This window comes from Aplidium turbinatum, chromosome 5 (genome assembly GCF_918807975.1).
Source record: "Aplidium turbinatum chromosome 5, kaAplTurb1.1, whole genome shotgun sequence".
Classification (NCBI taxonomy): domain Eukaryota; kingdom Metazoa; phylum Chordata; class Ascidiacea; order Aplousobranchia; family Polyclinidae; genus Aplidium; species Aplidium turbinatum.
In genome coordinates, this window is record NC_137476.1 from 22,810,149 (window position 1) to 22,938,177 (window position 128,029).

General features: G+C 44.8%; 55 protein-coding genes across 55 annotated transcripts; 44 read left to right on the forward strand and 11 right to left on the reverse strand.

Moving 5' to 3' along the window:
• Positions 1 to 5,189: 5,189 nt before the first annotated feature.
• On the forward strand, positions 5,190 to 5,783 carry LOC145770350 (uncharacterized). The gene has a single exon (XM_082581967.1). It carries the CDS (start codon positions 5,190 to 5,192, stop codon positions 5,781 to 5,783), a length of 594 nt encoding a protein of 197 aa, XP_082438093.1.
• Positions 5,784 to 6,044: 261 nt separating this feature from the next.
• On the forward strand, positions 6,045 to 6,368 carry LOC145770502 (histone H4). Its single transcript, XM_082582166.1, has one exon. It carries the CDS (start codon positions 6,055 to 6,057, stop codon positions 6,364 to 6,366), a length of 312 nt encoding a protein of 103 aa, XP_082438292.1. The 5' UTR covers positions 6,045 to 6,054; the 3' UTR covers positions 6,367 to 6,368.
• Positions 6,369 to 6,607: 239 nt separating this feature from the next.
• On the forward strand, positions 6,608 to 7,098 carry LOC145770694 (histone H3). Its single transcript, XM_082582390.1, has one exon. The coding sequence runs from the start codon at positions 6,688 to 6,690 to the stop codon at positions 7,096 to 7,098; it is 411 nt and encodes a 136-aa protein (XP_082438516.1). The 5' UTR covers positions 6,608 to 6,687.
• Positions 7,099 to 7,622: 524 nt separating this feature from the next.
• Positions 7,623 to 8,035, reverse strand: LOC145770351 (histone H2AX). The gene has a single exon (XM_082581968.1). It carries the CDS (start codon positions 8,033 to 8,035, stop codon positions 7,658 to 7,660), a length of 378 nt encoding a protein of 125 aa, XP_082438094.1. The 3' UTR covers positions 7,623 to 7,657.
• Positions 8,036 to 8,437: 402 nt separating this feature from the next.
• On the forward strand, positions 8,438 to 8,806 carry LOC145770352 (histone H2B.1-like). The gene has a single exon (XM_082581969.1). It carries the CDS (start codon positions 8,441 to 8,443, stop codon positions 8,801 to 8,803), a length of 363 nt encoding a protein of 120 aa, XP_082438095.1. The 5' UTR covers positions 8,438 to 8,440; the 3' UTR covers positions 8,804 to 8,806.
• Positions 8,807 to 16,753: 7,947 nt separating this feature from the next.
• LOC145770619 (uncharacterized) lies at positions 16,754 to 17,409 on the forward strand. The gene has a single exon (XM_082582310.1). It carries the CDS (start codon positions 16,781 to 16,783, stop codon positions 17,372 to 17,374), a length of 594 nt encoding a protein of 197 aa, XP_082438436.1. The 5' UTR covers positions 16,754 to 16,780; the 3' UTR covers positions 17,375 to 17,409.
• Positions 17,410 to 17,616: 207 nt separating this feature from the next.
• On the forward strand, positions 17,617 to 17,992 carry LOC145770483 (histone H4). Its single transcript, XM_082582143.1, has one exon. It carries the CDS (start codon positions 17,664 to 17,666, stop codon positions 17,973 to 17,975), a length of 312 nt encoding a protein of 103 aa, XP_082438269.1. The 5' UTR covers positions 17,617 to 17,663; the 3' UTR covers positions 17,976 to 17,992.
• Positions 17,993 to 18,199: 207 nt separating this feature from the next.
• LOC145770693 (histone H3) lies at positions 18,200 to 18,690 on the forward strand. The gene has a single exon (XM_082582388.1). It carries the CDS (start codon positions 18,280 to 18,282, stop codon positions 18,688 to 18,690), a length of 411 nt encoding a protein of 136 aa, XP_082438514.1. The 5' UTR covers positions 18,200 to 18,279.
• Positions 18,691 to 19,158: 468 nt separating this feature from the next.
• On the reverse strand, positions 19,159 to 19,644 carry LOC145770620 (histone H2AX). Its single transcript, XM_082582311.1, has one exon. The coding sequence runs from the start codon at positions 19,625 to 19,627 to the stop codon at positions 19,250 to 19,252; it is 378 nt and encodes a 125-aa protein (XP_082438437.1). The 5' UTR covers positions 19,628 to 19,644; the 3' UTR covers positions 19,159 to 19,249.
• Positions 19,645 to 19,909: 265 nt separating this feature from the next.
• LOC145770621 (histone H2B.1-like) lies at positions 19,910 to 20,278 on the forward strand. The gene has a single exon (XM_082582312.1). The coding sequence runs from the start codon at positions 19,913 to 19,915 to the stop codon at positions 20,273 to 20,275; it is 363 nt and encodes a 120-aa protein (XP_082438438.1). The 5' UTR covers positions 19,910 to 19,912; the 3' UTR covers positions 20,276 to 20,278.
• Positions 20,279 to 28,182: 7,904 nt separating this feature from the next.
• On the forward strand, positions 28,183 to 28,816 carry LOC145770650 (uncharacterized). Its single transcript, XM_082582344.1, has one exon. The coding sequence runs from the start codon at positions 28,188 to 28,190 to the stop codon at positions 28,779 to 28,781; it is 594 nt and encodes a 197-aa protein (XP_082438470.1). The 5' UTR covers positions 28,183 to 28,187; the 3' UTR covers positions 28,782 to 28,816.
• Positions 28,817 to 29,023: 207 nt separating this feature from the next.
• Positions 29,024 to 29,399, forward strand: LOC145770481 (histone H4). Its single transcript, XM_082582141.1, has one exon. It carries the CDS (start codon positions 29,071 to 29,073, stop codon positions 29,380 to 29,382), a length of 312 nt encoding a protein of 103 aa, XP_082438267.1. The 5' UTR covers positions 29,024 to 29,070; the 3' UTR covers positions 29,383 to 29,399.
• A 207-nt stretch (positions 29,400 to 29,606) lies between these two features.
• On the forward strand, positions 29,607 to 30,097 carry LOC145770692 (histone H3). The gene has a single exon (XM_082582387.1). It carries the CDS (start codon positions 29,687 to 29,689, stop codon positions 30,095 to 30,097), a length of 411 nt encoding a protein of 136 aa, XP_082438513.1. The 5' UTR covers positions 29,607 to 29,686.
• Positions 30,098 to 30,565: 468 nt separating this feature from the next.
• LOC145770651 (histone H2AX) lies at positions 30,566 to 31,051 on the reverse strand. The gene has a single exon (XM_082582345.1). It carries the CDS (start codon positions 31,032 to 31,034, stop codon positions 30,657 to 30,659), a length of 378 nt encoding a protein of 125 aa, XP_082438471.1. The 5' UTR covers positions 31,035 to 31,051; the 3' UTR covers positions 30,566 to 30,656.
• Positions 31,052 to 31,316: 265 nt separating this feature from the next.
• LOC145770652 (histone H2B.1-like) lies at positions 31,317 to 31,685 on the forward strand. The gene has a single exon (XM_082582346.1). The coding sequence runs from the start codon at positions 31,320 to 31,322 to the stop codon at positions 31,680 to 31,682; it is 363 nt and encodes a 120-aa protein (XP_082438472.1). The 5' UTR covers positions 31,317 to 31,319; the 3' UTR covers positions 31,683 to 31,685.
• Positions 31,686 to 39,633: 7,948 nt separating this feature from the next.
• LOC145770624 (uncharacterized) lies at positions 39,634 to 40,283 on the forward strand. Its single transcript, XM_082582314.1, has one exon. The coding sequence runs from the start codon at positions 39,655 to 39,657 to the stop codon at positions 40,246 to 40,248; it is 594 nt and encodes a 197-aa protein (XP_082438440.1). The 5' UTR covers positions 39,634 to 39,654; the 3' UTR covers positions 40,249 to 40,283.
• Positions 40,284 to 40,490: 207 nt separating this feature from the next.
• Positions 40,491 to 40,866, forward strand: LOC145770482 (histone H4). The gene has a single exon (XM_082582142.1). The coding sequence runs from the start codon at positions 40,538 to 40,540 to the stop codon at positions 40,847 to 40,849; it is 312 nt and encodes a 103-aa protein (XP_082438268.1). The 5' UTR covers positions 40,491 to 40,537; the 3' UTR covers positions 40,850 to 40,866.
• A 207-nt stretch (positions 40,867 to 41,073) lies between these two features.
• On the forward strand, positions 41,074 to 41,564 carry LOC145770691 (histone H3). Its single transcript, XM_082582386.1, has one exon. The coding sequence runs from the start codon at positions 41,154 to 41,156 to the stop codon at positions 41,562 to 41,564; it is 411 nt and encodes a 136-aa protein (XP_082438512.1). The 5' UTR covers positions 41,074 to 41,153.
• A 468-nt stretch (positions 41,565 to 42,032) lies between these two features.
• On the reverse strand, positions 42,033 to 42,518 carry LOC145770625 (histone H2AX). The gene has a single exon (XM_082582315.1). The coding sequence runs from the start codon at positions 42,499 to 42,501 to the stop codon at positions 42,124 to 42,126; it is 378 nt and encodes a 125-aa protein (XP_082438441.1). The 5' UTR covers positions 42,502 to 42,518; the 3' UTR covers positions 42,033 to 42,123.
• Positions 42,519 to 42,783: 265 nt separating this feature from the next.
• LOC145770626 (histone H2B.1-like) lies at positions 42,784 to 43,152 on the forward strand. The gene has a single exon (XM_082582317.1). It carries the CDS (start codon positions 42,787 to 42,789, stop codon positions 43,147 to 43,149), a length of 363 nt encoding a protein of 120 aa, XP_082438443.1. The 5' UTR covers positions 42,784 to 42,786; the 3' UTR covers positions 43,150 to 43,152.
• Positions 43,153 to 51,115: 7,963 nt separating this feature from the next.
• LOC145770665 (uncharacterized) lies at positions 51,116 to 51,749 on the forward strand. Its single transcript, XM_082582357.1, has one exon. It carries the CDS (start codon positions 51,121 to 51,123, stop codon positions 51,712 to 51,714), a length of 594 nt encoding a protein of 197 aa, XP_082438483.1. The 5' UTR covers positions 51,116 to 51,120; the 3' UTR covers positions 51,715 to 51,749.
• Positions 51,750 to 51,956: 207 nt separating this feature from the next.
• Positions 51,957 to 52,332, forward strand: LOC145770479 (histone H4). Its single transcript, XM_082582140.1, has one exon. The coding sequence runs from the start codon at positions 52,004 to 52,006 to the stop codon at positions 52,313 to 52,315; it is 312 nt and encodes a 103-aa protein (XP_082438266.1). The 5' UTR covers positions 51,957 to 52,003; the 3' UTR covers positions 52,316 to 52,332.
• A 207-nt stretch (positions 52,333 to 52,539) lies between these two features.
• Positions 52,540 to 53,030, forward strand: LOC145770689 (histone H3). The gene has a single exon (XM_082582385.1). It carries the CDS (start codon positions 52,620 to 52,622, stop codon positions 53,028 to 53,030), a length of 411 nt encoding a protein of 136 aa, XP_082438511.1. The 5' UTR covers positions 52,540 to 52,619.
• Positions 53,031 to 53,498: 468 nt separating this feature from the next.
• LOC145770666 (histone H2AX) lies at positions 53,499 to 53,984 on the reverse strand. Its single transcript, XM_082582358.1, has one exon. The coding sequence runs from the start codon at positions 53,965 to 53,967 to the stop codon at positions 53,590 to 53,592; it is 378 nt and encodes a 125-aa protein (XP_082438484.1). The 5' UTR covers positions 53,968 to 53,984; the 3' UTR covers positions 53,499 to 53,589.
• Positions 53,985 to 54,249: 265 nt separating this feature from the next.
• Positions 54,250 to 54,618, forward strand: LOC145770667 (histone H2B.1-like). Its single transcript, XM_082582359.1, has one exon. The coding sequence runs from the start codon at positions 54,253 to 54,255 to the stop codon at positions 54,613 to 54,615; it is 363 nt and encodes a 120-aa protein (XP_082438485.1). The 5' UTR covers positions 54,250 to 54,252; the 3' UTR covers positions 54,616 to 54,618.
• A 7,904-nt stretch (positions 54,619 to 62,522) lies between these two features.
• On the forward strand, positions 62,523 to 63,156 carry LOC145770640 (uncharacterized). Its single transcript, XM_082582334.1, has one exon. It carries the CDS (start codon positions 62,528 to 62,530, stop codon positions 63,119 to 63,121), a length of 594 nt encoding a protein of 197 aa, XP_082438460.1. The 5' UTR covers positions 62,523 to 62,527; the 3' UTR covers positions 63,122 to 63,156.
• A 207-nt stretch (positions 63,157 to 63,363) lies between these two features.
• LOC145770477 (histone H4) lies at positions 63,364 to 63,739 on the forward strand. Its single transcript, XM_082582138.1, has one exon. The coding sequence runs from the start codon at positions 63,411 to 63,413 to the stop codon at positions 63,720 to 63,722; it is 312 nt and encodes a 103-aa protein (XP_082438264.1). The 5' UTR covers positions 63,364 to 63,410; the 3' UTR covers positions 63,723 to 63,739.
• Positions 63,740 to 63,946: 207 nt separating this feature from the next.
• LOC145770688 (histone H3) lies at positions 63,947 to 64,437 on the forward strand. Its single transcript, XM_082582384.1, has one exon. It carries the CDS (start codon positions 64,027 to 64,029, stop codon positions 64,435 to 64,437), a length of 411 nt encoding a protein of 136 aa, XP_082438510.1. The 5' UTR covers positions 63,947 to 64,026.
• Positions 64,438 to 64,905: 468 nt separating this feature from the next.
• LOC145770641 (histone H2AX) lies at positions 64,906 to 65,391 on the reverse strand. The gene has a single exon (XM_082582335.1). The coding sequence runs from the start codon at positions 65,372 to 65,374 to the stop codon at positions 64,997 to 64,999; it is 378 nt and encodes a 125-aa protein (XP_082438461.1). The 5' UTR covers positions 65,375 to 65,391; the 3' UTR covers positions 64,906 to 64,996.
• Positions 65,392 to 65,656: 265 nt separating this feature from the next.
• On the forward strand, positions 65,657 to 66,025 carry LOC145770643 (histone H2B.1-like). The gene has a single exon (XM_082582336.1). The coding sequence runs from the start codon at positions 65,660 to 65,662 to the stop codon at positions 66,020 to 66,022; it is 363 nt and encodes a 120-aa protein (XP_082438462.1). The 5' UTR covers positions 65,657 to 65,659; the 3' UTR covers positions 66,023 to 66,025.
• Positions 66,026 to 73,929: 7,904 nt separating this feature from the next.
• Positions 73,930 to 74,563, forward strand: LOC145770644 (uncharacterized). The gene has a single exon (XM_082582337.1). It carries the CDS (start codon positions 73,935 to 73,937, stop codon positions 74,526 to 74,528), a length of 594 nt encoding a protein of 197 aa, XP_082438463.1. The 5' UTR covers positions 73,930 to 73,934; the 3' UTR covers positions 74,529 to 74,563.
• Positions 74,564 to 74,770: 207 nt separating this feature from the next.
• Positions 74,771 to 75,146, forward strand: LOC145770478 (histone H4). The gene has a single exon (XM_082582139.1). It carries the CDS (start codon positions 74,818 to 74,820, stop codon positions 75,127 to 75,129), a length of 312 nt encoding a protein of 103 aa, XP_082438265.1. The 5' UTR covers positions 74,771 to 74,817; the 3' UTR covers positions 75,130 to 75,146.
• A 207-nt stretch (positions 75,147 to 75,353) lies between these two features.
• Positions 75,354 to 75,844, forward strand: LOC145770686 (histone H3). Its single transcript, XM_082582382.1, has one exon. It carries the CDS (start codon positions 75,434 to 75,436, stop codon positions 75,842 to 75,844), a length of 411 nt encoding a protein of 136 aa, XP_082438508.1. The 5' UTR covers positions 75,354 to 75,433.
• Positions 75,845 to 76,312: 468 nt separating this feature from the next.
• On the reverse strand, positions 76,313 to 76,798 carry LOC145770645 (histone H2AX). The gene has a single exon (XM_082582338.1). The coding sequence runs from the start codon at positions 76,779 to 76,781 to the stop codon at positions 76,404 to 76,406; it is 378 nt and encodes a 125-aa protein (XP_082438464.1). The 5' UTR covers positions 76,782 to 76,798; the 3' UTR covers positions 76,313 to 76,403.
• A 265-nt stretch (positions 76,799 to 77,063) lies between these two features.
• Positions 77,064 to 77,432, forward strand: LOC145770646 (histone H2B.1-like). The gene has a single exon (XM_082582340.1). The coding sequence runs from the start codon at positions 77,067 to 77,069 to the stop codon at positions 77,427 to 77,429; it is 363 nt and encodes a 120-aa protein (XP_082438466.1). The 5' UTR covers positions 77,064 to 77,066; the 3' UTR covers positions 77,430 to 77,432.
• Positions 77,433 to 85,355: 7,923 nt separating this feature from the next.
• Positions 85,356 to 85,989, forward strand: LOC145770647 (uncharacterized). The gene has a single exon (XM_082582341.1). The coding sequence runs from the start codon at positions 85,361 to 85,363 to the stop codon at positions 85,952 to 85,954; it is 594 nt and encodes a 197-aa protein (XP_082438467.1). The 5' UTR covers positions 85,356 to 85,360; the 3' UTR covers positions 85,955 to 85,989.
• A 207-nt stretch (positions 85,990 to 86,196) lies between these two features.
• On the forward strand, positions 86,197 to 86,572 carry LOC145770476 (histone H4). Its single transcript, XM_082582137.1, has one exon. The coding sequence runs from the start codon at positions 86,244 to 86,246 to the stop codon at positions 86,553 to 86,555; it is 312 nt and encodes a 103-aa protein (XP_082438263.1). The 5' UTR covers positions 86,197 to 86,243; the 3' UTR covers positions 86,556 to 86,572.
• A 207-nt stretch (positions 86,573 to 86,779) lies between these two features.
• On the forward strand, positions 86,780 to 87,270 carry LOC145770685 (histone H3). The gene has a single exon (XM_082582381.1). It carries the CDS (start codon positions 86,860 to 86,862, stop codon positions 87,268 to 87,270), a length of 411 nt encoding a protein of 136 aa, XP_082438507.1. The 5' UTR covers positions 86,780 to 86,859.
• A 468-nt stretch (positions 87,271 to 87,738) lies between these two features.
• LOC145770648 (histone H2AX) lies at positions 87,739 to 88,224 on the reverse strand. The gene has a single exon (XM_082582342.1). It carries the CDS (start codon positions 88,205 to 88,207, stop codon positions 87,830 to 87,832), a length of 378 nt encoding a protein of 125 aa, XP_082438468.1. The 5' UTR covers positions 88,208 to 88,224; the 3' UTR covers positions 87,739 to 87,829.
• A 265-nt stretch (positions 88,225 to 88,489) lies between these two features.
• On the forward strand, positions 88,490 to 88,858 carry LOC145770649 (histone H2B.1-like). Its single transcript, XM_082582343.1, has one exon. The coding sequence runs from the start codon at positions 88,493 to 88,495 to the stop codon at positions 88,853 to 88,855; it is 363 nt and encodes a 120-aa protein (XP_082438469.1). The 5' UTR covers positions 88,490 to 88,492; the 3' UTR covers positions 88,856 to 88,858.
• Positions 88,859 to 96,762: 7,904 nt separating this feature from the next.
• LOC145770637 (uncharacterized) lies at positions 96,763 to 97,396 on the forward strand. The gene has a single exon (XM_082582331.1). The coding sequence runs from the start codon at positions 96,768 to 96,770 to the stop codon at positions 97,359 to 97,361; it is 594 nt and encodes a 197-aa protein (XP_082438457.1). The 5' UTR covers positions 96,763 to 96,767; the 3' UTR covers positions 97,362 to 97,396.
• A 207-nt stretch (positions 97,397 to 97,603) lies between these two features.
• LOC145770474 (histone H4) lies at positions 97,604 to 97,979 on the forward strand. The gene has a single exon (XM_082582135.1). It carries the CDS (start codon positions 97,651 to 97,653, stop codon positions 97,960 to 97,962), a length of 312 nt encoding a protein of 103 aa, XP_082438261.1. The 5' UTR covers positions 97,604 to 97,650; the 3' UTR covers positions 97,963 to 97,979.
• A 207-nt stretch (positions 97,980 to 98,186) lies between these two features.
• On the forward strand, positions 98,187 to 98,677 carry LOC145770684 (histone H3). Its single transcript, XM_082582380.1, has one exon. It carries the CDS (start codon positions 98,267 to 98,269, stop codon positions 98,675 to 98,677), a length of 411 nt encoding a protein of 136 aa, XP_082438506.1. The 5' UTR covers positions 98,187 to 98,266.
• A 468-nt stretch (positions 98,678 to 99,145) lies between these two features.
• On the reverse strand, positions 99,146 to 99,631 carry LOC145770638 (histone H2AX). Its single transcript, XM_082582332.1, has one exon. The coding sequence runs from the start codon at positions 99,612 to 99,614 to the stop codon at positions 99,237 to 99,239; it is 378 nt and encodes a 125-aa protein (XP_082438458.1). The 5' UTR covers positions 99,615 to 99,631; the 3' UTR covers positions 99,146 to 99,236.
• A 265-nt stretch (positions 99,632 to 99,896) lies between these two features.
• On the forward strand, positions 99,897 to 100,265 carry LOC145770639 (histone H2B.1-like). Its single transcript, XM_082582333.1, has one exon. The coding sequence runs from the start codon at positions 99,900 to 99,902 to the stop codon at positions 100,260 to 100,262; it is 363 nt and encodes a 120-aa protein (XP_082438459.1). The 5' UTR covers positions 99,897 to 99,899; the 3' UTR covers positions 100,263 to 100,265.
• Positions 100,266 to 108,188: 7,923 nt separating this feature from the next.
• Positions 108,189 to 108,822, forward strand: LOC145770695 (uncharacterized). Its single transcript, XM_082582391.1, has one exon. It carries the CDS (start codon positions 108,194 to 108,196, stop codon positions 108,785 to 108,787), a length of 594 nt encoding a protein of 197 aa, XP_082438517.1. The 5' UTR covers positions 108,189 to 108,193; the 3' UTR covers positions 108,788 to 108,822.
• A 207-nt stretch (positions 108,823 to 109,029) lies between these two features.
• LOC145770475 (histone H4) lies at positions 109,030 to 109,405 on the forward strand. The gene has a single exon (XM_082582136.1). The coding sequence runs from the start codon at positions 109,077 to 109,079 to the stop codon at positions 109,386 to 109,388; it is 312 nt and encodes a 103-aa protein (XP_082438262.1). The 5' UTR covers positions 109,030 to 109,076; the 3' UTR covers positions 109,389 to 109,405.
• Positions 109,406 to 109,612: 207 nt separating this feature from the next.
• On the forward strand, positions 109,613 to 110,103 carry LOC145770682 (histone H3). The gene has a single exon (XM_082582379.1). It carries the CDS (start codon positions 109,693 to 109,695, stop codon positions 110,101 to 110,103), a length of 411 nt encoding a protein of 136 aa, XP_082438505.1. The 5' UTR covers positions 109,613 to 109,692.
• Positions 110,104 to 110,670: 567 nt separating this feature from the next.
• Positions 110,671 to 111,048, reverse strand: LOC145770696 (histone H2AX). Its single transcript, XM_082582392.1, has one exon. It carries the CDS (start codon positions 111,046 to 111,048, stop codon positions 110,671 to 110,673), a length of 378 nt encoding a protein of 125 aa, XP_082438518.1.
• A 282-nt stretch (positions 111,049 to 111,330) lies between these two features.
• Positions 111,331 to 111,699, forward strand: LOC145770697 (histone H2B.1-like). The gene has a single exon (XM_082582393.1). The coding sequence runs from the start codon at positions 111,334 to 111,336 to the stop codon at positions 111,694 to 111,696; it is 363 nt and encodes a 120-aa protein (XP_082438519.1). The 5' UTR covers positions 111,331 to 111,333; the 3' UTR covers positions 111,697 to 111,699.
• A 9,225-nt stretch (positions 111,700 to 120,924) lies between these two features.
• LOC145770654 (uncharacterized) lies at positions 120,925 to 121,558 on the forward strand. The gene has a single exon (XM_082582347.1). The coding sequence runs from the start codon at positions 120,930 to 120,932 to the stop codon at positions 121,521 to 121,523; it is 594 nt and encodes a 197-aa protein (XP_082438473.1). The 5' UTR covers positions 120,925 to 120,929; the 3' UTR covers positions 121,524 to 121,558.
• Positions 121,559 to 121,765: 207 nt separating this feature from the next.
• LOC145770473 (histone H4) lies at positions 121,766 to 122,141 on the forward strand. Its single transcript, XM_082582134.1, has one exon. The coding sequence runs from the start codon at positions 121,813 to 121,815 to the stop codon at positions 122,122 to 122,124; it is 312 nt and encodes a 103-aa protein (XP_082438260.1). The 5' UTR covers positions 121,766 to 121,812; the 3' UTR covers positions 122,125 to 122,141.
• Positions 122,142 to 122,348: 207 nt separating this feature from the next.
• Positions 122,349 to 122,839, forward strand: LOC145770681 (histone H3). The gene has a single exon (XM_082582377.1). The coding sequence runs from the start codon at positions 122,429 to 122,431 to the stop codon at positions 122,837 to 122,839; it is 411 nt and encodes a 136-aa protein (XP_082438503.1). The 5' UTR covers positions 122,349 to 122,428.
• Positions 122,840 to 123,315: 476 nt separating this feature from the next.
• LOC145770655 (histone H2AX) lies at positions 123,316 to 123,801 on the reverse strand. The gene has a single exon (XM_082582348.1). The coding sequence runs from the start codon at positions 123,782 to 123,784 to the stop codon at positions 123,407 to 123,409; it is 378 nt and encodes a 125-aa protein (XP_082438474.1). The 5' UTR covers positions 123,785 to 123,801; the 3' UTR covers positions 123,316 to 123,406.
• Positions 123,802 to 124,066: 265 nt separating this feature from the next.
• Positions 124,067 to 124,435, forward strand: LOC145770656 (histone H2B.1-like). The gene has a single exon (XM_082582349.1). It carries the CDS (start codon positions 124,070 to 124,072, stop codon positions 124,430 to 124,432), a length of 363 nt encoding a protein of 120 aa, XP_082438475.1. The 5' UTR covers positions 124,067 to 124,069; the 3' UTR covers positions 124,433 to 124,435.
• Positions 124,436 to 128,029: the final 3,594 nt, after the last annotated feature.

A 128,029-nucleotide genomic window follows, 5' to 3' on the forward strand; every position in this document is an offset into this window, starting at 1 on the left:
CAGCCAACTTCTAGTCTGATTGAGAGAACGAATCCTGATGTATCGGCAATCGGTGGATTGTAAGTGCTTTTAAATACTGTATTAATCAAAGGGATGGGCATTGGCCTATTGTCACTGTCACTATTGTCGCAAATCACTCGGCCTGCATTTCTGAATTATCCCCCCTAAATTTTTTTCTGGGTGCGCTACTAGTGGGCAGTAACTAGTTACTGTAACTAGTTACTTTTTGAGTAACTGTAACGGTAACTTCGTTACTATTTTTCAAAAGTAACGAAACGCAGTAACTAGTTCCTATTTTAGCACTTTTTCAACAGTTAGCCTACAGTTACAAGTTACTTTTGTATTGAAATTTCAGTTTCTAATTGCCGTTTATTTCTCTGCACGTGTTTGTGTCTTGCTTTGTGTGTGTTTGCTGCGCTTTGCGCAATAATGCATTTTTCACGCAGCTGTATCGGCGCAGCACTGCGCATGCGCGGTTCTACTTTTGTTTTGTGGTCTTGTGGAGCAGGATTGCCATAGTGACAAATTTATCGCCAAAATCCAGAAATCTGGCGATTTTTTAAGACGTTTGGCTTCATATTTATGATTTGGCTCTTTTTTGGCGATTTTTAATAACTGTTGGCTAAATTAATTGTTTTTGGCGATTAATCAATATGTACCAAAGACAGGCAAAACACAACAATATGACAGGGTTGAGCATTATAACAATATATTTTACATATTTACAAATAGTTTAACAGTCAAACGTTTTCGGTTTAACTTAAGCCCTCATCAGGAATCTGAAAATATTTATAAAAATGCAATAAATTTCAACTTCTTGAAGGTAACTAACTGACTATAAGCATAAAGCATCAAGAAACAGGAAGCGATTGAAAGCAATTTCTTGATGCTTATTGGCTAGTCACTAGTCCGTTAGTTAGTTACCTTCAAGAAGTTGAAATTTATTGCATTTAGTGTAACGCTAATTGCAATGCCCCTAAAAAGATTGTCTGACATCAAAACCAGCAACAGCATTGCTGTTTGCTTGCCGTTGGTGGACGTTCTTGTGGAAGCAATACAAACCAGATTTGGTCATTGGTTCGAGGACAGCGACTTTCAGCTTGCGACTGCACTCCACCCACAATTTAGACTTAGTGTATGTGTGCTTAATGCCTGACAATTAATCGACACTGCTGAATTGAAGACCAAAATAAAACAGAACATGCTTCAAGCAATTGAAGAAGCAAACTGCTCTGCTGAAGAGGGGAAAGCAGCGACACTGAAGTGGATGGTGGTAGAGCCACTGGGACCGAGAAAGTGACAAGTCGTTGATAAATTATGCTCGGATTTCAACTCGCCGCCCGATTGGCTGACAAAAGAGCGCGCGCTTTGCTCAGAGCCAATGAGATCTCTCCTGACTCGGCTCGCCGACGCTATATAAGCAATCACGCTTGCCGGTGCAGTCAGACCTCTGTGAAGAGAAGAAAAAACACGTTGTTTCGAAAATTTATCAAGGGAGAGAATTAAGATATAAATAGAAACTCATAAATCACTGTTCTGAGAAAGCGTCAAGGGTATTATCTGAATGAATGCAAGCATGGAGGACAACACGCAGCAGTCTTGGGCAGCCAAAGTGAAGAATTCAGCCAATCCGAACATAAAGGCATACAAACGAGACAGGGAGGTTACAGTAAAGTTCAAAACTCCAGTAACAAGACAGAAGATCCATGAAATTATCAAGAAAATAAAATTTCCATCAGCTCACATCATTGGAATCCTACAAAAATCGCCATTATGTTTCGACTTCACATGTAGCGACAGAGCAAAAGCCTTTCAATTTGCCGAAAACATAAAAGAAATTGAAGATGCTCACCCTCAAGAGACATTCAATATCCGGGTAACATTCGGACATGTCCCTATTGACTTTCCAGATTAGAGAATCAGGGAAGCTTTAAACTCCCGTATTGGAAATATATGTGGCCCAACAGTGCTAGGAAAAGACTCAGCAGGGTTTCTAGATGGCAGGCGATTCTACTGGATAGCCAAAAACCACCTAGAAAAAAAAAAACCTAGAAAAAGCTACATAAGTTTTGATAATACACGCGTCTACGTGAACTATGAGGGCCAAACACAGACCTGTGCAGTCTGCGCCAAAGCAGGACACAGAGCAGCAGTATGCCCGGAAAGAATCCCACTCTATCCAAGCGCACCTGAAACCACAAACCAACAACTCAAGACATCTAGTGGAGAAGAAAATCCCCTGAGCCCTATGCTGGAAAGCGAAACCAGCGATGAAAGTGAAAGCAAAACGGAACCAACGACGAGCGAATCAGAAACTAACGGAATAGAAAACTCAACACTGAGCCCACAAAGAAAACGTAAATGAATCGGACTAAACAAAAACTGCAAACATGAACTCATCTACAAAGAATTAAAAAAAGGCGAAGTCAAATCATGTGAGTGATCTTTCCCAAACCAACAACATGCTGCAGGTAGAGTGGCGGTTTTGCTCAACCATCCATCCCTCACTTTCGGTCGCACAATGTTGGATCACCAAGGCAGAGTAATAGCAGTTGACATCTCATTCCTAACCACAACATTACACAATGTTTACATCTACGCCCCAACACTTCAATACCCTGCACGATCAAACACTTCAAACCACAATTTTTTTCAAAACCTATACCGCTTTGTCGACTCTAACCACTACACCATTCTCGCTGGTGATTTCAACATTGTGGACGACCACATTCTCGACAGAAATCCACCTAAACGACCCCATCGCAGACCAACAGAGCTACAACAACTCACCACAACATTTCACCTCACAGACGCATATAGAACACTTCACGGACATGCTTCTACATACACATGGAGAAACACAGAATCATAAGCACGATTGGACCGCTTTTATATTTCTCCCCTCATCACTCCCACACATTACGAAAACACCAGCAATCCATTATCTGACCATGACCAAGTAACACTCACGCTTAACACGGAAGTCACGCCCCTTAGAGGAAGAGGAACATGGAAAAACAACACCGAATTCTTCACAAATGATGAGTTTCTGGATGACCTTGAGCAAAATTGGACACTGTGGACCACTTTACACCCAACTCTCTACCTCGACTTTGGCACTTGGTGGATCAACATTAAAAAGAAAATTACGTCTCTTATAATCAAACATTCAAAAATACAATCACAGAATAGCCGACAACAATACACTAACTTACAAAACCAATTGCAGACTCTTAAATCACAACTGCCAACCAACACGCATTTACAAAACATACCAAATAACAAAAAACAAATTAGCTACAATGATGAAACAAATGCCCGCAAAAAGCTTGTCAAAAACCTTACTGAAGATAATTACAACTCCAACTAATTAACTAAAAACTTCTTTCCAAGATTTGCTAAGCGAAAGGAACAAACCACGATCTCCTGCTTGTTGAACAAATCAGGCACGATCACGGAAACGCCAGAAGACATGATGAAAACAGCAGAAGAATTTTACTCGGACCTATATTCTCACCACAACACACAAGAGCATGCACAACAAGATTTCTTACAACACATCACAAACAAATTACATGAAGACGATCAACACGAAATACAAAAGCCCATCACAAACACAGAAATTGAAGAAACAATACAAAAAACAGCACGAGGGAAATGTCCCGGCCATGACGGACTCAACATCGAATTCTACTCTCAATGCTGGCACATCATAGGCAAAGAAATAGCCTAACATTCTTAATGCAACACCTTCAGCGAACCAAAAAAATCCCTAAACACATGAAGCAGGGTACCATCACACCAGTGGCGCCGGCAGAGGGAGGCAGGCGGGGAAGATGTCCTCCCAATGTTTTGGGCATCATCTTTTTAATTTTTTTTATATTATTACATATTGTTTTTTTTTTAATATTTAAATCCCAACCTGAAGTCAACTCAAGTTGCAAGGGGGGGAGGGGGGGGATAAAATCTTTCTCTTTTATTTTAAACTTGCTCTTCTTGCTGCTGTTATTATTACGATTTTGTGATTCTATTCACGTATTTCGCCTGCTGCCTGTCACGTAACAATTGTTACCGGCTGTTCAGCAGATTGGCTCTTAGATTGGCTTATGCAATCTGCACACTTGCGAAGGCTTCAATCAACCATCCGAAATGGCTTACACTACATGTAAAAGACTACCAAAGCAATATTGTCCACTCCAAATGTCTGTGTTTGTAGATCTCAACAGCAACGACGCAACACTTCATAACAAACACGACAGCGTCACAAAGAGACGAGAGCTACACCAACACCATCAGGACTCCGACGCACATATCTACAAGCTCATCACATCCATCGCCAGAAACAATGCCTTGAAGCTGGAACTCGGGATCTCGAAGCTCAATCGTCTTTGGCTATAGCCTACTGTGTGATCACTGGCCGTAGCAAGAGCTCATCATCATGCCCTCCCGAGCCACATCGCGTCGGCTTCCAGCCTGATGATGGGTTTCTTTCATGTCCCTTTTCTTCCTGTACTACATGAGCAATGAGTTCTTGGAGGAGGATTTGAAAAGAAACAATGCAAATGGAACAACACCGAAAGCAACCGTGCGGTTCCTTTGCAAAAGGGGCCCAGTTTTTCCATCGCCAGGTGGCGGCAAACGTACGTGCGATTGCGACAGGCACGCGGAGCCGTCGTGTCCTTGCGAGCGTGCTAAGATCAAGGCCTGTGCGACAGACGACCGAAAAGCTGTGCTTTTGGGCCCTAGTCCGTTCGAGCCATGCGCGTGGCAATCGCGCAAGCGTGCACGGACTGGGGCCGACTCAAGCTTGTTTGCACACAGCCGCGTCAAAATCGTAAGCGCATGAGTTTGTCGCCGAAAAGTCTTTAGCTGCCTGCTATCGAGGCGTCTTGGCAGAAGCCAGGTCAAACCAATTCGCCAGCGCTTCAGTCAGCTGACGACCCGGTTTGTTTGGCGGCCAACGTCAGGCAGAATCGGGCCCCTGAAGAGGAGATCTGCGACCAGGGCGGCGTCGATCGACCCCGCACAAGCACAGGTTTTAGATGGATCAACGCGAGATTGCACGCGCGCCGCCGCCGCGATATCGTTTCGCTTTGGTCGGAAATTGCGGTACTAATTTGTTATCGCGGCGACGCGCGCGATCGATCAACAAAAGCATTACATATTCAGCAATCCAAACGAGCAAAATAATGTCAACCGACGCTTCGAAAAAGCAAAAGAAAACCGCCGCGCACCCTCCCTATGCGGACATGGTGAAAGGTGCGATCGGTGCTCTCAAAGACAGAAGCGGATCTTCCCGTCAGAAGATTCTGAAGTACATCAAAGACAATCACCAGGTCGGCGACAACGCCACCAGGCTGGTCTGCTCCGCGATTAAGCGGCTACGCGCCAGCGAGCAGATCGTGAGTACCAAAGGCACCACCAGTGGCGCGTCTGGTTCCTTCAAGCTCAACAAGGCTGCAACCGAGCCGAAGAAAAAGAAGACGACTGCCAAAAAGCCGAAGACAGCTGCCCAGGTGAAAAAGACCGCCGCTAAGAAGACTGTCAAGAAAACGGCGACCGGTGGCGCTGCCAAAAAGACTGCGAGCAAGAAGGCGACGACCAAGAGCGGATCGAAAAAGACCGCTGTCAAAAAGTCCAGCCCCAAGAAACCGTCTGCCAAAAAGGGCGCAGTCAAAAAGCCGGCTGCCAAGAAGGCGACCGCCGCCAGCAAAAAGACCAAGAAGCCGGCCGCGAAGAAAGTGGCCAAGAAGCCAGCGGCGAAGAAATCTGGAAAGAAGTGAGCTGTCACACGTCATCGTCAGCAGCAGCGGTGAGCATTCGCAAAACGGCTCTTTTCAGAGCCACCCATCACTGCGTGAAAAGAGCACTTCGATGCGTTCGGCGACCAGTCCAGCGCGATGCGACGCCATTTTTCGACGTTGATCTCTCGCGCCATTGGCGGCCGGAAAGTGTTTCGACGGCGTTCGAAATTGCGATAGATAAGTCAGCAAACGTGCCGTCAAAGAACACTTTGTGTTGAATTTTTGTTGTATTTGCATCCATCTTACGAAAATGTCTGGACGTGGCAAAGGAGGAAAAGGTTTGGGAAAGGGAGGCGCTAAGCGCCACAGAAAAGTCTTGCGTGACAACATCCAGGGAATCACCAAGCCCGCTATCAGGCGACTCGCTCGTCGAGGCGGTGTCAAGCGCATTTCCGGCTTGATTTACGAAGAAACCCGAGGCGTGTTGAAGGTCTTCCTTGAGAACGTGATTCGCGACGCCGTCACCTACACCGAGCACGCAAAACGAAAGACAGTCACCGCCCTCGATGTCGTTTACGCGCTGAAGCGCCAAGGACGAACCCTGTACGGTTTCGGCGGTTAGAAGGCTCATCAATGACAGCAACAACAAACCGGCCCTTTTCAGGGCCATTTAAACTTTTGAAAAGAGACTTTTACCGCGCGAGTCCTTCGGGCACGCCGGCGCTCATTTCACGCACGGTTCGCCGGGACCGAGAAAATTAAGGTCGTTGAGAAATTATGCTCAGTTTTCAACTCGCCGCCCGATTGGCTGACAAAAGAGCGCGCGCTTTGCTCAGAGCCAATGAGATCTCTCCTGACTCGGCTCGCCGACGCTATATAAGCCATCACGCTTGCCGGTGCAGTCAGACCTCTTGTCAAGAGAAGAACAATAAAAAATCGCGAAATGGCTCGAACTAAGCAGACCGCTCGCAAGTCAACTGGTGGCAAAGCGCCCCGAAAGCAGCTGGCAACGAAGGCCGCTCGCAAGAGCGCCCCAGCCACCGGGGGCGTCAAGAAGCCTCATCGCTATCGACCGGGAACCGTCGCCTTGCGTGAAATCAGACGTTACCAGAAGTCAACTGAACTGCTCATTCGCAAACTTCCCTTCCAGCGACTGGTTCGCGAGATCGCCCAAGACTTCAAGACCGACCTTCGTTTCCAGAGCAGCGCCGTCATGGCTCTGCAAGAAGCCAGCGAGGCGTACCTTGTCGGCCTGTTCGAAGACACCAACCTGTGCGCGATCCACGCCAAGCGGGTCACCATCATGCCCAAGGACATCCAGCTAGCCCGTCGCATCCGCGGAGAACGCGCTTAAGCGTCGTCCTCGCATCAAACGGCTCTTTTCAGAGCCACCTGTCACTGTGAAAGAGACTTGGCTGCGCGAGTAAAGCGTAGGGCTATTCGAAAAGTTGTCGGCGATCCTGAGCAAAATGTTCAAGGTGTTTCTTTTTTCGAAACGAGACATCAGTTTGAACAGCCCTTGGTTTGAGGGCGCAGCCAGTAGCCTTACCTAAATAGCTTATTATTTAGCGCAAACTACGCTCGTTGTGCATGACGGTGAAATTGCTTTTCAGCCATAATGCTCAGTAGTTGTAGGTATAGCATGTTTTCGGGCGAATTCATTTAAATTTTCAGCAACCGCTGCGATTTCATTTGACACCGCAGAGAAGAGCACACTTCTCTCAAAACGAAACCACCACGACTAGTAAAACCGAGATTTTGGGCTCATGATTTCATTGAAATTGCACGCGCTCAAACCTGGCCATATTGTAGCTGGTCGTGTCAACACAAGAACCTTTGCGTTCATTACATCTTTTGCAACATGAGGTGGCTCTGAAAAGAGCCGTTTTGTGCGAAAGGCAAAAATCGCCGACTTAAGCTTTCTTCGAAGTCTTCTTGGGAAGGAGCACGGCTTGGATGTTGGGCAAAACACCACCTTGTGCAATGGTGACTCCGCCCAGAAGCTTGTTCAGTTCCTCGTCGTTGCGGATGGCGAGCTGAAGGTGACGGGGAATGATTCTCGTCTTTTTGTTGTCGCGGGCGGCGTTACCGGCCAACTCCAACACCTCGGCGCTCAAGTACTCGAGCACGGCCGCAAGGTACACTGGTGCCCCTGCACCAACGCGCTCCGAGTAATGTCCAGTGCGCAAGAGTCTGTGCACACGACCGACTGGAAATTGAAGACCAGCTCGCGACGACCTGCTCTTTGGCTTCGCCTTGGATTTTCCGCCGCCTTTGCCACGTCCTGACATGTTTCAATTAATTGAGGTTTGCAAAGTTGAAAACAAAATAGAATCAGAATTTACCGAGCAGAGCGCGCGAAACGAGTTTTTATACCGTCCGAGCTGTCGTCGAAAATCTGACGGTTTTTATGGCGCGCGCCAGCGCTGGCCAATGGAAAAACAGCGACGCGCGTTTCATTTTTTTCATTGGCCAAATCCAGCAGCCACTCGACGCTTCATTTGCATACGCTCGAGCTATAAAGGAAAAATCTACGATGCGCGCTTTATCACTCGTCTTTTGAGCAAACTAGCGTTTCATTTTTTTCATTGGCCAAATCCAGCAGCCACTCGACGCTTCATTTGCATACGCTCGAGCTATAAAGGAAAAATCTACGATGCGCGCTTTATCACTCGTCTTTTGAGCAAACTAGCGAAATGGCGTCCGCAAGCAAGGGAAGCAAGAAAGCTGTCAAGAAAACCGCACCTGCCGACAAGCAGAAGAAGAGGCGCGCAAAGCGAAAGGAAAGTTTCAGCATCTACATCTATAAGGTGCTCAAGCAAGTCCACCCGGACACGGGAATCTCCAGCAAGGCGATGAGCATCATGAATTCTTTCGTGAATGACATCTTCGAGCGCATCGCCTCTGAAGCGTCCCGTCTGGCTCACTACAACAAGAGAGCGACCATCAGCAGTCGCGAAATCCAGACTGCCGTTCGATTGCTGTTGCCCGGCGAACTGGCGAAGCACGCCGTGTCCGAAGGCACCAAAGCAGTCACGAAGTACACCAGCTCCAAGTAAACGACGACCTGCATTTCAAACAACAAACGGCTCTTTTCAGAGCCACCTTGTAAAGCAAAAGAGTCTTTTCACCGGGTTGATTGCTGGCTGCTGTGTTTCATCAGCATTTTTCGTTCGCGAAAGCCTCGACGCCCGTTTCGCAGACGTTCGAAATTACTCACTGAGCCAGACAAGTTTTCTTTGAGGTGGACTTCGAAAATTCCTTTTCGTTTCAACCAAACACAGCCCTTGAGGTAACCTGGGTCGCTTCTTTAATTTCAGTTGCCCTTTCCGTCCTAACCCCCGACGTCTGTCTTGACAGGTTTTTCTTACCTTGCAAAGCGTTACATTTCCCGTGCCAAGCAACCGCACTCGTTGCGATTCCGAAAACGTTTCAGCGAGCACAAACATTATGCCGGGTGGAGATTCAATTCGGACAAAGAACGATAAATTGGCCCAAACCACATCTACTTTCTGTATTTGTTGATTTGGGGAGCCACAAGTGGAGTTAAAGTGTGGGACCATCACTGAAATCGCAACCTTTTCAATATTTTGCAGTAACCTGAAAAAGCACTTGCATTCTCCAAATCAACCTATGCCGCAACTCTTTAATCATCTGACTCTATTATTGATTGTTGCACCAAATCCTGGTATAGCATGCCTTTCCAAATGCCACTTTCGTAAATTTTTCCTACCTATATTACTATATTGTACATTAACATATTCTACTATACGTATATCTTATCATACATTACACCCGAATGGATGAGGATGATGATTAATATCTTTATTCTTCCATGAATAAGCTACTATACCGTGTTGCATAATTTAATGTTTGCCATATCACCAAGTTACTACAAGCTTGCATCTAACTTCCTACTGATTATTATAGGCTGTTACGTTTGTTCAGAAGATCGCTTGACTTTTCGTGAGATTATTGTTTAGGTTGGTTTGAAAAAGATGCTTGAAACAACTCAGACACTACATCCTTCATCGGCACTACCAAAGAGTCTCCTCCTCTCGAAAACACTCCATCCCTCACTGACGCTATCAAAGATGATTCACCTCTTGTTATATTGGCGATACCAAAAACACCCTATGCTATATCATCATCTTTCTTATGATGCTCTTACATGTGCAGGAATTTAATTTAAAAACCAAGCTTTTTTAACTGTTTTATCTTGGTAATGAGCTGCCACGTTGTGTATTTCTTTTGCAATCTATAGGCTTTTTAATGTCGTTGCTGCGAACACTTTATTTCTGTATAAAGTCTGCAAATAGTTCTTGTTTTGATAGTCCGTTGCCTAATTACGATATGTGTGTGTGTATTAGTTTGTTTTTGCGATGTTGTTAGAGTTCAGTCGTGTTCTCATTGCTTCAAGAATTGGCGAACGAGAAGACGACTGATTGCTAACTAATTCGTCTACTTGTTTTAAAGTATCAGGTTTGGTGGCCGTGCTTGAGTATATTTTTATCGATGCATATGCCGCAATATTATTACAGTAGATCTTCTCATGCACGTCTTAAAGCATTAATTAAGGTTTTGCCACCTTTTCCTTTTGTTGGTTTTGTTACTGTATTTCTTTTTCACAATATCATTTCTCTTGCATTCTGACAAAGAAAAATAAATTGAATTGAATAAATGTGCGCAACTGTATCGTGCCTGTTTGGGCACCCACAAGGTATCAAACTAGTCACAGTCGGTCAATCCCTTCATGAGCAATATGTGGTTGACCGCTTTATTGAAGATAGCATACGCTGTTATACAAATCCCATGCTGCAGGCCTTGCTTGAGTATATTTTTATCGATGCATATGCCGCAATATTAGATCTTTTCATGCACGTCTTAAAGCATTAATTAAGGTTTTGCCACCTTTTCCTTTTGTTGGTTTTGTTACTGTATTTCTTTTTCACAATATCATTTCTCTTGCATTCTGACAAAGAAAAATAAATTGAATTGAATAAATGTGCGCAACTGTACCGTGCCTGTTTGGGCACCCACAAGGTATCAAACTATAGTCACAGTCGGTCAATCCCTTCATGAGCAATATGTGGTTGACCGCTTTATTGCACATAGCATACGCTGTTATACAAATCCCATGCTGCAGGCCTGCAACAAAACGGAAAAAAATGAAAAAGCACTGGTCACAATTTCTACTACTTCATAACGTCCACCTTATAGGGTGGTCCTCATCTGGCGACTTTTTCAAGCTTTACACGGGCGCCCTCTAAAATAGTTCCAACTTGGTCTCAAGTTGTTGTTTTTCTGCTTTTTTTTTTAATAATCAACAGTGCTCAAAGACCTTGAATTTTTTGCATGCGGGCCACTTAAGCACTAAGGAGAGTTGTGGCGGGCCGCACTAATAAAATTTTAGGTTGGTTGAAAAGAACGCATTTCGTACCCAGTAGCCTATCCAGCGTTACATGTTAATATTTATCTTCGAATACCGCAGCAACAAAATTAGTTGAACAACGCTACTGCAAGGCCAAGCTCCTTTAACAACACTTTTGACTTCTTTAACAATGCCTAATAAACGAGGCCACTTGTTTTGCGCACTTATAACGAGGCGAGCGGTTTTATCAGAATATTCATCGCCAAGCAAGAGTGGTGTCGTCACTTCGCTTCACAACAGATGTCTTGCAATTAACTGTTTCAGTAAACAAGGAAATGTTTGACACATCGCATCACAGGCAACAATAGTGACCTGCAAACATATCAGTGAAAATAGGCTCCAATAACAGGGAGAAAGAAACCAGGCACCATGAAACAAACTCTTGTGGAAATCACCGAAAAAAACGTTTCTGTCGTAACTTATGAACAGTGCTCCTTCTGAAAAAGCAACGACTTGGTTTTTTATCCTTTTTGTGAGAATCTCTATAAACGTCTTTTTTTGATTATTAGACAACTGTCACTTGCGGTGCTCATCAGCATGGCAAGACTTGTTGATTAACAACATTTTGCAGTAGCCTGCTATGCTAAATATTTTCGTATTAAAACCAAAAAAGTCTTTTAATTTTTTTTGAAAATATAATATTTTGCCATTTTTTTATAAATTGAGTTTGCATACCGACCTATTTTGCCAACAAAAACTTGTATAAAGGGAACACTGCTCATGAAACACAATAACGGTGAAATGCACAATAGTGTTTACAGACAATTTCGAAGTTCGAAAACAGGCATTTTAATCAATCACCGGGACAGTGTAGTTGGACATCGCATTGGTATAACTTTAAGCGACCTCCACCTAGAACTACAATCTGATTGGTCGGTCGGTGGAATCGTTATGCAAAGCAAAAATATGCCAAGTCCCGGAAAGTATTTTTTGCCTTCATGCTCTTTAACTCATCAAGAAAAGTCTTTTTGGTTATACTTGTACGCTGATACCTTCCGCGGGCCGCCATTTGGTGACCCCTGTTCTAGAACATCAGATGACAGCTAACATTTTGTCTTACTTTCGTGCTATAGGCCGTAATATTGGCCTTTTTCTAGATTTGGCCTTAAATTTGGCCTTTTTTTAAATTAAACTTCAAAATGCATAATAAGCAATATTTCTCACACATCGTAACCTTTACCAGATGAAAACCGTATTCACCATTGTTCAATGCACGTGCTATATTATACTTGTTTAATACTTGTAATGTGACGCCGGCGCCGAGTCAGACTGCTATCACACTCTCAGCCAGTCAGTGGTGCCAGATGTCGCCACTGCAGCGGATTAAAACTCATCCGCTACAGTTCATTTGTACTTGCTATTTTTCGGGCTCTCTCAGAAAAATTTTGCTACGATTTATTAAAACCCGCTACATGTCATAAAATATCAATAAAAATGAATACTACGGACATTACTTTGATAGAAACACGTAAATATCTATTTGGCATTTTTTTTTATCTAACATTTTCCTTGTTTGGCCTTTTTTTGTATTATTTTGGATTTAAGACCTTTTCATTAGTCTGGCAACTCTGATTGGACCTATAGCCAAGTAAAAGTTTGTTTGCACTGAGCGTGTACATTAATTTTTTTTTTTCTTTATTTGGACAAAATTGATATCAGCCCTGCTGTTAACACTTTTGGAAAGCAACATAAAAATCCTTCTTTCTAAGTGACCAGAATTATTTCCTTGCATCTGAATGGAAGGCCTTTTCGATGGTCTTCTAAGCTGCTTACTGCATATCAAACAGAGTCAACGCGAAGTGCACAGGTTCTGTTGGCCAGGTCACGGCGGCCAGCAGTCACAGTGGCCCTATTTCCGATTGCAATGTTTGTGTTCTTAAGCTCAGTCGAGAAAGCTGTTGCGATACATCTGGGCAATTTCAATAAAAGTGTGTACTTTGGCACTTTTTTATGTTGCCCCCCCTGCTAAAAATTTTGTGTTGGAATTTCTGACTGATGCTGTACGAGATCCTGCCGGATTACCTGGCAAGACGGGGGGAAAAGCGAAGCGCAATTTTAAGCTGTTTTCAATGGCAGTGCTCCAGAAGTTAACATAATGGAGAGTTAATTGCCAGATTCCGAAACGAAAACATGCAATGCGATCAGTTCTTCATGTCTCGGTCTATTCTAAAAGCAAAGTCGTCTAATCGTTTCAAAAATACGAATTATAATGTTGGACAAGTCCTGCCTAAGATATTGTCGGTTTCGGTTTGTCCCTTTCCTTTCTAGTTGACGACATTGTTCAGGTTTTTGTCTTTTACCCATATGCGCAGGCCATGTCAACGTGCAAGGCTTCAGATTTGACTGGACGCCGATCTGCAGCGCTTGATAGCAGTCAAAATCGCGAGTATAACTTGATACTTTGGACCTTCCCCATCTTCCCCTTTGACAATAGGCTAGCGTTTAAAAGTCGTGTGAAGTGTGATTGGCACGCAGATTTTTTCAGCATTTTTAGAGTGAATATTATCTTATAAAGTGAATAGTGAGTGAGAGTGAATTTTAATTGTTAATTGTTTGAAAGTGCACTGAAAATTGGTCTTTTCGCGTACAAATCTCACAATAATTCGCTCCCAGTGCCGGATTAACCATTAGGCAAAGTAGGCACGTGCCTACAAGGCCAGTCAAAAATCCAGGCCACTTTAAAATCAGTAGAAATTTGGTCATGTTTTCAAAATAATTATTTTCTAAAGTAAAAAGTATTTATCTTAATTGCTCTGTATTTCCAGATGAAGTAAAGGTCGCAAAAATCTTTAAAAAAAGACGAATTGAAACATGTTGTCACTTCAAAACAATATTTTGCAGCGCTTCAATACTAGTAGCAAGTTGCTTCAAAGTTCCACTATCGAACTGACACTAGCCATTGGTGGATAAATTCTTGGATGAGTGCAGAGAGAATTTTGACTGTTATTGGCAGCAGGCACGTGATTGCTGTGGCAGCAGCATATATAAATCTGAAAGTCGGCGAGCACCAAAGCGACAGAAGAATGTCAGTGATGGAGCTGCTACAGATGATGTGGACAGTGGAAGGAATGTCGGGCCAGCAAAAATTTAAAATCAACACGTTTTATGTGATCATCGACCAACTAAAGAGCGACTACAGAAACGTATCGATGCATATTCCATGGTGCTGCAGAGGTTTGGAGTTTTGACAGAGTACGACTCCATGTCTGTTAAAGACATCGATGTTGCTGTTGCAGGTCTGGTTGGTGTGTATTCAAAGGACCTTTCTTCCGGCTTCCCATCAGAATTTCGTCAGTTTATGTGCTGGTATAAAGACTATAAAGAGCAAAGACGCGATGAAACAGCAGCAACAGGAAGGGCCCAGAAGATGTTTAAAATGCTGCACACAACTGGTGTTTATAATGCACTTCCGAACACTGAAGTAGCACTTAGAATGCACTTGTCTCTAATGGCTACGAATTGCTCGGGGGAACGCTCGTTTTCACAACTGAAACGAATTAAAGACGTCAAACGATCAACAATGTGTCAACAACGTCTTGGTACACTGGCACTTTTGTGTATCGAAAGCGATCTACTCCGTAAGATTGACCTCCAAAAACTAGTTAACGTGTTTTCAATTGCAAAAACGCGCTAAGTTGTTATTTAGTACCCTGTGTTATAGTTGCAACAACGATCTTTGTGACAATGATTTGGCAACACTGATAATTTCAATATTTTAGTTGGCAACCCTGATTTTCGGGCCACTTATGAAATGTGCCTACAGGCCAGCAGACCCTTAATCCGGCACTGTTCGCTCCTCTGATCTTTTTAAATACCCCAAGGCGGTTCACCGCCTGTCCACAAGAGGTCGTGATGAGGACTCGCTAAACGTTCCATAGCTTTCAAAAACACCACTCAGCCTACTCAGCATCTAACAGACTTCACAGGAGCGAAAACATGAAACGAATTTCCTACTTCACTTTTGTCCACAAATTAAAACAGCATCTAAGCAAATCGGATACCCAGTGGGAAATTCACTTGAGGCCGTTCTGCACACTTGCGAAGGCTTCAATCAACCATCCGAAATGGCTTACACTACATGTAAAAGACTACCAAAGCAATATTGTCCACTGCAAATGTCTGTGTTTGTAGATCTCAACAGCAACGACAGCGTCACAAAAGAGACGAGAGCTACACCAACACCATCAGGACTCCGACGCACATATCCACAAGCTCATCACATCCATCGCCAGAAACAATGCCTTTGGATCTCGAAGCTCAACCGTCTTTGGCTATACTGTGTGATCACTGGTCGTAGCAAGAGCTCATCATCATGCCCTCCCGAGCCACATCGCGTCGGCTTCCAGCCTGGTGATGGGTTTCTTTCATGTCCCTTTTCTTTTCCTGTCCGATCATGATGATGGCACATCCACGTCATCAATATTGGAACTGGCAAGATAACTTTTTGAGATCAAAAACGCACGGAATCTTCTGCGTTGCCAAGAAAATTGAACGGCAATTTTGTGCGTTTTGGACCTTTGCATCTTGTAAGCATCTTCGTCTCGTCAGTTGGTTTTTATGTTGTGCCGTGATGCTGCTGAACTGGTAGTTTTTACCTGTCTCTCAGCATCCTTGGCAAAACAGTTTGAGAATGAGATCCTTGACAAAGTCGGTCGTTCTGACTGACGAAACGTTCGAAATGGAGCTGGTTATCGCTCTCAACATCTTGTGGTAGCCCAATTTGCAGTCTCCAAAAGAACCCAAAATATCATTCTACAATCTTCCATTAGGCTATACTGTTCAATGCTGCACGTGCGGCGCCTTTCTTTGCTTTTGTTGAATTTTGTGCCGTTTGTTGTCTGGGTTGTGTGGCCTTGCTTGCAACCGACACTTCCTGTACTACATGAGCAATGAGCTCAATGAGTTCTTGGAGGAGGATTTGAAAAGAAACAATGCAAATGGAACAACACCGAAAGCAACCGTGCGGTTCCTTTGCAAAAGGGGCCCAGTTTTTCCATCGCCAGGTGGCGGCAAACGTACGTGCGATTGCGACAGGCACGCGGAGCCGTCGTGTCCTTGCGAGCGTGCTAAGATCAAGGCCTGTGCGACAGACGACCGAAAAGCTGTGCTTTTGGGCCCTAGTCCGTTCGAGCCATGCGCGTGGCAATCGCGCAAGCGTGCACGGACTGGGGCCGACTCAAGCTTGTTTGCACACAGCCGCGTCAAAATCGTAAGCGCATGAGTTTGTCGCCGAAAAGTCTTTAGCTGCCTGCTATCGAGGCGTCTTGGCAGAAGCCAGGTCAAACCAATTCGCCAGCGCTTCAGTCAGCTGACGACCCGGTTTGTTTGGCGGCCAACGTCAGGCAGAATCGGGCCCCTGAAGAGGAGATCTGCGACCAGGGCGGCGTCGATCGACCCCGCACAAGCACAGGTTTTAGATGGATCAACGCGAGATTGCACGCGCGCCGCCGCCGCGATATCGTTTCGCTTTGGTCGGAAATTGCGGTACTAATTTGTTATCGCGGCGACGCGCGCGATCGATCAACAAAAGCATTACATATTCATTAAAAAAAAAAAAAAAAAAAAAAAAAAAAAAAAAAATTCAGCAATCCAAACGAGCAAAATAATGTCAACCGACGCTTCGAAAAAGCAAAAGAAAACCGCCGCGCACCCTCCCTATGCGGACATGGTGAAAGGTGCGATCGGTGCTCTCAAAGACAGAAGCGGATCTTCCCGTCAGAAGATTCTGAAGTACATCAAAGACAATCACCAGGTCGGCGACAACGCCACCAGGCTGGTCTGCTCCGCGATTAAGCGGCTACGCGCCAGCGAGCAGATCGTGAGTACCAAAGGCACCACCAGTGGCGCGTCTGGTTCCTTCAAGCTCAACAAGGCTGCAACCGAGCCGAAGAAAAAGAAGACGACTGCCAAAAAGCCGAAGACAGCTGCCCAGGTGAAAAAGACCGCCGCTAAGAAGACTGTCAAGAAAACGGCGACCGGTGGCGCTGCCAAAAAGACTGCGAGCAAGAAGGCGACGACCAAGAGCGGATCGAAAAAGACCGCTGTCAAAAAGTCCAGCCCCAAGAAACCGTCTGCCAAAAAGGGCGCAGTCAAAAAGCCGGCTGCCAAGAAGGCGACCGCCGCCAGCAAAAAGACCAAGAAGCCGGCCGCGAAGAAAGTGGCCAAGAAGCCAGCGGCGAAGAAATCTGGAAAGAAGTGAGCTGTCACACGTCGTCGTCAGCAGCAGCGGTGAGCATTCGCAAAACGGCTCTTTTCAGAGCCACCCATCACTGCGTGAAAAGAGCACTTCGATGCGTTCGGCGACCAGTCCAGCGCGATGCGACGCCATTTTTCGACGTTGATCTCTCGCGCTATTGGCGGCCGGAAAGTGTTTCGACGGCGTTCGAAATTGCGATAGATAAGTCAGCAAACGTGCCGTCAAAGAACACTTGCTAAGTTAATTTCACTTTGTGTTGAATTTTTGTTGTATTTGCATCCATCTTACGAAAATGTCTGGACGTGGCAAAGGAGGAAAAGGTTTGGGAAAGGGAGGCGCTAAGCGCCACAGAAAAGTCTTGCGTGACAACATCCAGGGAATCACCAAGCCCGCTATCAGGCGACTCGCTCGTCGAGGCGGTGTCAAGCGCATTTCCGGCTTGATTTACGAAGAAACCCGAGGCGTGTTGAAGGTCTTCCTTGAGAACGTGATTCGCGACGCCGTCACCTACACCGAGCACGCAAAACGAAAGACAGTCACCGCCCTCGATGTCGTTTACGCGCTGAAGCGCCAAGGACGAACCCTGTACGGTTTCGGCGGTTAGAAGGCTCATCAATGACAGCAACAACAAACCGGCCCTTTTCAGGGCCACTTAAACTTTTGAAAAGAGACTTTTACCGCGCGAGTCCTTCGGGCACGCACGGTTCGCCGGGACCGAGAAAATTAAGGTCGTTGAGAAATTATGCTCAGTTTTCAACTCGCCGCCCGATTGGCTGACAAAAGAGCGCGCGCTTTGCTCAGAGCCAATGAGATCTCTCCTGACTCGGCTCGCCGACGCTATATAAGCCATCACGCTTGCCGGTGCAGTCAGACCTCTTGTCAAGAGAAGAACAATAAAAAATCGCGAAATGGCTCGAACTAAGCAGACCGCTCGCAAGTCAACTGGTGGCAAAGCGCCCCGAAAGCAGCTGGCAACGAAGGCCGCTCGCAAGAGCGCCCCAGCCACCGGGGGCGTCAAGAAGCCTCATCGCTATCGACCGGGAACCGTCGCCTTGCGTGAAATCAGACGTTACCAGAAGTCAACTGAACTGCTCATTCGCAAACTTCCCTTCCAGCGACTGGTTCGCGAGATCGCCCAAGACTTCAAGACCGACCTTCGTTTCCAGAGCAGCGCCGTCATGGCTCTGCAAGAAGCCAGCGAGGCGTACCTTGTCGGCCTGTTCGAAGACACCAACCTGTGCGCGATCCACGCCAAGCGGGTCACCATCATGCCCAAGGACATCCAGCTAGCCCGTCGCATCCGCGGAGAACGCGCTTAAGCGTCGTCCTCGCATCAAACGGCTCTTTTCAGAGCCACCTGTCACTGTGAAAGAGACTTGGCTGCGCGAGTAAAGCGTAGGGCTATTCGAAAAGTTGTCGGCGATCCTGAGCAAAATGTTCAAGGTGTTTCTTTTTTCGAAACGAGACATCAGTTTGAACAGCCCTTGGTTTGAGGGCGCAGCCAGTAGCCTTACCTAAATAGCTTATTATTTAGCGCAAACTACGCTCGTTGTGCATGACGGTGAAATTGCTTTTCAGCCATAATGCTCAGTAGTTGTAGGTATAGCATGTTTTCGGGCGAATTCATTTAAATTTTCAGCAACCGCTGCGATTTCATTTGACACCGCAGAGAAGAGCACACTTCTCTCAAAACGAAACCACCACGACTAGTAAAACCGAGATTTTGGGCTCATGATTTCATTGAAATTGCACACGCTCAAACCTGGCCATATTGTAGCTGGTCGTGTCAACACAAGAACCTTTGCGTTCATTACATCTTTTGCAACATGAGGTGGCTCTGAAAAGAGCCGTTTTGTGCGAAAGGCAAAAATCGCCGACTTAAGCTTTCTTCGAAGTCTTCTTGGGAAGGAGCACGGCTTGGATGTTGGGCAAAACACCACCTTGTGCAATGGTGACTCCGCCCAGAAGCTTGTTCAGTTCCTCGTCGTTGCGGATGGCGAGCTGAAGGTGACGGGGAATGATTCTCGTCTTTTTGTTGTCGCGGGCGGCGTTACCGGCCAACTCCAACACCTCGGCGCTCAAGTACTCGAGCACGGCCGCAAGGTACACTGGTGCCCCTGCACCAACGCGCTCCGAGTAATGTCCAGTGCGCAAGAGTCTGTGCACACGACCGACTGGAAATTGAAGACCAGCTCGCGACGACCTGCTCTTTGGCTTCGCCTTGGATTTTCCGCCGCCTTTGCCACGTCCTGACATGTTTCAATTAATTGAGGTTTGCAAAGTTGAAAACAAAATAGAATCAGAATTTACCGAGCAGAGCGCGCGAAACGAGTTTTTATACCGTCCGAGCTGTCGTCGAAAATCTGACGGTTTTTATGGCGCGCGCCAGCGCTGGCCAATGGAAAAACAGCGACGCGCGTTTCATTTTTTTCATTGGCCAAATCCAGCAGCCACTCGACGCTTCATTTGCATACGCTCGAGCTATAAAGGAAAAATCTACGATGCGCGCTTTATCACTCGTCTTTTGAGCAAACTAGCGAAATGGCGTCCGCAAGCAAGGGAAGCAAGAAAGCTGTCAAGAAAACCGCACCTGCCGACAAGCAGAAGAAGAGGCGCGCAAAGCGAAAGGAAAGTTTCAGCATCTACATCTATAAGGTGCTCAAGCAAGTCCACCCGGACACGGGAATCTCCAGCAAGGCGATGAGCATCATGAATTCTTTCGTGAATGACATCTTCGAGCGCATCGCCTCTGAAGCGTCCCGTCTGGCTCACTACAACAAGAGAGCGACCATCAGCAGTCGCGAAATCCAGACTGCCGTTCGATTGCTGTTGCCCGGCGAACTGGCGAAGCACGCCGTGTCCGAAGGCACCAAAGCAGTCACGAAGTACACCAGCTCCAAGTAAACGACGACCTGCATTTCAAACAACAAACGGCTCTTTTCAGAGCCACCTTGTAAAGCAAAAGAGTCTTTTCACCGGGTTGATTGCTGGCTGCTGTGTTTCATCAGCATTTTTCGTTCGCGAAAGCCTCGACGCCCGTTTCGCAGACGTTCGAAATTACTCACTGAGCCAGACAAGTTTTCTTTGAGGTGGACTTCGAAAATTCCTTTTCGTTTCAACCAAACACAGCCCTTGAGGTAACCTGGGTCGCTTCTTTAATTTCAGTTGCCCTTTCCGTCCTAACCCCCGACGTCTGTCTTGACAGGTTTTTCTTACCTTGCAAAGCGTTACATTTCCCGTGCCAAGCAACCGCACTCGTTGCGATTCCGAAAACGTTTCAGCGAGCACAAACATTATGCCGGGTGGAGATTCAATTCGGACAAAGAACGATAAATTGGCCCAAACCACATCTACTTTCTGTATTTGTTGATTTGGGGAGCCACAAGTGGAGTTAAAGTGTGGGACCATCACTGAAATCGCAACCTTTTCAATATTTTGCAGTAACCTGAAAAAGCACTTGCATTCTCCAAATCAACCTATGCCGCAACTCTTTAATCATCTGACTCTATTATTGATTGTTGCACCAAATCCTGGTATAGCATGCCTTTCCAAATGCCACTTTCGTAAATTTTTCCTACCTATATTACTATATTGTACATTAACATATTTTACTATACGTATATCTTATCATACATTACACCCGAATGGATGAGGATGATGATTAATATCTTTATTCTTCCATGAATAAGCTACTATACCGTGTTGCATAATTTAATGTTTGCCATATCACCAAGTTACTACAAGCTTGCATCTAACTTCCTACTGATTATTATAGGCTGTTACGTTTGTTCAGAAGATCGCTTGACTTTTCGTGAGATTATTGTTTAGGTTGGTTTGAAAAAGATGCTTGAAACAACTCAGACACTACATCCTTCATCGGCACTACCAAAGAGTCTCCTCCTCTCGAAAACACTCCATCCCTCACTGACGCTATCAAAGATGATTCACCTCTTGTTATATTGGCGATACCAAAAACACCCTATGCTATATCATCATCTTTCTTATGATGCTCTTACATGTGCAGGAATTTAATTTAAAAACCAAGCTTTTTTAACTGTTTTATCTTGGTAATGAGCTGCCACGTTGTGTATTTCTTTTGCAATCTATAGGCTTTTTAATGTCGTTGCTGCGAACACTTTATTTCTGTATAAAGTCTGCAAATAGTTCTTGTTTTGATAGTCCGTTGCCTAATTACGATATGTGTGTGTGTATTAGTTTGTTTTTGCGATGTTGTTAGAGTTCAGTCGTGTTCTCATTGCTTCAAGAATTGGCGAACGAGAAGACGACTGATTGCTAACTAATTCGTCTACTTGTTTTAAAGTATCAGGTTTGGTGGCCGTGCTTGAGTATATTTTTATCGATGCATATGCCGCAATATTATTACAGTAGATCTTCTCATGCACGTCTTAAAGCATTAATTAAGGTTTTGCCACCTTTTCCTTTTGTTGGTTTTGCTACTGTATTTCTTTTTCACAATATCATTTCTCTTGCATTCTGACAAAGAAAAATAAATTGAATTGAATAAATGTGCGCAACTGTATCGTGCCTGTTTGGGCACCCACAAGGTATCAAACTAGTCACAGTCGGTCAATCCCTTCATGAGCAATATGTGGTTGACCGCTTTATTGAAGATAGCATACGCTGTTATACAAATCCCATGCTGCAGGCCTTGCTTGAGTATATTTTTATCGATGCATATGCCGCAATATTAGATCTTTTCATGCACGTCTTAAAGCATTAATTAAGGTTTTGCCACCTTTTCCTTTTGTTGGTTTTGTTACTGTATTTCTTTTTCACAATATCATTTCTCTTGCATTCTGACAAAGAAAAATAAATTGAATTGAATAAATGTGCGCAACTGTATCGTGCCTGTTTGGGCACCCACAAGGTATCAAACTATAGTCACAGTCGGTCAATCCCTTCATGAGCAATATGTGGTTGACCGCTTTATTGAACATAGCATACGCTGTTATACAAATCCCATGCTGCAGGCCTGCAACAAAACGGAAAAAAATGAAAAAGCACTGGTCACAATTTCTACTACTTCATAACGTCCACCTTATAGGGTGGTCCTCATCTGGCGACTTTTTCAAGCTTTACACGGGCGCCCTCTAAAATAGTTCCAAATTGGTCTCAAGTTGTTGTTTTTCTGCTTTTTTTTTTAATAATCAACAGTGCTCAAAGACCTTGAATTTTTTGCATGCGGGCCACTTAAGCACTAAGGAGAGTTGTGGCGGGCCGCACTAATAAAATTTTAGGTTGGTTGAAAAGAACGCATTTCGTACCCAGTAGCCTATCCAGCGTTACATGTTAATATTTATCTTCGAATACCGCAGCAACAAAATTAGTTGAACAACGCTACTGCAAGGCCAAGCTCCTTTAACAACACTTTTGACTTCTTTAACAATGCCTAATAAACGAGGCCACTTGTTTTGCGCACTTATAACGAGGCGAGCGGTTTTATCAGAATATTCATCGCCAAGCAAGAGTGGTGTCGTCACTTCGCTTCACAACAGATGTCTTGCAATTAACTGTTTCAGTAAACAAGGAAATGTTTGACACATCGCATTACAGGCAACAATAGTGACCTGCAAACATATCAGTGAAAATAGGCTCCAATAACAGGGAGAAAGAAACCAGGCACCATGAAACAAACTCTTGTGGAAATCACCGAAAAAAACGTTTCTGTCGTAACTTATGAACAGTGCTCCTTCTGAAAAAGCAACGACTCGGTTTTTTATCCTTTTTGTGAGAATCTCTATAAACGTCTTTTTTTGATTATTAGACAACTGTCACTTGCGGTGCTCATCAGCATGGCAAGACTTGTTGATTAACAACATTTTGCAGTAGCCTACTATGCTAAATATTTTCGTATTACAACCAAAAAAGTCTTTTAATTTTTTTTGAAAATATAATATTTTGCCATTTTTTTATAAATTGAGTTTGCATACCGACCTATTTTGCCAACAAAAACTTGTATAAAGGGAACACTGCTCATGAAACACAATAACGGTGAAATGCACAATAGTGTTTACAGACAATTTCGAAATTCGAAAACAGGCATTTTAATCAATCACCGGGACAGTGTAGTTGGACATCGCATTGGTATAACTTTAAGCGACCTCCACCTAGAACTACAATCTGATTGGTCGGTCGGTGGAATCGTTATGCAAAGCAAAAATATGCCAAGTCCCGGAAAGTATTTTTTGCCTTCATGCTCTTTAACTCATCAAGAAAAGTCTTTTTGGTTATACTTGTACGCTGATACCTTCCGCGGGCCGCCATTTGGTGACCCCTGTTCTAGAACATCAGATGACAGCTAACATTTTGTCTTACTTTCGTGCTATAGGCCGTAATATTGGCCTTTTTCTAGATTTGGCCTTAAATTTGGCCTTTTTTTAAATTAATCTTCAAAATGCATAATAAGCAATATTTCTCATACATCGTAACCTTTACCAGATGAAAACCGTATTCACCATTGTTCAATGCACGTGCTATACTTGTTTAATACTTGTAATGTGACGCCGGCGCCGAGTCAGACTGCTATCACACTCTCAGCCAGTCAGTGGTGCCAGATGTCGCCACTGCAGCGGATTAAAACTCATCCTCTACAGTTCATTTGTACTTGCTATTTTTCGGGCTCTCTCAGAAAAATTTTGCTACGATTTATTAAAACCCGCTACATGTCATAAAATATCAATAAAAATGAATACTACGGACATTACTTTGATAGAAACACGTAAATATCTATTTGGCATTTTTTTTTATCTAACATTTTCCTTGTTTGGCCTTTTTTTGTATTATTTTGGATTTAAGACCTTTTCATTAGTCTGGCAACTCTGATTGGACCTATAGCCAAGTAAAAGTTTGTTTGCACTGAGCGTGTACATTAATTTTTTTTTTTCTTTATTTGGACAAAATTGATATCAGCCCTGCTGTTAACACTTTTGGAAAGCAACATAAAAATCTTTCTTTCTAAGTGACCAGAATTATTTCCTTGCATCTGAATGGAAGGCCTTTTCGATGGTCTTCTAAGCTGCTTACTGCATATCAAACAGAGTCAACGCGAAGTGCACAGGTTCTGTTGGCCAGGTCACGGCGGCCAGCAGTCACAGTGGCCCTATTTCCGATTGCAATGTTTGTGTTCTTAAGCTCAGTCGAGAAAGCTGTTGCGATACATCTGGGCAATTTCAATAAAAGTGTGTACTTTGGCACTTTTTTATGTTGCCCCCCCTGCTAAAAATTTTGTGTTGGAATTTCTGACTGATGCTGTACGAGATCCTGCCGGATTACCTGGCAAGACGGGGGGAAAAGCGAAGCGCAATTTTAAGCTGTTTTCAATGGCAGTGCTCCAGAAGTTAACATAATGGAGAGTTAATTGCCAGATTCCGAAACGAAAACATGCAATGCGATCAGTTCTTCATGTCTCGGTCTATTCTAAAAGCAAAGTCGTCTAATCGTTTCAAAAATACGAATTATAATGTTGGACAAGTCCTGCCTAAGATATTGTCGGTTTCGGTTTGTCCCTTTCCTTTCTAGTTGACGACATTGTTCAGGTTTTTGTCTTTTACCCATATGCGCAGGCCATGTCAACGTGCAAGGCTTCAGATTTGACTGGACGCCGATCTGCAGCGCTTGATAGCAGTCAAAATCGCGAGTATAACTTGATACTTTGGACCTTCCCCATCTTCCCCTTTGACAATAGGCTAGCGTTTAAAAGTCGTGTGAAGTGTGATTGGCACGCAGATTTTTTCAGCATTTTTAGAGTGAATATTATCTTATAAAGTGAATAGTGAGTGAGAGTGAATTTTAATTGTTAATTGTTTGAAAGTGCACTGAAAATTGGTCTTTTCGCGTACAAATCTCACAATAATTCGCTCCCAGTGCCGGATTAACCATTAGGCAAAGTAGGCACGTGCCTACAAGGCCAGTCAAAAATCCAGGCCACTTTAAAATCAGTAGAAATTTGGTCATGTTTTCAAAATAATTATTTTCTAAAGTAAAAAGTATTTATCTTAATTGCTCTGTATTTCCAGATGAAGTAAAGGTCGCAAAAATCTTTAAAAAAAGACGAATTGAAACATGTTGTCACTTCAAAACAATATTTTGCAGCGCTTCAATACTCGTAGCAAGTTGCTTCAAAGTTCCACTATCGAACTGACACTAGCCATTGGTGGATAAATTCTTGGATGAGTGCAGAGAGAATTTTGACTGTTATTGGCAGCAGGCACGTGATTGCTGTGGCAGCAGCATATATAAATCTGAAAGTCGGCGAGCACCAAAGCGACAGAAGAATGTCAGTGATGGAGCTGCTACAGATGATGTGGACAGTGGAAGGAATGTCGGGCCAGCAAAAATTTAAAATCAACACGTTTTATGTGATCATCGACCAACTAAAGAGCGACTACAGAAACGTATCGATGCATATTCCATGGTGCTGCAGAGGTTTGGAGTTTTGACAGAGTACGACTCCATGTCTGTTAAAGACATCGATGTTGCTGTTGCAGGTCTGGTTGGTGTGTATTCAAAGGACCTTTCTTCCGGCTTCCCATCAGAATTTCGTCAGTTTATGTGCTGGTATAAAGACTATAAAGAGCAAAGACGCGATGAAACAGCAGCAACAGGAAGGGCCCAGAAGATGTTTAAAATGCTGCACACAACTGGTGTTTATAATGCACTTCCGAACACTGAAGTAGCACTTAGAATGCACTTGTCTCTAATGGCTACGAATTGCTCGGGGGAACGCTCGTTTTCACAACTGAAACGAATTAAAGACGTCAAACGATCAACAATGTGTCAACAACGTCTTGGTACACTGGCACTTTTGTGTATCGAAAGCGATCTACTCCGTAAGATTGACCTCCAAAAACTAGTTAACGTGTTTTCAATTGCAAAAACGCGCTAAGTTGTTATTTAGTACCCTGTGTTATAGTTGCAACAACGATCTTTGTGACAATGATTTGGCAACACTGATAATTTCAATATTTTAGTTGGCAACCCTGATTTTCGGGCCACTTATGAAATGTGCCTACAGGCCAGCAGACCCTTAATCCGGCACTGTTCGCTCCTCTGATCTTTTTAAATACCCCAAGGCGGTTCACCGCCTGTCCACAAGAGGTCGTGATGAGGACTCGCTAAACGTTCCATAGCTTTCAAAAACACCACTCAGCCTACTCAGCATCTAACAGACTTCACAGGAGCGAAAACATGAAACGAATTTCCTACTTCACTTTTGTCCACAAATTAAAACAGCATCTAAGCAAATCGGATACCCAGTGGGAAATTCACTTGAGGCCGTTCTGCACACTTGCGAAGGCTTCAATCAACCATCCGAAATGGCTTACACTACATGTAAAAGACTACCAAAGCAATATTGTCCACTGCAAATGTCTGTGTTTGTAGATCTCAACAGCAACGACAGCGTCACAAAAGAGACGAGAGCTACACCAACACCATCAGGACTCCGACGCACATATCCACAAGCTCATCACATCCATCGCCAGAAACAATGCCTTTGGATCTCGAAGCTCAACCGTCTTTGGCTATACTGTGTGATCACTGGTCGTAGCAAGAGCTCATCATCATGCCCTCCCGAGCCACATCGCGTCGGCTTCCAGCCTGGTGATGGGTTTCTTTCATGTCCCTTTTCTTTTCCTGTCCGATCATGATGATGGCACATCCACGTCATCAATATTGGAACTGGCAAGATAACTTTTTGAGATCAAAAACGCACGGAATCTTCTGCGTTGCCAAGAAAATTGAACGGCAATTTTGTGCGTTTTGGACCTTTGCATCTTGTAAGCATCTTCGTCTCGTCAGTTGGTTTTTATGTTGTGCCGTGATGCTGCTGAACTGGTAGTTTTTACCTGTCTCTCAGCATCCTTGGCAAAACAGTTTGAGAATGAGATCCTTGACAAAGTCGGTCGTTCTGACTGACGAAACGTTCGAAATGGAGCTGGTTATCGCTCTCAACATCTTGTGGTAGCCCAATTTGCAGTCTCCAAAAGAACCCAAAATATCATTCTACAATCTTCCATTAGGCTATACTGTTCAATGCTGCACGTGCGGCGCCTTTCTTTGCTTTTGTTGAATTTTGTGCCGTTTGTTGTCTGGGTTGTGTGGCCTTGCTTGCAACCGACACTTCCTGTACTACATGAGCAATGAGCTCAATGAGTTCTTGGAGGAGGATTTGAAAAGAAACAATGCAAATGGAACAACACCGAAAGCAACCGTGCGGTTCCTTTGCAAAAGGGGCCCAGTTTTTCCATCGCCAGGTGGCGGCAAACGTACGTGCGATTGCGACAGGCACGCGGAGCCGTCGTGTCCTTGCGAGCGTGCTAAGATCAAGGCCTGTGCGACAGACGACCGAAAAGCTGTGCTTTTGGGCCCTAGTCCGTTCGAGCCATGCGTGCACGGACTGGGGCCGACTCAAGCTTGTTTGCACACAGCCGCGTCAAAATCGTAAGCGCATGAGTTTGTCGCCGAAAAGTCTTTAGCTGCCTGCTATCGAGGCGTCTTGGCAGAAGCCAGGTCAAACCAATTCGCCAGCGCTTCAGTCAGCTGACGACCCGGTTTGTTTGGCGGCCAACGTCAGGCAGAATCGGGCCCCTGAAGAGGAGATCTGCGACCAGGGCGGCGTCGATCGACCCCGCACAAGCACAGGTTTTAGATGGATCAACGCGAGATTGCACGCGCGCCGCCGCCGCGATATCGTTTCGCTTTGGTCGGAAATTGCGGTACTAATTTGTTATCGCGGCGACGCGCGCGATCGATCAACAAAAGCATTACATATTCAGCAATCCAAACGAGCAAAATAATGTCAACCGACGCTTCGAAAAAGCAAAAGAAAACCGCCGCGCACCCTCCCTATGCGGACATGGTGAAAGGTGCGATCGGTGCTCTCAAAGACAGAAGCGGATCTTCCCGTCAGAAGATTCTGAAGTACATCAAAGACAATCACCAGGTCGGCGACAACGCCACCAGGCTGGTCTGCTCCGCGATTAAGCGGCTACGCGCCAGCGAGCAGATCGTGAGTACCAAAGGCACCACCAGTGGCGCGTCTGGTTCCTTCAAGCTCAACAAGGCTGCAACCGAGCCGAAGAAAAAGAAGACGACTGCCAAAAAGCCGAAGACAGCTGCCCAGGTGAAAAAGACCGCCGCTAAGAAGACTGTCAAGAAAACGGCGACCGGTGGCGCTGCCAAAAAGACTGCGAGCAAGAAGGCGACGACCAAGAGCGGATCGAAAAAGACCGCTGTCAAAAAGTCCAGCCCCAAGAAACCGTCTGCCAAAAAGGGCGCAGTCAAAAAGCCGGCTGCCAAGAAGGCGACCGCCGCCAGCAAAAAGACCAAGAAGCCGGCCGCGAAGAAAGTGGCCAAGAAGCCAGCGGCGAAGAAATCTGGAAAGAAGTGAGCTGTCACACGTCGTCGTCAGCAGCAGCGGTGAGCATTCGCAAAACGGCTCTTTTCAGAGCCACCCATCACTGCGTGAAAAGAGCACTTCGATGCGTTCGGCGACCAGTCCAGCGCGATGCGACGCCATTTTTCGACGTTGATCTCTCGCGCTATTGGCGGCCGGAAAGTGTTTCGACGGCGTTCGAAATTGCGATAGATAAGTCAGCAAACGTGCCGTCAAAGAACACTTGCTAAGTTAATTTCACTTTGTGTTGAATTTTTGTTGTATTTGCATCCATCTTACGAAAATGTCTGGACGTGGCAAAGGAGGAAAAGGTTTGGGAAAGGGAGGCGCTAAGCGCCACAGAAAAGTCTTGCGTGACAACATCCAGGGAATCACCAAGCCCGCTATCAGGCGACTCGCTCGTCGAGGCGGTGTCAAGCGCATTTCCGGCTTGATTTACGAAGAAACCCGAGGCGTGTTGAAGGTCTTCCTTGAGAACGTGATTCGCGACGCCGTCACCTACACCGAGCACGCAAAACGAAAGACAGTCACCGCCCTCGATGTCGTTTACGCGCTGAAGCGCCAAGGACGAACCCTGTACGGTTTCGGCGGTTAGAAGGCTCATCAATGACAGCAACAACAAACCGGCCCTTTTCAGGGCCACTTAAACTTTTGAAAAGAGACTTTTACCGCGCGAGTCCTTCGGGCACGCACGGTTCGCCGGGACCGAGAAAATTAAGGTCGTTGAGAAATTATGCTCAGTTTTCAACTCGCCGCCCGATTGGCTGACAAAAGAGCGCGCGCTTTGCTCAGAGCCAATGAGATCTCTCCTGACTCGGCTCGCCGACGCTATATAAGCCATCACGCTTGCCGGTGCAGTCAGACCTCTTGTCAAGAGAAGAACAATAAAAAATCGCGAAATGGCTCGAACTAAGCAGACCGCTCGCAAGTCAACTGGTGGCAAAGCGCCCCGAAAGCAGCTGGCAACGAAGGCCGCTCGCAAGAGCGCCCCAGCCACCGGGGGCGTCAAGAAGCCTCATCGCTATCGACCGGGAACCGTCGCCTTGCGTGAAATCAGACGTTACCAGAAGTCAACTGAACTGCTCATTCGCAAACTTCCCTTCCAGCGACTGGTTCGCGAGATCGCCCAAGACTTCAAGACCGACCTTCGTTTCCAGAGCAGCGCCGTCATGGCTCTGCAAGAAGCCAGCGAGGCGTACCTTGTCGGCCTGTTCGAAGACACCAACCTGTGCGCGATCCACGCCAAGCGGGTCACCATCATGCCCAAGGACATCCAGCTAGCCCGTCGCATCCGCGGAGAACGCGCTTAAGCGTCGTCCTCGCATCAAACGGCTCTTTTCAGAGCCACCTGTCACTGTGAAAGAGACTTGGCTGCGCGAGTAAAGCGTAGGGCTATTCGAAAAGTTGTCGGCGATCCTGAGCAAAATGTTCAAGGTGTTTCTTTTTTCGAAACGAGACATCAGTTTGAACAGCCCTTGGTTTGAGGGCGCAGCCAGTAGCCTTACCTAAATAGCTTATTATTTAGCGCAAACTACGCTCGTTGTGCATGACGGTGAAATTGCTTTTCAGCCATAATGCTCAGTAGTTGTAGGTATAGCATGTTTTCGGGCGAATTCATTTAAATTTTCAGCAACCGCTGCGATTTCATTTGACACCGCAGAGAAGAGCACACTTCTCTCAAAACGAAACCACCACGACTAGTAAAACCGAGATTTTGGGCTCATGATTTCATTGAAATTGCACACGCTCAAACCTGGCCATATTGTAGCTGGTCGTGTCAACACAAGAACCTTTGCGTTCATTACATCTTTTGCAACATGAGGTGGCTCTGAAAAGAGCCGTTTTGTGCGAAAGGCAAAAATCGCCGACTTAAGCTTTCTTCGAAGTCTTCTTGGGAAGGAGCACGGCTTGGATGTTGGGCAAAACACCACCTTGTGCAATGGTGACTCCGCCCAGAAGCTTGTTCAGTTCCTCGTCGTTGCGGATGGCGAGCTGAAGGTGACGGGGAATGATTCTCGTCTTTTTGTTGTCGCGGGCGGCGTTACCGGCCAACTCCAACACCTCGGCGCTCAAGTACTCGAGCACGGCCGCAAGGTACACTGGTGCCCCTGCACCAACGCGCTCCGAGTAATGTCCAGTGCGCAAGAGTCTGTGCACACGACCGACTGGAAATTGAAGACCAGCTCGCGACGACCTGCTCTTTGGCTTCGCCTTGGATTTTCCGCCGCCTTTGCCACGTCCTGACATGTTTCAATTAATTGAGGTTTGCAAAGTTGAAAACAAAATAGAATCAGAATTTACCGAGCAGAGCGCGCGAAACGAGTTTTTATACCGTCCGAGCTGTCGTCGAAAATCTGACGGTTTTTATGGCGCGCGCCAGCGCTGGCCAATGGAAAAACAGCGACGCGCGTTTCATTTTTTTCATTGGCCAAATCCAGCAGCCACTCGACGCTTCATTTGCATACGCTCGAGCTATAAAGGAAAAATCTACGATGCGCGCTTTATCACTCGTCTTTTGAGCAAACTAGCGAAATGGCGTCCGCAAGCAAGGGAAGCAAGAAAGCTGTCAAGAAAACCGCACCTGCCGACAAGCAGAAGAAGAGGCGCGCAAAGCGAAAGGAAAGTTTCAGCATCTACATCTATAAGGTGCTCAAGCAAGTCCACCCGGACACGGGAATCTCCAGCAAGGCGATGAGCATCATGAATTCTTTCGTGAATGACATCTTCGAGCGCATCGCCTCTGAAGCGTCCCGTCTGGCTCACTACAACAAGAGAGCGACCATCAGCAGTCGCGAAATCCAGACTGCCGTTCGATTGCTGTTGCCCGGCGAACTGGCGAAGCACGCCGTGTCCGAAGGCACCAAAGCAGTCACGAAGTACACCAGCTCCAAGTAAACGACGACCTGCATTTCAAACAACAAACGGCTCTTTTCAGAGCCACCTTGTAAAGCAAAAGAGTCTTTTCACCGGGTTGATTGCTGGCTGCTGTGTTTCATCAGCATTTTTCGTTCGCGAAAGCCTCGACGCCCGTTTCGCAGACGTTCGAAATTACTCACTGAGCCAGACAAGTTTTCTTTGAGGTGGACTTCGAAAATTCCTTTTCGTTTCAACCAAACACAGCCCTTGAGGTAACCTGGGTCGCTTCTTTAATTTCAGTTGCCCTTTCCGTCCTAACCCCCGACGTCTGTCTTGACAGGTTTTTCTTACCTTGCAAAGCGTTACATTTCCCGTGCCAAGCAACCGCACTCGTTGCGATTCCGAAAACGTTTCAGCGAGCACAAACATTATGCCGGGTGGAGATTCAATTCGGACAAAGAACGATAAATTGGCCCAAACCACATCTACTTTCTGTATTTGTTGATTTGGGGAGCCACAAGTGGAGTTAAAGTGTGGGACCATCACTGAAATCGCAACCTTTTCAATATTTTGCAGTAACCTGAAAAAGCACTTGCATTCTCCAAATCAACCTATGCCGCAACTCTTTAATCATCTGACTCTATTATTGATTGTTGCACCAAATCCTGGTATAGCATGCCTTTCCAAATGCCACTTTCGTAAATTTTTCCTACCTATATTACTATATTGTACATTAACATATTTTACTATACGTATATCTTATCATACATTACACCCGAATGGATGAGGATGATGATTAATATCTTTATTCTTCCATGAATAAGCTACTATACCGTGTTGCATAATTTAATGTTTGCCATATCACCAAGTTACTACAAGCTTGCATCTAACTTCCTACTGATTATTATAGGCTGTTACGTTTGTTCAGAAGATCGCTTGACTTTTCGTGAGATTATTGTTTAGGTTGGTTTGAAAAAGATGCTTGAAACAACTCAGACACTACATCCTTCATCGGCACTACCAAAGAGTCTCCTCCTCTCGAAAACACTCCATCCCTCACTGACGCTATCAAAGATGATTCACCTCTTGTTATATTGGCGATACCAAAAACACCCTATGCTATATCATCATCTTTCTTATGATGCTCTTACATGTGCAGGAATTTAATTTAAAAACCAAGCTTTTTTAACTGTTTTATCTTGGTAATGAGCTGCCACGTTGTGTATTTCTTTTGCAATCTATAGGCTTTTTAATGTCGTTGCTGCGAACACTTTATTTCTGTATAAAGTCTGCAAATAGTTCTTGTTTTGATAGTCCGTTGCCTAATTACGATATGTGTGTGTGTATTAGTTTGTTTTTGCGATGTTGTTAGAGTTCAGTCGTGTTCTCATTGCTTCAAGAATTGGCGAACGAGAAGACGACTGATTGCTAACTAATTCGTCTACTTGTTTTAAAGTATCAGGTTTGGTGGCCGTGCTTGAGTATATTTTTATCGATGCATATGCCGCAATATTATTACAGTAGATCTTCTCATGCACGTCTTAAAGCATTAATTAAGGTTTTGCCACCTTTTCCTTTTGTTGGTTTTGTTACTGTATTTCTTTTTCACAATATCATTTCTCTTGCATTCTGACAAAGAAAAATAAATTGAATTGAATAAATGTGCGCAACTGTATCGTGCCTGTTTGGGCACCCACAAGGTATCAAACTAGTCACAGTCGGTCAATCCCTTCATGAGCAATATGTGGTTGACCGCTTTATTGAAGATAGCATACGCTGTTATACAAATCCCATGCTGCAGGCCTTGCTTGAGTATATTTTTATCGATGCATATGCCGCAATATTAGATCTTTTCATGCACGTCTTAAAGCATTAATTAAGGTTTTGCCACCTTTTCCTTTTGTTGGTTTTGTTACTGTATTTCTTTTTCACAATATCATTTCTCTTGCATTCTGACAAAGAAAAATAAATTGAATTGAATAAATGTGCGCAACTGTATCGTGCCTGTTTGGGCACCCACAAGGTATCAAACTATAGTCACAGTCGGTCAATCCCTTCATGAGCAATATGTGGTTGACCGCTTTATTGAACATAGCATACGCTGTTATACAAATCCCATGCTGCAGGCCTGCAACAAAACGGAAAAAAATGAAAAAGCACTGGTCACAATTTCTACTACTTCATAACGTCCACCTTATAGGGTGGTCCTCATCTGGCGACTTTTTCAAGCTTTACACGGGCGCCCTCTAAAATAGTTCCAAATTGGTCTCAAGTTGTTGTTTTTCTGCTTTTTTTTTTAATAATCAACAGTGCTCAAAGACCTTGAATTTTTTGCATGCGGGCCACTTAAGCACTAAGGAGAGTTGTGGCGGGCCGCACTAATAAAATTTTAGGTTGGTTGAAAAGAACGCATTTCGTACCCAGTAGCCTATCCAGCGTTACATGTTAATATTTATCTTCGAATACCGCAGCAACAAAATTAGTTGAACAACGCTACTGCAAGGCCAAGCTCCTTTAACAACACTTTTGACTTCTTTAACAATGCCTAATAAACGAGGCCACTTGTTTTGCGCACTTATAACGAGGCGAGCGGTTTTATCAGAATATTCATCGCCAAGCAAGAGTGGTGTCGTCACTTCGCTTCACAACAGATGTCTTGCAATTAACTGTTTCAGTAAACAAGGAAATGTTTGACACATCGCATTACAGGCAACAATAGTGACCTGCAAACATATCAGTGAAAATAGGCTCCAATAACAGGGAGAAAGAAACCAGGCACCATGAAACAAACTCTTGTGGAAATCACCGAAAAAAACGTTTCTGTCGTAACTTATGAACAGTGCTCCTTCTGAAAAAGCAACGACTCGGTTTTTTATCCTTTTTGTGAGAATCTCTATAAACGTCTTTTTTTGATTATTAGACAACTGTCACTTGCGGTGCTCATCAGCATGGCAAGACTTGTTGATTAACAACATTTTGCAGTAGCCTACTATGCTAAATATTTTCGTATTACAACCAAAAAAGTCTTTTAATTTTTTTTGAAAATATAATATTTTGCCATTTTTTTATAAATTGAGTTTGCATACCGACCTATTTTGCCAACAAAAACTTGTATAAAGGGAACACTGCTCATGAAACACAATAACGGTGAAATGCACAATAGTGTTTACAGACAATTTCGAAATTCGAAAACAGGCATTTTAATCAATCACCGGGACAGTGTAGTTGGACATCGCATTGGTATAACTTTAAGCGACCTCCACCTAGAACTACAATCTGATTGGTCGGTCGGTGGAATCGTTATGCAAAGCAAAAATATGCCAAGTCCCGGAAAGTATTTTTTGCCTTCATGCTCTTTAACTCATCAAGAAAAGTCTTTTTGGTTATACTTGTACGCTGATACCTTCCGCGGGCCGCCATTTGGTGACCCCTGTTCTAGAACATCAGATGACAGCTAACATTTTGTCTTACTTTCGTGCTATAGGCCGTAATATTGGCCTTTTTCTAGATTTGGCCTTAAATTTGGCCTTTTTTTAAATTAATCTTCAAAATGCATAATAAGCAATATTTCTCATACATCGTAACCTTTACCAGATGAAAACCGTATTCACCATTGTTCAATGCACGTGCTATACTTGTTTAATACTTGTAATGTGACGCCGGCGCCGAGTCAGACTGCTATCACACTCTCAGCCAGTCAGTGGTGCCAGATGTCGCCACTGCAGCGGATTAAAACTCATCCTCTACAGTTCATTTGTACTTGCTATTTTTCGGGCTCTCTCAGAAAAATTTTGCTACGATTTATTAAAACCCGCTACATGTCATAAAATATCAATAAAAATGAATACTACGGACATTACTTTGATAGAAACACGTAAATATCTATTTGGCATTTTTTTTTATCTAACATTTTCCTTGTTTGGCCTTTTTTTGTATTATTTTGGATTTAAGACCTTTTCATTAGTCTGGCAACTCTGATTGGACCTATAGCCAAGTAAAAGTTTGTTTGCACTGAGCGTGTACATTAATTTTTTTTTTTCTTTATTTGGACAAAATTGATATCAGCCCTGCTGTTAACACTTTTGGAAAGCAACATAAAAATCTTTCTTTCTAAGTGACCAGAATTATTTCCTTGCATCTGAATGGAAGGCCTTTTCGATGGTCTTCTAAGCTGCTTACTGCATATCAAACAGAGTCAACGCGAAGTGCACAGGTTCTGTTGGCCAGGTCACGGCGGCCAGCAGTCACAGTGGCCCTATTTCCGATTGCAATGTTTGTGTTCTTAAGCTCAGTCGAGAAAGCTGTTGCGATACATCTGGGCAATTTCAATAAAAGTGTGTACTTTGGCACTTTTTTATGTTGCCCCCCCTGCTAAAAATTTTGTGTTGGAATTTCTGACTGATGCTGTACGAGATCCTGCCGGATTACCTGGCAAGACGGGGGGAAAAGCGAAGCGCAATTTTAAGCTGTTTTCAATGGCAGTGCTCCAGAAGTTAACATAATGGAGAGTTAATTGCCAGATTCCGAAACGAAAACATGCAATGCGATCAGTTCTTCATGTCTCGGTCTATTCTAAAAGCAAAGTCGTCTAATCGTTTCAAAAATACGAATTATAATGTTGGACAAGTCCTGCCTAAGATATTGTCGGTTTCGGTTTGTCCCTTTCCTTTCTAGTTGACGACATTGTTCAGGTTTTTGTCTTTTACCCATATGCGCAGGCCATGTCAACGTGCAAGGCTTCAGATTTGACTGGACGCCGATCTGCAGCGCTTGATAGCAGTCAAAATCGCGAGTATAACTTGATACTTTGGACCTTCCCCATCTTCCCCTTTGACAATAGGCTAGCGTTTAAAAGTCGTGTGAAGTGTGATTGGCACGCAGATTTTTTCAGCATTTTTAGAGTGAATATTATCTTATAAAGTGAATAGTGAGTGAGAGTGAATTTTAATTGTTAATTGTTTGAAAGTGCACTGAAAATTGGTCTTTTCGCGTACAAATCTCACAATAATTCGCTCCCAGTGCCGGATTAACCATTAGGCAAAGTAGGCACGTGCCTACAAGGCCAGTCAAAAATCCAGGCCACTTTAAAATCAGTAGAAATTTGGTCATGTTTTCAAAATAATTATTTTCTAAAGTAAAAAGTATTTATCTTAATTGCTCTGTATTTCCAGATGAAGTAAAGGTCGCAAAAATCTTTAAAAAAAGACGAATTGAAACATGTTGTCACTTCAAAACAATATTTTGCAGCGCTTCAATACTCGTAGCAAGTTGCTTCAAAGTTCCACTATCGAACTGACACTAGCCATTGGTGGATAAATTCTTGGATGAGTGCAGAGAGAATTTTGACTGTTATTGGCAGCAGGCACGTGATTGCTGTGGCAGCAGCATATATAAATCTGAAAGTCGGCGAGCACCAAAGCGACAGAAGAATGTCAGTGATGGAGCTGCTACAGATGATGTGGACAGTGGAAGGAATGTCGGGCCAGCAAAAATTTAAAATCAACACGTTTTATGTGATCATCGACCAACTAAAGAGCGACTACAGAAACGTATCGATGCATATTCCATGGTGCTGCAGAGGTTTGGAGTTTTGACAGAGTACGACTCCATGTCTGTTAAAGACATCGATGTTGCTGTTGCAGGTCTGGTTGGTGTGTATTCAAAGGACCTTTCTTCCGGCTTCCCATCAGAATTTCGTCAGTTTATGTGCTGGTATAAAGACTATAAAGAGCAAAGACGCGATGAAACAGCAGCAACAGGAAGGGCCCAGAAGATGTTTAAAATGCTGCACACAACTGGTGTTTATAATGCACTTCCGAACACTGAAGTAGCACTTAGAATGCACTTGTCTCTAATGGCTACGAATTGCTCGGGGGAACGCTCGTTTTCACAACTGAAACGAATTAAAGACGTCAAACGATCAACAATGTGTCAACAACGTCTTGGTACACTGGCACTTTTGTGTATCGAAAGCGATCTACTCCGTAAGATTGACCTCCAAAAACTAGTTAACGTGTTTTCAATTGCAAAAACGCGCTAAGTTGTTATTTAGTACCCTGTGTTATAGTTGCAACAACGATCTTTGTGACAATGATTTGGCAACACTGATAATTTCAATATTTTAGTTGGCAACCCTGATTTTCGGGCCACTTATGAAATGTGCCTACAGGCCAGCAGACCCTTAATCCGGCACTGTTCGCTCCTCTGATCTTTTTAAATACCCCAAGGCGGTTCACCGCCTGTCCACAAGAGGTCGTGATGAGGACTCGCTAAACGTTCCATAGCTTTCAAAAACACCACTCAGCCTACTCAGCATCTAACAGACTTCACAGGAGCGAAAACATGAAACGAATTTCCTACTTCACTTTTGTCCACAAATTAAAACAGCATCTAAGCAAATCGGATACCCAGTGGGAAATTCACTTGAGGCCGTTCTGCACACTTGCGAAGGCTTCAATCAACCATCCGAAATGGCTTACACTACATGTAAAAGACTACCAAAGCAATATTGTCCACTGCAAATGTCTGTGTTTGTAGATCTCAACAGCAACGACAGCGTCACAAAAGAGACGAGAGCTACACCAACACCATCAGGACTCCGACGCACATATCCACAAGCTCATCACATCCATCGCCAGAAACAATGCCTTTGGATCTCGAAGCTCAACCGTCTTTGGCTATACTGTGTGATCACTGGTCGTAGCAAGAGCTCATCATCATGCCCTCCCGAGCCACATCGCGTCGGCTTCCAGCCTGGTGATGGGTTTCTTTCATGTCCCTTTTCTTTTCCTGTCCGATCATGATGATGGCACATCCACGTCATCAATATTGGAACTGGCAAGATAACTTTTTGAGATCAAAAACGCACGGAATCTTCTGCGTTGCCAAGAAAATTGAACGGCAATTTTGTGCGTTTTGGACCTTTGCATCTTGTAAGCATCTTCGTCTCGTCAGTTGGTTTTTATGTTGTGCCGTGATGCTGCTGAACTGGTAGTTTTTACCTGTCTCTCAGCATCCTTGGCAAAACAGTTTGAGAATGAGATCCTTGACAAAGTCGGTCGTTCTGACTGACGAAACGTTCGAAATGGAGCTGGTTATCGCTCTCAACATCTTGTGGTAGCCCAATTTGCAGTCTCCAAAAGAACCCAAAATATCATTCTACAATCTTCCATTAGGCTATACTGTTCAATGCTGCACGTGCGGCGCCTTTCTTTGCTTTTGTTGAATTTTGTGCCGTTTGTTGTCTGGGTTGTGTGGCCTTGCTTGCAACCGACACTTCCTGTACTACATGAGCAATGAGCTCAATGAGTTCTTGGAGGAGGATTTGAAAAGAAACAATGCAAATGGAACAACACCGAAAGCAACCGTGCGGTTCCTTTGCAAAAGGGGCCCAGTTTTTCCATCGCCAGGTGGCGGCAAACGTACGTGCGATTGCGACAGGCACGCGGAGCCGTCGTGTCCTTGCGAGCGTGCTAAGATCAAGGCCTGTGCGACAGACGACCGAAAAGCTGTGCTTTTGGGCCCTAGTCCGTTCGAGCCATGCGCGTGGCAATCGCGCAAGCGTGCACGGACTGGGGCCGACTCAAGCTTGTTTGCACACAGCCGCGTCAAAATCGTAAGCGCATGAGTTTGTCGCCGAAAAGTCTTTAGCTGCCTGCTATCGAGGCGTCTTGGCAGAAGCCAGGTCAAACCAATTCGCCAGCGCTTCAGTCAGCTGACGACCCGGTTTGTTTGGCGGCCAACGTCAGGCAGAATCGGGCCCCTGAAGAGGAGATCTGCGACCAGGGCGGCGTCGATCGACCCCGCACAAGCACAGGTTTTAGATGGATCAACGCGAGATTGCACGCGCGCCGCCGCCGCGATATCGTTTCGCTTTGGTCGGAAATTGCGGTACTAATTTGTTATCGCGGCGACGCGCGCGATCGATCAACAAAAGCATTACATATTCATTAAAAAAAAAAAAAAAAAAAAAAAAAAAAAAAAAAATTCAGCAATCCAAACGAGCAAAATAATGTCAACCGACGCTTCGAAAAAGCAAAAGAAAACCGCCGCGCACCCTCCCTATGCGGACATGGTGAAAGGTGCGATCGGTGCTCTCAAAGACAGAAGCGGATCTTCCCGTCAGAAGATTCTGAAGTACATCAAAGACAATCACCAGGTCGGCGACAACGCCACCAGGCTGGTCTGCTCCGCGATTAAGCGGCTACGCGCCAGCGAGCAGATCGTGAGTACCAAAGGCACCACCAGTGGCGCGTCTGGTTCCTTCAAGCTCAACAAGGCTGCAACCGAGCCGAAGAAAAAGAAGACGACTGCCAAAAAGCCGAAGACAGCTGCCCAGGTGAAAAAGACCGCCGCTAAGAAGACTGTCAAGAAAACGGCGACCGGTGGCGCTGCCAAAAAGACTGCGAGCAAGAAGGCGACGACCAAGAGCGGATCGAAAAAGACCGCTGTCAAAAAGTCCAGCCCCAAGAAACCGTCTGCCAAAAAGGGCGCAGTCAAAAAGCCGGCTGCCAAGAAGGCGACCGCCGCCAGCAAAAAGACCAAGAAGCCGGCCGCGAAGAAAGTGGCCAAGAAGCCAGCGGCGAAGAAATCTGGAAAGAAGTGAGCTGTCACACGTCGTCGTCAGCAGCAGCGGTGAGCATTCGCAAAACGGCTCTTTTCAGAGCCACCCATCACTGCGTGAAAAGAGCACTTCGATGCGTTCGGCGACCAGTCCAGCGCGATGCGACGCCATTTTTCGACGTTGATCTCTCGCGCTATTGGCGGCCGGAAAGTGTTTCGACGGCGTTCGAAATTGCGATAGATAAGTCAGCAAACGTGCCGTCAAAGAACACTTGCTAAGTTAATTTCACTTTGTGTTGAATTTTTGTTGTATTTGCATCCATCTTACGAAAATGTCTGGACGTGGCAAAGGAGGAAAAGGTTTGGGAAAGGGAGGCGCTAAGCGCCACAGAAAAGTCTTGCGTGACAACATCCAGGGAATCACCAAGCCCGCTATCAGGCGACTCGCTCGTCGAGGCGGTGTCAAGCGCATTTCCGGCTTGATTTACGAAGAAACCCGAGGCGTGTTGAAGGTCTTCCTTGAGAACGTGATTCGCGACGCCGTCACCTACACCGAGCACGCAAAACGAAAGACAGTCACCGCCCTCGATGTCGTTTACGCGCTGAAGCGCCAAGGACGAACCCTGTACGGTTTCGGCGGTTAGAAGGCTCATCAATGACAGCAACAACAAACCGGCCCTTTTCAGGGCCACTTAAACTTTTGAAAAGAGACTTTTACCGCGCGAGTCCTTCGGGCACGCACGGTTCGCCGGGACCGAGAAAATTAAGGTCGTTGAGAAATTATGCTCAGTTTTCAACTCGCCGCCCGATTGGCTGACAAAAGAGCGCGCGCTTTGCTCAGAGCCAATGAGATCTCTCCTGACTCGGCTCGCCGACGCTATATAAGCCATCACGCTTGCCGGTGCAGTCAGACCTCTTGTCAAGAGAAGAACAATAAAAAATCGCGAAATGGCTCGAACTAAGCAGACCGCTCGCAAGTCAACTGGTGGCAAAGCGCCCCGAAAGCAGCTGGCAACGAAGGCCGCTCGCAAGAGCGCCCCAGCCACCGGGGGCGTCAAGAAGCCTCATCGCTATCGACCGGGAACCGTCGCCTTGCGTGAAATCAGACGTTACCAGAAGTCAACTGAACTGCTCATTCGCAAACTTCCCTTCCAGCGACTGGTTCGCGAGATCGCCCAAGACTTCAAGACCGACCTTCGTTTCCAGAGCAGCGCCGTCATGGCTCTGCAAGAAGCCAGCGAGGCGTACCTTGTCGGCCTGTTCGAAGACACCAACCTGTGCGCGATCCACGCCAAGCGGGTCACCATCATGCCCAAGGACATCCAGCTAGCCCGTCGCATCCGCGGAGAACGCGCTTAAGCGTCGTCCTCGCATCAAACGGCTCTTTTCAGAGCCACCTGTCACTGTGAAAGAGACTTGGCTGCGCGAGTAAAGCGTAGGGCTATTCGAAAAGTTGTCGGCGATCCTGAGCAAAATGTTCAAGGTGTTTCTTTTTTCGAAACGAGACATCAGTTTGAACAGCCCTTGGTTTGAGGGCGCAGCCAGTAGCCTTACCTAAATAGCTTATTATTTAGCGCAAACTACGCTCGTTGTGCATGACGGTGAAATTGCTTTTCAGCCATAATGCTCAGTAGTTGTAGGTATAGCATGTTTTCGGGCGAATTCATTTAAATTTTCAGCAACCGCTGCGATTTCATTTGACACCGCAGAGAAGAGCACACTTCTCTCAAAACGAAACCACCACGACTAGTAAAACCGAGATTTTGGGCTCATGATTTCATTGAAATTGCACACGCTCAAACCTGGCCATATTGTAGCTGGTCGTGTCAACACAAGAACCTTTGCGTTCATTACATCTTTTGCAACATGAGGTGGCTCTGAAAAGAGCCGTTTTGTGCGAAAGGCAAAAATCGCCGACTTAAGCTTTCTTCGAAGTCTTCTTGGGAAGGAGCACGGCTTGGATGTTGGGCAAAACACCACCTTGTGCAATGGTGACTCCGCCCAGAAGCTTGTTCAGTTCCTCGTCGTTGCGGATGGCGAGCTGAAGGTGACGGGGAATGATTCTCGTCTTTTTGTTGTCGCGGGCGGCGTTACCGGCCAACTCCAACACCTCGGCGCTCAAGTACTCGAGCACGGCCGCAAGGTACACTGGTGCCCCTGCACCAACGCGCTCCGAGTAATGTCCAGTGCGCAAGAGTCTGTGCACACGACCGACTGGAAATTGAAGACCAGCTCGCGACGACCTGCTCTTTGGCTTCGCCTTGGATTTTCCGCCGCCTTTGCCACGTCCTGACATGTTTCAATTAATTGAGGTTTGCAAAGTTGAAAACAAAATAGAATCAGAATTTACCGAGCAGAGCGCGCGAAACGAGTTTTTATACCGTCCGAGCTGTCGTCGAAAATCTGACGGTTTTTATGGCGCGCGCCAGCGCTGGCCAATGGAAAAACAGCGACGCGCGTTTCATTTTTTTCATTGGCCAAATCCAGCAGCCACTCGACGCTTCATTTGCATACGCTCGAGCTATAAAGGAAAAATCTACGATGCGCGCTTTATCACTCGTCTTTTGAGCAAACTAGCGAAATGGCGTCCGCAAGCAAGGGAAGCAAGAAAGCTGTCAAGAAAACCGCACCTGCCGACAAGCAGAAGAAGAGGCGCGCAAAGCGAAAGGAAAGTTTCAGCATCTACATCTATAAGGTGCTCAAGCAAGTCCACCCGGACACGGGAATCTCCAGCAAGGCGATGAGCATCATGAATTCTTTCGTGAATGACATCTTCGAGCGCATCGCCTCTGAAGCGTCCCGTCTGGCTCACTACAACAAGAGAGCGACCATCAGCAGTCGCGAAATCCAGACTGCCGTTCGATTGCTGTTGCCCGGCGAACTGGCGAAGCACGCCGTGTCCGAAGGCACCAAAGCAGTCACGAAGTACACCAGCTCCAAGTAAACGACGACCTGCATTTCAAACAACAAACGGCTCTTTTCAGAGCCACCTTGTAAAGCAAAAGAGTCTTTTCACCGGGTTGATTGCTGGCTGCTGTGTTTCATCAGCATTTTTCGTTCGCGAAAGCCTCGACGCCCGTTTCGCAGACGTTCGAAATTACTCACTGAGCCAGACAAGTTTTCTTTGAGGTGGACTTCGAAAATTCCTTTTCGTTTCAACCAAACACAGCCCTTGAGGTAACCTGGGTCGCTTCTTTAATTTCAGTTGCCCTTTCCGTCCTAACCCCCGACGTCTGTCTTGACAGGTTTTTCTTACCTTGCAAAGCGTTACATTTCCCGTGCCAAGCAACCGCACTCGTTGCGATTCCGAAAACGTTTCAGCGAGCACAAACATTATGCCGGGTGGAGATTCAATTCGGACAAAGAACGATAAATTGGCCCAAACCACATCTACTTTCTGTATTTGTTGATTTGGGGAGCCACAAGTGGAGTTAAAGTGTGGGACCATCACTGAAATCGCAACCTTTTCAATATTTTGCAGTAACCTGAAAAAGCACTTGCATTCTCCAAATCAACCTATGCCGCAACTCTTTAATCATCTGACTCTATTATTGATTGTTGCACCAAATCCTGGTATAGCATGCCTTTCCAAATGCCACTTTCGTAAATTTTTCCTACCTATATTACTATATTGTACATTAACATATTTTACTATACGTATATCTTATCATACATTACACCCGAATGGATGAGGATGATGATTAATATCTTTATTCTTCCATGAATAAGCTACTATACCGTGTTGCATAATTTAATGTTTGCCATATCACCAAGTTACTACAAGCTTGCATCTAACTTCCTACTGATTATTATAGGCTGTTACGTTTGTTCAGAAGATCGCTTGACTTTTCGTGAGATTATTGTTTAGGTTGGTTTGAAAAAGATGCTTGAAACAACTCAGACACTACATCCTTCATCGGCACTACCAAAGAGTCTCCTCCTCTCGAAAACACTCCATCCCTCACTGACGCTATCAAAGATGATTCACCTCTTGTTATATTGGCGATACCAAAAACACCCTATGCTATATCATCATCTTTCTTATGATGCTCTTACATGTGCAGGAATTTAATTTAAAAACCAAGCTTTTTTAACTGTTTTATCTTGGTAATGAGCTGCCACGTTGTGTATTTCTTTTGCAATCTATAGGCTTTTTAATGTCGTTGCTGCGAACACTTTATTTCTGTATAAAGTCTGCAAATAGTTCTTGTTTTGATAGTCCGTTGCCTAATTACGATATGTGTGTGTGTATTAGTTTGTTTTTGCGATGTTGTTAGAGTTCAGTCGTGTTCTCATTGCTTCAAGAATTGGCGAACGAGAAGACGACTGATTGCTAACTAATTCGTCTACTTGTTTTAAAGTATCAGGTTTGGTGGCCGTGCTTGAGTATATTTTTATCGATGCATATGCCGCAATATTATTACAGTAGATCTTCTCATGCACGTCTTAAAGCATTAATTAAGGTTTTGCCACCTTTTCCTTTTGTTGGTTTTGTTACTGTATTTCTTTTTCACAATATCATTTCTCTTGCATTCTGACAAAGAAAAATAAATTGAATTGAATAAATGTGCGCAACTGTATCGTGCCTGTTTGGGCACCCACAAGGTATCAAACTAGTCACAGTCGGTCAATCCCTTCATGAGCAATATGTGGTTGACCGCTTTATTGAAGATAGCATACGCTGTTATACAAATCCCATGCTGCAGGCCTTGCTTGAGTATATTTTTATCGATGCATATGCCGCAATATTAGATCTTTTCATGCACGTCTTAAAGCATTAATTAAGGTTTTGCCACCTTTTCCTTTTGTTGGTTTTGTTACTGTATTTCTTTTTCACAATATCATTTCTCTTGCATTCTGACAAAGAAAAATAAATTGAATTGAATAAATGTGCGCAACTGTATCGTGCCTGTTTGGGCACCCACAAGGTATCAAACTATAGTCACAGTCGGTCAATCCCTTCATGAGCAATATGTGGTTGACCGCTTTATTGAACATAGCATACGCTGTTATACAAATCCCATGCTGCAGGCCTGCAACAAAACGGAAAAAAATGAAAAAGCACTGGTCACAATTTCTACTACTTCATAACGTCCACCTTATAGGGTGGTCCTCATCTGGCGACTTTTTCAAGCTTTACACGGGCGCCCTCTAAAATAGTTCCAAATTGGTCTCAAGTTGTTGTTTTTCTGCTTTTTTTTTTAATAATCAACAGTGCTCAAAGACCTTGAATTTTTTGCATGCGGGCCACTTAAGCACTAAGGAGAGTTGTGGCGGGCCGCACTAATAAAATTTTAGGTTGGTTGAAAAGAACGCATTTCGTACCCAGTAGCCTATCCAGCGTTACATGTTAATATTTATCTTCGAATACCGCAGCAACAAAATTAGTTGAACAACGCTACTGCAAGGCCAAGCTCCTTTAACAACACTTTTGACTTCTTTAACAATGCCTAATAAACGAGGCCACTTGTTTTGCGCACTTATAACGAGGCGAGCGGTTTTATCAGAATATTCATCGCCAAGCAAGAGTGGTGTCGTCACTTCGCTTCACAACAGATGTCTTGCAATTAACTGTTTCAGTAAACAAGGAAATGTTTGACACATCGCATTACAGGCAACAATAGTGACCTGCAAACATATCAGTGAAAATAGGCTCCAATAACAGGGAGAAAGAAACCAGGCACCATGAAACAAACTCTTGTGGAAATCACCGAAAAAAACGTTTCTGTCGTAACTTATGAACAGTGCTCCTTCTGAAAAAGCAACGACTCGGTTTTTTATCCTTTTTGTGAGAATCTCTATAAACGTCTTTTTTTGATTATTAGACAACTGTCACTTGCGGTGCTCATCAGCATGGCAAGACTTGTTGATTAACAACATTTTGCAGTAGCCTACTATGCTAAATATTTTCGTATTACAACCAAAAAAGTCTTTTAATTTTTTTTGAAAATATAATATTTTGCCATTTTTTTATAAATTGAGTTTGCATACCGACCTATTTTGCCAACAAAAACTTGTATAAAGGGAACACTGCTCATGAAACACAATAACGGTGAAATGCACAATAGTGTTTACAGACAATTTCGAAATTCGAAAACAGGCATTTTAATCAATCACCGGGACAGTGTAGTTGGACATCGCATTGGTATAACTTTAAGCGACCTCCACCTAGAACTACAATCTGATTGGTCGGTCGGTGGAATCGTTATGCAAAGCAAAAATATGCCAAGTCCCGGAAAGTATTTTTTGCCTTCATGCTCTTTAACTCATCAAGAAAAGTCTTTTTGGTTATACTTGTACGCTGATACCTTCCGCGGGCCGCCATTTGGTGACCCCTGTTCTAGAACATCAGATGACAGCTAACATTTTGTCTTACTTTCGTGCTATAGGCCGTAATATTGGCCTTTTTCTAGATTTGGCCTTAAATTTGGCCTTTTTTTAAATTAATCTTCAAAATGCATAATAAGCAATATTTCTCATACATCGTAACCTTTACCAGATGAAAACCGTATTCACCATTGTTCAATGCACGTGCTATACTTGTTTAATACTTGTAATGTGACGCCGGCGCCGAGTCAGACTGCTATCACACTCTCAGCCAGTCAGTGGTGCCAGATGTCGCCACTGCAGCGGATTAAAACTCATCCTCTACAGTTCATTTGTACTTGCTATTTTTCGGGCTCTCTCAGAAAAATTTTGCTACGATTTATTAAAACCCGCTACATGTCATAAAATATCAATAAAAATGAATACTACGGACATTACTTTGATAGAAACACGTAAATATCTATTTGGCATTTTTTTTTATCTAACATTTTCCTTGTTTGGCCTTTTTTTGTATTATTTTGGATTTAAGACCTTTTCATTAGTCTGGCAACTCTGATTGGACCTATAGCCAAGTAAAAGTTTGTTTGCACTGAGCGTGTACATTAATTTTTTTTTTTCTTTATTTGGACAAAATTGATATCAGCCCTGCTGTTAACACTTTTGGAAAGCAACATAAAAATCTTTCTTTCTAAGTGACCAGAATTATTTCCTTGCATCTGAATGGAAGGCCTTTTCGATGGTCTTCTAAGCTGCTTACTGCATATCAAACAGAGTCAACGCGAAGTGCACAGGTTCTGTTGGCCAGGTCACGGCGGCCAGCAGTCACAGTGGCCCTATTTCCGATTGCAATGTTTGTGTTCTTAAGCTCAGTCGAGAAAGCTGTTGCGATACATCTGGGCAATTTCAATAAAAGTGTGTACTTTGGCACTTTTTTATGTTGCCCCCCCTGCTAAAAATTTTGTGTTGGAATTTCTGACTGATGCTGTACGAGATCCTGCCGGATTACCTGGCAAGACGGGGGGAAAAGCGAAGCGCAATTTTAAGCTGTTTTCAATGGCAGTGCTCCAGAAGTTAACATAATGGAGAGTTAATTGCCAGATTCCGAAACGAAAACATGCAATGCGATCAGTTCTTCATGTCTCGGTCTATTCTAAAAGCAAAGTCGTCTAATCGTTTCAAAAATACGAATTATAATGTTGGACAAGTCCTGCCTAAGATATTGTCGGTTTCGGTTTGTCCCTTTCCTTTCTAGTTGACGACATTGTTCAGGTTTTTGTCTTTTACCCATATGCGCAGGCCATGTCAACGTGCAAGGCTTCAGATTTGACTGGACGCCGATCTGCAGCGCTTGATAGCAGTCAAAATCGCGAGTATAACTTGATACTTTGGACCTTCCCCATCTTCCCCTTTGACAATAGGCTAGCGTTTAAAAGTCGTGTGAAGTGTGATTGGCACGCAGATTTTTTCAGCATTTTTAGAGTGAATATTATCTTATAAAGTGAATAGTGAGTGAGAGTGAATTTTAATTGTTAATTGTTTGAAAGTGCACTGAAAATTGGTCTTTTCGCGTACAAATCTCACAATAATTCGCTCCCAGTGCCGGATTAACCATTAGGCAAAGTAGGCACGTGCCTACAAGGCCAGTCAAAAATCCAGGCCACTTTAAAATCAGTAGAAATTTGGTCATGTTTTCAAAATAATTATTTTCTAAAGTAAAAAGTATTTATCTTAATTGCTCTGTATTTCCAGATGAAGTAAAGGTCGCAAAAATCTTTAAAAAAAGACGAATTGAAACATGTTGTCACTTCAAAACAATATTTTGCAGCGCTTCAATACTCGTAGCAAGTTGCTTCAAAGTTCCACTATCGAACTGACACTAGCCATTGGTGGATAAATTCTTGGATGAGTGCAGAGAGAATTTTGACTGTTATTGGCAGCAGGCACGTGATTGCTGTGGCAGCAGCATATATAAATCTGAAAGTCGGCGAGCACCAAAGCGACAGAAGAATGTCAGTGATGGAGCTGCTACAGATGATGTGGACAGTGGAAGGAATGTCGGGCCAGCAAAAATTTAAAATCAACACGTTTTATGTGATCATCGACCAACTAAAGAGCGACTACAGAAACGTATCGATGCATATTCCATGGTGCTGCAGAGGTTTGGAGTTTTGACAGAGTACGACTCCATGTCTGTTAAAGACATCGATGTTGCTGTTGCAGGTCTGGTTGGTGTGTATTCAAAGGACCTTTCTTCCGGCTTCCCATCAGAATTTCGTCAGTTTATGTGCTGGTATAAAGACTATAAAGAGCAAAGACGCGATGAAACAGCAGCAACAGGAAGGGCCCAGAAGATGTTTAAAATGCTGCACACAACTGGTGTTTATAATGCACTTCCGAACACTGAAGTAGCACTTAGAATGCACTTGTCTCTAATGGCTACGAATTGCTCGGGGGAACGCTCGTTTTCACAACTGAAACGAATTAAAGACGTCAAACGATCAACAATGTGTCAACAACGTCTTGGTACACTGGCACTTTTGTGTATCGAAAGCGATCTACTCCGTAAGATTGACCTCCAAAAACTAGTTAACGTGTTTTCAATTGCAAAAACGCGCTAAGTTGTTATTTAGTACCCTGTGTTATAGTTGCAACAACGATCTTTGTGACAATGATTTGGCAACACTGATAATTTCAATATTTTAGTTGGCAACCCTGATTTTCGGGCCACTTATGAAATGTGCCTACAGGCCAGCAGACCCTTAATCCGGCACTGTTCGCTCCTCTGATCTTTTTAAATACCCCAAGGCGGTTCACCGCCTGTCCACAAGAGGTCGTGATGAGGACTCGCTAAACGTTCCATAGCTTTCAAAAACACCACTCAGCCTACTCAGCATCTAACAGACTTCACAGGAGCGAAAACATGAAACGAATTTCCTACTTCACTTTTGTCCACAAATTAAAACAGCATCTAAGCAAATCGGATACCCAGTGGGAAATTCACTTGAGGCCGTTCTGCACACTTGCGAAGGCTTCAATCAACCATCCGAAATGGCTTACACTACATGTAAAAGACTACCAAAGCAATATTGTCCACTGCAAATGTCTGTGTTTGTAGATCTCAACAGCAACGACAGCGTCACAAAAGAGACGAGAGCTACACCAACACCATCAGGACTCCGACGCACATATCCACAAGCTCATCACATCCATCGCCAGAAACAATGCCTTTGGATCTCGAAGCTCAACCGTCTTTGGCTATACTGTGTGATCACTGGTCGTAGCAAGAGCTCATCATCATGCCCTCCCGAGCCACATCGCGTCGGCTTCCAGCCTGGTGATGGGTTTCTTTCATGTCCCTTTTCTTTTCCTGTCCGATCATGATGATGGCACATCCACGTCATCAATATTGGAACTGGCAAGATAACTTTTTGAGATCAAAAACGCACGGAATCTTCTGCGTTGCCAAGAAAATTGAACGGCAATTTTGTGCGTTTTGGACCTTTGCATCTTGTAAGCATCTTCGTCTCGTCAGTTGGTTTTTATGTTGTGCCGTGATGCTGCTGAACTGGTAGTTTTTACCTGTCTCTCAGCATCCTTGGCAAAACAGTTTGAGAATGAGATCCTTGACAAAGTCGGTCGTTCTGACTGACGAAACGTTCGAAATGGAGCTGGTTATCGCTCTCAACATCTTGTGGTAGCCCAATTTGCAGTCTCCAAAAGAACCCAAAATATCATTCTACAATCTTCCATTAGGCTATACTGTTCAATGCTGCACGTGCGGCGCCTTTCTTTGCTTTTGTTGAATTTTGTGCCGTTTGTTGTCTGGGTTGTGTGGCCTTGCTTGCAACCGACACTTCCTGTACTACATGAGCAATGAGCTCAATGAGTTCTTGGAGGAGGATTTGAAAAGAAACAATGCAAATGGAACAACACCGAAAGCAACCGTGCGGTTCCTTTGCAAAAGGGGCCCAGTTTTTCCATCGCCAGGTGGCGGCAAACGTACGTGCGATTGCGACAGGCACGCGGAGCCGTCGTGTCCTTGCGAGCGTGCTAAGATCAAGGCCTGTGCGACAGACGACCGAAAAGCTGTGCTTTTGGGCCCTAGTCCGTTCGAGCCATGCGCGTGGCAATCGCGCAAGCGTGCACGGACTGGGGCCGACTCAAGCTTGTTTGCACACAGCCGCGTCAAAATCGTAAGCGCATGAGTTTGTCGCCGAAAAGTCTTTAGCTGCCTGCTATCGAGGCGTCTTGGCAGAAGCCAGGTCAAACCAATTCGCCAGCGCTTCAGTCAGCTGACGACCCGGTTTGTTTGGCGGCCAACGTCAGGCAGAATCGGGCCCCTGAAGAGGAGATCTGCGACCAGGGCGGCGTCGATCGACCCCGCACAAGCACAGGTTTTAGATGGATCAACGCGAGATTGCACGCGCGCCGCCGCCGCGATATCGTTTCGCTTTGGTCGGAAATTGCGGTACTAATTTGTTATCGCGGCGACGCGCGCGATCGATCAACAAAAGCATTACATATTCATTAAAAAAAAAAAAAAAAAAAAAAAAAAAAAAAAAATTCAGCAATCCAAACGAGCAAAATAATGTCAACCGACGCTTCGAAAAAGCAAAAGAAAACCGCCGCGCACCCTCCCTATGCGGACATGGTGAAAGGTGCGATCGGTGCTCTCAAAGACAGAAGCGGATCTTCCCGTCAGAAGATTCTGAAGTACATCAAAGACAATCACCAGGTCGGCGACAACGCCACCAGGCTGGTCTGCTCCGCGATTAAGCGGCTACGCGCCAGCGAGCAGATCGTGAGTACCAAAGGCACCACCAGTGGCGCGTCTAGTTCCTTCAAGCTCAACAAGGCTGCAACCGAGCCGAAGAAAAAGAAGACGACTGCCAAAAAGCCGAAGACAGCTGCCCAGGTGAAAAAGACCGCCGCTAAGAAGACTGTCAAGAAAACGGCGACCGGTGGCGCTGCCAAAAAGACTGCGAGCAAGAAGGCGACGACCAAGAGCGGATCGAAAAAGACCGCTGTCAAAAAGTCCAGCCCCAAGAAACCGTCTGCCAAAAAGGGCGCAGTCAAAAAGCCGGCTGCCAAGAAGGCGACCGCCGCCAGCAAAAAGACCAAGAAGCCGGCCGCGAAGAAAGTGGCCAAGAAGCCAGCGGCGAAGAAATCTGGAAAGAAGTGAGCTGTCACACGTCGTCGTCAGCAGCAGCGGTGAGCATTCGCAAAACGGCTCTTTTCAGAGCCACCCATCACTGCGTGAAAAGAGCACTTCGATGCGTTCGGCGACCAGTCCAGCGCGATGCGACGCCATTTTTCGACGTTGATCTCTCGCGCTATTGGCGGCCGGAAAGTGTTTCGACGGCGTTCGAAATTGCGATAGATAAGTCAGCAAACGTGCCGTCAAAGAACACTTGCTAAGTTAATTTCACTTTGTGTTGAATTTTTGTTGTATTTGCATCCATCTTACGAAAATGTCTGGACGTGGCAAAGGAGGAAAAGGTTTGGGAAAGGGAGGCGCTAAGCGCCACAGAAAAGTCTTGCGTGACAACATCCAGGGAATCACCAAGCCCGCTATCAGGCGACTCGCTCGTCGAGGCGGTGTCAAGCGCATTTCCGGCTTGATTTACGAAGAAACCCGAGGCGTGTTGAAGGTCTTCCTTGAGAACGTGATTCGCGACGCCGTCACCTACACCGAGCACGCAAAACGAAAGACAGTCACCGCCCTCGATGTCGTTTACGCGCTGAAGCGCCAAGGACGAACCCTGTACGGTTTCGGCGGTTAGAAGGCTCATCAATGACAGCAACAACAAACCGGCCCTTTTCAGGGCCACTTAAACTTTTGAAAAGAGACTTTTACCGCGCGAGTCCTTCGGGCACGCACGGTTCGCCGGGACCGAGAAAATTAAGGTCGTTGAGAAATTATGCTCAGTTTTCAACTCGCCGCCCGATTGGCTGACAAAAGAGCGCGCGCTTTGCTCAGAGCCAATGAGATCTCTCCTGACTCGGCTCGCCGACGCTATATAAGCCATCACGCTTGCCGGTGCAGTCAGACCTCTTGTCAAGAGAAGAACAATAAAAAATCGCGAAATGGCTCGAACTAAGCAGACCGCTCGCAAGTCAACTGGTGGCAAAGCGCCCCGAAAGCAGCTGGCAACGAAGGCCGCTCGCAAGAGCGCCCCAGCCACCGGGGGCGTCAAGAAGCCTCATCGCTATCGACCGGGAACCGTCGCCTTGCGTGAAATCAGACGTTACCAGAAGTCAACTGAACTGCTCATTCGCAAACTTCCCTTCCAGCGACTGGTTCGCGAGATCGCCCAAGACTTCAAGACCGACCTTCGTTTCCAGAGCAGCGCCGTCATGGCTCTGCAAGAAGCCAGCGAGGCGTACCTTGTCGGCCTGTTCGAAGACACCAACCTGTGCGCGATCCACGCCAAGCGGGTCACCATCATGCCCAAGGACATCCAGCTAGCCCGTCGCATCCGCGGAGAACGCGCTTAAGCGTCGTCCTCGCATCAAACGGCTCTTTTCAGAGCCACCTGTCACTGTGAAAGAGACTTGGCTGCGCGAGTAAAGCGTAGGGCTATTCGAAAAGTTGTCGGCGATCCTGAGCAAAATGTTCAAGGTGTTTCTTTTTTCGAAACGAGACATCAGTTTGAACAGCCCTTGGTTTGAGGGCGCAGCCAGTAGCCTTACCTAAATAGCTTATTATTTAGCGCAAACTACGCTCGTTGTGCATGACGGTGAAATTGCTTTTCAGCCATAATGCTCAGTAGTTGTAGGTATAGCATGTTTTCGGGCGAATTCATTTAAATTTTCAGCAACCGCTGCGATTTCATTTGACACCGCAGAGAAGAGCACACTTCTCTCAAAACGAAACCACCACGACTAGTAAAACCGAGATTTTGGGCTCATGATTTCATTGAAATTGCACACGCTCAAACCTGGCCATATTGTAGCTGGTCGTGTCAACACAAGAACCTTTGCGTTCATTACATCTTTTGCAACATGAGGTGGCTCTGAAAAGAGCCGTTTTGTGCGAAAGGCAAAAATCGCCGACTTAAGCTTTCTTCGAAGTCTTCTTGGGAAGGAGCACGGCTTGGATGTTGGGCAAAACACCACCTTGTGCAATGGTGACTCCGCCCAGAAGCTTGTTCAGTTCCTCGTCGTTGCGGATGGCGAGCTGAAGGTGACGGGGAATGATTCTCGTCTTTTTGTTGTCGCGGGCGGCGTTACCGGCCAACTCCAACACCTCGGCGCTCAAGTACTCGAGCACGGCCGCAAGGTACACTGGTGCCCCTGCACCAACGCGCTCCGAGTAATGTCCAGTGCGCAAGAGTCTGTGCACACGACCGACTGGAAATTGAAGACCAGCTCGCGACGACCTGCTCTTTGGCTTCGCCTTGGATTTTCCGCCGCCTTTGCCACGTCCTGACATGTTTCAATTAATTGAGGTTTGCAAAGTTGAAAACAAAATAGAATCAGAATTTACCGAGCAGAGCGCGCGAAACGAGTTTTTATACCGTCCGAGCTGTCGTCGAAAATCTGACGGTTTTTATGGCGCGCGCCAGCGCTGGCCAATGGAAAAACAGCGACGCGCGTTTCATTTTTTTCATTGGCCAAATCCAGCAGCCACTCGACGCTTCATTTGCATACGCTCGAGCTATAAAGGAAAAATCTACGATGCGCGCTTTATCACTCGTCTTTTGAGCAAACTAGCGAAATGGCGTCCGCAAGCAAGGGAAGCAAGAAAGCTGTCAAGAAAACCGCACCTGCCGACAAGCAGAAGAAGAGGCGCGCAAAGCGAAAGGAAAGTTTCAGCATCTACATCTATAAGGTGCTCAAGCAAGTCCACCCGGACACGGGAATCTCCAGCAAGGCGATGAGCATCATGAATTCTTTCGTGAATGACATCTTCGAGCGCATCGCCTCTGAAGCGTCCCGTCTGGCTCACTACAACAAGAGAGCGACCATCAGCAGTCGCGAAATCCAGACTGCCGTTCGATTGCTGTTGCCCGGCGAACTGGCGAAGCACGCCGTGTCCGAAGGCACCAAAGCAGTCACGAAGTACACCAGCTCCAAGTAAACGACGACCTGCATTTCAAACAACAAACGGCTCTTTTCAGAGCCACCTTGTAAAGCAAAAGAGTCTTTTCACCGGGTTGATTGCTGGCTGCTGTGTTTCATCAGCATTTTTCGTTCGCGAAAGCCTCGACGCCCGTTTCGCAGACGTTCGAAATTACTCACTGAGCCAGACAAGTTTTCTTTGAGGTGGACTTCGAAAATTCCTTTTCGTGTCAACCAAACACAGCCCTTGAGGTAACCTGGGTCGCTTCTTTAATTTCAGTTGCCCTTTCCGTCCTAACCCCCGACGTCTGTCTTGACAGGTTTTTCTTACCTTGCAAAGCGTTACATTTCCCGTGCCAAGCAACCGCACTCGTTGCGATTCCGAAAACGTTTCAGCGAGCACAAACATTATGCCGGGTGGAGATTCAATTCGGACAAAGAACGATAAATTGGCCCAAACCACATCTACTTTCTGTATTTGTTGATTTGGGGAGCCACAAGTGGAGTTAAAGTGTGGGACCATCACTGAAATCGCAACCTTTTCAATATTTTGCAGTAACCTGAAAAAGCACTTGCATTCTCCAAATCAACCTATGCCGCAACTCTTTAATCATCTGACTCTATTATTGATTGTTGCACCAAATCCTGGTATAGCATGCCTTTCCAAATGCCACTTTCGTAAATTTTTCCTACCTATATTACTATATTGTACATTAACATATTTTACTATACGTATATCTTATCATACATTACACCCGAATGGATGAGGATGATGATTAATATCTTTATTCTTCCATGAATAAGCTACTATACCGTGTTGCATAATTTAATGTTTGCCATATCACCAAGTTACTACAAGCTTGCATCTAACTTCCTACTGATTATTATAGGCTGTTACGTTTGTTCAGAAGATCGCTTGACTTTTCGTGAGATTATTGTTTAGGTTGGTTTGAAAAAGATGCTTGAAACAACTCAGACACTACATCCTTCATCGGCACTACCAAAGAGTCTCCTCCTCTCGAAAACACTCCATCCCTCACTGACGCTATCAAAGATGATTCACCTCTTGTTATATTGGCGATACCAAAAACACCCTATGCTATATCATCATCTTTCTTATGATGCTCTTACATGTGCAGGAATTTAATTTAAAAACCAAGCTTTTTTAACTGTTTTATCTTGGTAATGAGCTGCCACGTTGTGTATTTCTTTTGCAATCTATAGGCTTTTTAATGTCGTTGCTGCGAACACTTTATTTCTGTATAAAGTCTGCAAATAGTTCTTGTTTTGATAGTCCGTTGCCTAATTACGATATGTGTGTGTGTATTAGTTTGTTTTTGCGATGTTGTTAGAGTTCAGTCGTGTTCTCATTGCTTCAAGAATTGGCGAACGAGAAGACGACTGATTGCTAACTAATTCGTCTACTTGTTTTAAAGTATCAGGTTTGGTGGCCGTGCTTGAGTATATTTTTATCGATGCATATGCCGCAATATTATTACAGTAGATCTTCTCATGCACGTCTTAAAGCATTAATTAAGGTTTTGCCACCTTTTCCTTTTGTTGGTTTTGTTACTGTATTTCTTTTTCACAATATCATTTCTCTTGCATTCTGACAAAGAAAAATAAATTGAATTGAATAAATGTGCGCAACTGTATCGTGCCTGTTTGGGCACCCACAAGGTATCAAACTAGTCACAGTCGGTCAATCCCTTCATGAGCAATATGTGGTTGACCGCTTTATTGAAGATAGCATACGCTGTTATACAAATCCCATGCTGCAGGCCTTGCTTGAGTATATTTTTATCGATGCATATGCCGCAATATTAGATCTTTTCATGCACGTCTTAAAGCATTAATTAAGGTTTTGCCACCTTTTCCTTTTGTTGGTTTTGTTACTGTATTTCTTTTTCACAATATCATTTCTCTTGCATTCTGACAAAGAAAAATAAATTGAATTGAATAAATGTGCGCAACTGTATCGTGCCTGTTTGGGCACCCACAAGGTATCAAACTATAGTCACAGTCGGTCAATCCCTTCATGAGCAATATGTGGTTGACCGCTTTATTGAACATAGCATACGCTGTTATACAAATCCCATGCTGCAGGCCTGCAACAAAACGGAAAAAAATGAAAAAGCACTGGTCACAATTTCTACTACTTCATAACGTCCACCTTATAGGGTGGTCCTCATCTGGCGACTTTTTCAAGCTTTACACGGGCGCCCTCTAAAATAGTTCCAAATTGGTCTCAAGTTGTTGTTTTTCTGCTTTTTTTTTTAATAATCAACAGTGCTCAAAGACCTTGAATTTTTTGCATGCGGGCCACTTAAGCACTAAGGAGAGTTGTGGCGGGCCGCACTAATAAAATTTTAGGTTGGTTGAAAAGAACGCATTTCGTACCCAGTAGCCTATCCAGCGTTACATGTTAATATTTATCTTCGAATACCGCAGCAACAAAATTAGTTGAACAACGCTACTGCAAGGCCAAGCTCCTTTAACAACACTTTTGACTTCTTTAACAATGCCTAATAAACGAGGCCACTTGTTTTGCGCACTTATAACGAGGCGAGCGGTTTTATCAGAATATTCATCGCCAAGCAAGAGTGGTGTCGTCACTTCGCTTCACAACAGATGTCTTGCAATTAACTGTTTCAGTAAACAAGGAAATGTTTGACACATCGCATTACAGGCAACAATAGTGACCTGCAAACATATCAGTGAAAATAGGCTCCAATAACAGGGAGAAAGAAACCAGGCACCATGAAACAAACTCTTGTGGAAATCACCGAAAAAAACGTTTCTGTCGTAACTTATGAACAGTGCTCCTTCTGAAAAAGCAACGACTCGGTTTTTTATCCTTTTTGTGAGAATCTCTATAAACGTCTTTTTTTGATTATTAGACAACTGTCACTTGCGGTGCTCATCAGCATGGCAAGACTTGTTGATTAACAACATTTTGCAGTAGCCTACTATGCTAAATATTTTCGTATTACAACCAAAAAAGTCTTTTAATTTTTTTTGAAAATATGATATTTTGCCATTTTTTTATAAATTGAGTTTGCATACCGACCTATTTTGCCAACAAAAACTTGTATAAAGGGAACACTGCTCATGAAACACAATAACGGTGAAATGCACAATAGTGTTTACAGACAATTTCGAAATTCGAAAACAGGCATTTTAATCAATCACCGGGACAGTGTAGTTGGACATCGCATTGGTATAACTTTAAGCGACCTCCACCTAGAACTACAATCTGATTGGTCGGTCGGTGGAATCGTTATGCAAAGCAAAAATATGCCAAGTCCCGGAAAGTATTTTTTGCCTTCATGCTCTTTAACTCATCAAGAAAAGTCTTTTTGGTTATACTTGTACGCTGATACCTTCCGCGGGCCGCCATTTGGTGACCCCTGTTCTAGAACATCAGATGACAGCTAACATTTTGTCTTACTTTCGTGCTATAGGCCGTAATATTGGCCTTTTTCTAGATTTGGCCTTAAATTTGGCCTTTTTTTAAATTAATCTTCAAAATGCATAATAAGCAATATTTCTCATACATCGTAACCTTTACCAGATGAAAACCGTATTCACCATTGTTCAATGCACGTGCTATACTTGTTTAATACTTGTAATGTGACGCCGGCGCCGAGTCAGACTGCTATCACACTCTCAGCCAGTCAGTGGTGCCAGATGTCGCCACTGCAGCGGATTAAAACTCATCCGCTACAGTTCATTTGTACTTGCTATTTTTCGGGCTCTCTCAGAAAAATTTTGCTACGATTTATTAAAACCCGCTACATGTCATAAAATATCAATAAAAATGAATACTACGGACATTACTTTGATAGAAACACGTAAATATCTATTTGGCATTTTTTTTTATCTAACATTTTCCTTGTTTGGCCTTTTTTTGTATTATTTTGGATTTAAGACCTTTTCATTAGTCTGGCAACTCTGATTGGACCTATAGCCAAGTAAAAGTTTGTTTGCACTGAGCGTGTACATTAATTTTTTTTTTTCTTTATTTGGACAAAATTGATATCAGCCCTGCTGTTAACACTTTTGGAAAGCAACATAAAAATCTTTCTTTCTAAGTGACCAGAATTATTTCCTTGCATCTGAATGGAAGGCCTTTTCGATGGTCTTCTAAGCTGCTTACTGCATATCAAACAGAGTCAACGCGAAGTGCACAGGTTCTGTTGGCCAGGTCACGGCGGCCAGCAGTCACAGTGGCCCTATTTCCGATTGCAATGTTTGTGTTCTTAAGCTCAGTCGAGAAAGCTGTTGCGATACATCTGGGCAATTTCAATAAAAGTGTGTACTTTGGCACTTTTTTATGTTGCCCCCCCTGCTAAAAATTTTGTGTTGGAATTTCTGACTGATGCTGTACGAGATCCTGCCGGATTACCTGGCAAGACGGGGGGAAAAGCGAAGCGCAATTTTAAGCTGTTTTCAATGGCAGTGCTCCAGAAGTTAACATAATGGAGAGTTAATTGCCAGATTCCGAAACGAAAACATGCAATGCGATCAGTTCTTCATGTCTCGGTCTATTCTAAAAGCAAAGTCGTCTAATCGTTTCAAAAATACGAATTATAATGTTGGACAAGTCCTGCCTAAGATATTGTCGGTTTCGGTTTGTCCCTTTCCTTTCTAGTTGACGACATTGTTCAGGTTTTTGTCTTTTACCCATATGCGCAGGCCATGTCAACGTGCAAGGCTTCAGATTTGACTGGACGCCGATCTGCAGCGCTTGATAGCAGTCAAAATCGCGAGTATAACTTGATACTTTGGACCTTCCCCATCTTCCCCTTTGACAATAGGCTAGCGTTTAAAAGTCGTGTGAAGTGTGATTGGCACGCAGATTTTTTCAGCATTTTTAGAGTGAATATTATCTTATAAAGTGAATAGTGAGTGAGAGTGAATTTTAATTGTTAATTGTTTGAAAGTGCACTGAAAATTGGTCTTTTCGCGTACAAATCTCACAATAATTCGCTCCCAGTGCCGGATTAACCATTAGGCAAAGTAGGCACGTGCCTACAAGGCCAGTCAAAAATCCAGGCCACTTTAAAATCAGTAGAAATTTGGTCATGTTTTCAAAATAATTATTTTCTAAAGTAAAAAGTATTTATCTTAATTGCTCTGTATTTCCAGATGAAGTAAAGGTCGCAAAAATCTTTAAAAAAAGACGAATTGAAACATGTTGTCACTTCAAAACAATATTTTGCAGCGCTTCAATACTAGTAGCAAGTTGCTTCAAAGTTCCACTATCGAACTGACACTAGCCATTGGTGGATAAATTCTTGGATGAGTGCAGAGAGAATTTTGACTGTTATTGGCAGCAGGCACGTGATTGCTGTGGCAGCAGCATATATAAATCTGAAAGTCGGCGAGCACCAAAGCGACAGAAGAATGTCAGTGATGGAGCTGCTACAGATGATGTGGACAGTGGAAGGAATGTCGGGCCAGCAAAAATTTAAAATCAACACGTTTTATGTGATCATCGACCAACTAAAGAGCGACTACAGAAACGTATCGATGCATATTCCATGGTGCTGCAGAGGTTTGGAGTTTTGACAGAGTACGACTCCATGTCTGTTAAAGACATCGATGTTGCTGTTGCAGGTCTGGTTGGTGTGTATTCAAAGGACCTTTCTTCCGGCTTCCCATCAGAATTTCGTCAGTTTATGTGCTGGTATAAAGACTATAAAGAGCAAAGACGCGATGAAACAGCAGCAACAGGAAGGGCCCAGAAGATGTTTAAAATGCTGCACACAACTGGTGTTTATAATGCACTTCCGAACACTGAAGTAGCACTTAGAATGCACTTGTCTCTAATGGCTACGAATTGCTCGGGGGAACGCTCGTTTTCACAACTGAAACGAATTAAAGACGTCAAACGATCAACAATGTGTCAACAACGTCTTGGTACACTGGCACTTTTGTGTATCGAAAGCGATCTACTCCGTAAGATTGACCTCCAAAAACTAGTTAACGTGTTTTCAATTGCAAAAACGCGCTAAGTTGTTATTTAGTACCCTGTGTTATAGTTGCAACAACGATCTTTGTGACAATGATTTGGCAACACTGATAATTTCAATATTTTAGTTGGCAACCCTGATTTTCGGGCCACTTATGAAATGTGCCTACAGGCCAGCAGACCCTTAATCCGGCACTGTTCGCTCCTCTGATCTTTTTAAATACCCCAAGGCGGTTCACCGCCTGTCCACAAGAGGTCGTGATGAGGACTCGCTAAACGTTCCATAGCTTTCAAAAACACCACTCAGCCTACTCAGCATCTAACAGACTTCACAGGAGCGAAAACATGAAACGAATTTCCTACTTCACTTTTGTCCACAAATTAAAACAGCATCTAAGCAAATCGGATACCCAGTGGGAAATTCACTTGAGGCCGTTCTGCACACTTGCGAAGGCTTCAATCAACCATCCGAAATGGCTTACACTACATGTAAAAGACTACCAAAGCAATATTGTCCACTGCAAATGTCTGTGTTTGTAGATCTCAACAGCAACGACAGCGTCACAAAAGAGACGAGAGCTACACCAACACCATCAGGACTCCGACGCACATATCCACAAGCTCATCACATCCATCGCCAGAAACAATGCCTTTGGATCTCGAAGCTCAACCGTCTTTGGCTATACTGTGTGATCACTGGTCGTAGCAAGAGCTCATCATCATGCCCTCCCGAGCCACATCGCGTCGGCTTCCAGCCTGGTGATGGGTTTCTTTCATGTCCCTTTTCTTTTCCTGTCCGATCATGATGATGGCACATCCACGTCATCAATATTGGAACTGGCAAGATAACTTTTTGAGATCAAAAACGCACGGAATCTTCTGCGTTGCCAAGAAAATTGAACGGCAATTTTGTGCGTTTTGGACCTTTGCATCTTGTAAGCATCTTCGTCTCGTCAGGTGGTTTTTATGTTGTGCCGTGATGCTGCTGAACTGGTAGTTTTTACCTGTCTCTCAGCATCCTTGGCAAAACAGTTTGAGAATGAGATCCTTGACAAAGTCGGTCGTTCTGACTGACGAAACGTTCGAAATGGAGCTGGTTATCGCTCTCAACATCTTGTGGTAGCCCAATTTGCAGTCTCCAAAAGAACCCAAAATATCATTCTACAATCTTCCATTAGGCTATACTGTTCAATGCTGCACGTGCGGCGCCTTTCTTTGCTTTTGTTGAATTTTGTGCCGTTTGTTGTCTGGGTTGTGTGGCCTTGCTTGCAACCGACACTTCCTGTACTACATGAGCAATGAGCTCAATGAGTTCTTGGAGGAGGATTTGAAAAGAAACAATGCAAATGGAACAACACCGAAAGCAACCGTGCGGTTCCTTTGCAAAAGGGGCCCAGTTTTTCCATCGCCAGGTGGCGGCAAACGTACGTGCGATTGCGACAGGCACGCGGAGCCGTCGTGTCCTTGCGAGCGTGCTAAGATCAAGGCCTGTGCGACAGACGACCGAAAAGCTGTGCTTTTGGGCCCTAGTCCGTTCGAGCCATGCGTGCACGGACTGGGGCCGACTCAAGCTTGTTTGCACACAGCCGCGTCAAAATCGTAAGCGCATGAGTTTGTCGCCGAAAAGTCTTTAGCTGCCTGCTATCGAGGCGTCTTGGCAGAAGCCAGGTCAAACCAATTCGCCAGCGCTTCAGTCAGCTGACGACCCGGTTTGTTTGGCGGCCAACGTCAGGCAGAATCGGGCCCCTGAAGAGGAGATCTGCGACCAGGGCGGCGTCGATCGACCCCGCACAAGCACAGGTTTTAGATGGATCAACGCGAGATTGCACGCGCGCCGCCGCCGCGATATCGTTTCGCTTTGGTCGGAAATTGCGGTACTAATTTGTTATCGCGGCGACGCGCGCGATCGATCAACAAAAGCATTACATATTCAGCAATCCAAACGAGCAAAATAATGTCAACCGACGCTTCGAAAAAGCAAAAGAAAACCGCCGCGCACCCTCCCTATGCGGACATGGTGAAAGGTGCGATCGGTGCTCTCAAAGACAGAAGCGGATCTTCCCGTCAGAAGATTCTGAAGTACATCAAAGACAATCACCAGGTCGGCGACAACGCCACCAGGCTGGTCTGCTCCGCGATTAAGCGGCTACGCGCCAGCGAGCAGATCGTGAGTACCAAAGGCACCACCAGTGGCGCGTCTGGTTCCTTCAAGCTCAACAAGGCTGCAACCGAGCCGAAGAAAAAGAAGACGACTGCCAAAAAGCCGAAGACAGCTGCCCAGGTGAAAAAGACCGCCGCTAAGAAGACTGTCAAGAAAACGGCGACCGGTGGCGCTGCCAAAAAGACTGCGAGCAAGAAGGCGACGACCAAGAGCGGATCGAAAAAGACCGCTGTCAAAAAGTCCAGCCCCAAGAAACCGTCTGCCAAAAAGGGCGCAGTCAAAAAGCCGGCTGCCAAGAAGGCGACCGCCGCCAGCAAAAAGACCAAGAAGCCGGCCGCGAAGAAAGTGGCCAAGAAGCCAGCGGCGAAGAAATCTGGAAAGAAGTGAGCTGTCACACGTCGTCGTCAGCAGCAGCGGTGAGCATTCGCAAAACGGCTCTTTTCAGAGCCACCCATCACTGCGTGAAAAGAGCACTTCGATGCGTTCGGCGACCAGTCCAGCGCGATGCGACGCCATTTTTCGACGTTGATCTCTCGCGCTATTGGCGGCCGGAAAGTGTTTCGACGGCGTTCGAAATTGCGATAGATAAGTCAGCAAACGTGCCGTCAAAGAACACTTGCTAAGTTAATTTCACTTTGTGTTGAATTTTTGTTGTATTTGCATCCATCTTACGAAAATGTCTGGACGTGGCAAAGGAGGAAAAGGTTTGGGAAAGGGAGGCGCTAAGCGCCACAGAAAAGTCTTGCGTGACAACATCCAGGGAATCACCAAGCCCGCTATCAGGCGACTCGCTCGTCGAGGCGGTGTCAAGCGCATTTCCGGCTTGATTTACGAAGAAACCCGAGGCGTGTTGAAGGTCTTCCTTGAGAACGTGATTCGCGACGCCGTCACCTACACCGAGCACGCAAAACGAAAGACAGTCACCGCCCTCGATGTCGTTTACGCGCTGAAGCGCCAAGGACGAACCCTGTACGGTTTCGGCGGTTAGAAGGCTCATCAATGACAGCAACAACAAACCGGCCCTTTTCAGGGCCACTTAAACTTTTGAAAAGAGACTTTTACCGCGCGAGTCCTTCGGGCACGCACGGTTCGCCGGGACCGAGAAAATTAAGGTCGTTGAGAAATTATGCTCAGTTTTCAACTCGCCGCCCGATTGGCTGACAAAAGAGCGCGCGCTTTGCTCAGAGCCAATGAGATCTCTCCTGACTCGGCTCGCCGACGCTATATAAGCCATCACGCTTGCCGGTGCAGTCAGACCTCTTGTCAAGAGAAGAACAATAAAAAATCGCGAAATGGCTCGAACTAAGCAGACCGCTCGCAAGTCAACTGGTGGCAAAGCGCCCCGAAAGCAGCTGGCAACGAAGGCCGCTCGCAAGAGCGCCCCAGCCACCGGGGGCGTCAAGAAGCCTCATCGCTATCGACCGGGAACCGTCGCCTTGCGTGAAATCAGACGTTACCAGAAGTCAACTGAACTGCTCATTCGCAAACTTCCCTTCCAGCGACTGGTTCGCGAGATCGCCCAAGACTTCAAGACCGACCTTCGTTTCCAGAGCAGCGCCGTCATGGCTCTGCAAGAAGCCAGCGAGGCGTACCTTGTCGGCCTGTTCGAAGACACCAACCTGTGCGCGATCCACGCCAAGCGGGTCACCATCATGCCCAAGGACATCCAGCTAGCCCGTCGCATCCGCGGAGAACGCGCTTAAGCGTCGTCCTCGCATCAAACGGCTCTTTTCAGAGCCACCTGTCACTGTGAAAGAGACTTGGCTGCGCGAGTAAAGCGTAGGGCTATTCGAAAAGTTGTCGGCGATCCTGAGCAAAATGTTCAAGGTGTTTCTTTTTTCGAAACGAGACATCAGTTTGAACAGCCCTTGGTTTGAGGGCGCAGCCAGTAGCCTTACCTAAATAGCTTATTATTTAGCGCAAACTACGCTCGTTGTGCATGACGGTGAAATTGCTTTTCAGCCATAATGCTCAGTAGTTGTAGGTATAGCATGTTTTCGGGCGAATTCATTTAAATTTTCAGCAACCGCTGCGATTTCATTTGACACCGCAGAGAAGAGCACACTTCTCTCAAAACGAAACCACCACGACTAGTAAAACCGAGATTTTGGGCTCATGATTTCATTGAAATTGCACACGCTCAAACCTGGCCATATTGTAGCTGGTCGTGTCAACACAAGAACCTTTGCGTTCATTACATCTTTTGCAACATGAGGTGGCTCTGAAAAGAGCCGTTTTGTGCGAAAGGCAAAAATCGCCGACTTAAGCTTTCTTCGAAGTCTTCTTGGGAAGGAGCACGGCTTGGATGTTGGGCAAAACACCACCTTGTGCAATGGTGACTCCGCCCAGAAGCTTGTTCAGTTCCTCGTCGTTGCGGATGGCGAGCTGAAGGTGACGGGGAATGATTCTCGTCTTTTTGTTGTCGCGGGCGGCGTTACCGGCCAACTCCAACACCTCGGCGCTCAAGTACTCGAGCACGGCCGCAAGGTACACTGGTGCCCCTGCACCAACGCGCTCCGAGTAATGTCCAGTGCGCAAGAGTCTGTGCACACGACCGACTGGAAATTGAAGACCAGCTCGCGACGACCTGCTCTTTGGCTTCGCCTTGGATTTTCCGCCGCCTTTGCCACGTCCTGACATGTTTCAATTAATTGAGGTTTGCAAAGTTGAAAACAAAATAGAATCAGAATTTACCGAGCAGAGCGCGCGAAACGAGTTTTTATACCGTCCGAGCTGTCGTCGAAAATCTGACGGTTTTTATGGCGCGCGCCAGCGCTGGCCAATGGAAAAACAGCGACGCGCGTTTCATTTTTTTCATTGGCCAAATCCAGCAGCCACTCGACGCTTCATTTGCATACGCTCGAGCTATAAAGGAAAAATCTACGATGCGCGCTTTATCACTCGTCTTTTGAGCAAACTAGCGAAATGGCGTCCGCAAGCAAGGGAAGCAAGAAAGCTGTCAAGAAAACCGCACCTGCCGACAAGCAGAAGAAGAGGCGCGCAAAGCGAAAGGAAAGTTTCAGCATCTACATCTATAAGGTGCTCAAGCAAGTCCACCCGGACACGGGAATCTCCAGCAAGGCGATGAGCATCATGAATTCTTTCGTGAATGACATCTTCGAGCGCATCGCCTCTGAAGCGTCCCGTCTGGCTCACTACAACAAGAGAGCGACCATCAGCAGTCGCGAAATCCAGACTGCCGTTCGATTGCTGTTGCCCGGCGAACTGGCGAAGCACGCCGTGTCCGAAGGCACCAAAGCAGTCACGAAGTACACCAGCTCCAAGTAAACGACGACCTGCATTTCAAACAACAAACGGCTCTTTTCAGAGCCACCTTGTAAAGCAAAAGAGTCTTTTCACCGGGTTGATTGCTGGCTGCTGTGTTTCATCAGCATTTTTCGTTCGCGAAAGCCTCGACGCCCGTTTCGCAGACGTTCGAAATTACTCACTGAGCCAGACAAGTTTTCTTTGAGGTGGACTTCGAAAATTCCTTTTCGTTTCAACCAAACACAGCCCTTGAGGTAACCTGGGTCGCTTCTTTAATTTCAGTTGCCCTTTCCGTCCTAACCCCCGACGTCTGTCTTGACAGGTTTTTCTTACCTTGCAAAGCGTTACATTTCCCGTGCCAAGCAACCGCACTCGTTGCGATTCCGAAAACGTTTCAGCGAGCACAAACATTATGCCGGGTGGAGATTCAATTCGGACAAAGAACGATAAATTGGCCCAAACCACATCTACTTTCTGTATTTGTTGATTTGGGGAGCCACAAGTGGAGTTAAAGTGTGGGACCATCACTGAAATCGCAACCTTTTCAATATTTTGCAGTAACCTGAAAAAGCACTTGCATTCTCCAAATCAACCTATGCCGCAACTCTTTAATCATCTGACTCTATTATTGATTGTTGCACCAAATCCTGGTATAGCATGCCTTTCCAAATGCCACTTTCGTAAATTTTTCCTACCTATATTACTATATTGTACATTAACATATTTTACTATACGTATATCTTATCATACATTACACCCGAATGGATGAGGATGATGATTAATATCTTTATTCTTCCATGAATAAGCTACTATACCGTGTTGCATAATTTAATGTTTGCCATATCACCAAGTTACTACAAGCTTGCATCTAACTTCCTACTGATTATTATAGGCTGTTACGTTTGTTCAGAAGATCGCTTGACTTTTCGTGAGATTATTGTTTAGGTTGGTTTGAAAAAGATGCTTGAAACAACTCAGACACTACATCCTTCATCGGCACTACCAAAGAGTCTCCTCCTCTCGAAAACACTCCATCCCTCACTGACGCTATCAAAGATGATTCACCTCTTGTTATATTGGCGATACCAAAAACACCCTATGCTATATCATCATCTTTCTTATGATGCTCTTACATGTGCAGGAATTTAATTTAAAAACCAAGCTTTTTTAACTGTTTTATCTTGGTAATGAGCTGCCACGTTGTGTATTTCTTTTGCAATCTATAGGCTTTTTAATGTCGTTGCTGCGAACACTTTATTTCTGTATAAAGTCTGCAAATAGTTCTTGTTTTGATAGTCCGTTGCCTAATTACGATATGTGTGTGTGTATTAGTTTGTTTTTGCGATGTTGTTAGAGTTCAGTCGTGTTCTCATTGCTTCAAGAATTGGCGAACGAGAAGACGACTGATTGCTAACTAATTCGTCTACTTGTTTTAAAGTATCAGGTTTGGTGGCCGTGCTTGAGTATATTTTTATCGATGCATATGCCGCAATATTATTACAGTAGATCTTCTCATGCACGTCTTAAAGCATTAATTAAGGTTTTGCCACCTTTTCCTTTTGTTGGTTTTGTTACTGTATTTCTTTTTCACAATATCATTTCTCTTGCATTCTGACAAAGAAAAATAAATTGAATTGAATAAATGTGCGCAACTGTATCGTGCCTGTTTGGGCACCCACAAGGTATCAAACTAGTCACAGTCGGTCAATCCCTTCATGAGCAATATGTGGTTGACCGCTTTATTGAAGATAGCATACGCTGTTATACAAATCCCATGCTGCAGGCCTTGCTTGAGTATATTTTTATCGATGCATATGCCGCAATATTAGATCTTTTCATGCACGTCTTAAAGCATTAATTAAGGTTTTGCCACCTTTTCCTTTTGTTGGTTTTGTTACTGTATTTCTTTTTCACAATATCATTTCTCTTGCATTCTGACAAAGAAAAATAAATTGAATTGAATAAATGTGCGCAACTGTATCGTGCCTGTTTGGGCACCCACAAGGTATCAAACTATAGTCACAGTCGGTCAATCCCTTCATGAGCAATATGTGGTTGACCGCTTTATTGAACATAGCATACGCTGTTATACAAATCCCATGCTGCAGGCCTGCAACAAAACGGAAAAAAATGAAAAAGCACTGGTCACAATTTCTACTACTTCATAACGTCCACCTTATAGGGTGGTCCTCATCTGGCGACTTTTTCAAGCTTTACACGGGCGCCCTCTAAAATAGTTCCAAATTGGTCTCAAGTTGTTGTTTTTCTGCTTTTTTTTTTAATAATCAACAGTGCTCAAAGACCTTGAATTTTTTGCATGCGGGCCACTTAAGCACTAAGGAGAGTTGTGGCGGGCCGCACTAATAAAATTTTAGGTTGGTTGAAAAGAACGCATTTCGTACCCAGTAGCCTATCCAGCGTTACATGTTAATATTTATCTTCGAATACCGCAGCAACAAAATTAGTTGAACAACGCTACTGCAAGGCCAAGCTCCTTTAACAACACTTTTGACTTCTTTAACAATGCCTAATAAACGAGGCCACTTGTTTTGCGCACTTATAACGAGGCGAGCGGTTTTATCAGAATATTCATCGCCAAGCAAGAGTGGTGTCGTCACTTCGCTTCACAACAGATGTCTTGCAATTAACTGTTTCAGTAAACAAGGAAATGTTTGACACATCGCATTACAGGCAACAATAGTGACCTGCAAACATATCAGTGAAAATAGGCTCCAATAACAGGGAGAAAGAAACCAGGCACCATGAAACAAACTCTTGTGGAAATCACCGAAAAAAACGTTTCTGTCGTAACTTATGAACAGTGCTCCTTCTGAAAAAGCAACGACTCGGTTTTTTATCCTTTTTGTGAGAATCTCTATAAACGTCTTTTTTTGATTATTAGACAACTGTCACTTGCGGTGCTCATCAGCATGGCAAGACTTGTTGATTAACAACATTTTGCAGTAGCCTACTATGCTAAATATTTTCGTATTACAACCAAAAAAGTCTTTTAATTTTTTTTGAAAATATAATATTTTGCCATTTTTTTATAAATTGAGTTTGCATACCGACCTATTTTGCCAACAAAAACTTGTATAAAGGGAACACTGCTCATGAAACACAATAACGGTGAAATGCACAATAGTGTTTACAGACAATTTCGAAATTCGAAAACAGGCATTTTAATCAATCACCGGGACAGTGTAGTTGGACATCGCATTGGTATAACTTTAAGCGACCTCCACCTAGAACTACAATCTGATTGGTCGGTCGGTGGAATCGTTATGCAAAGCAAAAATATGCCAAGTCCCGGAAAGTATTTTTTGCCTTCATGCTCTTTAACTCATCAAGAAAAGTCTTTTTGGTTATACTTGTACGCTGATACCTTCCGCGGGCCGCCATTTGGTGACCCCTGTTCTAGAACATCAGATGACAGCTAACATTTTGTCTTACTTTCGTGCTATAGGCCGTAATATTGGCCTTTTTCTAGATTTGGCCTTAAATTTGGCCTTTTTTTAAATTAATCTTCAAAATGCATAATAAGCAATATTTCTCATACATCGTAACCTTTACCAGATGAAAACCGTATTCACCATTGTTCAATGCACGTGCTATACTTGTTTAATACTTGTAATGTGACGCCGGCGCCGAGTCAGACTGCTATCACACTCTCAGCCAGTCAGTGGTGCCAGATGTCGCCACTGCAGCGGATTAAAACTCATCCTCTACAGTTCATTTGTACTTGCTATTTTTCGGGCTCTCTCAGAAAAATTTTGCTACGATTTATTAAAACCCGCTACATGTCATAAAATATCAATAAAAATGAATACTACGGACATTACTTTGATAGAAACACGTAAATATCTATTTGGCATTTTTTTTTATCTAACATTTTCCTTGTTTGGCCTTTTTTTGTATTATTTTGGATTTAAGACCTTTTCATTAGTCTGGCAACTCTGATTGGACCTATAGCCAAGTAAAAGTTTGTTTGCACTGAGCGTGTACATTAATTTTTTTTTTTCTTTATTTGGACAAAATTGATATCAGCCCTGCTGTTAACACTTTTGGAAAGCAACATAAAAATCTTTCTTTCTAAGTGACCAGAATTATTTCCTTGCATCTGAATGGAAGGCCTTTTCGATGGTCTTCTAAGCTGCTTACTGCATATCAAACAGAGTCAACGCGAAGTGCACAGGTTCTGTTGGCCAGGTCACGGCGGCCAGCAGTCACAGTGGCCCTATTTCCGATTGCAATGTTTGTGTTCTTAAGCTCAGTCGAGAAAGCTGTTGCGATACATCTGGGCAATTTCAATAAAAGTGTGTACTTTGGCACTTTTTTATGTTGCCCCCCCTGCTAAAAATTTTGTGTTGGAATTTCTGACTGATGCTGTACGAGATCCTGCCGGATTACCTGGCAAGACGGGGGGAAAAGCGAAGCGCAATTTTAAGCTGTTTTCAATGGCAGTGCTCCAGAAGTTAACATAATGGAGAGTTAATTGCCAGATTCCGAAACGAAAACATGCAATGCGATCAGTTCTTCATGTCTCGGTCTATTCTAAAAGCAAAGTCGTCTAATCGTTTCAAAAATACGAATTATAATGTTGGACAAGTCCTGCCTAAGATATTGTCGGTTTCGGTTTGTCCCTTTCCTTTCTAGTTGACGACATTGTTCAGGTTTTTGTCTTTTACCCATATGCGCAGGCCATGTCAACGTGCAAGGCTTCAGATTTGACTGGACGCCGATCTGCAGCGCTTGATAGCAGTCAAAATCGCGAGTATAACTTGATACTTTGGACCTTCCCCATCTTCCCCTTTGACAATAGGCTAGCGTTTAAAAGTCGTGTGAAGTGTGATTGGCACGCAGATTTTTTCAGCATTTTTAGAGTGAATATTATCTTATAAAGTGAATAGTGAGTGAGAGTGAATTTTAATTGTTAATTGTTTGAAAGTGCACTGAAAATTGGTCTTTTCGCGTACAAATCTCACAATAATTCGCTCCCAGTGCCGGATTAACCATTAGGCAAAGTAGGCACGTGCCTACAAGGCCAGTCAAAAATCCAGGCCACTTTAAAATCAGTAGAAATTTGGTCATGTTTTCAAAATAATTATTTTCTAAAGTAAAAAGTATTTATCTTAATTGCTCTGTATTTCCAGATGAAGTAAAGGTCGCAAAAATCTTTAAAAAAAGACGAATTGAAACATGTTGTCACTTCAAAACAATATTTTGCAGCGCTTCAATACTAGTAGCAAGTTGCTTCAAAGTTCCACTATCGAACTGACACTAGCCATTGGTGGATAAATTCTTGGATGAGTGCAGAGAGAATTTTGACTGTTATTGGCAGCAGGCACGTGATTGCTGTGGCAGCAGCATATATAAATCTGAAAGTCGGCGAGCACCAAAGCGACAGAAGAATGTCAGTGATGGAGCTGCTACAGATGATGTGGACAGTGGAAGGAATGTCGGGCCAGCAAAAATTTAAAATCAACACGTTTTATGTGATCATCGACCAACTAAAGAGCGACTACAGAAACGTATCGATGCATATTCCATGGTGCTGCAGAGGTTTGGAGTTTTGACAGAGTACGACTCCATGTCTGTTAAAGACATCGATGTTGCTGTTGCAGGTCTGGTTGGTGTGTATTCAAAGGACCTTTCTTCCGGCTTCCCATCAGAATTTCGTCAGTTTATGTGCTGGTATAAAGACTATAAAGAGCAAAGACGCGATGAAACAGCAGCAACAGGAAGGGCCCAGAAGATGTTTAAAATGCTGCACACAACTGGTGTTTATAATGCACTTCCGAACACTGAAGTAGCACTTAGAATGCACTTGTCTCTAATGGCTACGAATTGCTCGGGGGAACGCTCGTTTTCACAACTGAAACGAATTAAAGACGTCAAACGATCAACAATGTGTCAACAACGTCTTGGTACACTGGCACTTTTGTGTATCGAAAGCGATCTACTCCGTAAGATTGACCTCCAAAAACTAGTTAACGTGTTTTCAATTGCAAAAACGCGCTAAGTTGTTATTTAGTACCCTGTGTTATAGTTGCAACAACGATCTTTGTGACAATGATTTGGCAACACTGATAATTTCAATATTTTAGTTGGCAACCCTGATTTTCGGGCCACTTATGAAATGTGCCTACAGGCCAGCAGACCCTTAATCCGGCACTGTTCGCTCCTCTGATCTTTTTAAATACCCCAAGGCGGTTCACCGCCTGTCCACAAGAGGTCGTGATGAGGACTCGCTAAACGTTCCATAGCTTTCAAAAACACCACTCAGCCTACTCAGCATCTAACAGACTTCACAGGAGCGAAAACATGAAACGAATTTCCTACTTCACTTTTGTCCACAAATTAAAACAGCATCTAAGCAAATCGGATACCCAGTGGGAAATTCACTTGAGGCCGTTCTGCACACTTGCGAAGGCTTCAATCAACCATCCGAAATGGCTTACACTACATGTAAAAGACTACCAAAGCAATATTGTCCACTGCAAATGTCTGTGTTTGTAGATCTCAACAGCAACGACAGCGTCACAAAAGAGACGAGAGCTACACCAACACCATCAGGACTCCGACGCACATATCCACAAGCTCATCACATCCATCGCCAGAAACAATGCCTTTGGATCTCGAAGCTCAACCGTCTTTGGCTATACTGTGTGATCACTGGTCGTAGCAAGAGCTCATCATCATGCCCTCCCGAGCCACATCGCGTCGGCTTCCAGCCTGGTGATGGGTTTCTTTCATGTCCCTTTTCTTTTCCTGTCCGATCATGATGATGGCACATCCACGTCATCAATATTGGAACTGGCAAGATAACTTTTTGAGATCAAAAACGCACGGAATCTTCTGCGTTGCCAAGAAAATTGAACGGCAATTTTGTGCGTTTTGGACCTTTGCATCTTGTAAGCATCTTCGTCTCGTCAGTTGGTTTTTATGTTGTGCCGTGATGCTGCTGAACTGGTAGTTTTTACCTGTCTCTCAGCATCCTTGGCAAAACAGTTTGAGAATGAGATCCTTGACAAAGTCGGTCGTTCTGACTGACGAAACGTTCGAAATGGAGCTGGTTATCGCTCTCAACATCTTGTGGTAGCCCAATTTGCAGTCTCCAAAAGAACCCAAAATATCATTCTACAATCTTCCATTAGGCTATACTGTTCAATGCTGCACGTGCGGCGCCTTTCTTTGCTTTTGTTGAATTTTGTGCCGTTTGTTGTCTGGGTTGTGTGGCCTTGCTTGCAACCGACACTTCCTGTACTACATGAGCAATGAGCTCAATGAGTTCTTGGAGGAGGATTTGAAAAGAAACAATGCAAATGGAACAACACCGAAAGCAACCGTGCGGTTCCTTTGCAAAAGGGGCCCAGTTTTTCCATCGCCAGGTGGCGGCAAACGTACGTGCGATTGCGACAGGCACGCGGAGCCGTCGTGTCCTTGCGAGCGTGCTAAGATCAAGGCCTGTGCGACAGACGACCGAAAAGCTGTGCTTTTGGGCCCTAGTCCGTTCGAGCCATGCGTGCACGGACTGGGGCCGACTCAAGCTTGTTTGCACACAGCCGCGTCAAAATCGTAAGCGCATGAGTTTGTCGCCGAAAAGTCTTTAGCTGCCTGCTATCGAGGCGTCTTGGCAGAAGCCAGGTCAAACCAATTCGCCAGCGCTTCAGTCAGCTGACGACCCGGTTTGTTTGGCGGCCAACGTCAGGCAGAATCGGGCCCCTGAAGAGGAGATCTGCGACCAGGGCGGCGTCGATCGACCCCGCACAAGCACAGGTTTTAGATGGATCAACGCGAGATTGCACGCGCGCCGCCGCCGCGATATCGTTTCGCTTTGGTCGGAAATTGCGGTACTAATTTGTTATCGCGGCGACGCGCGCGATCGATCAACAAAAGCATTACATATTCAGCAATCCAAACGAGCAAAATAATGTCAACCGACGCTTCGAAAAAGCAAAAGAAAACCGCCGCGCACCCTCCCTATGCGGACATGGTGAAAGGTGCGATCGGTGCTCTCAAAGACAGAAGCGGATCTTCCCGTCAGAAGATTCTGAAGTACATCAAAGACAATCACCAGGTCGGCGACAACGCCACCAGGCTGGTCTGCTCCGCGATTAAGCGGCTACGCGCCAGCGAGCAGATCGTGAGTACCAAAGGCACCACCAGTGGCGCGTCTGGTTCCTTCAAGCTCAACAAGGCTGCAACCGAGCCGAAGAAAAAGAAGACGACTGCCAAAAAGCCGAAGACAGCTGCCCAGGTGAAAAAGACCGCCGCTAAGAAGACTGTCAAGAAAACGGCGACCGGTGGCGCTGCCAAAAAGACTGCGAGCAAGAAGGCGACGACCAAGAGCGGATCGAAAAAGACCGCTGTCAAAAAGTCCAGCCCCAAGAAACCGTCTGCCAAAAAGGGCGCAGTCAAAAAGCCGGCTGCCAAGAAGGCGACCGCCGCCAGCAAAAAGACCAAGAAGCCGGCCGCGAAGAAAGTGGCCAAGAAGCCAGCGGCGAAGAAATCTGGAAAGAAGTGAGCTGTCACACGTCGTCGTCAGCAGCAGCGGTGAGCATTCGCAAAACGGCTCTTTTCAGAGCCACCCATCACTGCGTGAAAAGAGCACTTCGATGCGTTCGGCGACCAGTCCAGCGCGATGCGACGCCATTTTTCGACGTTGATCTCTCGCGCTATTGGCGGCCGGAAAGTGTTTCGACGGCGTTCGAAATTGCGATAGATAAGTCAGCAAACGTGCCGTCAAAGAACACTTGCTAAGTTAATTTCACTTTGTGTTGAATTTTTGTTGTATTTGCATCCATCTTACGAAAATGTCTGGACGTGGCAAAGGAGGAAAAGGTTTGGGAAAGGGAGGCGCTAAGCGCCACAGAAAAGTCTTGCGTGACAACATCCAGGGAATCACCAAGCCCGCTATCAGGCGACTCGCTCGTCGAGGCGGTGTCAAGCGCATTTCCGGCTTGATTTACGAAGAAACCCGAGGCGTGTTGAAGGTCTTCCTTGAGAACGTGATTCGCGACGCCGTCACCTACACCGAGCACGCAAAACGAAAGACAGTCACCGCCCTCGATGTCGTTTACGCGCTGAAGCGCCAAGGACGAACCCTGTACGGTTTCGGCGGTTAGAAGGCTCATCAATGACAGCAACAACAAACCGGCCCTTTTCAGGGCCACTTAAACTTTTGAAAAGAGACTTTTACCGCGCGAGTCCTTCGGGCACGCACGGTTCGCCGGGACCGAGAAAATTAAGGTCGTTGAGAAATTATGCTCAGTTTTCAACTCGCCGCCCGATTGGCTGACAAAAGAGCGCGCGCTTTGCTCAGAGCCAATGAGATCTCTCCTGACTCGGCTCGCCGACGCTATATAAGCCATCACGCTTGCCGGTGCAGTCAGACCTCTTGTCAAGAGAAGAACAATAAAAAATCGCGAAATGGCTCGAACTAAGCAGACCGCTCGCAAGTCAACTGGTGGCAAAGCGCCCCGAAAGCAGCTGGCAACGAAGGCCGCTCGCAAGAGCGCCCCAGCCACCGGGGGCGTCAAGAAGCCTCATCGCTATCGACCGGGAACCGTCGCCTTGCGTGAAATCAGACGTTACCAGAAGTCAACTGAACTGCTCATTCGCAAACTTCCCTTCCAGCGACTGGTTCGCGAGATCGCCCAAGACTTCAAGACCGACCTTCGTTTCCAGAGCAGCGCCGTCATGGCTCTGCAAGAAGCCAGCGAGGCGTACCTTGTCGGCCTGTTCGAAGACACCAACCTGTGCGCGATCCACGCCAAGCGGGTCACCATCATGCCCAAGGACATCCAGCTAGCCCGTCGCATCCGCGGAGAACGCGCTTAAGCGTCGTCCTCGCATCAAACGGCTCTTTTCAGAGCCACCTGTCACTGTGAAAGAGACTTGGCTGCGCGAGTAAAGCGTAGGGCTATTCGAAAAGTTGTCGGCGATCCTGAGCAAAATGTTCAAGGTGTTTCTTTTTTCGAAACGAGACATCAGTTTGAACAGCCCTTGGTTTGAGGGCGCAGCCAGTAGCCTTACCTAAATAGCTTATTATTTAGCGCAAACTACGCTCGTTGTGCATGACGGTGAAATTGCTTTTCAGCCATAATGCTCAGTAGTTGTAGGTATAGCATGTTTTCGGGCGAATTCATTTAAATTTTCAGCAACCGCTGCGATTTCATTTGACACCGCAGAGAAGAGCACACTTCTCTCAAAACGAAACCACCACGACTAGTAAAACCGAGATTTTGGGCTCATGATTTCATTGAAATTGCACACGCTCAAACCTGGCCATATTGTAGCTGGTCGTGTCAACACAAGAACCTTTGCGTTCATTACATCTTTTGCAACATGAGGTGGCTCTGAAAAGAGCCGTTTTGTGCGAAAGGCAAAAATCGCCGACTTAAGCTTTCTTCGAAGTCTTCTTGGGAAGGAGCACGGCTTGGATGTTGGGCAAAACACCACCTTGTGCAATGGTGACTCCGCCCAGAAGCTTGTTCAGTTCCTCGTCGTTGCGGATGGCGAGCTGAAGGTGACGGGGAATGATTCTCGTCTTTTTGTTGTCGCGGGCGGCGTTACCGGCCAACTCCAACACCTCGGCGCTCAAGTACTCGAGCACGGCCGCAAGGTACACTGGTGCCCCTGCACCAACGCGCTCCGAGTAATGTCCAGTGCGCAAGAGTCTGTGCACACGACCGACTGGAAATTGAAGACCAGCTCGCGACGACCTGCTCTTTGGCTTCGCCTTGGATTTTCCGCCGCCTTTGCCACGTCCTGACATGTTTCAATTAATTGAGGTTTGCAAAGTTGAAAACAAAATAGAATCAGAATTTACCGAGCAGAGCGCGCGAAACGAGTTTTTATACCGTCCGAGCTGTCGTCGAAAATCTGACGGTTTTTATGGCGCGCGCCAGCGCTGGCCAATGGAAAAACAGCGACGCGCGTTTCATTTTTTTCATTGGCCAAATCCAGCAGCCACTCGACGCTTCATTTGCATACGCTCGAGCTATAAAGGAAAAATCTACGATGCGCGCTTTATCACTCGTCTTTTGAGCAAACTAGCGAAATGGCGTCCGCAAGCAAGGGAAGCAAGAAAGCTGTCAAGAAAACCGCACCTGCCGACAAGCAGAAGAAGAGGCGCGCAAAGCGAAAGGAAAGTTTCAGCATCTACATCTATAAGGTGCTCAAGCAAGTCCACCCGGACACGGGAATCTCCAGCAAGGCGATGAGCATCATGAATTCTTTCGTGAATGACATCTTCGAGCGCATCGCCTCTGAAGCGTCCCGTCTGGCTCACTACAACAAGAGAGCGACCATCAGCAGTCGCGAAATCCAGACTGCCGTTCGATTGCTGTTGCCCGGCGAACTGGCGAAGCACGCCGTGTCCGAAGGCACCAAAGCAGTCACGAAGTACACCAGCTCCAAGTAAACGACGACCTGCATTTCAAACAACAAACGGCTCTTTTCAGAGCCACCTTGTAAAGCAAAAGAGTCTTTTCACCGGGTTGATTGCTGGCTGCTGTGTTTCATCAGCATTTTTCGTTCGCGAAAGCCTCGACGCCCGTTTCGCAGACGTTCGAAATTACTCACTGAGCCAGACAAGTTTTCTTTGAGGTGGACTTCGAAAATTCCTTTTCGTTTCAACCAAACACAGCCCTTGAGGTAACCTGGGTCGCTTCTTTAATTTCAGTTGCCCTTTCCGTCCTAACCCCCGACGTCTGTCTTGACAGGTTTTTCTTACCTTGCAAAGCGTTACATTTCCCGTGCCAAGCAACCGCACTCGTTGCGATTCCGAAAACGTTTCAGCGAGCACAAACATTATGCCGGGTGGAGATTCAATTCGGACAAAGAACGATAAATTGGCCCAAACCACATCTACTTTCTGTATTTGTTGATTTGGGGAGCCACAAGTGGAGTTAAAGTGTGGGACCATCACTGAAATCGCAACCTTTTCAATATTTTGCAGTAACCTGAAAAAGCACTTGCATTCTCCAAATCAACCTATGCCGCAACTCTTTAATCATCTGACTCTATTATTGATTGTTGCACCAAATCCTGGTATAGCATGCCTTTCCAAATGCCACTTTCGTAAATTTTTCCTACCTATATTACTATATTGTACATTAACATATTTTACTATACGTATATCTTATCATACATTACACCCGAATGGATGAGGATGATGATTAATATCTTTATTCTTCCATGAATAAGCTACTATACCGTGTTGCATAATTTAATGTTTGCCATATCACCAAGTTACTACAAGCTTGCATCTAACTTCCTACTGATTATTATAGGCTGTTACGTTTGTTCAGAAGATCGCTTGACTTTTCGTGAGATTATTGTTTAGGTTGGTTTGAAAAAGATGCTTGAAACAACTCAGACACTACATCCTTCATCGGCACTACCAAAGAGTCTCCTCCTCTCGAAAACACTCCATCCCTCACTGACGCTATCAAAGATGATTCACCTCTTGTTATATTGGCGATACCAAAAACACCCTATGCTATATCATCATCTTTCTTATGATGCTCTTACATGTGCAGGAATTTAATTTAAAAACCAAGCTTTTTTAACTGTTTTATCTTGGTAATGAGCTGCCACGTTGTGTATTTCTTTTGCAATCTATAGGCTTTTTAATGTCGTTGCTGCGAACACTTTATTTCTGTATAAAGTCTGCAAATAGTTCTTGTTTTGATAGTCCGTTGCCTAATTACGATATGTGTGTGTGTATTAGTTTGTTTTTGCGATGTTGTTAGAGTTCAGTCGTGTTCTCATTGCTTCAAGAATTGGCGAACGAGAAGACGACTGATTGCTAACTAATTCGTCTACTTGTTTTAAAGTATCAGGTTTGGTGGCCGTGCTTGAGTATATTTTTATCGATGCATATGCCGCAATATTATTACAGTAGATCTTCTCATGCACGTCTTAAAGCATTAATTAAGGTTTTGCCACCTTTTCCTTTTGTTGGTTTTGTTACTGTATTTCTTTTTCACAATATCATTTCTCTTGCATTCTGACAAAGAAAAATAAATTGAATTGAATAAATGTGCGCAACTGTATCGTGCCTGTTTGGGCACCCACAAGGTATCAAACTAGTCACAGTCGGTCAATCCCTTCATGAGCAATATGTGGTTGACCGCTTTATTGAAGATAGCATACGCTGTTATACAAATCCCATGCTGCAGGCCTTGCTTGAGTATATTTTTATCGATGCATATGCCGCAATATTAGATCTTTTCATGCACGTCTTAAAGCATTAATTAAGGTTTTGCCACCTTTTCCTTTTGTTGGTTTTGTTACTGTATTTCTTTTTCACAATATCATTTCTCTTGCATTCTGACAAAGAAAAATAAATTGAATTGAATAAATGTGCGCAACTGTATCGTGCCTGTTTGGGCACCCACAAGGTATCAAACTATAGTCACAGTCGGTCAATCCCTTCATGAGCAATATGTGGTTGACCGCTTTATTGAACATAGCATACGCTGTTATACAAATCCCATGCTGCAGGCCTGCAACAAAACGGAAAAAAATGAAAAAGCACTGGTCACAATTTCTACTACTTCATAACGTCCACCTTATAGGGTGGTCCTCATCTGGCGACTTTTTCAAGCTTTACACGGGCGCCCTCTAAAATAGTTCCAAATTGGTCTCAAGTTGTTGTTTTTCTGCTTTTTTTTTTAATAATCAACAGTGCTCAAAGACCTTGAATTTTTTGCATGCGGGCCACTTAAGCACTAAGGAGAGTTGTGGCGGGCCGCACTAATAAAATTTTAGGTTGGTTGAAAAGAACGCATTTCGTACCCAGTAGCCTATCCAGCGTTACATGTTAATATTTATCTTCGAATACCGCAGCAACAAAATTAGTTGAACAACGCTACTGCAAGGCCAAGCTCCTTTAACAACACTTTTGACTTCTTTAACAATGCCTAATAAACGAGGCCACTTGTTTTGCGCACTTATAACGAGGCGAGCGGTTTTATCAGAATATTCATCGCCAAGCAAGAGTGGTGTCGTCACTTCGCTTCACAACAGATGTCTTGCAATTAACTGTTTCAGTAAACAAGGAAATGTTTGACACATCGCATTACAGGCAACAATAGTGACCTGCAAACATATCAGTGAAAATAGGCTCCAATAACAGGGAGAAAGAAACCAGGCACCATGAAACAAACTCTTGTGGAAATCACCGAAAAAAACGTTTCTGTCGTAACTTATGAACAGTGCTCCTTCTGAAAAAGCAACGACTCGGTTTTTTATCCTTTTTGTGAGAATCTCTATAAACGTCTTTTTTTGATTATTAGACAACTGTCACTTGCGGTGCTCATCAGCATGGCAAGACTTGTTGATTAACAACATTTTGCAGTAGCCTACTATGCTAAATATTTTCGTATTACAACCAAAAAAGTCTTTTAATTTTTTTTGAAAATATGATATTTTGCCATTTTTTTATAAATTGAGTTTGCATACCGACCTATTTTGCCAACAAAAACTTGTATAAAGGGAACACTGCTCATGAAACACAATAACGGTGAAATGCACAATAGTGTTTACAGACAATTTCGAAATTCGAAAACAGGCATTTTAATCAATCACCGGGACAGTGTAGTTGGACATCGCATTGGTATAACTTTAAGCGACCTCCACCTAGAACTACAATCTGATTGGTCGGTCGGTGGAATCGTTATGCAAAGCAAAAATATGCCAAGTCCCGGAAAGTATTTTTTGCCTTCATGCTCTTTAACTCATCAAGAAAAGTCTTTTTGGTTATACTTGTACGCTGATACCTTCCGCGGGCCGCCATTTGGTGACCCCTGTTCTAGAACATCAGATGACAGCTAACATTTTGTCTTACTTTCGTGCTATAGGCCGTAATATTGGCCTTTTTCTAGATTTGGCCTTAAATTTGGCCTTTTTTTAAATTAATCTTCAAAATGCATAATAAGCAATATTTCTCATACATCGTAACCTTTACCAGATGAAAACCGTATTCACCATTGTTCAATGCACGTGCTATACTTGTTTAATACTTGTAATGTGACGCCGGCGCCGAGTCAGACTGCTATCACACTCTCAGCCAGTCAGTGGTGCCAGATGTCGCCACTGCAGCGGATTAAAACTCATCCGCTACAGTTCATTTGTACTTGCTATTTTTCGGGCTCTCTCAGAAAAATTTTGCTACGATTTATTAAAACCCGCTACATGTCATAAAATATCAATAAAAATGAATACTACGGACATTACTTTGATAGAAACACGTAAATATCTATTTGGCATTTTTTTTTATCTAACATTTTCCTTGTTTGGCCTTTTTTTGTATTATTTTGGATTTAAGACCTTTTCATTAGTCTGGCAACTCTGATTGGACCTATAGCCAAGTAAAAGTTTGTTTGCACTGAGCGTGTACATTAATTTTTTTTTTTCTTTATTTGGACAAAATTGATATCAGCCCTGCTGTTAACACTTTTGGAAAGCAACATAAAAATCTTTCTTTCTAAGTGACCAGAATTATTTCCTTGCATCTGAATGGAAGGCCTTTTCGATGGTCTTCTAAGCTGCTTACTGCATATCAAACAGAGTCAACGCGAAGTGCACAGGTTCTGTTGGCCAGGTCACGGCGGCCAGCAGTCACAGTGGCCCTATTTCCGATTGCAATGTTTGTGTTCTTAAGCTCAGTCGAGAAAGCTGTTGCGATACATCTGGGCAATTTCAATAAAAGTGTGTACTTTGGCACTTTTTTATGTTGCCCCCCCTGCTAAAAATTTTGTGTTGGAATTTCTGACTGATGCTGTACGAGATCCTGCCGGATTACCTGGCAAGACGGGGGGAAAAGCGAAGCGCAATTTTAAGCTGTTTTCAATGGCAGTGCTCCAGAAGTTAACATAATGGAGAGTTAATTGCCAGATTCCGAAACGAAAACATGCAATGCGATCAGTTCTTCATGTCTCGGTCTATTCTAAAAGCAAAGTCGTCTAATCGTTTCAAAAATACGAATTATAATGTTGGACAAGTCCTGCCTAAGATATTGTCGGTTTCGGTTTGTCCCTTTCCTTTCTAGTTGACGACATTGTTCAGGTTTTTGTCTTTTACCCATATGCGCAGGCCATGTCAACGTGCAAGGCTTCAGATTTGACTGGACGCCGATCTGCAGCGCTTGATAGCAGTCAAAATCGCGAGTATAACTTGATACTTTGGACCTTCCCCATCTTCCCCTTTGACAATAGGCTAGCGTTTAAAAGTCGTGTGAAGTGTGATTGGCACGCAGATTTTTTCAGCATTTTTAGAGTGAATATTATCTTATAAAGTGAATAGTGAGTGAGAGTGAATTTTAATTGTTAATTGTTTGAAAGTGCACTGAAAATTGGTCTTTTCGCGTACAAATCTCACAATAATTCGCTCCCAGTGCCGGATTAACCATTAGGCAAAGTAGGCACGTGCCTACAAGGCCAGTCAAAAATCCAGGCCACTTTAAAATCAGTAGAAATTTGGTCATGTTTTCAAAATAATTATTTTCTAAAGTAAAAAGTATTTATCTTAATTGCTCTGTATTTCCAGATGAAGTAAAGGTCGCAAAAATCTTTAAAAAAAGACGAATTGAAACATGTTGTCACTTCAAAACAATATTTTGCAGCGCTTCAATACTAGTAGCAAGTTGCTTCAAAGTTCCACTATCGAACTGACACTAGCCATTGGTGGATAAATTCTTGGATGAGTGCAGAGAGAATTTTGACTGTTATTGGCAGCAGGCACGTGATTGCTGTGGCAGCAGCATATATAAATCTGAAAGTCGGCGAGCACCAAAGCGACAGAAGAATGTCAGTGATGGAGCTGCTACAGATGATGTGGACAGTGGAAGGAATGTCGGGCCAGCAAAAATTTAAAATCAACACGTTTTATGTGATCATCGACCAACTAAAGAGCGACTACAGAAACGTATCGATGCATATTCCATGGTGCTGCAGAGGTTTGGAGTTTTGACAGAGTACGACTCCATGTCTGTTAAAGACATCGATGTTGCTGTTGCAGGTCTGGTTGGTGTGTATTCAAAGGACCTTTCTTTCGGCTTCCCATCAGAATTTCGTCAGTTTATGTGCTGGTATAAAGACTATAAAGAGCAAAGACGCGATGAAACAGCAGCAACAGGAAGGGCCCAGAAGATGTTTAAAATGCTGCACACAACTGGTGTTTATAATGCACTTCCGAACACTGAAGTAGCACTTAGAATGCACTTGTCTCTAATGGCTACGAATTGCTCGGGGGAACGCTCGTTTTCACAACTGAAACGAATTAAAGACGTCAAACGATCAACAATGTGTCAACAACGTCTTGGTACACTGGCACTTTTGTGTATCGAAAGCGATCTACTCCGTAAGATTGACCTCCAAAAACTAGTTAACGTGTTTTCAATTGCAAAAACGCGCTAAGTTGTTATTTAGTACCCTGTGTTATAGTTGCAACAACGATCTTTGTGACAATGATTTGGCAACACTGATAATTTCAATATTTTAGTTGGCAACCCTGATTTTCGGGCCACTTATGAAATGTGCCTACAGGCCAGCAGACCCTTAATCCGGCACTGTTCGCTCCTCTGATCTTTTTAAATACCCCAAGGCGGTTCACCGCCTGTCCACAAGAGGTCGTGATGAGGACTCGCTAAACGTTCCATAGCTTTCAAAAACACCACTCAGCCTACTCAGCATCTAACAGACTTCACAGGAGCGAAAACATGAAACGAATTTCCTACTTCACTTTTGTCCACAAATTAAAACAGCATCTAAGCAAATCGGATACCCAGTGGGAAATTCACTTGAGGCCGTTCTGCACACTTGCGAAGGCTTCAATCAACCATCCGAAATGGCTTACACTACATGTAAAAGACTACCAAAGCAATATTGTCCACTGCAAATGTCTGTGTTTGTAGATCTCAACAGCAACGACAGCGTCACAAAAGAGACGAGAGCTACACCAACACCATCAGGACTCCGACGCACATATCCACAAGCTCATCACATCCATCGCCAGAAACAATGCCTTTGGATCTCGAAGCTCAACCGTCTTTGGCTATACTGTGTGATCACTGGTCGTAGCAAGAGCTCATCATCATGCCCTCCCGAGCCACATCGCGTCGGCTTCCAGCCTGGTGATGGGTTTCTTTCATGTCCCTTTTCTTTTCCTGTCCGATCATGATGATGGCACATCCACGTCATCAATATTGGAACTGGCAAGATAACTTTTTGAGATCAAAAACGCACGGAATCTTCTGCGTTGCCAAGAAAATTGAACGGCAATTTTGTGCGTTTTGGACCTTTGCATCTTGTAAGCATCTTCGTCTCGTCAGTTGGTTTTTATGTTGTGCCGTGATGCTGCTGAACTGGTAGTTTTTACCTGTCTCTCAGCATCCTTGGCAAAACAGTTTGAGAATGAGATCCTTGACAAAGTCGGTCGTTCTGACTGACGAAACGTTCGAAATGGAGCTGGTTATCGCTCTCAACATCTTGTGGTAGCCCAATTTGCAGTCTCCAAAAGAACCCAAAATATCATTCTACAATCTTCCATTAGGCTATACTGTTCAATGCTGCACGTGCGGCGCCTTTCTTTGCTTTTGTTGAATTTTGTGCCGTTTGTTGTCTGGGTTGTGTGGCCTTGCTTGCAACCGACACTTCCTGTACTACATGAGCAATGAGCTCAATGAGTTCTTGGAGGAGGATTTGAAAAGAAACAATGCAAATGGAACAACACCGAAAGCAACCGTGCGGTTCCTTTGCAAAAGGGGCCCAGTTTTTCCATCGCCAGGTGGCGGCAAACGTACGTGCGATTGCGACAGGCACGCGGAGCCGTCGTGTCCTTGCGAGCGTGCTAAGATCAAGGCCTGTGCGACAGACGACCGAAAAGCTGTGCTTTTGGGCCCTAGTCCGTTCGAGCCATGCGCGTGGCAATCGCGCAAGCGTGCACGGACTGGGGCCGACTCAAGCTTGTTTGCACACAGCCGCGTCAAAATCGTAAGCGCATGAGTTTGTCGCCGAAAAGTGTTTAGCTGCCTGCTATCGAGGCGTCTTGGCAGAAGCCAGGTCAAACCAATTCGCCAGCGCTTCAGTCAGCTGACGACCCGGTTTGTTTGGCGGCCAACGTCAGGCAGAATCGGGCCCCTGAAGAGGAGATCTGCGACCAGGGCGGCGTCGATCGACCCCGCACAAGCACAGGTTTTAGATGGATCAACGCGAGATTGCACGCGCGCCGCCGCCGCGATATCGTTTCGCTTTGGTCGGAAATTGCGGTACTAATTTGTTATCGCGGCGACGCGCGCGATCGATCAACAAAAGCATTACATATTCAGCAATCCAAACGAGCAAAATAATGTCAACCGACGCTTCGAAAAAGCAAAAGAAAACCGCCGCGCACCCTCCCTATGCGGACATGGTGAAAGGTGCGATCGGTGCTCTCAAAGACAGAAGCGGATCTTCCCGTCAGAAGATTCTGAAGTACATCAAAGACAATCACCAGGTCGGCGACAACGCCACCAGGCTGGTCTGCTCCGCGATTAAGCGGCTACGCGCCAGCGAGCAGATCGTGAGTACCAAAGGCACCACCAGTGGCGCGTCTGGTTCCTTCAAGCTCAACAAGGCTGCAACCGAGCCGAAGAAAAAGAAGACGACTGCCAAAAAGCCGAAGACAGCTGCCCAGGTGAAAAAGACCGCCGCTAAGAAGACTGTCAAGAAAACGGCGACCGGTGGCGCTGCCAAAAAGACTGCGAGCAAGAAGGCGACGACCAAGAGCGGATCGAAAAAGACCGCTGTCAAAAAGTCCAGCCCCAAGAAACCGTCTGCCAAAAAGGGCGCAGTCAAAAAGCCGGCTGCCAAGAAGGCGACCGCCGCCAGCAAAAAGACCAAGAAGCCGGCCGCGAAGAAAGTGGCCAAGAAGCCAGCGGCGAAGAAATCTGGAAAGAAGTGAGCTGTCACACGTCGTCGTCAGCAGCAGCGGTGAGCATTCGCAAAACGGCTCTTTTCAGAGCCACCCATCACTGCGTGAAAAGAGCACTTCGATGCGTTCGGCGACCAGTCCAGCGCGATGCGACGCCATTTTTCGACGTTGATCTCTCGCGCCATTGGCGGCCGGAAAGTGTTTCGACGGCGTTCGAAATTGCGATAGATAACTCAGCAAACGTGCCGTCAAAGAACACTTGCTAAGTTAATTTCACTTTGTGTTGAATTTTTGTTGTATTTGCATCCATCTTACGAAAATGTCTGGACGTGGCAAAGGAGGAAAAGGTTTGGGAAAGGGAGGCGCTAAGCGCCACAGAAAAGTCTTGCGTGACAACATCCAGGGAATCACCAAGCCCGCTATCAGGCGACTCGCTCGTCGAGGCGGTGTCAAGCGCATTTCCGGCTTGATTTACGAAGAAACCCGAGGCGTGTTGAAGGTCTTCCTTGAGAACGTGATTCGCGACGCCGTCACCTACACCGAGCACGCAAAACGAAAGACAGTCACCGCCCTCGATGTCGTTTACGCGCTGAAGCGCCAAGGACGAACCCTGTACGGTTTCGGCGGTTAGAAGGCTCATCAATGACAGCAACAACAAACCGGCCCTTTTCAGGGCCACTTAAACTTTTGAAAAGAGACTTTTACCGCGCGAGTCCTTCGGGCACGCACGGTTCGCCGGGACCGAGAAAATTAAGGTCGTTGAGAAATTATGCTCAGTTTTCAACTCGCCGCCCGATTGGCTGACAAAAGAGCGCGCGCTTTGCTCAGAGCCAATGAGATCTCTCCTGACTCGGCTCGCCGACGCTATATAAGCCATCACGCTTGCCGGTGCAGTCAGACCTCTTGTCAAGAGAAGAACAATAAAAAATCGCGAAATGGCTCGAACTAAGCAGACCGCTCGCAAGTCAACTGGTGGCAAAGCGCCCCGAAAGCAGCTGGCAACGAAGGCCGCTCGCAAGAGCGCCCCAGCCACCGGGGGCGTCAAGAAGCCTCATCGCTATCGACCGGGAACCGTCGCCTTGCGTGAAATCAGACGTTACCAGAAGTCAACTGAACTGCTCATTCGCAAACTTCCCTTCCAGCGACTGGTTCGCGAGATCGCCCAAGACTTCAAGACCGACCTTCGTTTCCAGAGCAGCGCCGTCATGGCTCTGCAAGAAGCCAGCGAGGCGTACCTTGTCGGCCTGTTCGAAGACACCAACCTGTGCGCGATCCACGCCAAGCGGGTCACCATCATGCCCAAGGACATCCAGCTAGCCCGTCGCATCCGCGGAGAACGCGCTTAAGCGTCGTCCTCGCATCAAACGGCTCTTTTCAGAGCCACCTGTCACTGTGAAAGAGACTTGGCTGCGCGAGTAAAGCGTAGGGCTATTCGAAAAGTTGTCGGCGATCCTGAGCAAAATGTTCAAGGTGTTTCTTTTTTCGAAACGAGACATCAGTTTGAACAGCCCTTGGTTTGAGGGCGCAGCCAGTAGCCTTACCTAAATAGCTTATTATTTAGCGCAAACTACGCTCGTTGTGCATGACGGTGAAATTGCTTTTCAGCCATAATGCTCAGTAGTTGTAGGTATAGCATGTTTTCGGGCGAATTCATTTAAATTTTCAGCAACCGCTGCGATTTCATTTGACACCGCAGAGAAGAGCACACTTCTCTCAAAACGAAACCACCACGACTAGTAAAACCGAGATTTTGGGCTCATGATTTCATTGAAATTGCACACGCTCAAACCTGGCCATATTGTAGCTGGTCGTGTCAACACAAGAACCTTTGCGTTCATTACATCTTTTGCAACATGAGGTGGCTCTGAAAAGAGCCGTTTTGTGCGAAAGGCAAAAATCGCCGACTTAAGCTTTCTTCGAAGTCTTCTTGGGAAGGAGCACGGCTTGGATGTTGGGCAAAACACCACCTTGTGCAATGGTGACTCCGCCCAGAAGCTTGTTCAGTTCCTCGTCGTTGCGGATGGCGAGCTGAAGGTGACGGGGAATGATTCTCGTCTTTTTGTTGTCGCGGGCGGCGTTACCGGCCAACTCCAACACCTCGGCGCTCAAGTACTCGAGCACGGCCGCAAGGTACACTGGTGCCCCTGCACCAACGCGCTCCGAGTAATGTCCAGTGCGCAAGAGTCTGTGCACACGACCGACTGGAAATTGAAGACCAGCTCGCGACGACCTGCTCTTTGGCTTCGCCTTGGATTTTCCGCCGCCTTTGCCACGTCCTGACATGTTTCAATTAATTGAGGTTTGCAAAGTTGAAAACAAAATAGAATCAGAATTTACCGAGCAGAGCGCGCGAAACGAGTTTTTATACCGTCCGAGCTGTCGTCGAAAATCTGACGGTTTTTATGGCGCGCGCCAGCGCTGGCCAATGGAAAAACAGCGACGCGCGTTTCATTTTTTTCATTGGCCAAATCCAGCAGCCACTCGACGCTTCATTTGCATACGCTCGAGCTATAAAGGAAAAATCTACGATGCGCGCTTTATCACTCGTCTTTTGAGCAAACTAGCGAAATGGCGTCCGCAAGCAAGGGAAGCAAGAAAGCTGTCAAGAAAACCGCACCTGCCGACAAGCAGAAGAAGAGGCGCGCAAAGCGAAAGGAAAGTTTCAGCATCTACATCTATAAGGTGCTCAAGCAAGTCCACCCGGACACGGGAATCTCCAGCAAGGCGATGAGCATCATGAATTCTTTCGTGAATGACATCTTCGAGCGCATCGCCTCTGAAGCGTCCCGTCTGGCTCACTACAACAAGAGAGCGACCATCAGCAGTCGCGAAATCCAGACTGCCGTTCGATTGCTGTTGCCCGGCGAACTGGCGAAGCACGCCGTGTCCGAAGGCACCAAAGCAGTCACGAAGTACACCAGCTCCAAGTAAACGACGACCTGCATTTCAAACAACAAACGGCTCTTTTCAGAGCCACCTTGTAAAGCAAAAGAGTCTTTTCACCGGGTTGATTGCTGGCTGCTGTGTTTCATCAGCATTTTTCGTTCGCGAAAGCCTCGACGCCCGTTTCGCAGACGTTCGAAATTACTCACTGAGCCAGACAAGTTTTCTTTGAGGTGGACTTCGAAAATTCCTTTTCGTTTCAACCAAACACAGCCCTTGAGGTAACCTGGGTCGCTTCTTTAATTTCAGTTGCCCTTTCCGTCCTAACCCCCGACGTCTGTCTTGACAGGTTTTTCTTACCTTGCAAAGCGTTACATTTCCCGTGCCAAGCAACCGCACTCGTTGCGATTCCGAAAACGTTTCAGCGAGCACAAACATTATGCCGGGTGGAGATTCAATTCGGACAAAGAACGATAAATTGGCCCAAACCACATCTACTTTCTGTATTTGTTGATTTGGGGAGCCACAAGTGGAGTTAAAGTGTGGGACCATCACTGAAATCGCAACCTTTTCAATATTTTGCAGTAACCTGAAAAAGCACTTGCATTCTCCAAATCAACCTATGCCGCAACTCTTTAATCATCTGACTCTATTATTGATTGTTGCACCAAATCCTGGTATAGCATGCCTTTCCAAATGCCACTTTCGTAAATTTTTCCTACCTATATTACTATATTGTACATTAACATATTTTACTATACGTATATCTTATCATACATTACACCCGAATGGATGAGGATGATGATTAATATCTTTATTCTTCCATGAATAAGCTACTATACCGTGTTGCATAATTTAATGTTTGCCATATCACCAAGTTACTACAAGCTTGCATCTAACTTCCTACTGATTATTATAGGCTGTTACGTTTGTTCAGAAGATCGCTTGACTTTTCGTGAGATTATTGTTTAGGTTGGTTTGAAAAAGATGCTTGAAACAACTCAGACACTACATCCTTCATCGGCACTACCAAAGAGTCTCCTCCTCTCGAAAACACTCCATCCCTCACTGACGCTATCAAAGATGATTCACCTCTTGTTATATTGGCGATACCAAAAACACCCTATGCTATATCATCATCTTTCTTATGATGCTCTTACATGTGCAGGAATTTAATTTAAAAACCAAGCTTTTTTAACTGTTTTATCTTGGTAATGAGCTGCCACGTTGTGTATTTCTTTTGCAATCTATAGGCTTTTTAATGTCGTTGCTGCGAACACTTTATTTCTGTATAAAGTCTGCAAATAGTTCTTGTTTTGATAGTCCGTTGCCTAATTACGATATGTGTGTGTGTATTAGTTTGTTTTTGCGATGTTGTTAGAGTTCAGTCGTGTTCTCATTGCTTCAAGAATTGGCGAACGAGAAGACGACTGATTGCTAACTAATTCGTCTACTTGTTTTAAAGTATCAGGTTTGGTGGCCGTGCTTGAGTATATTTTTATCGATGCATATGCCGCAATATTATTACAGTAGATCTTCTCATGCACGTCTTAAAGCATTAATTAAGGTTTTGCCACCTTTTCCTTTTGTTGGTTTTGTTACTGTATTTCTTTTTCACAATATCATTTCTCTTGCATTCTGACAAAGAAAAATAAATTGAATTGAATAAATGTGCGCAACTGTATCGTGCCTGTTTGGGCACCCACAAGGTATCAAACTAGTCACAGTCGGTCAATCCCTTCATGAGCAATATGTGGTTGACCGCTTTATTGAAGATAGCATACGCTGTTATACAAATCCCATGCTGCAGGCCTTGCTTGAGTATATTTTTATCGATGCATATGCCGCAATATTAGATCTTTTCATGCACGTCTTAAAGCATTAATTAAGGTTTTGCCACCTTTTCCTTTTGTTGGTTTTGTTACTGTATTTCTTTTTCACAATATCATTTCTCTTGCATTCTGACAAAGAAAAATAAATTGAATTGAATAAATGTGCGCAACTGTATCGTGCCTGTTTGGGCACCCACAAGGTATCAAACTATAGTCACAGTCGGTCAATCCCTTCATGAGCAATATGTGGTTGACCGCTTTATTGAACATAGCATACGCTGTTATACAAATCCCATGCTGCAGGCCTGCAACAAAACGGAAAAAAATGAAAAAGCACTGGTCACAATTTCTACTACTTCATAACGTCCACCTTATAGGGTGGTCCTCATCTGGCGACTTTTTCAAGCTTTACACGGGCGCCCTCTAAAATAGTTCCAAATTGGTCTCAAGTTGTTGTTTTTCTGCTTTTTTTTTTAATAATCAACAGTGCTCAAAGACCTTGAATTTTTTGCATGCGGGCCACTTAAGCACTAAGGAGAGTTGTGGCGGGCCGCACTAATAAAATTTTAGGTTGGTTGAAAAGAACGCATTTCGTACCCAGTAGCCTATCCAGCGTTACATGTTAATATTTATCTTCGAATACCGCAGCAACAAAATTAGTTGAACAACGCTACTGCAAGGCCAAGCTCCTTTAACAACACTTTTGACTTCTTTAACAATGCCTAATAAACGAGGCCACTTGTTTTGCGCACTTATAACGAGGCGAGCGGTTTTATCAGAATATTCATCGCCAAGCAAGAGTGGTGTCGTCACTTCGCTTCACAACAGATGTCTTGCAATTAACTGTTTCAGTAAACAAGGAAATGTTTGACACATCGCATTACAGGCAACAATAGTGACCTGCAAACATATCAGTGAAAATAGGCTCCAATAACAGGGAGAAAGAAACCAGGCACCATGAAACAAACTCTTGTGGAAATCACCGAAAAAAACGTTTCTGTCGTAACTTATGAACAGTGCTCCTTCTGAAAAAGCAACGACTCGGTTTTTTATCCTTTTTGTGAGAATCTCTATAAACGTCTTTTTTTGATTATTAGACAACTGTCACTTGCGGTGCTCATCAGCATGGCAAGACTTGTTGATTAACAACATTTTGCAGTAGCCTACTATGCTAAATATTTTCGTATTACAACCAAAAAAGTCTTTTAATTTTTTTTGAAAATATGATATTTTGCCATTTTTTTATAAATTGAGTTTGCATACCGACCTATTTTGCCAACAAAAACTTGTATAAAGGGAACACTGCTCATGAAACACAATAACGGTGAAATGCACAATAGTGTTTACAGACAATTTCGAAATTCGAAAACAGGCATTTTAATCAATCACCGGGACAGTGTAGTTGGACATCGCATTGGTATAACTTTAAGCGACCTCCACCTAGAACTACAATCTGATTGGTCGGTCGGTGGAATCGTTATGCAAAGCAAAAATATGCCAAGTCCCGGAAAGTATTTTTTGCCTTCATGCTCTTTAACTCATCAAGAAAAGTCTTTTTGGTTATACTTGTACGCTGATACCTTCCGCGGGCCGCCATTTGGTGACCCCTGTTCTAGAACATCAGATGACAGCTAACATTTTGTCTTACTTTCGTGCTATAGGCCGTAATATTGGCCTTTTTCTAGATTTGGCCTTAAATTTGGCCTTTTTTTAAATTAATCTTCAAAATGCATAATAAGCAATATTTCTCATACATCGTAACCTTTACCAGATGAAAACCGTATTCACCATTGTTCAATGCACGTGCTATACTTGTTTAATACTTGTAATGTGACGCCGGCGCCGAGTCAGACTGCTATCACACTCTCAGCCAGTCAGTGGTGCCAGATGTCGCCACTGCAGCGGATTAAAACTCATCCGCTACAGTTCATTTGTACTTGCTATTTTTCGGGCTCTCTCAGAAAAATTTTGCTACGATTTATTAAAACCCGCTACATGTCATAAAATATCAATAAAAATGAATACTACGGACATTACTTTGATAGAAACACGTAAATATCTATTTGGCATTTTTTTTTATCTAACATTTTCCTTGTTTGGCCTTTTTTTGTATTATTTTGGATTTAAGACCTTTTCATTAGTCTGGCAACTCTGATTGGACCTATAGCCAAGTAAAAGTTTGTTTGCACTGAGCGTGTACATTAATTTTTTTTTTTCTTTATTTGGACAAAATTGATATCAGCCCTGCTGTTAACACTTTTGGAAAGCAACATAAAAATCTTTCTTTCTAAGTGACCAGAATTATTTCCTTGCATCTGAATGGAAGGCCTTTTCGATGGTCTTCTAAGCTGCTTACTGCATATCAAACAGAGTCAACGCGAAGTGCACAGGTTCTGTTGGCCAGGTCACGGCGGCCAGCAGTCACAGTGGCCCTATTTCCGATTGCAATGTTTGTGTTCTTAAGCTCAGTCGAGAAAGCTGTTGCGATACATCTGGGCAATTTCAATAAAAGTGTGTACTTTGGCACTTTTTTATGTTGCCCCCCCTGCTAAAAATTTTGTGTTGGAATTTCTGACTGATGCTGTACGAGATCCTGCCGGATTACCTGGCAAGACGGGGGGAAAAGCGAAGCGCAATTTTAAGCTGTTTTCAATGGCAGTGCTCCAGAAGTTAACATAATGGAGAGTTAATTGCCAGATTCCGAAACGAAAACATGCAATGCGATCAGTTCTTCATGTCTCGGTCTATTCTAAAAGCAAAGTCGTCTAATCGTTTCAAAAATACGAATTATAATGTTGGACAAGTCCTGCCTAAGATATTGTCGGTTTCGGTTTGTCCCTTTCCTTTCTAGTTGACGACATTGTTCAGGTTTTTGTCTTTTACCCATATGCGCAGGCCATGTCAACGTGCAAGGCTTCAGATTTGACTGGACGCCGATCTGCAGCGCTTGATAGCAGTCAAAATCGCGAGTATAACTTGATACTTTGGACCTTCCCCATCTTCCCCTTTGACAATAGGCTAGCGTTTAAAAGTCGTGTGAAGTGTGATTGGCACGCAGATTTTTTCAGCATTTTTAGAGTGAATATTATCTTATAAAGTGAATAGTGAGTGAGAGTGAATTTTAATTGTTAATTGTTTGAAAGTGCACTGAAAATTGGTCTTTTCGCGTACAAATCTCACAATAATTCGCTCCCAGTGCCGGATTAACCATTAGGCAAAGTAGGCACGTGCCTACAAGGCCAGTCAAAAATCCAGGCCACTTTAAAATCAGTAGAAATTTGGTCATGTTTTCAAAATAATTATTTTCTAAAGTAAAAAGTATTTATCTTAATTGCTCTGTATTTCCAGATGAAGTAAAGGTCGCAAAAATCTTTAAAAAAAGACGAATTGAAACATGTTGTCACTTCAAAACAATATTTTGCAGCGCTTCAATACTAGTAGCAAGTTGCTTCAAAGTTCCACTATCGAACTGACACTAGCCATTGGTGGATAAATTCTTGGATGAGTGCAGAGAGAATTTTGACTGTTATTGGCAGCAGGCACGTGATTGCTGTGGCAGCAGCATATATAAATCTGAAAGTCGGCGAGCACCAAAGCGACAGAAGAATGTCAGTGATGGAGCTGCTACAGATGATGTGGACAGTGGAAGGAATGTCGGGCCAGCAAAAATTTAAAATCAACACGTTTTATGTGATCATCGACCAACTAAAGAGCGACTACAGAAACGTATCGATGCATATTCCATGGTGCTGCAGAGGTTTGGAGTTTTGACAGAGTACGACTCCATGTCTGTTAAAGACATCGATGTTGCTGTTGCAGGTCTGGTTGGTGTGTATTCAAAGGACCTTTCTTCCGGCTTCCCATCAGAATTTCGTCAGTTTATGTGCTGGTATAAAGACTATAAAGAGCAAAGACGCGATGAAACAGCAGCAACAGGAAGGGCCCAGAAGATGTTTAAAATGCTGCACACAACTGGTGTTTATAATGCACTTCCGAACACTGAAGTAGCACTTAGAATGCACTTGTCTCTAATGGCTACGAATTGCTCGGGGGAACGCTCGTTTTCACAACTGAAACGAATTAAAGACGTCAAACGATCAACAATGTGTCAACAACGTCTTGGTACACTGGCACTTTTGTGTATCGAAAGCGATCTACTCCGTAAGATTGACCTCCAAAAACTAGTTAACGTGTTTTCAATTGCAAAAACGCGCTAAGTTGTTATTTAGTACCCTGTGTTATAGTTGCAACAACGATCTTTGTGACAATGATTTGGCAACACTGATAATTTCAATATTTTAGTTGGCAACCCTGATTTTCGGGCCACTTATGAAATGTGCCTACAGGCCAGCAGACCCTTAATCCGGCACTGTTCGCTCCTCTGATCTTTTTAAATACCCCAAGGCGGTTCACCGCCTGTCCACAAGAGGTCGTGATGAGGACTCGCTAAACGTTCCATAGCTTTCAAAAACACCACTCAGCCTACTCAGCATCTAACAGACTTCACAGGAGCGAAAACATGAAACGAATTTCCTACTTCACTTTTGTCCACAAATTAAAACAGCATCTAAGCAAATCGGATACCCAGTGGGAAATTCACTTGAGGCCGTTCTGCACACTTGCGAAGGCTTCAATCAACCATCCGAAATGGCTTACACTACATGTAAAAGACTACCAAAGCAATATTGTCCACTGCAAATGTCTGTGTTTGTAGATCTCAACAGCAACGACAGCGTCACAAAAGAGACGAGAGCTACACCAACACCATCAGGACTCCGACGCACATATCCACAAGCTCATCACATCCATCGCCAGAAACAATGCCTTTGGATCTCGAAGCTCAACCGTCTTTGGCTATACTGTGTGATCACTGGTCGTAGCAAGAGCTCATCATCATGCCCTCCCGAGCCACATCGCGTCGGCTTCCAGCCTGGTGATGGGTTTCTTTCATGTCCCTTTTCTTTTCCTGTCCGATCATGATGATGGCACATCCACGTCATCAATATTGGAACTGGCAAGATAACTTTTTGAGATCAAAAACGCACGGAATCTTCTGCGTTGCCAAGAAAATTGAACGGCAATTTTGTGCGTTTTGGACCTTTGCATCTTGTAAGCATCTTCGTCTCGTCAGTTGGTTTTTATGTTGTGCCGTGATGCTGCTGAACTGGTAGTTTTTACCTGTCTCTCAGCATCCTTGGCAAAACAGTTTGAGAATGAGATCCTTGACAAAGTCGGTCGTTCTGACTGACGAAACGTTCGAAATGGAGCTGGTTATCGCTCTCAACATCTTGTGGTAGCCCAATTTGCAGTCTCCAAAAGAACCCAAAATATCATTCTACAATCTTCCATTAGGCTATACTGTTCAATGCTGCACGTGCGGCGCCTTTCTTTGCTTTTGTTGAATTTTGTGCCGTTTGTTGTCTGGGTTGTGTGGCCTTGCTTGCAACCGACACTTCCTGTACTACATGAGCAATGAGCTCAATGAGTTCTTGGAGGAGGATTTGAAAAGAAACAATGCAAATGGAACAACACCGAAAGCAACCGTGCGGTTCCTTTGCAAAAGGGGCCCAGTTTTTCCATCGCCAGGTGGCGGCAAACGTACGTGCGATTGCGACAGGCACGCGGAGCCGTCGTGTCCTTGCGAGCGTGCTAAGATCAAGGCCTGTGCGACAGACGACCGAAAAGCTGTGCTTTTGGGCCCTAGTCCGTTCGAGCCATGCGTGCACGGACTGGGGCCGACTCAAGCTTGTTTGCACACAGCCGCGTCAAAATCGTAAGCGCATGAGTTTGTCGCCGAAAAGTCTTTAGCTGCCTGCTATCGAGGCGTCTTGGCAGAAGCCAGGTCAAACCAATTCGCCAGCGCTTCAGTCAGCTGACGACCCGGTTTGTTTGGCGGCCAACGTCAGGCAGAATCGGGCCCCTGAAGAGGAGATCTGCGACCAGGGCGGCGTCGATCGACCCCGCACAAGCACAGGTTTTAGATGGATCAACGCGAGATTGCACGCGCGCCGCCGCCGCGATATCGTTTCGCTTTGGTCGGAAATTGCGGTACTAATTTGTTATCGCGGCGACGCGCGCGATCGATCAACAAAAGCATTACATATTCAGCAATCCAAACGAGCAAAATAATGTCAACCGACGCTTCGAAAAAGCAAAAGAAAACCGCCGCGCACCCTCCCTATGCGGACATGGTGAAAGGTGCGATCGGTGCTCTCAAAGACAGAAGCGGATCTTCCCGTCAGAAGATTCTGAAGTACATCAAAGACAATCACCAGGTCGGCGACAACGCCACCAGGCTGGTCTGCTCCGCGATTAAGCGGCTACGCGCCAGCGAGCAGATCGTGAGTACCAAAGGCACCACCAGTGGCGCGTCTGGTTCCTTCAAGCTCAACAAGGCTGCAACCGAGCCGAAGAAAAAGAAGACGACTGCCAAAAAGCCGAAGACAGCTGCCCAGGTGAAAAAGACCGCCGCTAAGAAGACTGTCAAGAAAACGGCGACCGGTGGCGCTGCCAAAAAGACTGCGAGCAAGAAGGCGACGACCAAGAGCGGATCGAAAAAGACCGCTGTCAAAAAGTCCAGCCCCAAGAAACCGTCTGCCAAAAAGGGCGCAGTCAAAAAGCCGGCTGCCAAGAAGGCGACCGCCGCCAGCAAAAAGACCAAGAAGCCGGCCGCGAAGAAAGTGGCCAAGAAGCCAGCGGCGAAGAAATCTGGAAAGAAGTGAGCTGTCACACGTCGTCGTCAGCAGCAGCGGTGAGCATTCGCAAAACGGCTCTTTTCAGAGCCACCCATCACTGCGTGAAAAGAGCACTTCGATGCGTTCGGCGACCAGTCCAGCGCGATGCGACGCCATTTTTCGACGTTGATCTCTCGCGCTATTGGCGGCCGGAAAGTGTTTCGACGGCGTTCGAAATTGCGATAGATAAGTCAGCAAACGTGCCGTCAAAGAACACTTGCTAAGTTAATTTCACTTTGTGTTGAATTTTTGTTGTATTTGCATCCATCTTACGAAAATGTCTGGACGTGGCAAAGGAGGAAAAGGTTTGGGAAAGGGAGGCGCTAAGCGCCACAGAAAAGTCTTGCGTGACAACATCCAGGGAATCACCAAGCCCGCTATCAGGCGACTCGCTCGTCGAGGCGGTGTCAAGCGCATTTCCGGCTTGATTTACGAAGAAACCCGAGGCGTGTTGAAGGTCTTCCTTGAGAACGTGATTCGCGACGCCGTCACCTACACCGAGCACGCAAAACGAAAGACAGTCACCGCCCTCGATGTCGTTTACGCGCTGAAGCGCCAAGGACGAACCCTGTACGGTTTCGGCGGTTAGAAGGCTCATCAATGACAGCAACAACAAACCGGCCCTTTTCAGGGCCACTTAAACTTTTGAAAAGAGACTTTTACCGCGCGAGTCCTTCGGGCACGCACGGTTCGCCGGGACCGAGAAAATTAAGGTCGTTGAGAAATTATGCTCAGTTTTCAACTCGCCGCCCGATTGGCTGACAAAAGAGCGCGCGCTTTGCTCAGAGCCAATGAGATCTCTCCTGACTCGGCTCGCCGACGCTATATAAGCCATCACGCTTGCCGGTGCAGTCAGACCTCTTGTCAAGAGAAGAACAATAAAAAATCGCGAAATGGCTCGAACTAAGCAGACCGCTCGCAAGTCAACTGGTGGCAAAGCGCCCCGAAAGCAGCTGGCAACGAAGGCCGCTCGCAAGAGCGCCCCAGCCACCGGGGGCGTCAAGAAGCCTCATCGCTATCGACCGGGAACCGTCGCCTTGCGTGAAATCAGACGTTACCAGAAGTCAACTGAACTGCTCATTCGCAAACTTCCCTTCCAGCGACTGGTTCGCGAGATCGCCCAAGACTTCAAGACCGACCTTCGTTTCCAGAGCAGCGCCGTCATGGCTCTGCAAGAAGCCAGCGAGGCGTACCTTGTCGGCCTGTTCGAAGACACCAACCTGTGCGCGATCCACGCCAAGCGGGTCACCATCATGCCCAAGGACATCCAGCTAGCCCGTCGCATCCGCGGAGAACGCGCTTAAGCGTCGTCCTCGCATCAAACGGCTCTTTTCAGAGCCACCTGTCACTGTGAAAGAGACTTGGCTGCGCGAGTAAAGCGTAGGGCTATTCGAAAAGTTGTCGGCGATCCTGAGCAAAATGTTCAAGGTGTTTCTTTTTTCGAAACGAGACATCAGTTTGAACAGCCCTTGGTTTGAGGGCGCAGCCAGTAGCCTTACCTAAATAGCTTATTATTTAGCGCAAACTACGCTCGTTGTGCATGACGGTGAAATTGCTTTTCAGCCATAATGCTCAGTAGTTGTAGGTATAGCATGTTTTCGGGCGAATTCATTTAAATTTTCAGCAACCGCTGCGATTTCATTTGACACCGCAGAGAAGAGCACACTTCTCTCAAAACGAAACCACCACGACTAGTAAAACCGAGATTTTGGGCTCATGATTTCATTGAAATTGCACACGCTCAAACCTGGCCATATTGTAGCTGGTCGTGTCAACACAAGAACCTTTGCGTTCATTACATCTTTTGCAACATGAGGTGGCTCTGAAAAGAGCCGTTTTGTGCGAAAGGCAAAAATCGCCGACTTAAGCTTTCTTCGAAGTCTTCTTGGGAAGGAGCACGGCTTGGATGTTGGGCAAAACACCACCTTGTGCAATGGTGACTCCGCCCAGAAGCTTGTTCAGTTCCTCGTCGTTGCGGATGGCGAGCTGAAGGTGACGGGGAATGATTCTCGTCTTTTTGTTGTCGCGGGCGGCGTTACCGGCCAACTCCAACACCTCGGCGCTCAAGTACTCGAGCACGGCCGCAAGGTACACTGGTGCCCCTGCACCAACGCGCTCCGAGTAATGTCCAGTGCGCAAGAGTCTGTGCACACGACCGACTGGAAATTGAAGACCAGCTCGCGACGACCTGCTCTTTGGCTTCGCCTTGGATTTTCCGCCGCCTTTGCCACGTCCTGACATGTTTCAATTAATTGAGGTTTGCAAAGTTGAAAACAAAATAGAATCAGAATTTACCGAGCAGAGCGCGCGAAACGAGTTTTTATACCGTCCGAGCTGTCGTCGAAAATCTGACGGTTTTTATGGCGCGCGCCAGCGCTGGCCAATGGAAAAACAGCGACGCGCGTTTCATTTTTTTCATTGGCCAAATCCAGCAGCCACTCGACGCTTCATTTGCATACGCTCGAGCTATAAAGGAAAAATCTACGATGCGCGCTTTATCACTCGTCTTTTGAGCAAACTAGCGAAATGGCGTCCGCAAGCAAGGGAAGCAAGAAAGCTGTCAAGAAAACCGCACCTGCCGACAAGCAGAAGAAGAGGCGCGCAAAGCGAAAGGAAAGTTTCAGCATCTACATCTATAAGGTGCTCAAGCAAGTCCACCCGGACACGGGAATCTCCAGCAAGGCGATGAGCATCATGAATTCTTTCGTGAATGACATCTTCGAGCGCATCGCCTCTGAAGCGTCCCGTCTGGCTCACTACAACAAGAGAGCGACCATCAGCAGTCGCGAAATCCAGACTGCCGTTCGATTGCTGTTGCCCGGCGAACTGGCGAAGCACGCCGTGTCCGAAGGCACCAAAGCAGTCACGAAGTACACCAGCTCCAAGTAAACGACGACCTGCATTTCAAACAACAAACGGCTCTTTTCAGAGCCACCTTGTAAAGCAAAAGAGTCTTTTCACCGGGTTGATTGCTGGCTGCTGTGTTTCATCAGCATTTTTCGTTCGCGAAAGCCTCGACGCCCGTTTCGCAGACGTTCGAAATTACTCACTGAGCCAGACAAGTTTTCTTTGAGGTGGACTTCGAAAATTCCTTTTCGTTTCAACCAAACACAGCCCTTGAGGTAACCTGGGTCGCTTCTTTAATTTCAGTTGCCCTTTCCGTCCTAACCCCCGACGTCTGTCTTGACAGGTTTTTCTTACCTTGCAAAGCGTTACATTTCCCGTGCCAAGCAACCGCACTCGTTGCGATTCCGAAAACGTTTCAGCGAGCACAAACATTATGCCGGGTGGAGATTCAATTCGGACAAAGAACGATAAATTGGCCCAAACCACATCTACTTTCTGTATTTGTTGATTTGGGGAGCCACAAGTGGAGTTAAAGTGTGGGACCATCACTGAAATCGCAACCTTTTCAATATTTTGCAGTAACCTGAAAAAGCACTTGCATTCTCCAAATCAACCTATGCCGCAACTCTTTAATCATCTGACTCTATTATTGATTGTTGCACCAAATCCTGGTATAGCATGCCTTTCCAAATGCCACTTTCGTAAATTTTTCCTACCTATATTACTATATTGTACATTAACATATTTTACTATACGTATATCTTATCATACATTACACCCGAATGGATGAGGATGATGATTAATATCTTTATTCTTCCATGAATAAGCTACTATACCGTGTTGCATAATTTAATGTTTGCCATATCACCAAGTTACTACAAGCTTGCATCTAACTTCCTACTGATTATTATAGGCTGTTACGTTTGTTCAGAAGATCGCTTGACTTTTCGTGAGATTATTGTTTAGGTTGGTTTGAAAAAGATGCTTGAAACAACTCAGACACTACATCCTTCATCGGCACTACCAAAGAGTCTCCTCCTCTCGAAAACACTCCATCCCTCACTGACGCTATCAAAGATGATTCACCTCTTGTTATATTGGCGATACCAAAAACACCCTATGCTATATCATCATCTTTCTTATGATGCTCTTACATGTGCAGGAATTTAATTTAAAAACCAAGCTTTTTTAACTGTTTTATCTTGGTAATGAGCTGCCACGTTGTGTATTTCTTTTGCAATCTATAGGCTTTTTAATGTCGTTGCTGCGAACACTTTATTTCTGTATAAAGTCTGCAAATAGTTCTTGTTTTGATAGTCCGTTGCCTAATTACGATATGTGTGTGTGTATTAGTTTGTTTTTGCGATGTTGTTAGAGTTCAGTCGTGTTCTCATTGCTTCAAGAATTGGCGAACGAGAAGACGACTGATTGCTAACTAATTCGTCTACTTGTTTTAAAGTATCAGGTTTGGTGGCCGTGCTTGAGTATATTTTTATCGATGCATATGCCGCAATATTATTACAGTAGATCTTCTCATGCACGTCTTAAAGCATTAATTAAGGTTTTGCCACCTTTTCCTTTTGTTGGTTTTGTTACTGTATTTCTTTTTCACAATATCATTTCTCTTGCATTCTGACAAAGAAAAATAAATTGAATTGAATAAATGTGCGCAACTGTATCGTGCCTGTTTGGGCACCCACAAGGTATCAAACTAGTCACAGTCGGTCAATCCCTTCATGAGCAATATGTGGTTGACCGCTTTATTGAAGATAGCATACGCTGTTATACAAATCCCATGCTGCAGGCCTTGCTTGAGTATATTTTTATCGATGCATATGCCGCAATATTAGATCTTTTCATGCACGTCTTAAAGCATTAATTAAGGTTTTGCCACCTTTTCCTTTTGTTGGTTTTGTTACTGTATTTCTTTTTCACAATATCATTTCTCTTGCATTCTGACAAAGAAAAATAAATTGAATTGAATAAATGTGCGCAACTGTATCGTGCCTGTTTGGGCACCCACAAGGTATCAAACTATAGTCACAGTCGGTCAATCCCTTCATGAGCAATATGTGGTTGACCGCTTTATTGAACATAGCATACGCTGTTATACAAATCCCATGCTGCAGGCCTGCAACAAAACGGAAAAAAATGAAAAAGCACTGGTCACAATTTCTACTACTTCATAACGTCCACCTTATAGGGTGGTCCTCATCTGGCGACTTTTTCAAGCTTTACACGGGCGCCCTCTAAAATAGTTCCAAATTGGTCTCAAGTTGTTGTTTTTCTGCTTTTTTTTTTAATAATCAACAGTGCTCAAAGACCTTGAATTTTTTGCATGCGGGCCACTTAAGCACTAAGGAGAGTTGTGGCGGGCCGCACTAATAAAATTTTAGGTTGGTTGAAAAGAACGCATTTCGTACCCAGTAGCCTATCCAGCGTTACATGTTAATATTTATCTTCGAATACCGCAGCAACAAAATTAGTTGAACAACGCTACTGCAAGGCCAAGCTCCTTTAACAACACTTTTGACTTCTTTAACAATGCCTAATAAACGAGGCCACTTGTTTTGCGCACTTATAACGAGGCGAGCGGTTTTATCAGAATATTCATCGCCAAGCAAGAGTGGTGTCGTCACTTCGCTTCACAACAGATGTCTTGCAATTAACTGTTTCAGTAAACAAGGAAATGTTTGACACATCGCATTACAGGCAACAATAGTGACCTGCAAACATATCAGTGAAAATAGGCTCCAATAACAGGGAGAAAGAAACCAGGCACCATGAAACAAACTCTTGTGGAAATCACCGAAAAAAACGTTTCTGTCGTAACTTATGAACAGTGCTCCTTCTGAAAAAGCAACGACTCGGTTTTTTATCCTTTTTGTGAGAATCTCTATAAACGTCTTTTTTTGATTATTAGACAACTGTCACTTGCGGTGCTCATCAGCATGGCAAGACTTGTTGATTAACAACATTTTGCAGTAGCCTACTATGCTAAATATTTTCGTATTACAACCAAAAAAGTCTTTTAATTTTTTTTGAAAATATGATATTTTGCCATTTTTTTATAAATTGAGTTTGCATACCGACCTATTTTGCCAACAAAAACTTGTATAAAGGGAACACTGCTCATGAAACACAATAACGGTGAAATGCACAATAGTGTTTACAGACAATTTCGAAATTCGAAAACAGGCATTTTAATCAATCACCGGGACAGTGTAGTTGGACATCGCATTGGTATAACTTTAAGCGACCTCCACCTAGAACTACAATCTGATTGGTCGGTCGGTGGAATCGTTATGCAAAGCAAAAATATGCCAAGTCCCGGAAAGTATTTTTTGCCTTCATGCTCTTTAACTCATCAAGAAAAGTCTTTTTGGTTATACTTGTACGCTGATACCTTCCGCGGGCCGCCATTTGGTGACCCCTGTTCTAGAACATCAGATGACAGCTAACATTTTGTCTTACTTTCGTGCTATAGGCCGTAATATTGGCCTTTTTCTAGATTTGGCCTTAAATTTGGCCTTTTTTTAAATTAATCTTCAAAATGCATAATAAGCAATATTTCTCATACATCGTAACCTTTACCAGATGAAAACCGTATTCACCATTGTTCAATGCACGTGCTATACTTGTTTAATACTTGTAATGTGACGCCGGCGCCGAGTCAGACTGCTATCACACTCTCAGCCAGTCAGTGGTGCCAGATGTCGCCACTGCAGCGGATTAAAACTCATCCGCTACAGTTCATTTGTACTTGCTATTTTTCGGGCTCTCTCAGAAAAATTTTGCTACGATTTATTAAAACCCGCTACATGTCATAAAATATCAATAAAAATGAATACTACGGACATTACTTTGATAGAAACACGTAAATATCTATTTGGCATTTTTTTTTATCTAACATTTTCCTTGTTTGGCCTTTTTTTGTATTATTTTGGATTTAAGACCTTTTCATTAGTCTGGCAACTCTGATTGGACCTATAGCCAAGTAAAAGTTTGTTTGCACTGAGCGTGTACATTAATTTTTTTTTTTCTTTATTTGGACAAAATTGATATCAGCCCTGCTGTTAACACTTTTGGAAAGCAACATAAAAATCTTTCTTTCTAAGTGACCAGAATTATTTCCTTGCATCTGAATGGAAGGCCTTTTCGATGGTCTTCTAAGCTGCTTACTGCATATCAAACAGAGTCAACGCGAAGTGCACAGGTTCTGTTGGCCAGGTCACGGCGGCCAGCAGTCACAGTGGCCCTATTTCCGATTGCAATGTTTGTGTTCTTAAGCTCAGTCGAGAAAGCTGTTGCGATACATCTGGGCAATTTCAATAAAAGTGTGTACTTTGGCACTTTTTTATGTTGCCCCCCCTGCTAAAAATTTTGTGTTGGAATTTCTGACTGATGCTGTACGAGATCCTGCCGGATTACCTGGCAAGACGGGGGGAAAAGCGAAGCGCAATTTTAAGCTGTTTTCAATGGCAGTGCTCCAGAAGTTAACATAATGGAGAGTTAATTGCCAGATTCCGAAACGAAAACATGCAATGCGATCAGTTCTTCATGTCTCGGTCTATTCTAAAAGCAAAGTCGTCTAATCGTTTCAAAAATACGAATTATAATGTTGGACAAGTCCTGCCTAAGATATTGTCGGTTTCGGTTTGTCCCTTTCCTTTCTAGTTGACGACATTGTTCAGGTTTTTGTCTTTTACCCATATGCGCAGGCCATGTCAACGTGCAAGGCTTCAGATTTGACTGGACGCCGATCTGCAGCGCTTGATAGCAGTCAAAATCGCGAGTATAACTTGATACTTTGGACCTTCCCCATCTTCCCCTTTGACAATAGGCTAGCGTTTAAAAGTCGTGTGAAGTGTGATTGGCACGCAGATTTTTTCAGCATTTTTAGAGTGAATATTATCTTATAAAGTGAATAGTGAGTGAGAGTGAATTTTAATTGTTAATTGTTTGAAAGTGCACTGAAAATTGGTCTTTTCGCGTACAAATCTCACAATAATTCGCTCCCAGTGCCGGATTAACCATTAGGCAAAGTAGGCACGTGCCTACAAGGCCAGTCAAAAATCCAGGCCACTTTAAAATCAGTAGAAATTTGGTCATGTTTTCAAAATAATTATTTTCTAAAGTAAAAAGTATTTATCTTAATTGCTCTGTATTTCCAGATGAAGTAAAGGTCGCAAAAATCTTTAAAAAAAGACGAATTGAAACATGTTGTCACTTCAAAACAATATTTTGCAGCGCTTCAATACTAGTAGCAAGTTGCTTCAAAGTTCCACTATCGAACTGACACTAGCCATTGGTGGATAAATTCTTGGATGAGTGCAGAGAGAATTTTGACTGTTATTGGCAGCAGGCACGTGATTGCTGTGGCAGCAGCATATATAAATCTGAAAGTCGGCGAGCACCAAAGCGACAGAAGAATGTCAGTGATGGAGCTGCTACAGATGATGTGGACAGTGGAAGGAATGTCGGGCCAGCAAAAATTTAAAATCAACACGTTTTATGTGATCATCGACCAACTAAAGAGCGACTACAGAAACGTATCGATGCATATTCCATGGTGCTGCAGAGGTTTGGAGTTTTGACAGAGTACGACTCCATGTCTGTTAAAGACATCGATGTTGCTGTTGCAGGTCTGGTTGGTGTGTATTCAAAGGACCTTTCTTTCGGCTTCCCATCAGAATTTCGTCAGTTTATGTGCTGGTATAAAGACTATAAAGAGCAAAGACGCGATGAAACAGCAGCAACAGGAAGGGCCCAGAAGATGTTTAAAATGCTGCACACAACTGGTGTTTATAATGCACTTCCGAACACTGAAGTAGCACTTAGAATGCACTTGTCTCTAATGGCTACGAATTGCTCGGGGGAACGCTCGTTTTCACAACTGAAACGAATTAAAGACGTCAAACGATCAACAATGTGTCAACAACGTCTTGGTACACTGGCACTTTTGTGTATCGAAAGCGATCTACTCCGTAAGATTGACCTCCAAAAACTAGTTAACGTGTTTTCAATTGCAAAAACGCGCTAAGTTGTTATTTAGTACCCTGTGTTATAGTTGCAACAACGATCTTTGTGACAATGATTTGGCAACACTGATAATTTCAATATTTTAGTTGGCAACCCTGATTTTCGGGCCACTTATGAAATGTGCCTACAGGCCAGCAGACCCTTAATCCGGCACTGTTCGCTCCTCTGATCTTTTTAAATACCCCAAGGCGGTTCACCGCCTGTCCACAAGAGGTCGTGATGAGGACTCGCTAAACGTTCCATAGCTTTCAAAAACACCACTCAGCCTACTCAGCATCTAACAGACTTCACAGGAGCGAAAACATGAAACGAATTTCCTACTTCACTTTTGTCCACAAATTAAAACAGCATCTAAGCAAATCGGATACCCAGTGGGAAATTCACTTGAGGCCGTTCTGCACACTTGCGAAGGCTTCAATCAACCATCCGAAATGGCTTACACTACATGTAAAAGACTACCAAAGCAATATTGTCCACTGCAAATGTCTGTGTTTGTAGATCTCAACAGCAACGACAGCGTCACAAAAGAGACGAGAGCTACACCAACACCATCAGGACTCCGACGCACATATCCACAAGCTCATCACATCCATCGCCAGAAACAATGCCTTTGGATCTCGAAGCTCAACCGTCTTTGGCTATACTGTGTGATCACTGGTCGTAGCAAGAGCTCATCATCATGCCCTCCCGAGCCACATCGCGTCGGCTTCCAGCCTGGTGATGGGTTTCTTTCATGTCCCTTTTCTTTTCCTGTCCGATCATGATGATGGCACATCCACGTCATCAATATTGGAACTGGCAAGATAACTTTTTGAGATCAAAAACGCACGGAATCTTCTGCGTTGCCAAGAAAATTGAACGGCAATTTTGTGCGTTTTGGACCTTTGCATCTTGTAAGCATCTTCGTCTCGTCAGTTGGTTTTTATGTTGTGCCGTGATGCTGCTGAACTGGTAGTTTTTACCTGTCTCTCAGCATCCTTGGCAAAACAGTTTGAGAATGAGATCCTTGACAAAGTCGGTCGTTCTGACTGACGAAACGTTCGAAATGGAGCTGGTTATCGCTCTCAACATCTTGTGGTAGCCCAATTTGCAGTCTCCAAAAGAACCCAAAATATCATTCTACAATCTTCCATTAGGCTATACTGTTCAATGCTGCACGTGCGGCGCCTTTCTTTGCTTTTGTTGAATTTTGTGCCGTTTGTTGTCTGGGTTGTGTGGCCTTGCTTGCAACCGACACTTCCTGTACTACATGAGCAATGAGCTCAATGAGTTCTTGGAGGAGGATTTGAAAAGAAACAATGCAAATGGAACAACACCGAAAGCAACCGTGCGGTTCCTTTGCAAAAGGGGCCCAGTTTTTCCATCGCCAGGTGGCGGCAAACGTACGTGCGATTGCGACAGGCACGCGGAGCCGTCGTGTCCTTGCGAGCGTGCTAAGATCAAGGCCTGTGCGACAGACGACCGAAAAGCTGTGCTTTTGGGCCCTAGTCCGTTCGAGCCATGCGCGTGGCAATCGCGCAAGCGTGCACGGACTGGGGCCGACTCAAGCTTGTTTGCACACAGCCGCGTCAAAATCGTAAGCGCATGAGTTTGTCGCCGAAAAGTGTTTAGCTGCCTGCTATCGAGGCGTCTTGGCAGAAGCCAGGTCAAACCAATTCGCCAGCGCTTCAGTCAGCTGACGACCCGGTTTGTTTGGCGGCCAACGTCAGGCAGAATCGGGCCCCTGAAGAGGAGATCTGCGACCAGGGCGGCGTCGATCGACCCCGCACAAGCACAGGTTTTAGATGGATCAACGCGAGATTGCACGCGCGCCGCCGCCGCGATATCGTTTCGCTTTGGTCGGAAATTGCGGTACTAATTTGTTATCGCGGCGACGCGCGCGATCGATCAACAAAAGCATTACATATTCAGCAATCCAAACGAGCAAAATAATGTCAACCGACGCTTCGAAAAAGCAAAAGAAAACCGCCGCGCACCCTCCCTATGCGGACATGGTGAAAGGTGCGATCGGTGCTCTCAAAGACAGAAGCGGATCTTCCCGTCAGAAGATTCTGAAGTACATCAAAGACAATCACCAGGTCGGCGACAACGCCACCAGGCTGGTCTGCTCCGCGATTAAGCGGCTACGCGCCAGCGAGCAGATCGTGAGTACCAAAGGCACCACCAGTGGCGCGTCTGGTTCCTTCAAGCTCAACAAGGCTGCAACCGAGCCGAAGAAAAAGAAGACGACTGCCAAAAAGCCGAAGACAGCTGCCCAGGTGAAAAAGACCGCCGCTAAGAAGACTGTCAAGAAAACGGCGACCGGTGGCGCTGCCAAAAAGACTGCGAGCAAGAAGGCGACGACCAAGAGCGGATCGAAAAAGACCGCTGTCAAAAAGTCCAGCCCCAAGAAACCGTCTGCCAAAAAGGGCGCAGTCAAAAAGCCGGCTGCCAAGAAGGCGACCGCCGCCAGCAAAAAGACCAAGAAGCCGGCCGCGAAGAAAGTGGCCAAGAAGCCAGCGGCGAAGAAATCTGGAAAGAAGTGAGCTGTCACACGTCGTCGTCAGCAGCAGCGGTGAGCATTCGCAAAACGGCTCTTTTCAGAGCCACCCATCACTGCGTGAAAAGAGCACTTCGATGCGTTCGGCGACCAGTCCAGCGCGATGCGACGCCATTTTTCGACGTTGATCTCTCGCGCCATTGGCGGCCGGAAAGTGTTTCGACGGCGTTCGAAATTGCGATAGATAACTCAGCAAACGTGCCGTCAAAGAACACTTGCTAAGTTAATTTCACTTTGTGTTGAATTTTTGTTGTATTTGCATCCATCTTACGAAAATGTCTGGACGTGGCAAAGGAGGAAAAGGTTTGGGAAAGGGAGGCGCTAAGCGCCACAGAAAAGTCTTGCGTGACAACATCCAGGGAATCACCAAGCCCGCTATCAGGCGACTCGCTCGTCGAGGCGGTGTCAAGCGCATTTCCGGCTTGATTTACGAAGAAACCCGAGGCGTGTTGAAGGTCTTCCTTGAGAACGTGATTCGCGACGCCGTCACCTACACCGAGCACGCAAAACGAAAGACAGTCACCGCCCTCGATGTCGTTTACGCGCTGAAGCGCCAAGGACGAACCCTGTACGGTTTCGGCGGTTAGAAGGCTCATCAATGACAGCAACAACAAACCGGCCCTTTTCAGGGCCACTTAAACTTTTGAAAAGAGACTTTTACCGCGCGAGTCCTTCGGGCACGCACGGTTCGCCGGGACCGAGAAAATTAAGGTCGTTGAGAAATTATGCTCAGTTTTCAACTCGCCGCCCGATTGGCTGACAAAAGAGCGCGCGCTTTGCTCAGAGCCAATGAGATCTCTCCTGACTCGGCTCGCCGACGCTATATAAGCCATCACGCTTGCCGGTGCAGTCAGACCTCTTGTCAAGAGAAGAACAATAAAAAATCGCGAAATGGCTCGAACTAAGCAGACCGCTCGCAAGTCAACTGGTGGCAAAGCGCCCCGAAAGCAGCTGGCAACGAAGGCCGCTCGCAAGAGCGCCCCAGCCACCGGGGGCGTCAAGAAGCCTCATCGCTATCGACCGGGAACCGTCGCCTTGCGTGAAATCAGACGTTACCAGAAGTCAACTGAACTGCTCATTCGCAAACTTCCCTTCCAGCGACTGGTTCGCGAGATCGCCCAAGACTTCAAGACCGACCTTCGTTTCCAGAGCAGCGCCGTCATGGCTCTGCAAGAAGCCAGCGAGGCGTACCTTGTCGGCCTGTTCGAAGACACCAACCTGTGCGCGATCCACGCCAAGCGGGTCACCATCATGCCCAAGGACATCCAGCTAGCCCGTCGCATCCGCGGAGAACGCGCTTAAGCGTCGTCCTCGCATCAAACGGCTCTTTTCAGAGCCACCTGTCACTGTGAAAGAGACTTGGCTGCGCGAGTAAAGCGTAGGGCTATTCGAAAAGTTGTCGGCGATCCTGAGCAAAATGTTCAAGGTGTTTCTTTTTTCGAAACGAGACATCAGTTTGAACAGCCCTTGGTTTGAGGGCGCAGCCAGTAGCCTTACCTAAATAGCTTATTATTTAGCGCAAACTACGCTCCTGGGCGCGTTGTGCATGACGGTGAAATTGCTTTTCAGCCATAATGCTCAGTAGTTGTAGGTATAGCATGTTTTCGGGCGAATTCATTTAAATTTTCAGCAACCGCTGCGATTTCATTTGACACCGCAGAGAAGAGCACACTTCTCTCAAAACGAAACCACCACGACTAGTAAAACCGAGATTTTGGGCTCATGATTTCATTGAAATTGCACACGCTCAAACCTGGCCATATTGTAGCTGGTCGTGTCAACACAAGAACCTTTGCGTTCATTACATCTTTTGCAACATGAGGTGGCTCTGAAAAGAGCCGTTTTGTGCGTAAGGCAAAAATCGCCGACTTAAGCTTTCTTCGAAGTCTTCTTGGGAAGGAGCACGGCTTGGATGTTGGGCAAAACACCACCTTGTGCAATGGTGACTCCGCCCAGAAGCTTGTTCAGTTCCTCGTCGTTGCGGATGGCGAGCTGAAGGTGACGGGGAATGATTCTCGTCTTTTTGTTGTCGCGGGCGGCGTTACCGGCCAACTCCAACACCTCGGCGCTCAAGTACTCGAGCACGGCCGCAAGGTACACTGGTGCCCCTGCACCAACGCGCTCCGAGTAATGTCCAGTGCGCAAGAGTCTGTGCACACGACCGACTGGAAATTGAAGACCAGCTCGCGACGACCTGCTCTTTGGCTTCGCCTTGGATTTTCCGCCGCCTTTGCCACGTCCTGACATGTTTCAATTAATTGAGGTTTGCAAAGTTGAAAACAAAATAGAATCAGAATTTACCGAGCAGAGCGCGCGAAACGAGTTTTTATACCGTCCGAGCTGTCGTCGAAAATCTGACGGTTTTTATGGCGCGCGCCAGCGCTGGCCAATGGAAAAACAGCGACGCGCGTTTCATTTTTTTCATTGGCCAAATCCAGCAGCCACTCGACGCTTCATTTGCATACGCTCGAGCTATAAAGGAAAAATCTACGATGCGCGCTTTATCACTCGTCTTTTGAGCAAACTAGCGAAATGGCGTCCGCAAGCAAGGGAAGCAAGAAAGCTGTCAAGAAAACCGCACCTGCCGACAAGCAGAAGAAGAGGCGCGCAAAGCGAAAGGAAAGTTTCAGCATCTACATCTATAAGGTGCTCAAGCAAGTCCACCCGGACACGGGAATCTCCAGCAAGGCGATGAGCATCATGAATTCTTTCGTGAATGACATCTTCGAGCGCATCGCCTCTGAAGCGTCCCGTCTGGCTCACTACAACAAGAGAGCGACCATCAGCAGTCGCGAAATCCAGACTGCCGTTCGATTGCTGTTGCCCGGCGAACTGGCGAAGCACGCCGTGTCCGAAGGCACCAAAGCAGTCACGAAGTACACCAGCTCCAAGTAAACGACGACCTGCATTTCAAACAACAAACGGCTCTTTTCAGAGCCACCTTGTAAAGCAAAAGAGTCTTTTCACCGGGTTGATTGCTGGCTGCTGTGTTTCATCAGCATTTTTCGTTCGCGAAAGCCTCGACGCCCGTTTCGCAGACGTTCGAAATTACTCACTGAGCCAGACAAGTTTTCTTTGAGGTGGACTTCGAAAATTCCTTTTCGTTTCAACCAAACACAGCCCTTGAGGTAACCTGGGTCGCTTCTTTAATTTCAGTTGCCCTTTCCGTCCTAACCCCCGACGTCTGTCTTGACAGGTTTTTCTTACCTTGCAAAGCGTTACATTTCCCGTGCCAAGCAACCGCACTCGTTGCGATTCCGAAAACGTTTCAGCGAGCACAAACATTATGCCGGGTGGAGATTCAATTCGGACAAAGAACGATAAATTGGCCCAAACCACATCTACTTTCTGTATTTGTTGATTTGGGGAGCCACAAGTGGAGTTAAAGTGTGGGACCATCACTGAAATCGCAACCTTTTCAATATTTTGCAGTAACCTGAAAAAGCACTTGCATTCTCCAAATCAACCTATGCCGCAACTCTTTAATCATCTGACTCTATTATTGATTGTTGCACCAAATCCTGGTATAGCATGCCTTTCCAAATGCCACTTTCGTAAATTTTTCCTACCTATATTACTATATTGTACATTAACATATTTTACTATACGTATATCTTATCATACATTACACCCGAATGGATGAGGATGATGATTAATATCTTTATTCTTCCATGAATAAGCTACTATACCGTGTTGCATAATTTAATGTTTGCCATATCACCAAGTTACTACAAGCTTGCATCTAACTTCCTACTGATTATTATAGGCTGTTACGTTTGTTCAGAAGATCGCTTGACTTTTCGTGAGATTATTGTTTAGGTTGGTTTGAAAAAGATGCTTGAAACAACTCAGACACTACATCCTTCATCGGCACTACCAAAGAGTCTCCTCCTCTCGAAAACACTCCATCCCTCACTGACGCTATCAAAGATGATTCACCTCTTGTTATATTGGCGATACCAAAAACACCCTATGCTATATCATCATCTTTCTTATGATGCTCTTACATGTGCAGGAATTTAATTTAAAAACCAAGCTTTTTTAACTGTTTTATCTTGGTAATGAGCTGCCACGTTGTGTATTTCTTTTGCAATCTATAGGCTTTTTAATGTCGTTGCTGCGAACACTTTATTTCTGTATAAAGTCTGCAAATAGTTCTTGTTTTGATAGTCCGTTGCCTAATTACGATATGTGTGTGTGTATTAGTTTGTTTTTGCGATGTTGTTAGAGTTCAGTCGTGTTCTCATTGCTTCAAGAATTGGCGAACGAGAAGACGACTGATTGCTAACTAATTCGTCTACTTGTTTTAAAGTATCAGGTTTGGTGGCCGTGCTTGAGTATATTTTTATCGATGCATATGCCGCAATATTATTACAGTAGATCTTCTCATGCACGTCTTAAAGCATTAATTAAGGTTTTGCCACCTTTTCCTTTTGTTGGTTTTGTTACTGTATTTCTTTTTCACAATATCATTTCTCTTGCATTCTGACAAAGAAAAATAAATTGAATTGAATAAATGTGCGCAACTGTATCGTGCCTGTTTGGGCACCCACAAGGTATCAAACTAGTCACAGTCGGTCAATCCCTTCATGAGCAATATGTGGTTGACCGCTTTATTGAAGATAGCATACGCTGTTATACAAATCCCATGCTGCAGGCCTTGCTTGAGTATATTTTTATCGATGCATATGCCGCAATATTAGATCTTTTCATGCACGTCTTAAAGCATTAATTAAGGTTTTGCCACCTTTTCCTTTTGTTGGTTTTGTTACTGTATTTCTTTTTCACAATATCATTTCTCTTGCATTCTGACAAAGAAAAATAAATTGAATTGAATAAATGTGCGCAACTGTATCGTGCCTGTTTGGGCACCCACAAGGTATCAAACTATAGTCACAGTCGGTCAATCCCTTCATGAGCAATATGTGGTTGACCGCTTTATTGAACATAGCATACGCTGTTATACAAATCCCATGCTGCAGGCCTGCAACAAAACGGAAAAAAATGAAAAAGCACTGGTCACAATTTCTACTACTTCATAACGTCCACCTTATAGGGTGGTCCTCATCTGGCGACTTTTTCAAGCTTTACACGGGCGCCCTCTAAAACAGTTCCAAATTGGTCTCAAGTTGTTGTTTTTCTGCTTTTTTTTTTAATAATCAACAGTGCTCAAAGACCTTGAATTTTTTGCATGCGGGCCACTTAAGCACTAAGGAGAGTTGTGGCGGGCCGCACTAATAAAATTTTAGGTTGGTTGAAAAGAACGCATTTCGTACCCAGTAGCCTATCCAGCGTTACATGTTAATATTTATCTTCGAATACCGCAGCAACAAAATTAGTTGAACAACGCTACTGCAAGGCCAAGCTCCTTTAACAACACTTTTGACTTCTTTAACAATGCCTAATAAACGAGGCCACTTGTTTTGCGCACTTATAACGAGGCGAGCGGTTTTATCAGAATATTCATCGCCAAGCAAGAGTGGTGTCGTCACTTCGCTTCACAACAGATGTCTTGCAATTAACTGTTTCAGTAAACAAGGAAATGTTTGACACATCGCATTACAGGCAACAATAGTGACCTGCAAACATATCAGTGAAAATAGGCTCCAATAACAGGGAGAAAGAAACCAGGCACCATGAAACAAACTCTTGTGGAAATCACCGAAAAAAACGTTTCTGTCGTAACTTATGAACAGTGCTCCTTCTGAAAAAGCAACGACTCGGTTTTTTATCCTTTTTGTGAGAATCTCTATAAACGTCTTTTTTTGATTATTAGACAACTGTCACTTGCGGTGCTCATCAGCATGGCAAGACTTGTTGATTAACAACATTTTGCAGTAGCCTACTATGCTAAATATTTTCGTATTACAACCAAAAAAGTCTTTTAATTTTTTTTGAAAATATAATATTTTGCCATTTTTTTATAAATTGAGTTTGCATACCGACCTATTTTGCCAACAAAAACTTGTATAAAGGGAACACTGCTCATGAAACACAATAACGGTGAAATGCACAATAGTGTTTACAGACAATTTCGAAATTCGAAAACAGGCATTTTAATCAATCACCGGGACAGTGTAGTTGGACATCGCATTGGTATAACTTTAAGCGACCTCCACCTAGAACTACAATCTGATTGGTCGGTCGGTGGAATCGTTATGCAAAGCAAAAATATGCCAAGTCCCGGAAAGTATTTTTTGCCTTCATGCTCTTTAACTCATCAAGAAAAGTCTTTTTGGTTATACTTGTACGCTGATACCTTCCGCGGGCCGCCATTTGGTGACCCCTGTTCTAGAACATCAGATGACAGCTAACATTTTGTCTTACTTTCGTGCTATAGGCCGTAATATTGGCCTTTTTCTAGATTTGGCCTTAAATTTGGCCTTTTTTTAAATTAATCTTCAAAATGCATAATAAGCAATATTTCTCATACATCGTAACCTTTACCAGATGAAAACCGTATTCACCATTGTTCAATGCACGTGCTATACTTGTTTAATACTTGTAATGTGACGCCGGCGCCGAGTCAGACTGCTATCACACTCTCAGCCAGTCAGTGGTGCCAGATGTCGCCACTGCAGCGGATTAAAACTCATCCGCTACAGTTCATTTGTACTTGCTATTTTTCGGGCTCTCTCAGAAAAATTTTGCTACGATTTATTAAAACCCGCTACATGTCATAAAATATCAATAAAAATGAATACTACGGACATTACTTTGATAGAAACACGTAAATATCTATTTGGCATTTTTTTTTATCTAACATTTTCCTTGTTTGGCCTTTTTTTGTATTATTTTGGATTTAAGACCTTTTCATTAGTCTGGCAACTCTGATTGGACCTATAGCCAAGTAAAAGTTTGTTTGCACTGAGCGTGTACATTAATTTTTTTTTTTCTTTATTTGGACAAAATTGATATCAGCCCTGCTGTTAACACTTTTGGAAAGCAACATAAAAATCTTTCTTTCTAAGTGACCAGAATTATTTCCTTGCATCTGAATGGAAGGCCTTTTCGATGGTCTTCTAAGCTGCTTACTGCATATCAAACAGAGTCAACGCGAAGTGCACAGGTTCTGTTGGCCAGGTCACGGCCAGTGCTTCCACTTTTACAAAGCTAGATTACCACTTGTATTACCACATTTGTCCTCAGATTACCACATTTTTTACTGTGATTTTTTACCCGATCTTAACCGTATTTCGACTTACTTTTACATTAACACAGTGGCTATTTTTACCCACTTGTTGCCATAGTTACTATCAGGTGTTGTCAGAGTTAGGATTAAAGTTAGGAAGGGTTAAGGTAAGACTTAGGAATAAGGTTAGGGTTTTGATCTTTACCCAAAACTAAAAATTTTTCTAAAATGCAAGTTTTTGTTTTCAACAGCTTTAAACTTTTCTCAAATTACGACAGAATTCCTTATCCGGAAACGCTATTATTTGGTTATATTTACACTATATAGTGTAAAATAAGGCCTAAAACAACTACTCAGTTTATTAACAGAACGTCCGAAATAAGAAAGCAAAGTACCAGTAGCTTAGCCAGGAATTTTGAAAGGGAGGGATTTGACGGCCGCCGGGCTTCGCCCGCCAGCCTCTTTGCCAAAAGCGACACCCAGCGGCGGGGGTCTCCCCAGAAAATTTTGAAAAATTACTTTAAATTTGGTGCAATCTGAGAGCATTTTCAACAAAAATGTGGATATAAATATTCCTGTAAAATGGTGCTGTCCTGTGGCATAGCAAAAGAATAAGAACATGTTTTCTTGGGCATTTTTCGGTAATAAAGCTAAGTCTCTATGTTTTCTTGTTGCTAATTGCTGGCTGAGATATTTGAATGTTTAGTATTCGCAAAACTCGCTCTTTTAATGCAGTTTTGTTTAAAATTAGGCAAACTTTGTTTTAGAGACATAGAGACTGAAAGCATCATTCTCAATATCGTGACGTCACACGCGTGCCAAAGGGGGTTGTAACCCCCAAACCCCCCCTTGGCTACGCCACTGCAAAGTACTGTACTTGACACCGCAGCTAGAATCTGAAAGACATCTTGACTATGAATATGATCACATAGTCACCCTACCTTCAAAGTCAAAAGTTAGGACGCATTCCAAAATCAAACCGAAAACAGCGGAACATGCTAGTCACATGCTGTTATAAGTAGTTTTTTGCATATCTGTTCGATTTTGGAGGACAACAGTTTAAATGCTCTTATTTATTGATAGTATTTTATGTCAAATTTTCAAAATTTATAATTTCCACATTTTGGCAACATTTCCACACAAAATTTCCATATTACCACATTTTTACCACAAATTTTTCATTACCACATTTTTACCACAAGCATGATGAAAATTCCACAATTGTGGTAATTACCACAAAAGTGGAAGCGCTGGTCACGGCGGCCAGCAGTCACAGTGGCCCTATTTCCGATTGCAATGTTTGTGTTCTTAAGCTCAGTCGAGAAAGCTGTTGCGATACATCTGGGCAATTTCAATAAAAGTGTGTACTTTGGCACTTTTTTATGTTGCCCCCCCTGCTAAAAATTTTGTGTTGGAATTTCTGACTGATGCTGTACGAGATCCTGCCGGATTACCTGGCAAGACGGGGGGAAAAGCGAAGCGCAATTTTAAGCTGTTTTCAATGGCAGTGCTCCAGAAGTTAACATAATGGAGAGTTAATTGCCAGATTCCGAAACGAAAACATGCAATGCGATCAGTTCTTCATGTCTCGGTCTATTCTAAAAGCAAAGTCGTCTAATCGTTTCAAAAATACGAATTATAATGTTGGACAAGTCCTGCCTAAGATATTGTCGGTTTCGGTTTGTCCCTTTCCTTTCTAGTTGACGACATTGTTCAGGTTTTTGTCTTTTACCCATATGCGCAGGCCATGTCAACGTGCAAGGCTTCAGATTTGACTGGACGCCGATCTGCAGCGCTTGATAGCAGTCAAAATCGCGAGTATAACTTGATACTTTGGACCTTCCCCATCTTCCCCTTTGACAATAGGCTAGCGTTTAAAAGTCGTGTGAAGTGTGATTGGCACGCAGATTTTTTCAGCATTTTTAGAGTGAATATTATCTTATAAAGTGAATAGTGAGTGAGAGTGAATTTTAATTGTTAATTGTTTGAAAGTGCACTGAAAATTGGTCTTTTCGCGTACAAATCTCACAATAATTCGCTCCCAGTGCCGGATTAACCATTAGGCAAAGTAGGCACGTGCCTACAAGGCCAGTCAAAAATCCAGGCCACTTTAAAATCAGTAGAAATTTGGTCATGTTTTCAAAATAATTATTTTCTAAAGTAAAAAGTATTTATCTTAATTGCTCTGTATTTCCAGATGAAGTAAAGGTCGCAAAAATCTTTAAAAAAAGACGAATTGAAACATGTTGTCACTTCAAAACAATATTTTGCAGCGCTTCAATACTCGTAGCAAGTTGCTTCAAAGTTCCACTATCGAACTGACACTAGCCATTGGTGGATAAATTCTTGGATGAGTGCAGAGAGAATTTTGACTGTTATTGGCAGCAGGCACGTGATTGCTGTGGCAGCAGCATATATAAATCTGAAAGTCGGCGAGCACCAAAGCGACAGAAGAATGTCAGTGATGGAGCTGCTACAGATGATGTGGACAGTGGAAGGAATGTCGGGCCAGCAAAAATTTAAAATCAACACGTTTTATGTGATCATCGACCAACTAAAGAGCGACTACAGAAACGTATCGATGCATATTCCATGGTGCTGCAGAGGTTTGGAGTTTTGACAGAGTACGACTCCATGTCTGTTAAAGACATCGATGTTGCTGTTGCAGGTCTGGTTGGTGTGTATTCAAAGGACCTTTCTTCCGGCTTCCCATCAGAATTTCGTCAGTTTATGTGCTGGTATAAAGACTATAAAGAGCAAAGACGCGATGAAACAGCAGCAACAGGAAGGGCCCAGAAGATGTTTAAAATGCTGCACACAACTGGTGTTTATAATGCACTTCCGAACACTGAAGTAGCACTTAGAATGCACTTGTCTCTAATGGCTACGAATTGCTCGGGGGAACGCTCGTTTTCACAACTGAAACGAATTAAAGACGTCAAACGATCAACAATGTGTCAACAACGTCTTGGTACACTGGCACTTTTGTGTATCGAAAGCGATCTACTCCGTAAGATTGACCTCCAAAAACTAGTTAACGTGTTTTCAATTGCAAAAACGCGCTAAGTTGTTATTTAGTACCCTGTGTTATAGTTGCAACAACGATCTTTGTGACAATGATTTGGCAACACTGATAATTTCAATATTTTAGTTGGCAACCCTGATTTTCGGGCCACTTATGAAATGTGCCTACAGGCCAGCAGACCCTTAATCCGGCACTGTTCGCTCCTCTGATCTTTTTAAATACCCCAAGGCGGTTCACCGCCTGTCCACAAGAGGTCGTGATGAGGACTCGCTAAACGTTCCATAGCTTTCAAAAACACCACTCAGCCTACTCAGCATCTAACAGACTTCACAGGAGCGAAAACATGAAACGAATTTCCTACTTCACTTTTGTCCACAAATTAAAACAGCATCTAAGCAAATCGGATACCCAGTGGGAAATTCACTTGAGGCCGTTCTGCACACTTGCGAAGGCTTCAATCAACCATCCGAAATGGCTTACACTACATGTAAAAGACTACCAAAGCAATATTGTCCACTGCAAATGTCTGTGTTTGTAGATCTCAACAGCAACGACAGCGTCACAAAAGAGACGAGAGCTACACCAACACCATCAGGACTCCGACGCACATATCCACAAGCTCATCACATCCATCGCCAGAAACAATGCCTTTGGATCTCGAAGCTCAACCGTCTTTGGCTATACTGTGTGATCACTGGTCGTAGCAAGAGCTCATCATCATGCCCTCCCGAGCCACATCGCGTCGGCTTCCAGCCTGGTGATGGGTTTCTTTCATGTCCCTTTTCTTTTCCTGTCCGATCATGATGATGGCACATCCACGTCATCAATATTGGAACTGGCAAGATAACTTTTTGAGATCAAAAACGCACGGAATCTTCTGCGTTGCCAAGAAAATTGAACGGCAATTTTGTGCGTTTTGGACCTTTGCATCTTGTAAGCATCTTCGTCTCGTCAGTTGGTTTTTATGTTGTGCCGTGATGCTGCTGAACTGGTAGTTTTTACCTGTCTCTCAGCATCCTTGGCAAAACAGTTTGAGAATGAGATCCTTGACAAAGTCGGTCGTTCTGACTGACGAAACGTTCGAAATGGAGCTGGTTATCGCTCTCAACATCTTGTGGTAGCCCAATTTGCAGTCTCCAAAAGAACCCAAAATATCATTCTACAATCTTCCATTAGGCTATACTGTTCAATGCTGCACGTGCGGCGCCTTTCTTTGCTTTTGTTGAATTTTGTGCCGTTTGTTGTCTGGGTTGTGTGGCCTTGCTTGCAACCGACACTTCCTGTACTACATGAGCAATGAGCTCAATGAGTTCTTGGAGGAGGATTTGAAAAGAAACAATGCAAATGGAACAACACCGAAAGCAACCGTGCGGTTCCTTTGCAAAAGGGGCCCAGTTTTTCCATCGCCAGGTGGCGGCAAACGTACGTGCGATTGCGACAGGCACGCGGAGCCGTCGTGTCCTTGCGAGCGTGCTAAGATCAAGGCCTGTGCGACAGACGACCGAAAAGCTGTGCTTTTGGGCCCTAGTCCGTTCGAGCCATGCGCGTGGCAATCGCGCAAGCGTGCACGGACTGGGGCCGACTCAAGCTTGTTTGCACACAGCCGCGTCAAAATCGTAAGCGCATGAGTTTGTCGCCGAAAAGTGTTTAGCTGCCTGCTATCGAGGCGTCTTGGCAGAAGCCAGGTCAAACCAATTCGCCAGCGCTTCAGTCAGCTGACGACCCGGTTTGTTTGGCGGCCAACGTCAGGCAGAATCGGGCCCCTGAAGAGGAGATCTGCGACCAGGGCGGCGTCGATCGACCCCGCACAAGCACAGGTTTTAGATGGATCAACGCGAGATTGCACGCGCGCCGCCGCCGCGATATCGTTTCGCTTTGGTCGGAAATTGCGGTACTAATTTGTTATCGCGGCGACGCGCGCGATCGATCAACAAAAGCATTACATATTCAGCAATCCAAACGAGCAAAATAATGTCAACCGACGCTTCGAAAAAGCAAAAGAAAACCGCCGCGCACCCTCCCTATGCGGACATGGTGAAAGGTGCGATCGGTGCTCTCAAAGACAGAAGCGGATCTTCCCGTCAGAAGATTCTGAAGTACATCAAAGACAATCACCAGGTCGGCGACAACGCCACCAGGCTGGTCTGCTCCGCGATTAAGCGGCTACGCGCCAGCGAGCAGATCGTGAGTACCAAAGGCACCACCAGTGGCGCGTCTGGTTCCTTCAAGCTCAACAAGGCTGCAACCGAGCCGAAGAAAAAGAAGACGACTGCCAAAAAGCCGAAGACAGCTGCCCAGGTGAAAAAGACCGCCGCTAAGAAGACTGTCAAGAAAACGGCGACCGGTGGCGCTGCCAAAAAGACTGCGAGCAAGAAGGCGACGACCAAGAGCGGATCGAAAAAGACCGCTGTCAAAAAGTCCAGCCCCAAGAAACCGTCTGCCAAAAAGGGCGCAGTCAAAAAGCCGGCTGCCAAGAAGGCGACCGCCGCCAGCAAAAAGACCAAGAAGCCGGCCGCGAAGAAAGTGGCCAAGAAGCCAGCGGCGAAGAAATCTGGAAAGAAGTGAGCTGTCACACGTCGTCGTCAGCAGCAGCGGTGAGCATTCGCAAAACGGCTCTTTTCAGAGCCACCCATCACTGCGTGAAAAGAGCACTTCGATGCGTTCGGCGACCAGTCCAGCGCGATGCGACGCCATTTTTCGACGTTGATCTCTCGCGCCATTGGCGGCCGGAAAGTGTTTCGACGGCGTTCGAAATTGCGATAGATAACTCAGCAAACGTGCCGTCAAAGAACACTTGCTAAGTTAATTTCACTTTGTGTTGAATTTTTGTTGTATTTGCATCCATCTTACGAAAATGTCTGGACGTGGCAAAGGAGGAAAAGGTTTGGGAAAGGGAGGCGCTAAGCGCCACAGAAAAGTCTTGCGTGACAACATCCAGGGAATCACCAAGCCCGCTATCAGGCGACTCGCTCGTCGAGGCGGTGTCAAGCGCATTTCCGGCTTGATTTACGAAGAAACCCGAGGCGTGTTGAAGGTCTTCCTTGAGAACGTGATTCGCGACGCCGTCACCTACACCGAGCACGCAAAACGAAAGACAGTCACCGCCCTCGATGTCGTTTACGCGCTGAAGCGCCAAGGACGAACCCTGTACGGTTTCGGCGGTTAGAAGGCTCATCAATGACAGCAACAACAAACCGGCCCTTTTCAGGGCCACTTAAACTTTTGAAAAGAGACTTTTACCGCGCGAGTCCTTCGGGCACGCACGGTTCGCCGGGACCGAGAAAATTAAGGTCGTTGAGAAATTATGCTCAGTTTTCAACTCGCCGCCCGATTGGCTGACAAAAGAGCGCGCGCTTTGCTCAGAGCCAATGAGATCTCTCCTGACTCGGCTCGCCGACGCTATATAAGCCATCACGCTTGCCGGTGCAGTCAGACCTCTTGTCAAGAGAAGAACAATAAAAAATCGCGAAATGGCTCGAACTAAGCAGACCGCTCGCAAGTCAACTGGTGGCAAAGCGCCCCGAAAGCAGCTGGCAACGAAGGCCGCTCGCAAGAGCGCCCCAGCCACCGGGGGCGTCAAGAAGCCTCATCGCTATCGACCGGGAACCGTCGCCTTGCGTGAAATCAGACGTTACCAGAAGTCAACTGAACTGCTCATTCGCAAACTTCCCTTCCAGCGACTGGTTCGCGAGATCGCCCAAGACTTCAAGACCGACCTTCGTTTCCAGAGCAGCGCCGTCATGGCTCTGCAAGAAGCCAGCGAGGCGTACCTTGTCGGCCTGTTCGAAGACACCAACCTGTGCGCGATCCACGCCAAGCGGGTCACCATCATGCCCAAGGACATCCAGCTAGCCCGTCGCATCCGCGGAGAACGCGCTTAAGCGTCGTCCTCGCATCAAACGGCTCTTTTCAGAGCCACCTGTCACTGTGAAAGAGACTTGGCTGCGCGAGTAAAGCGTAGGGCTATTCGAAAAGTTGTCGGCGATCCTGAGCAAAATGTTCAAGGTGTTTCTTTTTTCGAAACGAGACATCAGTTTGAACAGCCCTTGGTTTGAGGGCGCAGCCAGTAGCCTTACCTAAATAGCTTATTATTTAGCGCAAACTACGCTCCTGGGCGCGTTGTGCATGACGGTGAAATTGCTTTTCAGCCATAATGCTCAGTAGTTGTAGGTATAGCATGTTTTCGGGCGAATTCATTTAAATTTTCAGCAACCGCTGCGATTTCATTTGACACCGCAGAGAAGAGCACACTTCTCTCAAAACGAAACCACCACGACTAGTAAAACCGAGATTTTGGGCTCATGATTTCATTGAAATTGCACACGCTCAAACCTGGCCATATTGTAGCTGGTCGTGTCAACACAAGAACCTTTGCGTTCATTACATCTTTTGCAACATGAGGTGGCTCTGAAAAGAGCCGTTTTGTGCGAAAGGCAAAAATCGCCGACTTAAGCTTTCTTCGAAGTCTTCTTGGGAAGGAGCACGGCTTGGATGTTGGGCAAAACACCACCTTGTGCAATGGTGACTCCGCCCAGAAGCTTGTTCAGTTCCTCGTCGTTGCGGATGGCGAGCTGAAGGTGACGGGGAATGATTCTCGTCTTTTTGTTGTCGCGGGCGGCGTTACCGGCCAACTCCAACACCTCGGCGCTCAAGTACTCGAGCACGGCCGCAAGGTACACTGGTGCCCCTGCACCAACGCGCTCCGAGTAATGTCCAGTGCGCAAGAGTCTGTGCACACGACCGACTGGAAATTGAAGACCAGCTCGCGACGACCTGCTCTTTGGCTTCGCCTTGGATTTTCCGCCGCCTTTGCCACGTCCTGACATGTTTCAATTAATTGAGGTTTGCAAAGTTGAAAACAAAATAGAATCAGAATTTACCGAGCAGAGCGCGCGAAACGAGTTTTTATACCGTCCGAGCTGTCGTCGAAAATCTGACGGTTTTTATGGCGCGCGCCAGCGCTGGCCAATGGAAAAACAGCGACGCGCGTTTCATTTTTTTCATTGGCCAAATCCAGCAGCCACTCGACGCTTCATTTGCATACGCTCGAGCTATAAAGGAAAAATCTACGATGCGCGCTTTATCACTCGTCTTTTGAGCAAACTAGCGAAATGGCGTCCGCAAGCAAGGGAAGCAAGAAAGCTGTCAAGAAAACCGCACCTGCCGACAAGCAGAAGAAGAGGCGCGCAAAGCGAAAGGAAAGTTTCAGCATCTACATCTATAAGGTGCTCAAGCAAGTCCACCCGGACACGGGAATCTCCAGCAAGGCGATGAGCATCATGAATTCTTTCGTGAATGACATCTTCGAGCGCATCGCCTCTGAAGCGTCCCGTCTGGCTCACTACAACAAGAGAGCGACCATCAGCAGTCGCGAAATCCAGACTGCCGTTCGATTGCTGTTGCCCGGCGAACTGGCGAAGCACGCCGTGTCCGAAGGCACCAAAGCAGTCACGAAGTACACCAGCTCCAAGTAAACGACGACCTGCATTTCAAACAACAAACGGCTCTTTTCAGAGCCACCTTGTAAAGCAAAAGAGTCTTTTCACCGGGTTGATTGCTGGCTGCTGTGTTTCATCAGCATTTTTCGTTCGCGAAAGCCTCGACGCCCGTTTCGCAGACGTTCGAAATTACTCACTGAGCCAGACAAGTTTTCTTTGAGGTGGACTTCGAAAATTCCTTTTCGTTTCAACCAAACACAGCCCTTGAGGTAACCTGGGTCGCTTCTTTAATTTCAGTTGCCCTTTCCGTCCTAACCCCCGACGTCTGTCTTGACAGGTTTTTCTTACCTTGCAAAGCGTTACATTTCCCGTGCCAAGCAACCGCACTCGTTGCGATTCCGAAAACGTTTCAGCGAGCACAAACATTATGCCGGGTGGAGATTCAATTCGGACAAAGAACGATAAATTGGCCCAAACCACATCTACTTTCTGTATTTGTTGATTTGGGGAGCCACAAGTGGAGTTAAAGTGTGGGACCATCACTGAAATCGCAACCTTTTCAATATTTTGCAGTAACCTGAAAAAGCACTTGCATTCTCCAAATCAACCTATGCCGCAACTCTTTAATCATCTGACTCTATTATTGATTGTTGCACCAAATCCTGGTATAGCATGCCTTTCCAAATGCCACTTTCGTAAATTTTTCCTACCTATATTACTATATTGTACATTAACATATTTTACTATACGTATATCTTATCATACATTACACCCGAATGGATGAGGATGATGATTAATATCTTTATTCTTCCATGAATAAGCTACTATACCGTGTTGCATAATTTAATGTTTGCCATATCACCAAGTTACTACAAGCTTGCATCTAACTTCCTACTGATTATTATAGGCTGTTACGTTTGTTCAGAAGATCGCTTGACTTTTCGTGAGATTATTGTTTAGGTTGGTTTGAAAAAGATGCTTGAAACAACTCAGACACTACATCCTTCATCGGCACTACCAAAGAGTCTCCTCCTCTCGAAAACACTCCATCCCTCACTGACGCTATCAAAGATGATTCACCTCTTGTTATATTGGCGATACCAAAAACACCCTATGCTATATCATCATCTTTCTTATGATGCTCTTACATGTGCAGGAATTTAATTTAAAAACCAAGCTTTTTTAACTGTTTTATCTTGGTAATGAGCTGCCACGTTGTGTATTTCTTTTGCAATCTATAGGCTTTTTAATGTCGTTGCTGCGAACACTTTATTTCTGTATAAAGTCTGCAAATAGTTCTTGTTTTGATAGTCCGTTGCCTAATTACGATATGTGTGTGTGTATTAGTTTGTTTTTGCGATGTTGTTAGAGTTCAGTCGTGTTCTCATTGCTTCAAGAATTGGCGAACGAGAAGACGACTGATTGCTAACTAATTCGTCTACTTGTTTTAAAGTATCAGGTTTGGTGGCCGTGCTTGAGTATATTTTTATCGATGCATATGCCGCAATATTATTACAGTAGATCTTCTCATGCACGTCTTAAAGCATTAATTAAGGTTTTGCCACCTTTTCCTTTTGTTGGTTTTGTTACTGTATTTCTTTTTCACAATATCATTTCTCTTGCATTCTGACAAAGAAAAATAAATTGAATTGAATAAATGTGCGCAACTGTATCGTGCCTGTTTGGGCACCCACAAGGTATCAAACTAGTCACAGTCGGTCAATCCCTTCATGAGCAATATGTGGTTGACCGCTTTATTGAAGATAGCATACGCTGTTATACAAATCCCATGCTGCAGGCCTTGCTTGAGTATATTTTTATCGATGCATATGCCGCAATATTAGATCTTTTCATGCACGTCTTAAAGCATTAATTAAGGTTTTGCCACCTTTTCCTTTTGTTGGTTTTGTTACTGTATTTCTTTTTCACAATATCATTTCTCTTGCATTCTGACAAAGAAAAATAAATTGAATTGAATAAATGTGCGCAACTGTATCGTGCCTGTTTGGGCACCCACAAGGTATCAAACTATAGTCACAGTCGGTCAATCCCTTCATGAGCAATATGTGGTTGACCGCTTTATTGAACATAGCATACGCTGTTATACAAATCCCATGCTGCAGGCCTGCAACAAAACGGAAAAAAATGAAAAAGCACTGGTCACAATTTCTACTACTTCATAACGTCCACCTTATAGGGTGGTCCTCATCTGGCGACTTTTTCAAGCTTTACACGGGCGCCCTCTAAAACAGTTCCAAATTGGTCTCAAGTTGTTGTTTTTCTGCTTTTTTTTTTAATAATCAACAGTGCTCAAAGACCTTGAATTTTTTGCATGCGGGCCACTTAAGCACTAAGGAGAGTTGTGGCGGGCCGCACTAATAAAATTTTAGGTTGGTTGAAAAGAACGCATTTCGTACCCAGTAGCCTATCCAGCGTTACATGTTAATATTTATCTTCGAATACCGCAGCAACAAAATTAGTTGAACAACGCTACTGCAAGGCCAAGCTCCTTTAACAACACTTTTGACTTCTTTAACAATGCCTAATAAACGAGGCCACTTGTTTTGCGCACTTATAACGAGGCGAGCGGTTTTATCAGAATATTCATCGCCAAGCAAGAGTGGTGTCGTCACTTCGCTTCACAACAGATGTCTTGCAATTAACTGTTTCAGTAAACAAGGAAATGTTTGACACATCGCATTACAGGCAACAATAGTGACCTGCAAACATATCAGTGAAAATAGGCTCCAATAACAGGGAGAAAGAAACCAGGCACCATGAAACAAACTCTTGTGGAAATCACCGAAAAAAACGTTTCTGTCGTAACTTATGAACAGTGCTCCTTCTGAAAAAGCAACGACTCGGTTTTTTATCCTTTTTGTGAGAATCTCTATAAACGTCTTTTTTTGATTATTAGACAACTGTCACTTGCGGTGCTCATCAGCATGGCAAGACTTGTTGATTAACAACATTTTGCAGTAGCCTACTATGCTAAATATTTTCGTATTACAACCAAAAAAGTCTTTTAATTTTTTTTGAAAATATAATATTTTGCCATTTTTTTATAAATTGAGTTTGCATACCGACCTGTTTTGCCAACAAAAACTTGTATAAAGGGAACACTGCTCATGAAACACAATAACGGTGAAATGCACAATAGTGTTTACAGACAATTTCGAAATTCGAAAACAGGCATTTTAATCAATCACCGGGACAGTGTAGTTGGACATCGCATTGGTATAACTTTAAGCGACCTCCACCTAGAACTACAATCTGATTGGTCGGTCGGTGGAATCGTTATGCAAAGCAAAAATATGCCAAGTCCCGGAAAGTATTTTTTGCCTTCATGCTCTTTAACTCATCAAGAAAAGTCTTTTTGGTTATACTTGTACGCTGATACCTTCCGCGGGCCGCCATTTGGTGACCCCTGTTCTAGAACATCAGATGACAGCTAACATTTTGTCTTACTTTCGTGCTATAGGCCGTAATATTGGCCTTTTTCTAGATTTGGCCTTAAATTTGGCCTTTTTTTAAATTAATCTTCAAAATGCATAATAAGCAATATTTCTCATACATCGTAACCTTTACCAGATGAAAACCGTATTCACCATTGTTCAATGCACGTGCTATACT

What these genes read in the sequence shown, in the direction of transcription:
- LOC145770350 (XM_082581967.1), top strand. Translation starts at nt 5,190, where the DNA reads ATGTCAACCGACGCTTCGAAAAAGCAAAAGAAAACCGCCGCGCACCCT.
- LOC145770502 (XM_082582166.1), top strand. Translation starts at nt 6,055, where the DNA reads ATGTCTGGACGTGGCAAAGGAGGAAAAGGTTTGGGAAAGGGAGGCGCT.
- LOC145770694 (XM_082582390.1), top strand. Translation starts at nt 6,688, where the DNA reads ATGGCTCGAACTAAGCAGACCGCTCGCAAGTCAACTGGTGGCAAAGCG.
- LOC145770351 (XM_082581968.1), bottom strand. Translation starts at nt 8,035, where the DNA reads ATGTCAGGACGTGGCAAAGGCGGCGGAAAATCCAAGGCGAAGCCAAAG.
- LOC145770352 (XM_082581969.1), top strand. Translation starts at nt 8,441, where the DNA reads ATGGCGTCCGCAAGCAAGGGAAGCAAGAAAGCTGTCAAGAAAACCGCA.
- LOC145770619 (XM_082582310.1), top strand. Translation starts at nt 16,781, where the DNA reads ATGTCAACCGACGCTTCGAAAAAGCAAAAGAAAACCGCCGCGCACCCT.
- LOC145770483 (XM_082582143.1), top strand. Translation starts at nt 17,664, where the DNA reads ATGTCTGGACGTGGCAAAGGAGGAAAAGGTTTGGGAAAGGGAGGCGCT.
- LOC145770693 (XM_082582388.1), top strand. Translation starts at nt 18,280, where the DNA reads ATGGCTCGAACTAAGCAGACCGCTCGCAAGTCAACTGGTGGCAAAGCG.
- LOC145770620 (XM_082582311.1), bottom strand. Translation starts at nt 19,627, where the DNA reads ATGTCAGGACGTGGCAAAGGCGGCGGAAAATCCAAGGCGAAGCCAAAG.
- LOC145770621 (XM_082582312.1), top strand. Translation starts at nt 19,913, where the DNA reads ATGGCGTCCGCAAGCAAGGGAAGCAAGAAAGCTGTCAAGAAAACCGCA.
- LOC145770650 (XM_082582344.1), top strand. Translation starts at nt 28,188, where the DNA reads ATGTCAACCGACGCTTCGAAAAAGCAAAAGAAAACCGCCGCGCACCCT.
- LOC145770481 (XM_082582141.1), top strand. Translation starts at nt 29,071, where the DNA reads ATGTCTGGACGTGGCAAAGGAGGAAAAGGTTTGGGAAAGGGAGGCGCT.
- LOC145770692 (XM_082582387.1), top strand. Translation starts at nt 29,687, where the DNA reads ATGGCTCGAACTAAGCAGACCGCTCGCAAGTCAACTGGTGGCAAAGCG.
- LOC145770651 (XM_082582345.1), bottom strand. Translation starts at nt 31,034, where the DNA reads ATGTCAGGACGTGGCAAAGGCGGCGGAAAATCCAAGGCGAAGCCAAAG.
- LOC145770652 (XM_082582346.1), top strand. Translation starts at nt 31,320, where the DNA reads ATGGCGTCCGCAAGCAAGGGAAGCAAGAAAGCTGTCAAGAAAACCGCA.
- LOC145770624 (XM_082582314.1), top strand. Translation starts at nt 39,655, where the DNA reads ATGTCAACCGACGCTTCGAAAAAGCAAAAGAAAACCGCCGCGCACCCT.
- LOC145770482 (XM_082582142.1), top strand. Translation starts at nt 40,538, where the DNA reads ATGTCTGGACGTGGCAAAGGAGGAAAAGGTTTGGGAAAGGGAGGCGCT.
- LOC145770691 (XM_082582386.1), top strand. Translation starts at nt 41,154, where the DNA reads ATGGCTCGAACTAAGCAGACCGCTCGCAAGTCAACTGGTGGCAAAGCG.
- LOC145770625 (XM_082582315.1), bottom strand. Translation starts at nt 42,501, where the DNA reads ATGTCAGGACGTGGCAAAGGCGGCGGAAAATCCAAGGCGAAGCCAAAG.
- LOC145770626 (XM_082582317.1), top strand. Translation starts at nt 42,787, where the DNA reads ATGGCGTCCGCAAGCAAGGGAAGCAAGAAAGCTGTCAAGAAAACCGCA.
- LOC145770665 (XM_082582357.1), top strand. Translation starts at nt 51,121, where the DNA reads ATGTCAACCGACGCTTCGAAAAAGCAAAAGAAAACCGCCGCGCACCCT.
- LOC145770479 (XM_082582140.1), top strand. Translation starts at nt 52,004, where the DNA reads ATGTCTGGACGTGGCAAAGGAGGAAAAGGTTTGGGAAAGGGAGGCGCT.
- LOC145770689 (XM_082582385.1), top strand. Translation starts at nt 52,620, where the DNA reads ATGGCTCGAACTAAGCAGACCGCTCGCAAGTCAACTGGTGGCAAAGCG.
- LOC145770666 (XM_082582358.1), bottom strand. Translation starts at nt 53,967, where the DNA reads ATGTCAGGACGTGGCAAAGGCGGCGGAAAATCCAAGGCGAAGCCAAAG.
- LOC145770667 (XM_082582359.1), top strand. Translation starts at nt 54,253, where the DNA reads ATGGCGTCCGCAAGCAAGGGAAGCAAGAAAGCTGTCAAGAAAACCGCA.
- LOC145770640 (XM_082582334.1), top strand. Translation starts at nt 62,528, where the DNA reads ATGTCAACCGACGCTTCGAAAAAGCAAAAGAAAACCGCCGCGCACCCT.
- LOC145770477 (XM_082582138.1), top strand. Translation starts at nt 63,411, where the DNA reads ATGTCTGGACGTGGCAAAGGAGGAAAAGGTTTGGGAAAGGGAGGCGCT.
- LOC145770688 (XM_082582384.1), top strand. Translation starts at nt 64,027, where the DNA reads ATGGCTCGAACTAAGCAGACCGCTCGCAAGTCAACTGGTGGCAAAGCG.
- LOC145770641 (XM_082582335.1), bottom strand. Translation starts at nt 65,374, where the DNA reads ATGTCAGGACGTGGCAAAGGCGGCGGAAAATCCAAGGCGAAGCCAAAG.
- LOC145770643 (XM_082582336.1), top strand. Translation starts at nt 65,660, where the DNA reads ATGGCGTCCGCAAGCAAGGGAAGCAAGAAAGCTGTCAAGAAAACCGCA.
- LOC145770644 (XM_082582337.1), top strand. Translation starts at nt 73,935, where the DNA reads ATGTCAACCGACGCTTCGAAAAAGCAAAAGAAAACCGCCGCGCACCCT.
- LOC145770478 (XM_082582139.1), top strand. Translation starts at nt 74,818, where the DNA reads ATGTCTGGACGTGGCAAAGGAGGAAAAGGTTTGGGAAAGGGAGGCGCT.
- LOC145770686 (XM_082582382.1), top strand. Translation starts at nt 75,434, where the DNA reads ATGGCTCGAACTAAGCAGACCGCTCGCAAGTCAACTGGTGGCAAAGCG.
- LOC145770645 (XM_082582338.1), bottom strand. Translation starts at nt 76,781, where the DNA reads ATGTCAGGACGTGGCAAAGGCGGCGGAAAATCCAAGGCGAAGCCAAAG.
- LOC145770646 (XM_082582340.1), top strand. Translation starts at nt 77,067, where the DNA reads ATGGCGTCCGCAAGCAAGGGAAGCAAGAAAGCTGTCAAGAAAACCGCA.
- LOC145770647 (XM_082582341.1), top strand. Translation starts at nt 85,361, where the DNA reads ATGTCAACCGACGCTTCGAAAAAGCAAAAGAAAACCGCCGCGCACCCT.
- LOC145770476 (XM_082582137.1), top strand. Translation starts at nt 86,244, where the DNA reads ATGTCTGGACGTGGCAAAGGAGGAAAAGGTTTGGGAAAGGGAGGCGCT.
- LOC145770685 (XM_082582381.1), top strand. Translation starts at nt 86,860, where the DNA reads ATGGCTCGAACTAAGCAGACCGCTCGCAAGTCAACTGGTGGCAAAGCG.
- LOC145770648 (XM_082582342.1), bottom strand. Translation starts at nt 88,207, where the DNA reads ATGTCAGGACGTGGCAAAGGCGGCGGAAAATCCAAGGCGAAGCCAAAG.
- LOC145770649 (XM_082582343.1), top strand. Translation starts at nt 88,493, where the DNA reads ATGGCGTCCGCAAGCAAGGGAAGCAAGAAAGCTGTCAAGAAAACCGCA.
- LOC145770637 (XM_082582331.1), top strand. Translation starts at nt 96,768, where the DNA reads ATGTCAACCGACGCTTCGAAAAAGCAAAAGAAAACCGCCGCGCACCCT.
- LOC145770474 (XM_082582135.1), top strand. Translation starts at nt 97,651, where the DNA reads ATGTCTGGACGTGGCAAAGGAGGAAAAGGTTTGGGAAAGGGAGGCGCT.
- LOC145770684 (XM_082582380.1), top strand. Translation starts at nt 98,267, where the DNA reads ATGGCTCGAACTAAGCAGACCGCTCGCAAGTCAACTGGTGGCAAAGCG.
- LOC145770638 (XM_082582332.1), bottom strand. Translation starts at nt 99,614, where the DNA reads ATGTCAGGACGTGGCAAAGGCGGCGGAAAATCCAAGGCGAAGCCAAAG.
- LOC145770639 (XM_082582333.1), top strand. Translation starts at nt 99,900, where the DNA reads ATGGCGTCCGCAAGCAAGGGAAGCAAGAAAGCTGTCAAGAAAACCGCA.
- LOC145770695 (XM_082582391.1), top strand. Translation starts at nt 108,194, where the DNA reads ATGTCAACCGACGCTTCGAAAAAGCAAAAGAAAACCGCCGCGCACCCT.
- LOC145770475 (XM_082582136.1), top strand. Translation starts at nt 109,077, where the DNA reads ATGTCTGGACGTGGCAAAGGAGGAAAAGGTTTGGGAAAGGGAGGCGCT.
- LOC145770682 (XM_082582379.1), top strand. Translation starts at nt 109,693, where the DNA reads ATGGCTCGAACTAAGCAGACCGCTCGCAAGTCAACTGGTGGCAAAGCG.
- LOC145770696 (XM_082582392.1), bottom strand. Translation starts at nt 111,048, where the DNA reads ATGTCAGGACGTGGCAAAGGCGGCGGAAAATCCAAGGCGAAGCCAAAG.
- LOC145770697 (XM_082582393.1), top strand. Translation starts at nt 111,334, where the DNA reads ATGGCGTCCGCAAGCAAGGGAAGCAAGAAAGCTGTCAAGAAAACCGCA.
- LOC145770654 (XM_082582347.1), top strand. Translation starts at nt 120,930, where the DNA reads ATGTCAACCGACGCTTCGAAAAAGCAAAAGAAAACCGCCGCGCACCCT.
- LOC145770473 (XM_082582134.1), top strand. Translation starts at nt 121,813, where the DNA reads ATGTCTGGACGTGGCAAAGGAGGAAAAGGTTTGGGAAAGGGAGGCGCT.
- LOC145770681 (XM_082582377.1), top strand. Translation starts at nt 122,429, where the DNA reads ATGGCTCGAACTAAGCAGACCGCTCGCAAGTCAACTGGTGGCAAAGCG.
- LOC145770655 (XM_082582348.1), bottom strand. Translation starts at nt 123,784, where the DNA reads ATGTCAGGACGTGGCAAAGGCGGCGGAAAATCCAAGGCGAAGCCAAAG.
- LOC145770656 (XM_082582349.1), top strand. Translation starts at nt 124,070, where the DNA reads ATGGCGTCCGCAAGCAAGGGAAGCAAGAAAGCTGTCAAGAAAACCGCA.